This window comes from Artibeus jamaicensis, unplaced genomic scaffold, assembly GCF_021234435.1.
Source record: "Artibeus jamaicensis isolate MK-2021 breed Jamaican fruit bat unplaced genomic scaffold, CSHL_Jam_final contig_3160, whole genome shotgun sequence".
NCBI classification, from domain to species: Eukaryota; Metazoa; Chordata; class Mammalia; order Chiroptera; family Phyllostomidae; genus Artibeus; species Artibeus jamaicensis.
Window position 1 is genome coordinate 735 of NW_026521732.1, and position 144,179 is coordinate 144,913.

Genomic DNA, 144,179 nt, shown 5'->3' on the forward strand with positions numbered 1-144,179 from the left:
GTAGAATCAGAGAGACAAATTGCACATTGTTGTAGGAGAGAAGCCACAAGTTGCTGCATATTTGAGTAGGTGGAAGCAGAGAACAACAGGATAACCAAAAGAGGCTGCACCATTGAAATTCACAGGCATTCCACCACAAAAGTTCATACCATAAACCCAGGGTGTCAAAACAGATTAATCTAAGAAGCTGAGGCTAACAAGAAGAGTCTCACAAACAATGGGAAGACAAAGAAACAATCCCCAAATGAAAGGAAAGGAGGAATCCTCAGAAAGAATGTTAGATGAAACAGAGGCAAGTCAACTATCAGATACTGAATTCAAAGCACTGGTGATCAGGAAGTTCAAAGAGCTCACAATCAGCTACCAGAAACTACAGGGAAGTTGCAATGATCTCACTGTGAACTATATCAACATGAAAAAGGAAATGGAAATTATTAGCAAGGGCCAAGAGGAAATGAAGAATACAATTTCTGAATTAAAAAACACAGTGGAAAGCATTAAAAATAGGGTGGATGAAACAGAAGATCGGATTAGTGAATTGGAGGACAAAGTAGAAAGCATCTCACAGAAAGAACAGGAAAGGGAAAAGAGGCTCAGAAAGAATGAAGAGAGATTAAGAGAAATGCAAGACAATATGAAACGTAATAATATCCGAATAATAGGAATACCAGAAGGAGAAGAAGAAGAACAAGGGATAGAAAACATATTTGAAAGAGTAAAGAGAGAAAATTTCCCTAATTTGACAAAAGAAAAAGTCGCACAAATCCAGGAATCTCACAGAGTCCCATTCAAGAGGAACCCAAAGAGGCCCACCTCAAGACACATCATCATTAAAATGGCAAACTTCCAAGACAAAGAGAGAATCTTAAAGGCAGCAAGGGAGAAAAAAGAAATAACATACAAGGGCGTCCCAATAAGGTTAGCCACTGACTTCTCAATGGAAACACTCCAAGCAAGAAGAGATTGGCAAGAAATATTCCAAGTAATGAGAAACAGAGGCCTACAACCAAGGCTACTTTACCCAGCAAGGCTCTCAATCAAGATAGAAGGCCAAATAAAGAGCTTCCAAGACAAAAGAAGTCTAAAAGAATTTGCTGCCACCAAGCCAGCTCTACAAGAAATACTAAAAGGTCTGCTTTATGGAAAGGAAGGAAAAGAGACAGACAGAGAGGAACACAGGTACAAAAATGGCAATGAATAAGTACCTATCAATAATATCCTTAAATGTAAATGGATTAAATGCTCCAATCAAAAGACACAGAATAGCGTCATGGATAAGAAAGTATGACCCACACATATGCTGCCTACAAGAGACCCACCTCAGGACAAAAGACCATCACAGACTAAAAATCAAAGGCTGGAAACAAATTTTCCAAGCAAATGGACAAGAAAAAAAGCTGGGGTAGCAATTCTTATATCAGACAAAATAGACTTCAAAAAAAGAGCCATAAAGAGTGACCCAGAAGGTCACTTCATAATACTCAAGGGAAGAATCCACCAAGAAGACATTAACATCATAAATATATACGCACCCAACATAGGAGCACCAAAATATATAAGGAAAATCTTAGAGGAATTCAAGAAAGATATAGACAGCAACACAATTATAGTGGGGGATTTTAACACCCCACTATCAAAAATGGACAGATCTTCCAAACAAAATATCAACAAAGACATTGCGGCATTAAACAACACCCTTGATGAAATGGACCTAACTGATATATACAGAGCTCTTCACCCCAAAGAAGCTAAATACACATTCTTTTCAAATGCACATGGTACATTCTCAAAGATAGATCACATGATAGGGCACAAAACAAGCCTCAACAAATTCAAGAATATTGAAATCATACCAAGCATTTTCTCTGACCATAAGGGACTGAAACTGGAAACCAACCCCAAAGGAAAAAACCCAAAACACCCAAAATCATGGAGACTGAACGGTATGCTATTAAACAATGAATGGGTCAAGAATGAAATTAGGGAAGAAATCAAAAAGTTTCTGGAAACAAATGAAAATGATCACACAACAACCCAAAACTTATGGGATACAGCCAAGGCAGTCCTGAGAGGGGAAGTTTATAGCAATACAGACCTACCTAAAGAAAACAGAAACATTTCAAACAAATGAACTTACTCAACGCCTACAAGAACTCGAGGAACAACAACAAAAACAGCCCAAAGCAAGTAGAAGGAAGGAAATAACCAAGATCAGAGCAGAACTAAATGACATAGAGACTAAAAGTACAATTCTAAAGATCAATGAATCCAGGAGTTGGTTCTTTGAAAAAATAAACAAAATAGAGAAGCCTTTAAGTAGGCTCATCAAGAAAAGAAGGGAACGGACACAAATAAACACAATCAGAAACGAAAGAGGAGAGATTACAACTGACACCACAGAAATAGAGAGGATTGTAAGAAATTACTATGAAGAACTGTATGCCAAGAAATTTGAGAACCTAGGGGAAATGGACACATTTCTAGAAAAATATAATCTCCCAAAACTCAATGAAAAAGAAGTAGAACACCTGAATAGACCAATAACAGCAAAAGAAATTGAAGCAGTAATCAAAAAACTCCCATCACACAAAAGCCCTGGACCAGATGGATTCACAGGAGAATTCTACAAAGCATTTAAGGAAGAGCTAACCCCCATTCTTCACAGACTATTCCAAAAAATCCAAAAGGATGGAAAACTCCCTAACTCCTTTTACGAAGCCAGCATCATCCTAATTCCAAAACCAGATAGAGATACAACAAAGAAAGAAAACTTCAGGCCAATATCACTGATGAACATAGATGCTAAAATCCTCAACAAAATATTAGCAAATCGCATCCAACAATATATCCAAAAGATTATACACCATGACCAAGTGGGATTCATCCCAGGGATGCAAGGATGGTTCAACATTCGCAAAACAGTAAATGTAATTCATCACATAAACAAAAGCAAAGACAAAAACCACATGATCATATCGATAGACGCAGAAAAAGCTTTCGATAAAGTACAACACCCATTTATGATAAAAACACTCAGCAAAATGGGAATAGAGGGAACATTCCTTAATATAATAAAGGCCATTTATGAGAAACCTACAGCCAATATCATACTCAATGGACAAAAACTAAAAGCTTTTCCACTAAGATCAGGAACAAGACAAGGATGTCCACTTTCACCACTCCTATTCAATATAGTATTAGAAGTTTTGGCCATAGCGATCAGACAGGAAAAGGAAATAAAAGGCATCCAAATAGGAAAGGAGGAAACAAAATTGTCACTGTTTGCAGATGACATGATAGTGTACATGGAAAATCCTATAGACTCTACCCAAAAACTGCTCAAACTAATTAATGAATTTGGCAAAACAGCAGGATACAAAGTCAATATCCAGAAATCAAAGGCATTTTTGTATACAAACAACGAATCAGCAGAAACAGAAATCAAGGAAAAAATCCCATTCGATATAGCAAAAAGAAAAATAAAATATCTGGGAATAAACCTAACCAAGGAGGTAAAAGACCTGTATGCAGAAAACTACACAGCACTGAAGAAAGAAATCAAGGAAGACACAAACAAATGGAAACATATACCGTGTTCATGGATTGGAAGAATTAACATCATCAAAATGTCCATACTACCCAAAGCAATATACAGATTCAATGCAATACCTATTAAAGTACCAATGGCGTATTTCACAGACATAGAACAAACACTTCAAAAATTTATATGGAATCATAAACGAGCCCGAATAGCAGCTGCTCTTTTGAGAAAGAAGAACAAAGTAGGAGGGATCACAATACCTGATATCAAACTGTATTACAAAGCCACTGTAATCAAAACAGCCTGGTACTGGCATAAAAACAGGCACATAGACCAATGGAACAGAACAGAGAGCCCAGAAATCAACCCAACCCTCTACAGTCAATTAATATTCGACAAAGGGGGCAGTAACATAAAATGGAGTAAAGATAGCCTCTTCAGCAAGTGGTGTTGGGAGAACTGGACAGCTACGTGCAAAAAAATGAAACTTGAGCACCAACTTACACCATACACCAAAATAAATTCAAGGTGGATAAAAGACTTAAATATAAGCCATGACACCATTAAAGTCCTAGAGGAGAACATTGGCAAGAAAATCTCAGATATTCCACGCAGCAACATTTTTACAGATATGTGCCCTAGAGCAAGGAATATAAAGGAAAGAATAAACAAATGGGATCTTATCAAAATAAAAAGCTTCTGCATGGCTAAAGAAAACAGTATTAAATTAAAAAGACAACCAACTGTATGGGAAAACATATTTGCCAATGATACCTCAGACAAAGGTTTAATCTCCAAAATATACAAAGAACTTACACGACTCCACTCTAGGAAGACATCGAACCCAATTAAAAAATGGGAAAAGGACTTGAACAGACACTTCTCTAAAGAGGACATACAGAACATCCAGAGACACATGAAGAGATGCTCAATATCGTTAGCTATCAGAGAGATGCAAATTAAAACCACAATGAGATACCACTTTACACCAGTCAGGATGGCTATAATAGACAAAGCAACAAACAACAAATGTTGGAGAGGGTGTGGGGAAAAGGGGGACCTTAGTTCACTGTTGGTGGGATTGTAGACTGGTACAACCATTATGGAAAACAGTATGGAATTTTCTCAGAAAAATAAAAATGGACCTGCCTTTTGACCCAGCAATTCCACTGCTAGGATTATACCCCAAGAATCCTAAAACATCAATTTCAAAGAACCTATGCACCACAATGTTCATAGCAGCACAATTTACAATAGCCAAGAGTTGGAAGCAACCTAGGTGCCCATCAGTAAATGAATGGATACAAAAATTGTGGTACATATACACCATGGAATTTTATGCAGCAGAGAGAAAGAAGGAGCTACTACCTTTTGCAACAACATGGATGGAACTGGAAAGCATTATGCTGAGTGAAATAGGCCAGGCATTGAAGGACAAATACCATATGATCTCACCTTTGACAGGAAGCTAAAGAATAAAACAAACAAGCAAACAGAATAAAACCAAAGACGCTGAAATAGAGAACAAGTGGGCAGCGACCAGAGGGGAGAGGGAAGGGAACTTAAGGGGAAAAAGGGGGAGGGAGTTTGAGGAACAAGTATGAATGACACAGAGATGAGGACTGGGGGGGGAACGGGAGGGAGGGGGGGAGACCGGGGGGGCGGGGGGGGGGAAGAGGAAAAAAAAATGTACTTGAAAAGTAACCAAATAAAAAAAAAATACTATAAAAATACTACATTTTCTTTGGTTTATTACATGTTATCATAATCAGTTCTATAGTTAAACCCTAAGAGGATATGCCAAAAGGGCATCTGATAGTGTTAGGACAGAATTATCTTTGCTGGGGTTTAATGATAAATGGAGGACCATTAAACAAAACATCAGATTTTTCCTGTGCTGTTACAGGTCTATTTCTATATGTATGTGTACATGTGTCTGTAAGAGGAAAGAGGAGGTTTAGATGAACTGGCAAGGGTTACAGTAAGTGAGGGTGTTGGGAACCACCCTGTCTGGTTTCAGAAGCTGTAACATGCACCCCCTCCACACCCCCCACCTCTCGTGGCTAAGGCTGAGTGAGCGACCTTCGGACCATAAGCCACTAAGGAGACAAAGCTTATCTCCATGGCAGAGCACCATTTCTGTTCCTTTTACTTCATCCATAACTGGCCCCCAATGCTTGGTCAGTTAGCCAATGACAGGTAAGATTCCTCAAGGGAGGGATGACCTAAGACAGGCATGGTCATGAAGGGGCCCTCAGGGAAAGACTTGTGGGGCTATAGCAAAAGGGGGTGATGGACCCTCACCCCTTGGCTTTGACAAAGCCTGAGTCCTCATTCGGTCTTCGAGAAGTCTCCTAATCTCTTAGCTTTCTTACTTCCCTTGACTGACTTAAGCCTGAAACAATGACAAAGGGCGGTGCAGCCCTGTGCTGGAAAGGGCAGGTTCCCTGAGAGATCAGGCCTAAGAAAGAATACATAAAATCCTGTGAAACCTGCTTTGTTTAGAATGCTCTCAATTAAATGATAAGGGTCTGAGCAGGAAATGAGTTTCTTTACCAAAGTTTTGTAGCCCTTTAGCTAATAGACCCTGACTCAGAATAAGCCCTCACAGTTCTTTGTATGCTATCTATTGTTTGGTCCTTACTGCCTGACAATAATTAATGAGCTTTACCTGTATTCCTATGCGAAATGAACCCAATAAAAGCCCACTGAGGAACAGGCTCTTGGCCCTTCTCCTTTGAGAGATCGGCCACCTTTCTTCTCCAAGCAGATCATATCTTGGTAGACTTATTCTCCGGGCAGCTGGGGGGGGGGGCCCTGAGGGCGGAGCCCCCCACATGAGGGGATCCAGGGACAAAGAAACCAGAGGGTACAAATGTTACCACAGCTAGTTAGCTAATTATTAATAGGAAAGGAAGCAAAGGGCATTGGACATTTTGAGCCTAATGGACTGGGGAGCATAAGCCTGTTTGCTTCTCCAGGAAGTTACAACTTCACACACTCCAGGAGATTAGAGCTTTACTGTGCCGAAGCTTAAGAACCCTTGCTTCCCTCCTCAGTTACTGAATTCTTGGGGACAGCAGGGAGAGGTAAGCACATGCACAGTAGAAGTCAAAATGATGCAGGGTAAGGTACATGACCATAAAGACCTGTAAGTCTAATCTGAGAAAGGGATCAATTTTCTAAGGGGTGAACCCATCAGAAACCCAAGAAGTTGATTTTGTTAGTTTGAAAATGCTCCTGGTCCTTCTCAAGTCCAAGATAATATAATCCCAGAGTAAAAAGAAGAGTTACCGGTGCTCATCTCGTGCACTTGTGCATTCTCTCTCCATAACCATGTGGCCCTAGCAGGGTGATAGCCATTTGCACACCCAAGGCAGGCTCCAGGAGGGAGCCTGGATACCATAGCACAGCCATGTTTGCAGTTGGAAGTACAAGTTAAGCTAGCCAGATGGTTCGAAAGGCTGGACTGGATTAAGCTTTAATATGGCACAGAAACTCTGGACACTGGCCTTCTCTTGGCATTGCTAAAGACATGGCAGACTTTTTCCATGGTGGGACGGACAGAGATGAGACACAGGGGCAGCCTTCCACCTGAATAAATCTTGCCACACCACAATCATGCATGGGTCAGTGAAATGCATTTCTATGTTGTAAGAGAGCCTCACTTCCACCAGCAACATGATGAGATGGTAGATGAGCTTAATGAGGGCTCAGGCAATGTTCAGACCTCAAAATAAATTAGTATGTCACTTCTCTAGGATAAATGAGTCTCCTTGGAGGCCAATTAATTCTGATAAATGGGATGGGGTTCAGCACCATCACCCTCCACTACAGGGGAACTCAGACAAGTAAGGCAGATGTCTCCCTGAATTCTGACTCAGTATTCAGGGTCCATCTCCATGATGACAAGTTCACCTCTATGATGACAGTGAAATGGGAGTGACAGCACCCAGGGAAGGCACCTACTGAAAAGTGACTGAACACTTGGCTATTAAGGTTGGCCTTCTGTTGTATGAGTATGGTATAAATGAACTACTACAGGATTGCTGAAAACATAGTACTACTTTGCTCCTGGGCCTTTCAGAAGGACAGTACTGTATTAAAGTGAAGAAGCTAAAACTATTTATTATTCAAATACTCATTCGCCTAAGAAGCTGCTAAAAGAATGCCAAAGACAAAAAGAAGAAACAAGAAAGGAGATGATAACAAATCATCATTATGAATGAATAAATGGATTATTGTATTTTTCAGACTATAAGACACACTTTTTACCACCCCCATGTCTGTTCTGTAACACCGTGACTGGGAATTGAAACAGTGACCTTTTAACTCATAGGCCATCACTCAATCCACTGAGCCACACCAGCCAGGGCAGAATAAACTACTTTTCAGCCTCTGATTTGTATTAAAAAGAGGTCTTGTTTTGCTACATCCCCAGGAGAATTTGACCTGACTTGGTTTCCTCCTGACATTCTCTCACTAGCCTCCCTAATTTTTATTCTCCTTTGCCCTCTCCTCCTCACCTCCCCCTTCACCTCTTGTTTGGTTTCCAGAATGCCGGGGTAGGGGATCTTAACACTCCACTGGGAGATCTCCCCAAAATGTTGTCATTTGCTTAAATATCAAATGTTAAAAAAATTTTAGGTGATAGCTTTTCCTTTTCTTCCTTTTTTATCTTCCCAATTCTTTAACTGAGAGAGAAAGACAGAGACAGCGAGCATACATACTAGGAGAGCAAACCAACAATTCATGTTTACTATCAATTACAAAATCAGGGGACAAATTACAAGTGGGCCAAACTAATGACAGCAATAGAACCTGTTATAACTGCAATTGTGCAGAAGGAAGTGGAGGGACAGCAAAAGGACATGTGACATTCCTGAGAAGGCAAGAACTTCCAAATCATCAAGTGAGTAGCAGTAGTACAACCAGAAGGGGCCTGCAGATCCATTTCAAGGGTGAGAACAAAAGAACTGTGGTGGAGTAGAGGAGCGATCCAGGCCCTATGACTCCAGAACCTTATCAGTGCTCTTTCAGTAGAGAGTTCTGCACAGAGGAGAAACTACTGGGAGTGAACTCTAAATTGAGCTGAAGAAAATAAGGGCAGAACAAAGAATGGTTCTACTTAAAGTAGTGGATGCAAGGAGAGAGAGAGAAAATGGAACAGGAGCAAATTACCCTAGTAATAGATTTAAGAAGGCAAACCAAATTAGAAATGACTTTGGCAAAGCCATGCATTTCATCATTAAAACTGAAAAGAGTTAAATGATTACCTGGTTTCCTAGGTCTTCAGAAAGAAAGAAGCCAAGTGAAAGTGCTTATGAGGGAGAAGGAAGAAACATTAAGCAGACTTCAGGATGGTGATATTATTTCTTGAGTGGGTGGGGCTACTGAATGTATTAACTGTGCTAATTAATTGAGCAATATCCATAGATTTGTTCATTTTTCTGTACACATGCTATAATTCAATAATAAAATTTTAAAAAGTGCATATGATAAGAACTGCAGCTTCTTGTAATGGCATCCTACATAATACAGGCCCATCCTTACACTGAAAACAATATATATATAATGCTACCCAAGAAATATTGGTAGCATAGAGATAAGGTAGTGAAGAATTTCAGGATCAAAATCTACAGAAAAAATGGAATTTCTGAGAAATAAGCATAAAATTTGGGGCAACTTTTCTTTGAAGATCATGTGTCAATTCCAGAAAAGGCAGTTGAAAGTCTAAGAAACTGGGTGAAACTTTCTCCAGAGTTAGAGAATAAAAACTGAAGTCCAGGTCCACCAAGGAAGAAAAACCAATAAATCACCCACATTTGAACTGGAAATTCCAAGAACTTCTTCCTATATATAAGAGTAAAACATAGTCTGGCCTTCAAAAGGACCAAGGCCTGGCTTCAAACCACCTCAGTGCTCAGACCTCGGTGAAAGTGATCCAGAATTCCTTCTGTACCTAGACATCTGCCAGAAGCAAATGTTAATTCTTTTTAGAGGAGGAGAACTTTCCAGGACTGAAATAACTCCAAAAATGCTCATATGTAATATACATTCATAAATTACCAGACATTTCAGAAAAGCAAGCCAGAGTGATTAAAAGCTAAGAAAAACAAAAGAAGCTAGAAAAAGACCTACAGTCCCAAAGGTACTTAAACAGTGTCCAGAAAGTGTGAAAATACCAATTAACAATGGATTTTGAAAGGTCAGTAACTTGTATTAAACAAAAATTAGTTTGTTTAGATAAATTTGTTTACCAAAAAAATTGTTTAAACAATCTAAAAAATTAGTTTGTTTAGATAATTAGAACTATGTAATTAATAAGATTGAGCTGATGGAAAACTATAGAATCCACTATAGCATGCACCCAACGAATGGTGAATACATTCACTGAAAGCATACATGGATATTTAAATAAATTGGCCATTCCTATGGATTATCAACAAAAATCAAAGAACAGATACTATTTAGACTACATTCTCTGAAAACCCATTAATTCCAGATATCTGTAATGAATATATAGTCCTCATTTCCCCCAATGTGTAGAAAGTAAAAAAAAAAAATCATTTCTAAATAATGCCCATCAAGGAAGTATTAATAATTGTAACATTTATTTTAAGTATATTTTATTGATTATACTATTACAGTTGTCCCATCTTTCTCTCCTTTATTCCCTTCCATCCTGCACGACCCCACCAGCATTCCCCAACCCACCTCCCATTACTTCATGTCCATGGGTTGTACACATAGGTTCTTTGGCTTTTCCATTTACCATACTATTCTTAACCTCCCCCTATTTTGTACCTACCATTTTTGCTTCCTATTCCCTGTACATTACCCCCATTCTCCCCACTCCCCCTTCCTGCTAATAACCCTTCATGTGACCTCCATTTCTGTGATTCTGTTCCTGTTCTATTGTTTGCTTGGTTTGCTTTTTTTTGGGGTTCTTTTTAGGTTCAGATGTTGATAGTTGTGAGTTTGTTGTCATTTTACTGTTTATATTTGTGATTATCTTTTTCTTATATAAGTCCCTTTAACATTTCATATAATAATGGCTTGGTGATGATGAACTCCTTTAACTTGACCTTATCTGGGAAGCACTTTGTCTGCCCTTCCATTCTAAATGATAGCTTTGCTGGATATGGCAATCTTGGATGGAGGTCCTTGCCTCTCATGACTTGGAATACTTCTTTCCAGTACCTTCTTGCCTTTAAGGTCTCTTTTGAGAAATCAGCTGACAGTATTATGGGAACTCCTTTTTAGGTAATTGTCTCTTTTCCTCTTCCTGCTTTTAAGATTCTCTCCTTATCTTTAATCTTGGGTAATGGAATTATGATGTTCCTTGGTGTGTTCTTCCTTAGACTTCTTTGGGACTCTCTGAGCTTCCTAGACTTCCTGAAAGTCTGTTTTCTTTGCCAAATTGGGGACATTCTCCTTCATTAGTTCTTCAAATAAGATTTCAATTTCTTGCTCTTCCTCTTCTCCTTCTGGTATCTCTATAATCCAGATGTTGGAACATTTAAAGGTATCCTGGAGGTTCCTGAGCTTCTCCTCATTTTTTTTGAATCCTTGTTTTTTCATTCTGTTCTGGTTGGATGTTTATTTCTTTCTTCTTCTCCAAACCATTGACTTCAGTTCCAGTGTCCTTCCCATCACTGTTGGTTCCCTGTGCATCTTCTTTTTTTTCACTTTGCATAGCCATCACTTTTTTCTCTATTTTGTGACCATACTCAAACATTTCTGTGAGCATCCTGATTACTAGTGTTTGGAACTGTGCATCTAATAGGTTGGTTGTCTCTTCATTGCTTAGTTCTATTTTTGGAGTTTTGATCTGTTCATTCATTTGGGCCATAATTCTTTTTCTCTGGGTACCTGTTATGTTGTGAGAGGTGGAACCTTAGATATTCACCAGGGTGGGGCAATACACATTGCTGCATTGTTAGAGAGAAAACAATGTCACTTGCTTGGCTCTAGCTGGCTTTCAGTCACTTCCCCCACTATGGTGCTGATTCCCTGGTGCATGAGTTTGTGTACATTCTTTGTGGGTCTCTCCAATGAACTCTCCTGTGTGGCTGGGAGTTTCTTCCACTACCGCAACCCACACAGAGTTTTACAGTCAGAGGTTTTGAGGCCTTACTTCCCTGCACTGGAACTCTGGGTTGCATGGTGTATCTTGCTCCAAGGTTGTTCCTCCCAGTTTATCCACACACAAATGTGGAACCACCAGTCACCTCCTTGCCACATGTCCTCTCTGCCCTGGCTGTCCATCTCTGTCCCTCCTATCTGTCTGGATGAATGCTTCTTCTTTAACTCCTTGGTTGTCGGACTTCCATACAATTCAACTTTATGGCAATTCTGATTATTTTTTTGTTTTTAAATTTATTGCTGTCCTTTTTTTTTGGCTGTGCAAGAAGGCAAAGTGTATCCACCTGTGCCTTCATCTTCGCTGGAAGTTTCCATACATTTTTTCCTATCAATTGTAAACATTTAGATAATTAAATTATTTAAAACTGAATGACAGTGATGCCATTACTTGTCAAAAGCAGTGATGTGCAAATCAAAGTTCTTAAAGGCAAATTTAAAGGCTTAAAAGCACATGCTCAAAAATGAGAAAGATTGAAAATTAGGTATTCAATTCAAGTTGGAAAAAGATCCACATAGTAAGACCAAGAAAAGTAAAAAAGGAAGAATAAAGATAATAGAAACAAATGATATTTTTAAAAAGCAATAGATGGGATCAAATTGGATTATTTAAAGAAGTTATAAAATAAATGTCATACAGGATTGATAAAAATAGGGCAAATATAAAATTATGAGTGAAAAAGGTAATATAATTCTTTTTTTAAATAAATATTTTATTTATTTATCTTTAGAGAGGAAGGGAAGGAGACAGGAAGAGAAACATCAATGTATGGTTGCCTCTCGTGAGTCCCCTGCTGGGAACTGGCCTGCAACCCAGGCATGTTCCCTGAGTGGGAATCGAACCGCAATCGTGTGGTTTGCAGGCCCATGCTCAACCCACTGAGCTACACCAGCCAGGGCAGTAATATAATTCTTGATACACTGCAAAATATGCTCACAAATTTAAAAGTTTAGACAACAGATCTCTTTCTAGTAGATACATTTTCAAAATTTGCTCAAGATGAATGAAAACCTGGATATGTATATTAGCATTTAAGAACTAAGTAATCAAACAAAAATTGAGGGAATTTTTATCAGTAAATCTGTCTTGCAAGAAATGTTAACAAAAATTCTTCATGCTATAACCTTTGCAAGTGCTTCTCATTATCCTCCACTTCTGCCTTTGATTGGGTCACCTACCACCTCTGACTGAGACCAGCAGCCAATTGGAGATGACTGGCAACGGCTGGGAACCAGGTTCCAGTTGGTCAAAGGAGACTTCAGAAACCTAGTAATAGTGACTGTGTTTACTGCCTACTTTGCTGAGGATCAGGTCTCAAGACTACTCCCCTCTGAAAGCCTAGTTTTGGACTTTGGAAATTTAAAGATAAAAATGTCTTAGATTTTTTTTTTTTAAGATCAAAATAGGTAAGCTAACAGGAGAGGCACAGGACAGACTGTGGAATGAAGCATCAGGCAGAACATGAAAGAATACACTGATGGCCCTACCTGGTGGCACAGTGTTATTTTTCTAAAAGTATAATGTACAATCTTATTTTGGGGACAAAACACAGAATGGGGGCAAGAAAAATCTCAGGGGGCCACTTGTTTTGAGGAGCAGAGGCCATGTCCAGGAAAAACAAATGACAGTGGTGAAGGAAAAAAGCAACTGAGAACTAATATCTGAAGGCATTATCATTTCTAAAGGAACAATGAATTTAAAATATGCTTCCAGCTCCTCTTAAATGAATTTAGGGTAAATTCTAAAAGAACACAGTTGTGACCTAGTATTCCATGCAATATAATTTTCAGCAGCAAATCTTTCTCAGATGCAAGAACTTCCTATATTTAACTTTGAAGAGGGGCAAATTAAAATCACGGAATGAGATTCAATCTATGTGACCAGATTCTTATGACCTTGAAAAACCAAGGCTTTCATTTGACTTAGTTTAAAAGGCAGCACTACATTTCACTTTCAGTCATACTCCAAGGGGAAAAAGAACAAAGAAACTTTGCAATTACTTTGTTCAAACTTGAAGAAAGGCATATAGCACTTCATCAGCTTATTTGAGCCTGGGAGGCACAAAAATCAATATGGACAAAGCAAAAAGTCAAATTGCTTCGTTTTATTTTCCTTTTCTAGTTAAAGAATCTAATTTGCTTCTCAAGCTTCCTTATTCAACCTTATAAAATTTATCCTTGATGATAGTCTAGTTATTTAGGCAGCAGAGAGTCATTCATTGGGAGCCAGCCCAGGGTACGAGTTCAGAATGCAGACTCTGGACCCAGATGGCTGAGCTCAAAGTACACTAAGCCACTTTGTGACTGAACACAGATGCTCTGTGTCTCAGTTTCCTCATCTATAAAATGGTGATGGTAATGGGACTAAATGGATTATTATAAATAAACCCCTTACAATAGTAACTGGTACAGAGTTGGTACATTGAAGGTACATCACCATTATGATTGTGATATATGTAGTAGACCACAGAAATCTAGAGCATGAATTCTGGCATCTAACTGTCAATGTGGATGCTAACTGCTTCTCCCATCAGCTTTGTGGCCTGGAAAGGTTATTTAATCTTTCTAAACCCCACCTGAAACACTCTACTTGGTATCTGTAGTACAACTCCTTCTCAGTTCTGCTTGTTTTTCACTGCAGCATCTTCTCAGACTCCTTTTCTGGCTTCTTCTATGAACAAACTTCTCTGATCTCTCTGACCTTGTAGATTAGTCCTTGGTCTGCTTTCCTATTTACGCTCACACACTAATAGTCTTCTGATGGAAATAACTTTAAAATACACTTATACTTCAATGATTTAGTAAAGTTACAGGGTACAGAATCAACACACAAAAGTCAGTTGCATACATATGTACAATGAAAAACATAAAAAAAGAAATTAAGAAAACAATCCTACTTACAACTGCATTAAACAGAATAAAATGATTAGAAATAAACTTAACCAAAGAGGCACAGCTCTTGTGCACTGAAAATTACAAAACACTGTTAAAAGAAATTTAAAAAGACAATAAATGAAAAGATATCTTGTGTGCACATGCAAGATCTCTGTGGCCAGAGAAATACAAAGAACAACCCTAAAATTCATATGGAACCACAAATGACAGAGTAACCAAAATAATACTGAGAAAAAGGAACAAACCTGAAGTACTGACACTGCCTGATTTCAGAAGCTAAAGTAATCAAAACTAAAGTAATTTACGCAATTACAAAGCTGAAGTAATCAAAACACCATGGTACTGGCATAAACACAGGCATACAGAATAGAATAAATCTATGCATATATAGTCAACTAATCTTTGACAAGAATGTCAAAAATGCACAATGGGGAAAAAAGTCTTTTCAACAAATGTTAAAAAACTGGATAGCCACACATAAAAGAATGAAAGTGGACTCTTATGTTATACAATACACAAAAATATACTCAAAATGATTAAAGACTTAAATAAAAGACCTGAAACTGTAGAACTCTTAGAAGAAAACATAAGGAAAAGCTGCCTGACATTGGTCTCAGAAAAAATTTCTTAGATGTGACACCAAAAGCACAGGCCTCAAAAACAAAAATAAATTAGTGGGACTACATCAAACTAAAAAAACTTCTGCACAGTAAAGGAAATATCAATAAAACAAAAAGGCACACTACAAAATGAGAGAAAATGTTTGCAAATCATACATCTGATAAGGGACTAATATCCAAATATATAAAACTCATACAACTGAACACCAAAAATATCCAATTAAAAAAATCTGCAGGACTTCTGCCAAGATGGAGGCATAGGTGGAAACACTCTGCCTTCTTCCACAACCAAGTTTAAAGACAACAAAGTTTCAGTAAAACAAATACGCAGCCATAACACAGAAAATTCAACTACCTAAGTCCGACAAAAAGGAACCCTTTAGCTAGACTGGTAAGAGGGGCGGAGCCAGTGCCTGGTGGAGCAGGGTTGCGCAGGAAAACTCGGCCACACCGACCCAGGCGCGCTGTGAGCAGTTGGTGAATCTCCAGGTGCAAGGCAGCAGGCTGACCGCAGTAACACATTCCAGCGCCGATAAACCAGCAAAGGAGCGAGCAGTGACACAGACCGCGCAGGCCCCAGCCTCGGGAAGCAGCAGAGGGGACTGCTATTGCCCTGCTCTGGCCCCGTCCCCACATACAGCATTACAATCCAGCAACCTGGGCAGCCCTACCCTGATGAACACCTAAGGCTTTGCTCCTCATACGTTACAGGCGCAAACCAACCAAAACATGGCTCAAGAAGAACTCAAAGTCCCAGAGTCCATAACTCTAAGCGATGAAGAAATAGCCAAACTTTCAGATGCACAGTTCAAAACACTGCTGATCAGGATGCTCACAGAACTGGTTGATTTTAGTCACAAATTAGAGGAACATATGAAGGCTAAACTAACTGAAATGAAGAGAAATGCACAGGAAACCAATAGTGATGGAAAGGAAACTTGGACTCAAATCAAGGGAGTGGACGAGAAGGAAGAAAAAAATGACCAAACATAAAAAAATGAAGGAACAAGAATTCAAAAAAATGAGGAGAGGCTTAGGAACCTCCAGGACATCTTTAAATGCTCCAACATCCAAATTATAGGGGTACCAGAAGGGAAAGAGGAAGAGTGACAAGTGGAAAAGTTATTTGAACAAATAATAAAGGAGAACTTCCCCAATCTGGCAAAGGAAATAGACTTCCAGGAAATCCAGGAAGCTCAGAGAGTACCAAAGAAGTTGGGCCCAAGAAGGAATACACCAAGGCACATCATAATTACATTAGCCAAGAATAAAATGAAGGAGAGAATCCTAGAAGCAGCAAGAGCTAAGGGGACAGTCACCTACAAAGGAGTTCCCATCAGACTGTCAGCTGATTTCTCAAAAGAGATGTTATAGGCAAGAAGGGGCTAGAAAGAAGTATTCCTAGTCATGAAATCCAAAGACCTACAACCAAGATTGCTCTACCCAGCAAAGCTTTCATTTAGAATGGAAGGACAGATAAAGTGCTTCTCAGATAAGATCAAATTCAAGGAGTTCATCATCACCAAGCCCTTATTATATGAAATGTTAAAAGGATTTATCTAAGAAAAAGAAGATAAAAAACATGAACAGTGAGAGGACAGCAAACTCACAGTTATTAACAACCACACCTAAAATAAAAGCAAACTAAGAGGACAGCTAGATCAGGAGCAGAACCATAGAAATGAAGATCTCATGGAGAGTTAGCAATAGGGGAGTGGGAGGAGAAGAAGGGGGGAGAAGGTACAGCAAATAAGAAGCAAAGATGGTAGGTAGAAAATAGACAGAGGGGAGGGCAAGAATAGTATGGGAAATATAGAATCTAAAGATTTTGAGACACGTGGTCATAAACAAAAGGGGGGGGAAGGTGGGAGAGGGGGTATGCGGAGTGGAGGGGAATGAAGGGGGGAAATAGAACAACTGTAATGGCATAATCAATAATTTTTTTTTAAAATCTGCAGAGGAGACTTCCAGCCAAGATGGAAGTATAGGTAGATACACTTTGCCTCCTTGCACAACCAAAAGGACAACAACAAATTAAAAATAATAATAACCAAAACTGACAGAAAATCAAAGGGTATGGAAGTCTGAAAACCAACGAGTTAAAGAAGAAACACTCATTCAGACTGGTAGGAGGGGCAGAGAAGGGAAACTGTTGCACAGAGGATGATGCGCAGCCAGGCAATGGCTGGAGGACCAGAACTGGCAAGGTGGTAGCTGGTGGACTGGGTGGTCCCCTATTTATGTGCAGATAAACCAGAAGGAACAATTGGGGAGCAAGACACACCAGGCAACCCAGGGTTCCAGTGCAGGGAAATAAAGCCTCTGATTGAAAATCTGTGGGGGTTTCGGCAGTAGGAAAAACTCCAAGCCTCAACAGGGAAATATGTTGAAGAGACCCACAGGGTCCTAGAACGTACTCACCCACAAATTCACCCACCAAGGAATCAGAAAGGGAGGAAAAGTACAGAGAGTAAATAGCATAAATGGTAGGTAGAAAATAAACAAGGGGAGGTTAAGAATAGTATGGAAAATGGAGATGCCAAAAAACTTACACAAACAACCCATGGACATGAACTAAAGGGGTGGAATGTGGGTGGGAGGGTATATGTACCACAGAGGGGAATATAAGGGTGAAAATGGGAAACTGTAATAGCATAATCAATAAAATATATTTAAAAAAACATATGTATTAAGAAATTGAATCAATAATTAATAATTTCCAAAACACAAAGTACCAGGTCCAAAGAGTTTTACTAATGAATTCTACCAAACATTTGAAGAAGAAATTATACTTATTCTCTACAAACTCTTTCAAAGGATAAAAGCAGAGGAATTACTTCCTAACACATTCTATAAGGCTAACATTACTGTTACATCAAAACCAAATAAAGACAATACAAGAAAGGAAGACTGGAAATCAGTATCTCTCATGAACATAATTGGAAACACCCTTAATGAAATATTAGCAAACTGAATCTAACAATGTATAAAAAATTATACACCAGGTATAGAAGACTGATTCAATATTTGAAAATCAATGAATGTAATCAATCACATCCACTAGCTAAAGAAAAAAACATCAGATTGGGTGCAGAAAAAGCATGAGACAGAAGTCAATATCCATTCATGATAAAAACTCTCAGCTAACTAGGAATAGAGGGGAATTGCCTCAACTTGATAAAGAACATCTAGAAAAACCCTACAGCTAGCACTGTATTTTAAAGGGAAGAATTAGATGCTATCTCCAAAAGATCAGGAACAAGGAAAGGATGTTCCCTCTCACCATTTCTTTCAACACTGTACTAGAGCTAATGCAATCAGAAAAGAAAAAGTATACAGGTTAAGAAGAAAGAAATAAAACTGTCTATTCATAGATTACATGCGTGTCTATGTTGAAGATCCTAAAGAATTAAAAAAAACACACAAATACAAACAAACAAACTCCTCGAGCTAGGGAGTGACTATAGCATTGTTGCAGGATATAAGGTTAATATACGAAAGTGAACTGTTTCCTGTAGAGGAGCAATGAACAACTGGAATTTGAATTAAAAATCCAATACCATCTATATTAGCACCAAAAATCAAAGTACTTAAAATTAAATCTAACAATATAAATACGAAGCTACAGAAAGGAAACTACAAAACCGATGTAAGTACATAAATGAAATCTAAATTAATGGAGAGATGTTCCACGTTCATACACAGAAAGACTCTACATTTTAAAGATGTCAGTGCTTCCCAACTTGACCTACAGATTCAATACAATCTCAAATTCCCAACAAGTTTTTTTTTTGCTTTTTTTGATATTGAAAAACTGATTCTAAAGTTTATATGGAAAGGTAAAATACCAGGAAAAGTACTAAGGAAGAATGAAGTCAGAAGACTGACACTGCAGGACTTCAAGATTTACTATAAAGATATAGTGACCAAGACAGAGTGATATTGGTGAAGAAACAAATAAATAAATGGAATACAATGGAGAATCCAGAAATTGACCCACACAACTACTGTCACCTATTTTTTTACATAGGAGCAAAGATAATTTAATGCAAAAAGTACAGTTTCTTTTTTTAAAACAGATGGTAGGTACTGGAGCCCTGGCTGGTGTAGCTCAGTGGATTGAGCACTGGCCTTTGAACCAAAGGGTCACCAGTTCAGTTACCAATCATGGCACATGCCTGGGCTGTGGGCCAAGTCCCCAGTAGGAAGCGTGTGAGAGGAAACTACATGCTGATGTTTCTCTCTCTCTTTCTCTCTCCCTTCCCTTCTCTCTAAAAACAAATAAACAAATAATCTTTTAAAAATTAAAAAAAAAGATAGTACTGGAAGAAATAGACATCCATGTTTAAAAAAATGAATCCAGACACTGACCTTATGTCTTTCACAAAATTAACTCTAAATGATATAAATGTAAATTTCAGACTATAATATTTATAGAAGATAACATAGGAGGAAATCTAGGTTACCTTGGACTCGGTGATAAGTTTTTAGATACAACACCAAAAGCACAATGAAAGAACAAAATGATAAGGTGGATGTCTTTTTTAAAAGATTTTATTTATTTATTTTTAGAAAGAGGGGAAGGGAGGAAGAAAGAGAGGGAGAGAAATATCAGTGTGTGGTTGCCTCTTATGTGGCTCCCACTAGGGACCTGGTCTGCAACCCAGGCATGTGCCCTGACTGGGACTCGAAATAGCAATCCTTTGGTTCACAGCCCATGCTCAATGCACTGAGCTACACCAGCCAAGGCAGTTGGAATTCTTTTAAAATCAAAACTTCTGGGGCCCTAGAAAAAGTGGTAGACACTCACTGCCAGGGCTGGCCACCTCAAGAATGGCAAGAAAGAAGGCAGAAGAAGAAAACAAAAACAAAACCTTCTACTCTACAGTACTCTGTTAAGAGAGTAAAAACACAAGACACAGAATTCAAGAAAATATTTGCAAAACACATTATTCCCTGATAAAGGACTTGTATGCAAAATATACAAAGAGCTTTTAAAACAATAATGAAATGAAAGACATGATTAAAAAATAGGCAAAAGATATAAATAAATGCACCAAAGAAGATATACAAATGGTAAATTAGTATCTGAAAAGATGCTCAACATCATGTCATTAGGGAATTGCATGTATAAACAATGAGATATCATTACATTCCTACTAGAATGGTTAAAATAGAAAAAACTGACAATACCAAATGCTGAGAGGGACGTACAGCAACAAGACCTCTCTCATTCATTGCTCATCGGAATGAAAAATGATAAAGCCACTTTGGAAGACTGTTTGGCAGTTTCTTACAAAGCAAATCTTTGTCTTACCACATAATCTAACAAATGCACTCCTTGGTATTTACCCAAACAAGCTGAAAAGTTACATCTACATAAAAACCTGCACATGGGATTCTGTAGAGCTTTATTCATTATTGTTGAAACAACAAAGTCACAAAAGATGTCCTTCAGTAGGTGAATATATAAACTGTGGAAGAAATGAGCTATCAAGCCATGAAAACACAGGAAGTAATCTGAAATACATATCTGTTAGTGAAAGAAGCCAATCTGAAAAGTCCACATACTATACGATTCCAACTATGTAACATTCTAAAAAAGATAAAACTATAGACAATTAAAAAATCAGTGTTTACCAGCAGTTGGTATTGGGGGAAAAGAGGTGAGTAGATGGAGTATAGGGGATTTTTAAGCAGAGAAACTATTTTTTATGATTTTATAGATGTGGATATATGGCATATGTAAACAAAGAAAAATAAACAAAAAGACTCTCCATACATTGCTTCATTCACCAGAGAAATAATGTTTGCATGAAAAATTGTTTGTTGGCTAATGCGGATGTGCACAACCATGTTTCTAGGTCCCTGCCAGTCTACCATGTTTCACACTTGTTTACCTGCTTTTGGCCATATGTGAAAACACATCTGATCAGATGATGAGGGTATAGGGCAAGGGAAAGCACAAGTTACCTTGGCTACTGGGCCACTCACTTTGCCATTCTATCAACATGTGTTTCCACACTGGACCCTAAACACATCTAATTCAGCCTGTTCTGGGCCACTGTCTTCTACCCATATAATCAATGCAAAGATATAATCCTTGATTCCAATTCTTCAATTGGATTGTATTAATTTTCTATTGCTGCATAACAAATTAACACAAATTTAGCACAATACAAACTTATCTCAGAGTTCCCAAGAGTCAGAGGTCTGAGTATGGGTTAGAGGAATCTTCTGCTCAGAAAGTCACTAGGCTAAAATCAAGGAATCAGCTGGGGCTGCAATCTCATCTAAGTTCACTGGCTGTTGGCAGAATTAAATTTCCTATGGCCACAGAACTGAAGCCTTCAGCTCCCAGATGCCTCACACCATTTCCTGCCATAACACCTTCACAAGATGACAGTTGGCTTCCTCAGGGTGAACAGGAGAGTATCTCAGTTGCTTTGAATCTCTCTGACTTTATTAAGGGCCCATAAAGGCTGATGTATTTGGGTCATTTCCACTCTGGATAATTCCTGTTGGATCAGCTCAGTCAACTAATTAGGGACTTCCATTATACCTGCAAAATCCTTCATCTCTGTAATGTAACACAGCCTAATCATGAGAGCAAAATCTATTAAACTCACAATTTTGCCCATACTTAAGGTGTGAGGATTTGACAAATATACCTTAGGGGGTTAGAAATCTTGGGGGCCATCTCAGAATTCTGCCTACCACCTAGATAATTAATCCTAATGATGTCAGATTAATTCTCCTAAATTAAGTTACTCACCATTTTATCCTTCTCTTAAAATAACCTTTGGCCCTGGCCATGTAACTCAGTTAGTTGGAGTGTTGTCCTAGCATGCCAAAGTTGCAGGTTCAATCACCAGTCAGGGCACATACAAGAATCAACCAATGAATACATAAAAGAAGCAAAACAACAAATCAAAGTCTCTCTCTCTCTCACACACATTCACACACTCTTCCTCCCTCCCTCCTTCCCTTCCTCTCTCTCACTCTAAAAACCAATAAAATAAGCTTCAACAGTTCTAAAAACTATAGGGAGTAAACTCTAAATTCATTAGCTAGACATTCAAGGTCTTTCTTAGCCTTCCCCAGACAACATTTTAAAACCTTTACCCCAGCAAGTCCTCCTCCACAAGCCCTCAGACATACCCTTTGTTCTGCCCATCAAGGCCCTTTGTGTTCTCTGTATCTACATCCTTTTTGTGCTCTTCCTCTAGCCTAATTTGCCCTCTTCCTTCCTCCACCTTTAAGATTTAATTATTTTTTAGAGAGAGGAGAAGGGAAGGAGAAAGAGAGGGAGAGAAACATCAGTGTGTGGTTGCCCCTCACATGCCCCCAACTGGGGACCTGGCCCACAACCCAGGCATGTGCCCTGACTGGGAATTAAGCCAGTGACCCTTTGGTTCAGAGACCCATGCTCAATCCACTGAGCTACACCAGCCAGGGCCCTCCTCCTTCTTATTCAAAGCCTAGATAGCCCTCAAAATGCTGCATCTGCACCTGTACCAAACCTTTTCTGACTCATATGAAGCTTAATCTTTATATGAATTTGTCCTAAAGTAGTGAATTGCAAAAAATGACTATAAACTTCTCATCCCTGTGTGTATACCATTCTGCAATGTGACTTTGCCACTCACCTCATCAAAAGAGGCTGTATTTTTCTACCTTTTGACTTGGGACAGGGCCCTGTGACTTTCTCTGGTTAATAGGACATGAGTAAACAGCATAAGTAGACACTTAAAAAGGATCTGTGTACTGGAGCTTGCTCTCTTGCTGCCTTGGGAATCCTGCTACTACTACCAGGTGATTGAGCCTGAACTACTCTCCCATGTTATATCTGTGGCCCCAACTGGCACTGGGCCAACCACCTGCCACATGAAAAATAATAAATGTCTGGTGTTTTAAGTCACAGAGCTTTGTACCAACATTAACAGCAAACTACTTACCATTTAAGAATAAAAAGATTCAACATCCTCCTTTTTAACATTTTTTAACATTCACCTTCATTTTAGAATGCTTTCTTGTGAGAAGAGTTAATAATACCTTGCAGAGAAGGATTATCTACATGTGCATAAAAACAGTCTGGTTTTCTATATCTGCACATATGCATGGGAATGAATCATGAAGCTTCCCAAAACTGCTTGACTTTCAAAGGTAGAAGCAATGGAAGTGTCCACTGACAGATGAATGGATAAACAAAATGTGGTATATCCATATACTCATATATGATCAAAAGGAATAAAGTTTTGGCATGTGAGGGGGACCTCAAAAAACCTGGAATTTTCTTCTGAAGGGCAGGCTCCTTGTACATAGGCTTCCCCTGCTAGGTGGAAAAGCTCATGCTAAAGAGGAAAATAAGAGAATACCTCAAAAGCAGCAACAGTGTTAACAGGTTAACCAGCAGCATTTAAAACCACCTTCAACCTATTCTTGGGGAATACATTCACCACAGAAAATCAAAGACTCAAATTTGATAACACAGACAGAAAACAATAATTACTGACTGACCTTTCATTCTGGGAGCATTTTACTAAGATAAAAATTTAGAGTTCTTGAAATGTGCTTATTTGGGAAAACTGTATCTCAAAATTCCAAGGAGCTTGGCTTTAAGGTCATAGGAAAAAGTCATTCATGTAGGAGAATGAGAGAGAAAACATGCTTAATCCCACAATACACAACATTTTTTCATCTCAGAAAAAGACTCAGTCCTAGGTACGTACACAAGTCTCCCAGTTAGCCTATAAAAATATTAACTTGTCCAATGAATTGCTATAAAAAGCCTGCAAATATAAAACCCAAAATAGATACATTCCACCTCTAACAATAACGTTTCTGATGATGTAGTATGTTAATGCTCCTCTTTGATGAGAGAGAAGTATTATTACTGGAAAAATTCATTTGGCTTGCTTCTGCAAAAAAAAAAAAATTTCCAAGAACAGGCATTATTATGTTGCTTCTTCCATCCACAGAGCAAGTACTTTGAACTTGGATGTGCTCTTAATAAATACTTTCTGAACACCAGTTGATGTCAATCAGACTATAAATTAAACTTTCCACCAAGAATAGATAATGAATGGTAAGAAGCAATATATTAAAAGGTACGATGGAGCTTTAAAAGAAAACATACACCCTCATATACAAGAATGCCCATTTGGCTTTTTACACTTGCAGGGACTATTGAAAAGAAAGAATGACAGCATTTGGATGTAATAAAGTTCTGGGAGCCGTGTGGGGTCAAGGAGTCTGAACAAAGAGTTTGCCCTAGTGCCCTATGTATCATTTTATGCCCTTGGCCTTGGTTTCTTCATTTATTAAAGATGATAATTTAGTTTATTTACTTAAGTTCTTTCTACTCCTAAAAGAGATTTGATACTAGTAGTGTTATTTTTATTGCAGAACTGGTTTTCAACTGTTTATATGTTGTCTATACAATTTTACCCAGTATCTCCAATCAACAGTAAAAAAAATCGTATATGAGCTTTTATGAGTTAAATATAAATGCTCAAAATATATAACATTGATGCTATTCTGATTTAACATTAAAGATTCCAATGTACTCATATTTACACTCAGAAAAGGAAAGCTGGCTTAGATACTTACTCCCTTAGAAGAAATTATTAACTCATATTTAATCATATGATAAAAATGATACTATATCAAGGAATGTAAGAATTAAGCAAATTAATTAGATACAAGTTCTTAGTCTCTAAAGCTGAATTCCTAATAAGTTTAACTCTTTGTTATTTTGTGTGTTATCAGAACTTTAAAATGATTCATTTTCTAAAAGGATAAAGGATAGGGAGGGAGGGGGGAATAATTTATCAATTACCAGGGATAATTTGGATAGAATTATAAACTGTCAGTCACCATGATTTCAGTGATATTCAGATTTTTAAAGCTATTTCATAAAGCAAAACAAAAAGAAAATTATACCTTATCTAAAACACTATTTATGAGACTTAAGGAACTTATAGGTTCATTCATGGCTACATGTTCAATAATACATTCCAAGTAGAACTGTCTCTAAAAATGTTTATAATTAAAAACAGAACAGTAAAAAAAAATTGAATAGCTTACTCTCTTGTTGGTGAGTTAGTAGAGGATTCCTTTTCTGAATCAGGAGAGTTCAGGATTTGCATAATACAATTATGTTTTTCAGTGGATGGGGCATCTCTTTCTTGCTCAGAGTGGATTAATTTTAAGGCCTCTATTCCATCTTCTCCCTCCATCATGTCACCTGGATTTCGTTGTGGTTCTGGACTCTTTAAAATCAGATCATCTTCACTTACAGAAATTGTGAGGTTACTGCTGCTGCTCAAACTTCCCTCTTCCTGCTCTTCCTGCACTTTTCTGAAGGGCTTCTGTGATTCTGGGGCCCCATTACAACAGTGACCTATGAGGGGATATGACTAGATTACTGATCACTAACTTCAGGGATAAGCAAATAAGACATCCTACTTCACAGACAGAATTACTTCATGAGTTAAAAACATGTAGTAACAATTCACAACTCATTACAGTATTTGAAATCTCATTAAAATATTTAAAAAATATCACAGTGAGCTTAAAAATAAGAGAATTTGCTTGCAAAAATATTTCCACACACATATTTAAGAATTCATTACAGTGAATTTTTTTTGGAGAAGACATTACTTTGTTTTTTGACAAAGAGTAGAAAACTAGAGTGTATTTTGTTCTTACATAAGACTACTTACTACCAACTAGAAAAACTAAATACCAACAAAAATCGGCAAAGAATCTCAGCTTCTCACCCAACCTGAGAAACCGTCCCCAGCAGAATGCTTCTCTTGAGAACACTTATTTCCAGATGCACAGTGTTCTAAGACCGATATCAGAGAGACGGGTGGTCTGGCTCTTTCTTCCTTGACTTCAGTATATTCTCGTGACAGTATTTCTCCCTCTGATCCCTCTGATCGGCTGGAACTGTCACACTTTAAATCAGTGGTTCTGTTCTCTGGACTTAATCTTTCCTGTAACGAGGAATGGAGTTCAGCGGACTTTTTGCCTTCAGATAAATTACTCTTGCCATGACATATGTTGCTTCCTATCTCCAAGCAATAAGTTTCTTCCTCCTCAGACAATGAGCTGGCTGTGACTAGCATTTTCTCATCAGTCTGAAGAGATGTCTTTCCATCTATTTTGTCAGACTTATTTAAGCACCGTGTGTCACTATTAGTTTGTACTACACAGCTGCCTGTCACATTACTATTCTGGGCTATCTGTTGGTATGAACGTGGGTCAGGAATTGAAAAGTTCTTTGTGGCATGGGGAGATTTCTGCACTGTACTAAAATCTCCAATGCTTGAGATGGCTGACATTTGGCAGCCCATAAAGATTGTTGCTGATTGATACAACTCTCTTGACATAGCTATCCCTGAGTTAATTTCTGCCTGCACTGCCACCTGCAGCACCAAAAGAGATGTGAGTTAAACATATCATGTACCAACGATTAGGTTGCTCAAGTTGTTTTCACAAATGAAATGAAGTAAAGAAACATGACTAATAAAATCAATATCTATCACATTTTATAAATCTCGTGGCTTCCTTCAAAATAAATGAGCAATACCCAGTATAATCCACACTACTTAATTTTAGTAACAACATTGACTCACAAAGCAAATATTGCTTGGAAACTATGAAATCTATATTTTTCAAAAAGAGATGTATACATTGCATAACAATGTAAATGTACTTAATTTCAAGGAATTGTACATTAAATATGGTTAAAACAGTTTTATGTTATGTATATTTAACCACAATTTTCTTTTTAAAAGCCATGCATTCTAACTACTTTCCACAGAGACGTTTAAAACTGATGGAGCTAGGGAGGTACTTGACCAAAAAAAAAAAAAAAAAAAGAGAAAGTGAGAGCTAGGCAGAGAGGGGAAATATAAAAAACTACTGTAGGTTTCATAACTCTATTTCTAGTATTATGTATATTTTAAAACTTTTAATAATCACATTCAGGACTGCATTAAAATATACTGGTCATATGTAAAATAATCATAATTTCCACTTAAGGGTAAATAACGATAACAGTGTTTCCTGAACATCTTCAAATATTTTTTAAAATTGTTAAATTTACTCATATGTCTATGGGGAGATGGGCATTTTTTCTTCCTAAAAAAAAAGAGAGAGGAGAAAGAAAAGGGGAAAAGGAAGAGAAACATAAGCAATTGGTTCAGTGGCGTTAAGAACACACAATGGAAACCAAAACTGGAAGTAACTATTACGAAGTTTTTCTTCAAAAGGGACCAAAGCATCTCCACATACATAATAGCATTTAGTTCACAGAGCCCTACAGAGGTGATGGGAAAATGTATTTGCATCCCTCCTTCGCAGATGGAAAACTGAGGCCCAAATTTTAAGACAGAAAAGAGCAAATGTTATATACATAGTTGAAATAGAATCCAGGTGTTCCTTCTTTTCAAAGATACCATCTCTTCTATTCTCCAAAATGAAAGAAACAACTTTGAAGTTAAAGACAAATGAACAGGGGTGTCAGAGAATGGCGGAATAAGGACCTCTCAAAATTCTCTGCTCCATAAAACAAATAACAATACTAGAAAACATCTTTGGGATAACTTTTAAAAACTCTCGGATTGAACCAAAGGCTTGCAGCTATATAGGGAGAATTTGTGGTGCTTTTAACTTGCTTCATTCCCATTTTCCCCTCCTCAAATCTGTAGTAACCTTGAAAACCAGTACTCTGCAATCACAGATTGTAAAACAGCATCCTAGCAGACACTGAATGGAGTAAAGAAAGGATGGAACTCCTTCAAAGCCCTATCCCACAGAACTGTCACTATTCGAACTCAGTGGTAGTTTCCTGGTAAACAGCACTCACCAGACTGTCTTTATTTGACCTGACTTGGAACTGACACATTGTAAATGGCCATTTCCCTGGGGAATTTGTTGATCATAATCAGAGGCAAATTTTTAATATTGGGGCTTCCTAAGGTAGCGGATGACAGTTGGACAAACAGTAGGCTAACTAAACGATCTCAAAAGGAAAACTGGTGAATGAGATATCTATATGGGCCTTTCAAATGCTTCAACATAATTCTGGAAATCTAGATGAGCAGTCACATGTGAGGATGTAAGCATTCTCAGGAAAAGTCCTGAGAAGGTTCTAAGCTCTCACTTTAGCTTTACCTTGAAACCCTGTGCAAGCACAAAGTGAAGGCAAAGGTGTTGTAAATTGCCTGGATGAGTGTTGCAAGTATGCCTAAACACACACTCAGAGCGAGACTTAACTGGTTTTAGGCATTTAAAGAAAGTTCCATCTGATCATTAGCTGGCCACCAAGCTAATTGAACAGAAACCTCAGTGACCATACATGACAGAATACAGACTTTGCATGGTAAGTTCAGAGAATTACTAAACAAACAAATAGCAATAAGAAATTCTCAGAGTGAGACAATCTTACGTTCAGAATAGCCATATTTTATTATTTAAAATGTCCCAACTTAAACAAAAAATTATGAGACATTAAAGGGAATAAGAAAGTATGGTTTATACACTGGGAGGAAAAAACAGGCAGCCAAGATGGTGGACTTATTAGATAAAGGTTCTAAATTAGCCATTTTAAATATCTTTAAACAACTAAACAAAATCATTATCTAAAGGTGAAAGGTAAGTTTTCAAAGAATGTCTAAACAGAGACTATCAAAAAAGAGATAAAAATTATTTTAAAAAAAGAATGAAAAAGAAATTCTGCAGTTAAAAGGTAAAGTCACCAAAATAAAATATTCACTATACTGCTCCACAGCAGATATGAACAGGTAGAAATAAGAGTCAACGGCTCTTTATATAGGTCAATTGAGATTATCCAGATTGAGAAGAAGAAAGAAAAAAGAGTGCAGAAAATTTTACAGAGTTCCAGAGACCTGTGGGATGCCATCAGGCATATCAACTTATGTATAAGGAAAGTCTCAGGAGGAGAAGATAAACAGAAAGGAGCAGAAAGAATTTGAAAAAATAATAGTTAAAACGTCTCAAATTTGATAAAAAGCATTCTTCTATACAGCCAAGAAGCTGAATACAGTTGAAGTATAATAAATTCAAAGATATCTTCACCCAAACACATCATAACCAAACTACTGAAAAGCAAAGAAAGAGAGTCTTGAAAGCAAAATTAAAGAAGTTACTTCTCACAAACTAGGCATCCACAAAATGATTTAACAGGTGACTTTTCACTGAAAACCACAGAGGCCAGTAGGCAGTTGGATAACACAATCAAAATGCTGAAAGAAAATGACTATCAATCAAGAATTCTATATCTACCAAAACTTTCCTTCAAAAATGAAGAAGTTAAGGCATTTTTCATTAAACAAAATCAGACAATCTGTCACTTTATACCTGTCCTAAGAGAAATACTATACAAAGCTCTTAAGGCTGAAATGCAAGGACTGCACATCAACTCCAAGCCCACATTAAGAAACAAAAAGTACTGGTAAGGGTAACTCTATGGTACATATAAAAGACAGCAAAAATATATTTTTGTTTGTAACTCTTTTCTCTCCTGTACAATATAAAAGAAAACTGCATTGAGTGATGATTACAGATCTATGTTGATGAGCAGCATGTAAGATATAAAGACATAGTTGTATTACAATAATGTCACAAAAGAGCAGGAAAGGATGGAGCTATAAGAAGCAAAGTTTTTGCATGCTATTGAAATTATGTTTTAGGTTACTATAAACTAAAACATAAATTACAACACCAGGATATGCACATTAAAAGAAATGACAGGTGATTAAAATGGTTCTAGAAAACATATATTAATGCAAAAAAAGACAGTATGGATGATTAAAGAAACAAAAAATATATGTATAGAAAACAATTGCTACCTTCTCTGTAATTACATTAAATTTAAATAGATTTAACAATACAATTAAAGTTGACATGGCAGAATTAATTAAAAATCATGATCTAACTATATGCTGTCTAACGAGACTATTTTAGATTCAAAGACATAAACAGGTTAAAACACAGGGAACATAAAAGATATATGTACAGTGCCTCATGGAAAAATATAAACTGTGCAAACAGTAACCAAAAGGAAGCTGGAATATGTATGCTAATACCGGACAAAATAAAATTTAAGACACAAAACTGTTGCCTGAGACAAAGGACATTTTACAATTATGAAAGGTATAATTCATGAAAAAGATATTATAATTAGGAACATCTATGTATATCTAACAACAAAGTCCTAAAATACATAAAGCATAAACTGAGAGAAATGAAAAAACAAATAGACAATTCAACAATATAGTTGGAGACTTCAATACTCCACATTCAATAATGGATAAAACAACTAGAAAGAAGATCAATAAGGGAATAAGAACTTGAACAACTACAAACCTAGACCTAACAGACATACAGGAGACTCTACATACCAATAGCAGAATACACAGACTATATATTCTTCTGAAGTATACATGAAACATTTTGCAGGATATGTTATGTTAAGCCATAAATCAAGTCTCAATAAATTAAAAGGAATTGAAATTAGGTTCCCTGATGATAATGGAATGAAATTAGAAATCAATAAAAGAAGAAAACTCAGCAAATTCACAACTACGTGGAAATTTAAAAAAAAAAAAAACCCTCCTAAATAATAATGAATGACTGAAAGAAGAAATCACAAGAAATATTAGAAAATAGTTTGAAATGATTAAAAAGGAAAATATAACATAGTAAAACCTATGAGTAGCAGCACTTAAGGACAAATTCATAGCTGTAATAACTTATATTTAAAAAGAAGAACTTGAATCAATAATCTAAACTTCTATGCTAAAAAAACGGATTTTGATTAAAGGGCCAGAACAAGACCAAAAATGTCGCAGGGAGAACTCAAAGCCCCAGAGATAAATCTAAGTGACGAAGAAATAGCAAAACTCTCAGACGCACAGTTTAAAACACTGGTCATCAGCTTCCTCACAGATCTGGTGGATTATAGCCACAAATTAGAGAAACATATGAAGGCTAAATTAAGGGAAATGAATGGAATTCCACAGGAAACCCATAGAGATGAAAAAAAAACTGGGACTCAAATCAATGGAGTGGACCAGAAGGAAGAAAAAAATGATCAAACAGAAAGGAATGAAGAAATAAGAATTCAGAAAAATGAGGAGAAGCTTAGGAACCTACAGGACATCTTTAAACGCTCCAATATCCGAATTATAGGGGTACCAGAAGGGGGAAAGACACAACCACCAGTGGAAAAACTATTTGAACAAATAATAAAAGAAAATTTCCCCAATCTGGCAAAGGAAATAGACTTCCAAGAAATCCAAGAAGCCCAGAGAGTACCAAAAAAGTTGGACTCAAGAAGAAACACACCAAGGCATATCATAATTACATTAGCCAAAATTAAAATGAAGGAAAGAATCCTGGAAGCAGCAAGAGGTAAGGGGACAATCACCTACAAAGGAGTCCCCATCAGGCTGTCAGCAGATTTCTCAAAAGAGACCTTACAGGCAAGAAGGGGCTGGAAAGAGGTATTCCAAGTCATGAAATCTAAAGACCTACAACCAAGATTGCTCTACCCAGCAAAACTTTCATTTAGAATGGAAGGACAGATAAGGTGCTTCTCAGATAAGATCAAATTCAAGGAGTTCATCATCACCAAGCCCTTATTATATGAAATGTTAAAGGGACTTATCTAAGAAAAAGAAGTTAAAGAAACATGAACAGTGAAAGGACAACAAACTCACAGTTATTAACAACCACACCTAAAACGAAAGCAAACTAAAAGGACAGCTAGATCAGGAGTGGAAACATAGAAATGAAGATCTCAAGGAGGGTTAGCAACAGGGGAGTGGGAGGAGGGAGATGGGGGGGGAAAAAAAGAAGAGCAAATTAAATCTAAAGCAAGCAGAAGGATGGAGATACAGTCCTCACTTAGTATCTGCAGATGATTGGTTCCATGACTGGTTGAGGACACCCAAATCTGCAGTTGCTTAATTCCCTTATATAAAATGGTGTGAAACAATGCATACAGTTGGCCCTCTGCATCCGTGGATTCCCAACCATGGATGAAACTATTTTCAATTCACAGTTAGTTGAATCCTTGAATGTGAAACCTGTGAGTAGATAGGGCTAACCAAAATAAAAAATTAGAGCAGAAATAAATAAATTAGAGACAGAAAAGGACTAGAGACAATCAACAAAACCAAAAGTTGTTTGAAAAGATCAAATGACTGACATACTTTTGGGTAGACTGACCAAGAAAAAGAGAAAAGATTTAAGCTACTAAAATCAGGAAGTTGTACTTTGTTAACCAACCATACAAAACTATTATAAGGGAATATTTATGTCAATAAATTAGATAACCTAGAAAAATTCAACAAATTCTTTTTTCAATTTTTATTAAATTATTGGGGTGACATTAATTAATAGGATCATATAGGTTTCAAGTGTATATTTCTATGATACAAGCTCTGTATATTACACTGTGTGCCCACCACCCAAAGTTAAACGATTTTCCATCACCATATACTAGACCATCTTTATTCCCCCACCCCCCAACTCCCTTCCCTTTGGTAACAACCACACTGCTGTTTGACAAATTTTTACACATACACACACTGCCAAAACTGACTCAAGAAGAAATAGGAAATAAGAATAGACCTATAACATGTTATGAGATTGGATTATAATTAAAAAAAAAATCTTCCCACAAAGAAAAGTCCAGGACAAGAAGTCTTCATGGGTGCATTCTATCAGATGTTTAAAGAATGAACACTAATCCTTCAAAAAGTCTTTTAAAGACAAAGAAGAAATACTTCTCAATTCATTTAATGATGCCACTCCCTGACACGGAGACCAGACGAAGACATCACAAAAATGGAAACTACAGACCAACATTTCTTATGAATATAGATATGAAAATATTTTTTGCATCCCTGGGTGGGCACAAACCAGTGAAAAAATTCTTAATACTAACAGACCAAATTCAGCAACATACAAAAGATATCTTACACCAGGACTAAGTAGAACTTATACCAGGAATGTAAAGTTGGTTCAACATATAAAAATCACGTAATGTAATCTATTACAGTAATAAAGGCAAAACTTGAAATGATTATCTCCATAGAATAGAAAAATTATTAAAGTCCAACATGTGTTTGTGACAAAAAAATAACACTCGACAAGCTAGAAATAGAAGGAACTCCCTCAATCTGATAAAGTAGATCTATGAAAAACCGCCAGCTAACATCATAGTCAATGATGAAAGACTGAAAGCTTTTTTCATATCAGGATTAACACTAGAATGTCTACTCTCACCACTTCTGTTTAACACTGTACTGTGGATTCTAGCCAAGGCAGTAAAGGGGAAAAAACAGAAAGAAAAAATAAAAGGAAGGAAAGGCATCTAGATTGCAAAGGAAGAAGAAATACTATTTCTTTTTGAAATAATATGATCTTGTAAAAAGAAAAACTCAAGGGTTCTGCAAGAAGCAATCAGAACTAATAAACAAGTTAAGAAGGTTGCAGAATCTAAGTTCAGTATACAAATAATGTATTTCTACACATTAGCAATAAGAATCTGAAATTGAAATTAGAAAACAATTCCATTTTTCCAGTAGCACCAAAAAAGAATAAAATACATAAGAATGAATTTAGTAAAGAAGTATAACACTTGTATACTGGAAAATACAAAATATTTTTTTTAAAAAAGACCTAAATAAAAATGGAAAAATATTCTTTATTCAAGGAACATAAGACTTAATATTGTTAAGATAACAATACCCCCAAACTGGTATACATAATCAATGCAACCTCTGGCAAAACCCAAATGACATTTTTGTAAAAGTCAGCAAGCTAAAATTCTTATGAAAATACAAGGAACCCAGAATAGCCAAAACAATTTTCCAATAGAAGAGCAAAGTTGGAGGACTCACACCTTCCAATTTCAAAACTTACTGCAAAATTAGGGTAATTATAAACTGTACTGGCATAAGGATAAACATACAGATCAATGAAACAAAACTGAAAATTGAAAAACAAGTCCATCCATCTAGAGTCAATTGACATTTTTGGAGACATTATTTTTAAAGCAGTTTTAGGTTCAAGGCTAGAAGGGGCTGAAATGGTTACTTCTCTTCGTCCACATTTTAAAAAGATTTTATTCATTTATTTTTAGAGAGAGAAGAAGGGAGGGAGAAAAAGAGGAAGATAAGCATTGATGTGTGAGAGAAACATAGACTGGTTGGTTGCCTCTTGCATATGCCCTACCTGGGGACCTGGCCAGCAACCCAGAGAAGTGCACTGACTAGGCATCAATGAGCAACCTTTCACTTTGTGGTAAGATGCCCCACCAACTGAGCCACGCCAGTCAGGGCCCGTTCCTCCACATTTAAAGGCTATTATTATTGAGCTGTAAAAATGAGTGAAATCTTACTGTTTGTGACATGGACAAACCTCAAGGACATTATGCCAAATAAAATAAATCAGACATGATCTCTCTTATATGTGGAAGCTACAGGGAAGGGAAAGGAAGAGGAAGGGGAAGGGAAGGGAAGGGAGGAGAGGGGAGGGGGGGGGGGGGGGGGGGGAGGAGAGGGAGGGGAGGGGAGGGGAGGGAGGGGAGGGAGGGGGAGGGGAGGGAGGAGGGGGGGGGGAGGGGGGGGAGGGGGAAGGGAGGAAAAAGAAAAGAAAACCAAGGTCACAGAAACAAAGAATAGACTTATAGTTGCCAGAGGCGTGTGTGTGGGAAGGAACAGGGGGTGCAAAATGGATATACTTGTAATGTTTTTTAGTTTAAATAAATTGATAAAATATTGGGAGTTGGCAGAAATGATAACAAAGCAAATGAATGTGCCCAAAAATACTTATTAGTGAATGTCAGGATGGGAGGGGTAGGATGAAATGGCGGCCGGACTACAATCCAAATGGCAGCTGGACTACAATCTGAAAAAGACGGCTGAAGTCAAACCAGAGAGTTGAAAGGGCAGGCTTTGCCAAAACGGATATTTGCATAGCAAACTGAGTCCAAGGAAAGCCACCAATGATATATTGCTGCTTTGTTCAAAGGGGACCAATCCCCAGCTCCCATGAAGACACCAACCAAAATAAAACCCCGCCATATTCCCTGCATGGGCGAGACTTCCCCAGCCCCACTCTGTGGGCAGGGGAAACTCGTCCAGGTGCACGAACCCCCATAAAGCTCTATACTGCCTAACTTTGTGGCTGATTGGCATTTCTTTCTCGGCGGAGCCTGAGAAAAACCTTTCAGTGAACAGATGGCAACTTTTAAAATCAGGAGTTCCCTTTGCTGAGGGAACAGGGAGTGAACTTATTTAAGGAGGTATTAACAAGCTTAGAATTTATATAATGATGTCTTAGTTAATAATTATTAACTACCATTTTTAAAGCAGGTGAATCTTGACCATTATTATATTTTGAATAATATATTTATTGGTATGTTATACCTCATGGGGAAATCTTTAACTTTTCTTTATATATTATTTTTTATTCACAGACAAGGGAATTGGGAAGTATCAAGGTGCATGCAGAATGGAAATTAAGCTACTAGACCAAATTTCCAGCTTTCCACACAGTACAGTTATTGTTCTTAGTTTCTATTTAAGCAAGTCTTTAGTCACCCTGATATTTCAAAAACAAAATCTCTAAATAAAAATTTACATATAGCAATCTTAAAGAAGTTATTTCATTTTACTATGTGTTATGAACTGAATTGTACCCTCCCAAAGTCATGTTAAAGCCCCAATCCCCAATTTGACTTTATCTGGAGATGGGGCCCTTAAGGGAGTAATTAAGTTTACATGAGGTGATAAGGGTGGAGCCTCAATCCAATATAACACTGGTGTCCTTAGAAGAGGAAGAGACACCAGAGATCCACCTCTATCCATGCACATGCACAGAGAAGAGGCCACATGAGGACTCAGAGTGAAGGTGGCCATCTGCAACTCAAGGAGAGAGGTCTCATCAGAAATCAGCCTTATGGTACCTTGATCTTGGACTTCCCGGCCTCCTGAACTGTAAGAAAATAAATTTCTGAAATAGAGATTCTGGAAGATGGCAGCGAGGTAGGTGGCAGCTGTACCCACTTGCTTGCGCACCCAACTGCGATACCTAGTTGATCTTCTGAAGAACAGAGTGAACAGCCAACTGAATCCCAGCTTATACGAACTTTGGAAGCTATGGTTGTAGAGGACGTTGAAAAACAGAAGGTAAAAAGATTGCACTGGGATGGAAAGGTCCCTGGGACCTGCACAGGACTAAGGCTGCTGCAGTCCCTGGCCTGCAGCCTGATGCCAGGGTCGGTGGCTACTGCAGGAGCTTTGGAAGACAGTGTGATATGCAGTTGTAACTCTGCAGCCTATACCCCCTACTAGAGCAAGGAAGGCAGCCCGCGCCAGGAAAGACCAGGATGCCTGATGTCACTAGGGGGAATAAAGATGCAGTGGGAAATGCACAGAGGTAATGTTCCCTACTGAGACTGTGTTCGCTGGCTAGGACATTACCAGAGAAACTGGGGAGTCAGGTGACACCTGGAAAAGGGAGAAGAGTTGGGCCACGATGCATCCTGACCCAGACAGTTTCCAGACTGATCAGAGAGTTGGGCTGTGTGAAAAGCCAGGTGCTTTGAAGAATGGCAGGCACAAACAAGGGCAATTTACTCAAAAAAAAAGAAAGAAAGAAAAGGCTCTTAGCCACTGTTTAAGTAACTGTCACTCCCTGGCTGGGCCAGCAAAGAGGGAGGAGAAGGGGCACTATTTGCTCCAAATCAGTGCACCTCATGGGCAACATAACATGGTGGATCAAAAACACCAGCCTGCTGCAGATGGACAGTGGGGGCCCAGGAGCACTCTGAAGGCCTGGGTTGAAAGCTGGGCACCTGTGAATACTGCAGTCCAGACCTAGCCCTCATCCTCACAAAACCACAGGAAAAGAAAACATCGAAACCCAGCCCCCATTTTACTGCAGCATCTAGGAAAACCAGCAGAACTCACTTAGCAGGTTTAAAGTCGGCAGGAGGCTTTTTTAATCTCTTCCACGCCCCAAGTGTGAGACAATAAAACCTAGAGCTATAAAAGGACCAAAGACAGATCCAAAGAGGGATCACAATGCCAACAACTGAGAAACTTAGACAAATTTCACTTTGCTATTCTATAGAACTTGCATTTTATTGTCTATTTTTATTAATTTTTTCATTATTTTTATTTATTATACTTTGTTATTATTTTTTATTTCTCTTCTTTCTGTTTGGTTTTATCTTGTTTGTAAAATTGCATTGTTTGACTGGTTCTCCCTGTTCATAATGTATTTTAATTTTTCTTCTTTCACTTCACCTGTGTTCCAATAACACATTACTCTTGGTCTTTCACTCTCTAACTTTCAGATCATATATTTCTTCTCATATTATTGTTGTTCCAGTATTATTTTAAATAACTGTTGTTCCATATAATTGTAAATACTACAGAGCACCCCTCCCAGGTCTTAGCCTATTTCACTATCTTCCTGAGCTTTTTCACTATTGTGGTTAACTCTATTCTCTTGCACACTATGCCTAGTTTCTGTCCTTTACTCTCACTATATCTCACCATCTAACCTCACGCAAGCTCTCTATTTTCTGAATTCAGCTCACATGCCTTCTCCCCTCTAATAAGAGTCTTATCTCTTGTAACCTTTTATATAAATTGGCTAGTTCAGTAAAATATCATACTTATCACTATACTTCTCCAAAGGATCTCCCATCTGTTCTCTACTTGTTGGTACTTTAAATCCCATAGAATACTCTCCTGCTGTCATAATCCATTTTGCCTTCACCCTGCCACTGACCACATACAAGATAAGGTGGGAGTTGTGAACACCAGTAAACCTGCTGGAAGAGAGAACCCACCAACAAAGGAACCACCAACAGATCAAACCCAAGTACAATAAGAGAGCCCACACAAACAAGAAAGGGCAACCCTAGAACATCCACACAAAGAGATCAAAGAAACCACACCACTGAATCCCACAGAACTCCTACCATAGAACTTCACCCTACCAAAACATCTAGCAAAGCAGAGCATCCAGAAGCACAGAAACAAGCAAAAATAGCCACCTAAAATAGGGAGCCAAAGAAAGAACCTGCAATCAAAAGGAATGGTAGACTCCCCACTAAAACAGCTAAGTGAAATGGAGGTAAGCAAAATATCAGATATAGAACTCAAAAGAATGGTTAGAAGGATGCTCAAAGAACTCACAGAAAAGTATAAGGAACTGAGCGAGAACTACAACAGTATGAAAAAAGGAAATAGAAACCATAAACAAGAACCAGGAAGAAATGAAGAACACAGTGTCTGAAAAAATAAACACATTAGGAAGAATTACAAGCAGGCTGGATGAAGCAGAGGACTGAATTAGTGAGCTGGAAGACCAGATGAAAGAAACATCCAGCAGCTGCACTAAAAAAATATGAAGATAGCTTAAGGGAAGTGTAAGACAATATGAAATGCAACAACATTCAAATCATAAAAATACCAGAAGGAAAGGAAAAGGAGGGAGGAATAGAAAAAATAGTAACAGAAAACTTTCCAAACCTGAAGAGGGGAAAAAACACGCAAGTTCAGGAATCACAGAGTGTCCAAATCAAGCTGAACCCAAAGAGGCCTATTCCAAGATAAATCATTTTTTAAAACTGGCCAACTTTTAAAGAAAAAGAGAGGATATTAAAAGCAGCAAGGGAGAAACCACAATTTACATACAAGGGAGCTCTGATAAGGCTAATAGCTGATTTCTCAACAGGCCAGGAAAGAATGGCAAAAAATATTCCAAATAATGAAAAGCAAAGGCCTGCAACCAAGACCAATCAATCTACCCAGCAATGCTGTCAGTTAAAATGGAAGATGAAATAAGGAGTGTCCCAGACAAATGGAGGCTCAAAGAACACACCTCCAACAAACCAGCACTGCAAGATATGCTAAAGGGACTGCTATAAGAAGAAGAAGGAAAAGAGTGAGAGAAAGAGGAACACAGGTGCAAAGGGGAGAAAATGAATAAATACCTATCAATAATAACTTTAAAAGTAAATGGATTCAATGCTTCAATCAAAAGACACAGAGTAGCTGAATGCATGAGAAAATATGACCTGCAAATATGCTGTCTAGAAGAGACCCAACTCAGAAAAAAAAAAACCTACACACTAAAAGTGAAGGTTTGGAAAAAATATTCCAAGCAAATGGATAGGGAAAAAAGCTGGAGTAGCAATAATTATAATCAGATAAAACAGACTTGAAAACAAAACCCATAAAAAGAGACACTGAAGGACACTCATAATACTCAAGGGAAGAATCCAACAAGAAGACATAAACATTGTAAACATGTACGCACCAAACATAGGAGCACCCAAATATATGAGTAAAATCTTGGAGGACTTCAAAAAAGATATAGACAGCAACACACTTATACTAGGGGATTTTAACACCCCACTGTCAACAATGGATAGATCTTCCGAACAAAATAGCAACAAGGATAATGCAGCACTGAACAATGTCCTAGATCAAATGGACTTAACTGATATACATAAACCCCTTCATTCCAAAGAAACAGTGTATACATTCTTTTCAAATGCACATGGAACATTTTCAAAGATAGACAACATAATAAAATACAAAACCAACCTCAACAAATTAAAGAAAATTGAAATCACATCAAGAATTTTCTCGGACCACAAGGGACCAAAATAAGAAACCAATCTCAGGTGAAAAACTGAAAAAACTCAAATTCATGGAGATTGAATAGCATGCCATTAAACAATGAATGGGTTAATAATGAGATCAGGTAAGAAATCAAAAAGTTCTGGAAACAAAAGAAAAATAAACGCACAATAGTCCAAAACCTATGGAACAGAGCAAGGGCAGTCCTAACAGGGAAGTTCATAGCAGTGCAGGCCTCCCTAAAAAAGATAGAAACATTTCAAATAAACAACCTAACCCTTCATCTGCAAGATCTTAAGGAACAATGACAAAGGCCAGAGCCAGTAGAAGGAAAAAAAATAACCAAGATCAGAGCAGAATTAAATAACAGAGATGAAAAGAATTATAAGTATCAATAAATCTGGGAGGTGGTTCTTTGAAAAGATAAGTGAAATTGACAAGCCTTTAAGCAGACTAATCAAGAAAAAAGAGAGAGGGATGAGATAAACACAATCAGAAATGAAAGAGGAGAGATTACAACTGACACCACAAAGGACTGAAAGAAATTACTGCAAACTATATACCAAGAAATATGAAAACCATGGTGAAATGGACAAATTTCTAGAAAAATATAATCTCCCAAAAATGAATGAAGAAGCAGAAAGACTGAAGAGACTGATAATAGGTGGCGAAATTGAAGCAGTCATAAAAAACCTCATGGCATACAAAATCCTTGGACTGGATGGTTTCAGAGGAGAATTTTACAAAGCTTTAAAGGAAAAGCTAACCCCTATCCTTCACAAACTATTCTAAAAAATCCAAGAAGATGGAAGATTCCTAAACTTTTTTTATGAAGCCAGCATCATCCTAATTCTAAAACCAGATAAACAACTTCTGGCCAAGATGGACGCTTAGGTAGAAACACTGAGTCTCCTCGCAAAACCAAAAGAAGGATAACAACAAATTTAAAAACAAAAAACAACCAGAACTCACAGAAAATTGAACTTTATGGAAGTCTGACAACCAAAGAGTTAAAAAGAAATATTCATCCAGATTAGTAGAAGAGGCAGAGACCGGCAGCCGGGCAGAGGAGGACTCATGGCAAGGTGGCGGCTGGTGGAGCCAGGCAGGCAAGGCTGCAGCTGGTGGACTGGGCAGTCCCACATTTGCATGCACATAAACCGGTAGGAACAACTGGGGAGCAAGACAGACTATGCAACCCAGAGTTCCAGCGTGGGAAATAAAGCTTCAAACCTCTGACTGAAAATACCTTTGGGGGTTGAGGTGGCAGTGAGAGAAACTCCCAGCCTCACAGAAGAGTTGTTGGAGAGACCCACAGGGTGCTAGAATGTACACAAACCTAACTACCCAGGAATCAGCACCAAAAAGGGCCCAATTTGCTTGTGGGTAGCAAGGGAAGTGACTAAACACCAGCAGAGCAGAGGGAGTGGCATTGTTCCCTCTTGAATCCCCACCACCCACAAACAATGCAATGACATGGGTTGCCCTGCCCTGGTGAACACCTAAGGCTCTGCCCCTTATTATGTAACAGGTGCACCAAACCAAAAAAAAAAAAAAAAGCAATGAAGAGATAGCCAAACTATCAGATGCAACTATCAGATGCACAGTTCAAAACAGTGGTAATCAGGATGGTCACAGAATTGGTTAAACATGGTCACAAATTAGATGAAAAAATGAAGGCTATGCTAAGTGTAAAAAGGGAAAATGCACAGGGAATCAATAGTGATGGGAAGAAAACTGGGACTCAAATCAATGATTTGGACCAGAAGGAAGTAGTGAACATTCAATAAGAACAGAATAAAAAACAAGAATTCAAAAAAAAAAATGACAAGAGGCTTAGGAACCTCCAGGGCATTTTAAACATCCAAATGTCCAAATCATAAGGATGCCAGAAGGAGAAGAGGAAGAACAACAAACTGAAAACTTATTTGAAAAAATAATGAAGGAGAACTTCCCCGATCTGGCAAAGGAAATAGATTCCAGGAAGTCCAAGAAGCTCAGAGAGTCCCAAAGAAGTTGGACCCAAGGAGGAACACACCAAGGCACACCATCGTTACATTACCCAAGACTAAATATAAGGAGAGAATCTTAAAAGCAGCAAGAGAAAAGGAGATAGTTACCTCTTATGGGGAAGAGTTCCCATAAGACTGTCAGCTGATTTCTCCAAAGAAACCTTGCAGGCAAGAAGGAGCTGGAAAGAAGTATTTGAAGTCACGAAAGGAAAAGATTTACATCCAAGATTACTCTATCCAGCAAAGCTATCATTTAGAATGGAAGGGCAGGTAAAGTGCTTCCCAGATAAGGTCAAGTTAAAAGAGGTCATCATCACCAAGCCCTTATTATATGAAATGTTAAAGGGACTTATCTAAGAAAAAGAAGATAAAAAACATGAACAATAAAATGACGACAAACTCACAGTTATTAACAACTGAACCTAAAACAAAAACAAAAACAAACTAAGCAAACAACTAGAACAGGAACAGAATCACAGAAATGGAGATCACATGGAGGGTTATCAGCAAGGAGTGCAGAGAATGAGTAGCATAAATGGTAGGTAGAAGATAGACAGGGGTAGGTTAAGAATAGTATAAAATGTAAAAGCTAATGATAGTATACATACGACCTATGGACATGACTACAGTGGGACGGGGTGAGGGTGAGAGGGGGTATGAAGGATTGAGGGGAATAAAGGGGGGAAATGGAACAACTGTAATAGCATGCATAATCAATAACACATATTGAAAAACAGATAAAGACACAACAAAGAAGGAAAACTACAGGACAATATCACTGAGAAACATAGACGCTAAAACCCTCAACAAAATATTGCATACCTCATCCAGCAAAAATATCATACACCATGACCAAGTGAGATTCATCCCACGGATGCAAGGATGGTACAACATTTGTAAATCATTAAACATAATACATCACATAAAAAAAAGACTGACAAAAATCAAATGATCATAGTAATAGATGCAGAAAAGCATTTGATAAGGTAAAGCACCCATTTATGATTAAAACACTCATAAAAGTGGGAGTAGAGGGAGCATTCCTCAACATGATAAAGGCCATACAGGAGAAACTCACAGCCAACATCATACTCAATGGGCCGAAGCCAAAATCTTTCCAACTAAGATCAGGAACAAGACAAGTATGTCAGCTCCCACCACTTCTATTAAACATAATATTGGAAGTTCTATCCACAGACACTTCTCCAAGGAGGATATACAGAGGATCCAGAGACACATGAAAAGATGCTAAGTATCGCTAGCTATCAGAGAGATGCAAATTAAAACCACAATGAGATACCATTTCACACACGTCAGAATGGCCATCATAAACAGCAACAAACAATAAGTGTTAGAGAGGTTGTGGAAAAAAGGGGATCTTAGTTCACTGTTGGTGGGATTGCAGACTGGTACAACCACTATGGAAAACAGTATGGAATTTCCTCAGAACACTAAAAAACGAAACTGCCTTTTGACCCAGCAATTCCACTGCTAGGATTATATCCTAAGAACCCTGAAACACCAATCCAAAAGAACCTATGCACTTCAATGTTCATAGCAACACAATTTACGATAGTCTCTGTGCCCATCAGGAAATGAATGGGTCAAAAAACTATAGTACATTTATACAATGGAATTCTATGCAGCAGAAAAAAAGAAGGAACTGCTACCTTTTGGGACAGCATAGATGGAACTGGAAAGCATTGTGCTAAGTGAAGTAGGCAGGTGGTAAAAGACAAATACCATATGACCTCACCTTTAACAGGAACCTAATCAACAAAACAAGCAAACAAGCAAAATATAACCAAAGACACTGAAATTGAGAACAGGCTGACAGTGATGGGGTGAGGGGAGGAAATAAAGGTGAATGGTTTGTCAGAACAAGTTAAAGGACACATGAACAATAACATGGGGGGGTGGAAATGGGAGGGCAGTGGGGAGGGCTGGGGGGGTAAGCTGGGATGGGAGTAAAAGGCAGAAAGCTGTACTTGAAAAACAATTAAAATAAAAATAAAAAAAAATTAAAAAAGAATGACAAAAAAATTTAAAAAAAAGAAAAAGAAATAAATGACACCTAAATTGGAAAGGAGGAAGTAAAACTGTGATTGTTTGCAGATAATATGATAGTGTACATAGAAAACCCTGTAGACTCCATAAAAAAAAAAAACTAGTAACTAAAATTGACCAAATCTAGGAATAAAAACTCAATATTCAGAAATCAAAGGCTTTTTTGTGTATCAACAATGAAATAAGAGAAACTGAAATCAGGACAAAAACTGTCATTTGCTATAGCAATAAGAATAATAAAGTACCTAAAAATAAACCTAACTGAGAAGGTAAAATGGACATTTACTTAGAAAACTATAGAACGCTGAAGAAAGAAGTTAAGGAAGACACAAATAATGAAAGTATATACCATGTTCATGGTTGGAAGAATTAACATCATAAAAATGTCCATACTACCCATAATACCCAAAGGTAGTTATATATTCAACACAATCCCTATTAAAATACCAATGACTTATTTCACAGATTTAGAACAAACATTTCAGATATTTATATGAAACCATAAATGACTCCAAATAGCCTCAGCAAAACTGAGGAAGAAGAATAAAGTAGGAGGGATCACAATACCTGATATCAAACTGTATTACAAGGCCACTGTAATCAAAACAGACTGGTACTGGCCTAAGAACAGACACATAGATCAGTGGAACATAACAGAGAGACCACAAATAAACCCATGTCTCTATGGTCAATTAATAATTTGACAAAGAGGGCAGAAGCATAAAATGGAGTAAAAATAACCCCTTCAACAAGTGGTGTTGGGAGTTCTGGACAGCTACATGGAAAAAAATGAAACTTGACCAACTTACACCACACACAAAATACTCAAGATGGATAAAAGACTTAAATATAAGTTGTGATATCATAAAAGTCCTAGAGGATAAGAACACAGGCATGAAAATCTCAGATATCCCACAGAGCAATATTTCACTGATACGTTGTCCCCTAGAGCAAGGGACATAAAGAAAAGAATAAAGAAATAGGACTTCATCAAAATAAAAAGCTTCTGCACAGCTAAAGAAGACATAAGCAAAATTAATAGGGAACCAACTGTATGGGTAAATATATTTGCAAATGATACTTCAGACAAGGGTTTGATCTTCAAAATATATTAAGAATTCACATGACTCCACTCCAGGAACACAAACAATCCAGTTATGGGCACAGGACCTGAACAGACACTTCTCCAAGGAAGACACACAGAGAGGGCCCAGAGACATATGAAAGGATGCTCTGCATCAGTAGCCATCAGAGAGATGCAAATTAAAACCACAATGAGATACCACTTCACACTGGTCAGAATGGCCATCATAAACAAAGCAACAAACAAGTGTTGGAGAGGTTGTGGAGAAAAGGGGAGCCCGGTGCACTGTTGGTGGGATTGCAGACTGATACAACCACTGTGAAAAACAGTATGGAATTTCCTCAGAAAATTAAAAATGAATCTGCCTTTTTACCAGTAATTCCACTGCTGGGATTATACCTCAAGAACCCTGAAACACCAATTCAAAGGAACCTATGCATCCCAATGTTCACAGCAGCACAATTTACAATAGCCAAGTGCTAGAAACAGCCTAAGTGCCCTTGAGTAAATGAGCTGATCAAAAGCTATGGTACATTTACACAATGGAATACTACGCTGCTGAAAGTAGGAATACCAACCCTTCACAACAGCATGGATGGAACTGGAGAGTATTATGCTAAGTGAAATAAGCCAGGCAATGAAAGATAATTACAATATGATCTCACCAAAAGTGGAACTTAATCAATGAAAAAAACAGTGAGCAAAATAGAACCAGAGACTTGGAAATAAAGAATAAACTGACAGTAAGCAGAGGGGAAGTGGGGAGTGGGTAACAGGGGAAAGACAGGGAAGGCTCATCAAGGAACATAGATAAAGACAACATTGGGAAAAAGGATTGAGGGTTGGTGGTGGGGGTGGTTAGCATGGGGGAGAGTAATGGGGAGAAAATGGGGAAAACTTTAATTAACAATAAAAATTAATAAGAAAAATATAGAATAATAAAATAATAATAAAACAATTCATGATTTTGCTAAAATGTATTTACATTTTAATTGATAGCATATCAACGGGAAATTGAAAAAAGAAAGATATAAATTTCTCAAAATATTAACTAATTAATTGTTTTTAAAAGAAAAATAAATAATTTATTTATTTTTAGAGAGAGGGGTAGGGAGGGAAAAAGACAGGGAGAGAAACATTGATGTGGACTTATAGCCAAGACAGAGGAGTAGGTAGACACACTATGCTTCCTTGTACAATTAAAAGAACAATAAAAAACTTAAAAACAAAATTCAACAAAAACTGACAGAAATTTGAACTGTATGGTCTGATAACCAAGCAGTTAAAGAAACATTCATCAAGACCTGTAGGAGAAGGGCAGTGACAAGCAGCTGAGGTGGAGAGGACAAGAGGCAAGGTAGAGGCGGGTGGACCGGGTGGTCCCACATTTGCATGCAGATAAACTGAGATGAACAACTGGGGAGTGAGAGAGACTGTACAAACCAGGGTTCCAGTGTGGAAATAAAGCATCAAAACCCTTGATTGACAAAACCTGTGATGGTTGCGGCAGTGGGAGAAACTCCCAGCCTCACAGAAGAATTCATTGGAGAAACCCAAAGGGTGCTACAAAATACACAAACTCACCTACCAGGGAATTAGTACCAGTTGGGCCCAATTTGGTTGTGGGTAGTGGGGAAAGTGACTGAAAGCTGGTGGAAAGCTGAGCAAGCACCATTGTTCCCTCTCAGACCCCTTCCCAGGATACAGAATTATTAAGCAGCAAGTGGGTTGTCCTGCCTTGGTAAATGCCTAAGGCTCCACCTCTTATGATATAACAGGCATGTGGAGACAAAACAATATGCCTAAATGAAAGAACAGATCAAAGTTCCAGAAAAAATACAACTAAGCGATGAAGAATTAGCCAACCTATCAGACACACAGTTTAAAACACTGGTAACAGAATGCTCACAGAAATGGTTGAGTATAGTCACAAATAGAGGAAAAAGTGAGGGCTTTGCAAAGTGAAAAAAAGGAAAATGTACAGGGAACCAACAGTGGTGGGAAGGACATCAGGACTCAAGTCAATGGTTTGGACAAGAAGAAAGAAATAAACATGCAACCAGAACAGAATGCATAACAAGAATTCAAAAAAATGAGGAGAGGCTTAGGAACCTCCGGGACAACTTTAAATATTCCAACATCTGAATCATAGGGGTGTCAGAAGGAAAAGAGCAACAGCAAGAAAGTAAAAACTTACTTGAAAACATAATGAAGGAGAACTCCCCCAATCTGGCAAAGGAAATAGATTTCCCGGAAGTTCAACAAGCTCAAAGAGTCCCAAAGACGCTGGACGGAAGGAAGCACACACCAAGGCACATCACCATTACATTACCCAAAATTAAATATGAGAAGAGAATCTTAAAAGCAGCAAAAGAAAAGAAGATAGTTACCTACAAAGGAGTTCCCATTAGACTATCAGCTGATTTCTCAAAAGAAACCTTGCAGGGAAGATGGAGCTAGAAAGAAGTATCCCAAGTCATAAAAGACAATGACTGTCTTTCAACCCGGATTACTTTGCCCAGCAAAGCTATCATTTAGAATGGAAGGGCAGACAAAGTGCTTCCTGGATAAGATCAAGTTAAAGGAGTTCATCATCACCAAGCCTGTACTGTATGAAATGTTAAAAGGATTTACCTAAGAAAAAGATGTTCCAAACTATGAACAGTAAAATGACCACAAACTCACAGTTATTAACAACTGAACCTAAAAAAAAAATAACAAAAACAAACTAAGCAAACAATTAGAACAGGAACAGAATCACAGAAATGGAGATCACCTGGAAGTTATTAGTGGGGAGGAGAATGGGATGAATGGAGGAAAAGGTACAGGGAATAAGAAGCATAAATGATAGGTACAAAATAGACAGCAGGGGGCAGTTAGGAATGGTGTAAGAAATGTAGAGGCCAAAGAACTTGTATGTACAACCCATGGACATGAACTAAGGGGAGAGGAATGCAGGTACAGGGTGGAGGGGAATAAAGGGAGGAAAAACAGAAAAAAATCGATGTGTTGCCTTCCACATGTGCCCCATTTGGGGCTTGGGCCCTGCAACCAGGAATGGAATTGGTGACCTTTGGCTTTGTGGAACAACGCCCAACCCATTGAGACTCACTGGTCGGGGCAACCTAATTGATGTTCCAGAGTCAGCAGTGTAAGCTTTTAAGGAGATGACACTTTTCAGTATAAAGGAGAACTTCTCTTCTAATTTTTACATGTAATATCTTAGGAAGTTGTCAGTGGTGTATCTCTGCCCTAATTTTAAATATGATTGAAAAGAAGTTTAAATAACCAAATGTAGAGTAAGGAATCAGTAATGCAAATAGGAAAAAAAAAAGTCTCCCACTGTACTTAAGTACCACTGACACTGCTCTACTAAGAATGTGTTTATCAGGAATGGCATAAAAGAACAAATTTATAGACTGAAATCAATTATTTCATGACCAAGTGTTAAACACAAAAACACCTGAATGGTTTATAAGTCTGCCACATTTAGCATACATCTAATCACACAAAAATAATTTATCATTAAAGGCCTTTTTAATATAGGTTAAGGTTGCTGCCACTTGATGTTTTGTATCTTAAGGTTTTAAAAAATGCTCTAAATTCTAGGTGGTTTTTAACTTTGTAATCTTTGGGAAGGAAAACTGAAACTTCCTATAAACTCAGATTAAAGCCTGCTAGTGCATAGAAATAAAAAGAAAAACTAAGACCTTCTTCCATCTATAAAAACAAAATAGTGTGGCCTCTGTTTCTTTTCTGATAAGAGTCTTAAATACCAAACAGTTAACTGCATAATAACATATACTGGCAGCCAGGCAGCCTGCTTAGCAGATATATAAAGCAGGTAAAAGGAGAAAAAGTTAATTTCTTGGCTGAATGATTCCATCGGTAGCTAGAGGGCAAACCTGAAAGTCTTTTAGTAAAGTAGCAGTTGATTCTTCTATCAATCTGTAGCACACATACTCTTCCAAGGAAAGCATTAAATATGAAAATCATATCCCGTTATCATCTGTTTCCAGCTTTCAGCCCTGTAAGCTTTTCTTAATGAATGCTGCAGCCTAAGGAACAAGCACGCTGTTGGCTTTTTCTGAATAATGGAGTAATGCTACCATTTTTGCTTATTACAATATCGACTGGCTGAGGGGGTTTTACACATAGTCACAAGTGACTACTCTTGCCAGCATGCTCCAAGTTATTACGAGATGTTTTTAGACATTTCATCTAAAAGAGCTTTACTGCTTTTAGTGAAGAAAACATCTATGGTCTTGAACAGAATCATTTATATGGAGATAGGCGGGAGGATTAGAAGCCTGCATTATGGCAGATACATAGCAGAATTCATTTAAGTATTCCTTTCCAGTCTTTTTGTCTGTTGCTTAGATATGCAGTCCTTTCTTTTCACTTTATCTGTGAAAAGGTTAAAAATGTACAAAATTACATATACCAAAAAAGAAGCAAAATGCCACATTTTATTTATTTTTCATTTAATATGGTTTTGAAAATAAGATAAAGAGCAGCTACAAAACATTACTTAGGAAAACACAATTTTACCTACTAACAACACAGGTTTTCTTTGGAATCTCTCTCTTTTATACCCACAGTCACTGCCTTTCAGCTAATTTGATTGAATTATAAATTAAAGCAATACGCTCTAAGCAACAGTCTTTAAATAATCACTTAAGGTTTAATTAAAAAAATCTTTGTCATAAGATGCTTTTTAAAAAGAATATCTTAAAAGATGAACACTCCAAAAATCCTCTGTTGACAGAATGTTTATCATTTCAATTTATTACCTTTTCTCTGTCTTCATTCTTTGGTTCACCTTTCACTCCCAGGCTATCTTTTGAGGGTAGCTGCATCTCAATTTGAGCCTCATACTCAATCTAAATATAAACAAAGTTTGATCTTGTCATGGATAAAATTGCAACTAGCACCTCCCTATATTTTTAGTCTTTACAGAATAAATGGAACAGTGAGGTAGAAAGTAAAACTAATATTGCTGAGAAATTCAACTTATAAGATAGACAATTTCACAAACAAAATGTATAAAAAGCTGAATTCTACAAAGTGTTATATGTTTTTAAATAAAATAATATTCAATGGATTTTTACTTAGTCTCTCATCAATCCAGGGAGTAAAATCTTGATATACTAAGCTATCATAAAAAATCCAGTTACTTTATTATGAAAGTAACACATAAAATGCTATTTTCTCTGAAAAGTTTTGTTCTAAACAAAGGAAATCAATCTTACTATTTGTGTTATATCTACATAATAATCATGGTTCTACTAGTTACAATGGAGTAAATTATTTGCTAGATCATCAACTTAACACAAATATTATTTTCTATGAATAAAAATACACTGCAGACATCAGAGACTCAAACCATAGCAATCAAGTTTGCTTTGGCACTAATAACTACATAAAAATATCTGCATCATTATCCCACTATAATTGATTAAAGTGATTCCATCATAAAATGACTTTTTCTTAAAAGCAAGGCATAAAAAATCTCTTTGATTCAGTATATTAAGAATTAAAGCCTAAAAAAGTCACTGAATGTGGTCCATCACAGGTAAGCATCAGAACATTTTCTAAATTAGGCAGTGATGCACTGCAATTAAAAACACACCTATGAGATTATCAATTTAGAAAACTGCTTCCTCAGTTCTTAGTCTGAACATAAAATAGTCTCGAGCTTTGTTTCGACACACAAAACCCAAACAGATAATACTAACCAAAATTGACTTGTTTCTCTCAAAATATATTAAAAGATAGTATATGCTGCCTCATTTTTAATAAGTTAAGCAGGAATTTTTGTTTTCTCTATCAGAATGTTATTAACATGATACATGGCAGTAATGACCTAAATAAATACTGAATTCTGAATTAAATAAATGTTTATAAGGCCAGAACAAACAATAAGATGAAGCAAAAAATAAAGAAACAGGTAATTATGAAAATATATTTTACATCTATTTCATATCTACTCCTTTGAACTCAGAAATATTTAATTTTTAGCCCCAAGAACTTTCAACAGGCATACTTTCCACATTCCAAGGCAAAGTATCTTTAAAAAGGGATGAGAGGTACATTACCAAATAAACAAAGGTTTATTTAGTAATCCTAGATTAAGCAAAAATTCTTTGTTCCTGTGACTGCAAATGTTTTCTTCTGCTCTTTGAGATTGGTTACAAACATGCAATGGGCATGGCACGTGATTTCCTCATTATGGAAACATTTCTAAGCCATACCTTCCAAAGACAGAGCACTTTCTCACAGAAACATAGGAGTGTTACTCATTTTGCTAAAGCAAAAAGTGATAACCACATTAAGGCTTCATATGGATAAGTAAGGAAAAGTATCAAGAGTCCAATTTATTGACTGTTCTCAATGCACCTGAAAAATTTACTGAACTACAGGTGCTCTCCTAAATTACTGATTCAAATAAAAATTGTACAATGTATTTGAAATAAAAGACTTGCTGTGGCAAACTAATAACTGATACAAACTGGAACTCTGTATCATCTACGACCATGGACTTCCCCCTAAAACTGCTCTGCTCTCTTCCTTTGCCTTTTGTTTATATATATGGTACTTGGTTATCATCCATCAAATCTATACCCTGAACACTGGAGAGCGGGGGTTTTCAACCATGCTCTGCCGAGGTCATAAAGCCCCTTAGTTCCACTTTCTCTTTTATCTGCATTTAAACAAAGGGTTCTACTATGTTTAAAAGTTTGTTTTTAAGTTTGGAAAATACTGTATAGATGAATCTTTCCAAGACTTTCCCAGCTAAAACATGTCTGACAAAACAGCAGAGCATGTGTCCCTCTATGCATCTATTTCTCCAACAATCAGTCTTTCATGTTTCATTATCTTTTTCTTCCCTGATCAGGGCTCATATGTTTCTCATATTTTCACAATACATCAGGGCTTAACCACATCCTTTCTCCCTGGTGCAGACTCAGCTCCCTATTCCCTTCTTGCCACGTGACCTAGATTCCTCACAGTCAGATCTGCTGCATCAGGGGCCAAACTACCCATGCCCAGTAGTTTCTGATGGTCTAGCGCTTCTCTAAATTTAATCTCCACATCCCCTAACTCCTCCAGGGGAAATTTGTTTAAAAAAACCCATGAGCATTAAATTAACTGGGTTCTTCATCCAGTAACTTGTTCTGTTACTGTACTGCTTTGCAACACTGGGCTTGATGCTGCCCACCTAAATTTAGGAGGACCTTTCTATTCACTTCCTTACTCTGCACAAACAATTTACTTCTTTTCAATTAATATGATCTGTGGTCATGGGAAAAGCAGATGAAGGTTCCGGCAGATCTTTCAGGTCTCTGGGATCTCTTTCCATACTGAAAATACATCCTGTTTTCCATTACGTTTCCTTCTTTTCTTCTGTAGTCTCACTCACATTCTTTCAATTTCTCCCTTATTACTACTTTCCCAGAAGTACCTTTTTTTTCATAGTCTACCCTTTTTTTTCATTGGTCTTTGGGATTGTACAGTAATTCTCAGTTGCAAAACTGACAGACATTTAAAGCAGGAGACCTGGCTTCCTCATATTAGAATTGCAGAATCGGTACAGAAAGTTACATAAACTTTCTGACTTGACTCTCAGGTGAATATGAAAGATGGAACTAAAATTCAGTATTTTTTGTTTTCCTTCTATTTTTTTCCAGCTTCCTTTTAGATCCTGAATCAGGATCTAAGCTATGGAGCAATACTTATTTATTAAACTAGTTCATATTAATGGGCAAGACACTTTCATTATAGGATTTCCTATAGACTTTGTCGTCCAGGAAGCTGAAGGTCATGCTCTGCCCACAGAGGCTGCCACAACACTTAGTAGGAATTGAATGAGAGCTCGAAAAATTTGTTTGCCTCAAATTTTATCCCCTATAGGCACAAATAACCTAATGACTGAATTTTCCTCAAGAAAATTCCTCAAGAATCACATCTTTAAATAATGATATTATATCTTCAGAATGTCTCTATTAAGTACAAATACCCCTGGAAGGTATAACACAGGGTACAATCAATACCACATTAGTTCTTACATAGTTGTTCATGGTCCATAAAAGAACAAGACAAAAAACATGGAAGAATTAATTTTCAATCAAAGGGAGAGTTTCGAAACTTACTGAGTGCTTATTATATGCTATGTTCTGGGTCAGATAAAGAGTACAAAAATAATAACAAGGAGCTCATAGTGAGGTGGAAAAACAGACTCATAATCAATTATAACACCACAAAGGCAGTGCTTACTGAGATAACTATGACACAGACCTAAAGCAGGATAGAGGGAGAGAGGCCTTCTAGTTGAAGGATATAGGAGAAAATGTGGTACTTTCAAGGAAATACAAATTGTTTAGCATGTTTAAAATTCTGTGGGTGGTGCGAGTGAATGAATATGCATAAAAGAGAGTGCACACATCTGTGGGAGATAAAGATATAGACAGACGGTGGGCAGATATGGGGTTGGAAGAGACAGAAGAGATGGGGCATGTGGAGGAGACAGGAATGGGAGATCAGTGAGAGGGGGACCATAATCGGGGAGAAGACAGAGATAGGAGTGATGGAAATGGAGGGAGAAGGTGGAAGGAGACAGGTTGGAGACAAAATGTGCATATGTCTGCATTTGTTTGAGAGAGACAGAGAGAATGTGTGTGCGCATGTGTCTCAGGAGTTGAATCTGTGGGTTGGTATGCAGGCAGAGACCAGCCTCATGCACTTTGTCTTGAAAAGGCTGAGGACTCAAGGATTTCAGGCAGAAGAGTGACATAAATAGGTGATGACCTCCCTGCTTGGGGACCTTCTTTGAGTACCCGGGCATGTCAGCCCCATGCCTGACACTTGAATGTAGGAGGCTAAAGCAGATGCTGGCAGTGCCCCCCATTATTACAGGCCCCCCAAATAAAGTAGTATAATTCATATAATCAGTTTGACATATTTTTATGCTTTCAGTCCATTTAAAAATTTTCAATATTATATAATAAAGTGGGCCGAGTCTTACAAAGAGGGAGAAGTTCACTTCAAATAATTTGGGCAGGGACTTCAGGCCAAGATGGAGGCATAGGTAGACAGACTGCCTCCTTGCAGAATGAAAATAAGCACAACAAAAACACAACAATAACAACCAGAACTGAAGAAAATTGAACTGTAGGGAAGTCCCACAATCAAGGAGTGAAAATAGACACATTCATCCAGATTGGTAGAAAGGGCGGAGTCAGGCAGCTGAGCGGAGAGGGGTCTCAGCAAAAAAAAAAAACCAGTGGCACCAGGTGCACAAGGCAGCAGCTGACAAAACCGGGCATGCAAGTCGGCAGCAGATGGAGCCTGGATGCACAGGCAGTGGCTGGCAGACCCTGGGTGCAAGGTGGCAATGGGCAGATCCAGCGAGGTAGCAATTGTGAAGCAGAGCACGGCCCGCCAGGCAGCTGGCTGACTGGGCAGTCCCACATTCGTGGGCAGATAAGCCAGGCGAAACTGAAGAGTGAGACAGACGGAGCAACCCAGAGACCCAGCACGGGGAAATAAAGCCTCGAATAAAGCCTCGAAACACCAACTGAAAACACCTGTGGGGGTTGTGGTGCCAGGAGAGACTCCCAGCCTCACAGGAGAGTTCCTTGAAGAGACCCACAGGGTCCTAGAACATACACAAGCCCACCCACACGGCAATCAGCACCAGAAAGGCACAGTTTGCTTAGGGGAAGATGTGGGAGGGACTGGAATCCATTAGAGAGCAGAGCAAGCACCATTGTTCCCTCTCTGACCCCACCCCGACATAAACATCACAACCAAGCGATCTGGGTTGCCCCGCCCTGGTGAACACCTAAGGCTCCACCCCTCATACATAACAGGTGTGACAAGACATAAAAAATGGCTCAAACAGAAGAACAGATCAAAGCTCCAGAGCAAATACAACTAAGCAACCCAGAGATAGCCAACCTATCAGATGCACAGTTCAAAACACTAGCGATCAGGATGCTCACAGAATTGGTTGAATTTGGTTGCAAATTAGATGAACAAATGAAGGCTACACTAAGTGATATGAAGAAAAATGCACAGGGAATCAATAGTGATGGAAAGTAAACTGGGACTCAAATCAATGGAGTGAACCAGAAGGAAGAAAGAAACAACCAAACAGAAAAGAATGAAGAAACAAGAATTCAAAAAATGAGGAGAGGCTTAGGAACCTCCAGGACATCTTTAAACATTCCAAAATCTGAATTACAGGGGTACCAGAAGGGGAAGAGGAAGAAGCAAGAAGTGGAAAAGTTACTTGAACAAATAATAAAGAAAAACTTCTCGAGGACTTCCACCAAGATGGAGGCATAGGTGGATATGCTGTGCCTTCTCACACAACCAAGTTTAGAGACAACTAAATATTAGCAACAGAAAACACAGTCAGAACACAGGAAATTGAACTTTTCGGAAGTCTGTTAACAACAAATTCTTCAGCCTGACCGGTAAGGGGCCAAACCAGCAGCTGGTGGAGCGGGGTTGCACAGGAAAACTCGGTCAGACAGACTCAGGCTCTCGGAATCCAGGCGCGCGGAATCCAGGCGCAGGGTTGGACCTAGTGAGCGACCGAGGGAGCAACCAAGCAAGCGACCGCGGGGGAAATAGCGAGGGAACAGGGCTGCAAGTTGACTGTGGTCGAGCATTTGTGCGCAGATAGACAAGCAAGGGAGTGAGCGATTGGACTGGAACCCAGCCGGTCCCCACAGAAAGCAGCAGGGAGGGCGCCGCCATTTCCCTACTCTGACCCCACCTCCACATACAGCGTCATAACCCAGCGACTCTGAGTGGCCCGGCCCAGGTGAACCACCTAAGGCGCTGCTCCTCACCCGGTGGCCCAAAACAGCAGAGGGGGGTCACCATTTCCCCGCTCTGACCACGCCCCCACATACAGAGTCACAACCCAGAGACCTGGGAGTCTAAGGCGCCGCTCCTCACACTTAAAGAGCGCGAACAGACCAAAAATGGCTCGAGAAGATCTCAAAGCCCCAGAGCCTATAAATCTAAGTAATGAAGAAATAGCAAAACTCTCAGACGCACAGTTTAAAACACTGGTCATCAGGATCCTCACAGAACTGGTTGATTATAGCCACAAATTAGACAAACATATGAAGGCAAAACTAATTGAAATGAATGGAATTGCACAGGACACCAATAGCAATGAAAAGGAAACTGAGACTCAAATCAATGGAGTAGACCAGAAGAAAGCAAATAATGGCCAAACAGAAAAGAGTCAAGAAGCAAGAATTCAAAGAAATGAGGAGAGTCTTAGGAACCTCCAGGGCATCTTTAAATGCTCCAACATCCAAATTATAGGGGTACCAGAAGGGGGAAAGGCACAGCCACCAGTGGAAAACTTATTTGAACAAATAATAAAGGAGAATTTCCCCAATCTGGCAAAGGAAATAGATTTACATGAAGTCTGGGAAGCTCAGAGAGTCCCAAAGAAGTTGGACCCAAGAAAGAACACACCAAGGCACACCATCGTTACATTAGCCAAGATTAAAATGAAGGAGAGAATTCTAGAAGCAGCAAGAGATAAGGAGACAGTCACCTACGAAGGAGTTCCCATCAGACTGTCAGCTGATTTCTTAAAAGAGACCTTTCAGGCAAGAAGGGGCTGGAAAGAAGTATTCCAAGGATCTCCATCCAAGATTTCTCTATCCAGCAAAACTTTCATTTAGAATGGAAGGGCAGACAAAGTGCTTCCCAGATAAAGTCAAGTTAAGGGAGGTCATCATCACCAAGCCTGTACTATATGAAATGTTAAAGGGATTTACCTAAGAAAAAAAGGAAGATACAAACTATGAGCAGTAAAATGACTACAAACTAACAGTTATTAACAACCACACCTAAAGTAAAAACAAACTAAGCAAACAACTAGAACAGGAACAGAACCACAGAAATGGAGATCACACGGAGGGTTAGCAACAGAGGAGTGGAAGGAGGAAAGAGGGGGGAAAGGTACAGAGAATAAATAGCATAGATGGTAGGTAGAAAATAGACAGGGGAAGAGGAAGAATAGTATGGGAAGTGTAGAAGCTAAAGAACTTACGACTCATGGACATGAACTAAAAGGGAAAATGTGGGTGGGAGGGGGTGTACAGAGTGGACGGGAGTGAAGGGGGGGAAATCGTAATAGCATAATCAATAAAATATATTTTTAAAAAATTGGGCAAATCCCCACTTCTCCCACACTACTTCATTTTGTTTCAGTTTCAGAAATTCTACCAATTACCTAAAAGTTCATTTGCATTACCTATATTCAAGAAGAAATATCCTACCTCCAGCAGGTTGAGCTTTTTAGACAATATACTATAAACATGTTTATTCATAACATCTTTCTACTGAGACTTATGTGTGGTCAGTCAGTAAAGGAGGTAAAGATCTGATACCTGTGTAGAGCAGGATTAAGAAGAGACAAGTGGTTGGGGCATATTCCTAAGGACTCCACTGAACAGTGGCAGAAAAGGAAGAACCAGAAAGAGATTGGAAGACACCAGAGGCAAACCTCCTCTACTCTGAAACTCCGCCTACTGCACAGCTTGCTGAGCTAAGTGGTGTCAATGCCTGGTTTCATGAGCACACACAAAGCATGTTGACTTAGCGTGACTGCCAAATACAGTTCTCCATGGAACTCAACATCTCTCCCAATTGTAGCTACATGATCTGTTCTTTTATGCCATCAGCAGACTTTTTTAAAGGCATTCTTTATCAAAAATTTAAAAAGTAACATCTGTGTAATATCTGAACCATGTTTATGAATAAAGCTTTATATATCTTATAAATATAATTTATCATTTTCTTTATGTTCTCCTATTCTGTTATTCTTTAGTAACTCATATAAGTTTTTTCATATCCTTTTACATATAACAGATGCTCTCAATATAAAAAATATTTATAAAGGATAATCTTTCCCTTCAAATTCCTCCCTTTCACATTCGATTACAATAAGAAATCAATAATTATAGATGTAGAAGATAAAATTAAAAATTTATCATTTCAAAATCTCCCATATGACTGATGTAGGCATTATTAATGAATCCTAAAACCACTAGGTAAAAGGAAAGGTTGTTGAGGAATAAGATATTCCCAAGATGTCAAACCATCATCCCATAGATTTATTTACTAATTTACAAAGGAAAAAAGTACCTTACAATAGAGAGATCCAGAGATCATCATCTTAACCAAAGAATCAAACTCAGCTTCTCTTAGGCATGACCACCTGACATCAAAAATGATTTGCTTCCTGATCAGATGCAGTAAGAAGAATATAATATCAGGTGTGAGTATTTAATTAACTAAAAATTCAGCCCTCAAAATTTCCAGGGAAAAGGAGAAGGGTTTACAGGAGCAAGTATAAAGGACATATGGACAAAAACTAGGGGGCATGGGTAGAAATGGGAAGGAGGTGAAGAGGGCTGGGAAGGTGGGCTGGGATGGGAGTTAAAAAAAAATACAGCCCTCAGAGTCATATTTTAAATGTTCAATCACCCAGTATGGCTACTGGCTACTGTATTGGACAGTATTAGTATACAGTGAGCATTCCCATCATTATAGAAAGTTCTATTAGGCAGTGCTAGTTTAGACTGAATTTCCAGTTTACAGGAAATATAGGGGATGCTATGCAAGTTAGGTTACTTCATGAGAAGGTAGAGCTCTTCAGAAAAGACAATAATACTGGATAAAATTGAAGGCAGCAGAAAAAGAGGAAGATGAAATACCAGATGGATTAACTCCATAAAAGAAGCGACAGATATGAGTTTACAGAGGCTGAGAAGGGCTTTTGAGGACAGGGCATTTTGGACAACACCCATAGTGTCATCAGGGGTTGTAGCCAACTCAATGGCACATAATGAACACTTACAAGCTAAATGATACCTCAAAGAAATAACCAATTAAATTCAGAATATGAGGCATTCTATAAGCCTACCTTCTTCAAAAAGTCAGTATTACTGGGGGAAAAGAAAAAGGAAGAGTGGTATCAGACTAAATTAAAGTAAAACACCAAAAAGACATAATAACCACATGTAATGTGTGAAACATAGTTGGCTCCTGGTATGGAACTGGGGAAATTAGAATACCAACTGGATATTAAGTGATATTATAGAATCATTATTAATTACCTTAGATGTGGTAATGAATGATATGATTATGTAGGAGACTGCCATTTAGGGAAGTGTTATGGTGTCTGCACCATACTTTCAAAAATACACATACACAAACAGCAAATATGGCAAAATATTTACAACTACTGCATCCAGAGTTTAGGAGTTGTTTTAGTCCATTCAGCTGCTATAACAAAACACCAATGGCTAGTGGGTTACAAACAACAGAAATGTATAGCTCAGAGTTCTGGAGGATGGGAAGTCCAAGATCCATGTACCAGCATGTCACCTGGGGAGGGCCCTCTTTCTGGTTCACAACCACCACCTTCTAATTATGTCCTTACATGGTGGAAGGGGCTGGGATCTCTTTGGAGCCTCTTTTATAAGGCACCAATCCCATTTGTGAAAATTCCACTCATTATTTAAGCACCTCTCAAAGACCACACCTACTAATATCATCACTTCAGACCATAGCATGAATATTTGTTAGTATTATTCTTTTAATTTTTCTGTGTACTTGAGATTTTTATAATAAAAGGTAGGGAAGAAAATTGCTACAGAAAAAAGGAAAGGGAAATACTGAAGCCACTTCTCCTATAACCAGTATTCAGCTGAGTTAACTTGGGCAACAACCCCTGACCAACACAAATGGTGAGAAAAAAGGACTAGCCTTCCAAGCTTGGCATAATTTGTAGAGCACAAGGTTGCCAAGCATCTTAAGGGAAAGGAACACCAGAATTAGAGATGGTACTAAGAGCAGTTGCTCTGGGGCACAAGACAAGGAGCATGAAGGCGAACTCCTCCGTGCCAGTTCTATCCCCTCAGTCTTCCCTCAACACACTGCCTGACTAAAACAGAGGGTCCCGACCACAGGAAAAGAACCAATTAAAGAAGAAATCAATCTCTAATGCTGCTCAAGTTCAACCATGGGACCAACAAATACTATGTGCCAGGTAGTGGGTAATGATATACATGTCTGTTTTAAGTTAAAATTCGTATAGTACAACAAAGTAGAGATATTCCATTAATTGCTCAAGTAGGAATATGAGAAAATGCAATTTCAAGTTCTCTGATCAAAATCTGGCCATGTGATAATTCATAAAGAAAACTGACAATCTTATAGATGAACAACTGAACATTGTGACTGCCACTGATCTGAAACTTACTGCTCATTATTTCTAATTTTAGCAAAAAAAGGATTAAAATAAAATGAATTACAAAACAAGATGTCACCTTCAGTTCTTGAAGCTTCTCTGTATTTGTGGTAAAGTGTCCAACACAAGCTTGGATACACTCCAACTGCTTTAAATATTCTTTGTTTCGAGTATGAGCCTTCTTTTCTGACTCACATATTTCCTTGAGGTATTTCTTTAGCCTTACATACTTCAACTTAACTCTAGAAAAATAAAAGCAGATTTTTTAAACAATGAAGTCAGATTTGAAGAAGAAGAACTTTTTTTTAATTGAAGATGTTTACTGCATCCTATTTTTGGTGGAAAAAATATAACACACATTTATTTAGCACAACCTTGTGAAATACACAAAGTGAAACTAGGAAAGAAATATTTTTCTTCTAGTCCATTTCTGAGGACTAATTCATGAACTGCTCCACTGTAATGAAATATTTCTTGCAATAGTTGAGCACTAAGCTTAACATTTAGTAATTAAGAAGAATTTTCTTTAACAAAATTGTTAGTGAGACAATGTATTCTAATATATATTTACCCAAACACTAAAACCTAAAGGACAGAATGTATATGCATTTTTAGAGAGAAGAAGTTAATGCAACATCACTGAGGTATCACATCTAGGCATAACTCTCCTGAGAAATATACATAAGACCACACTATAACATTCAAACAGTAAAGACTTAAAGGGTTTTCTTTCTCAAAATTAAATGTGATTCTAAGAGTAGTGTCTATGTGGCCATGCTCAGAAGAAAAGCCCATTAGCATTCTTTTTAAATGACAATCACAAAACTACCTGCTCTTATAAAGGAAATCAAACTAAAAACCACAATCCATAAACATGAAGAAAATTTGAAATTTAAAATGAAAAACTCTTATTTTAGATATAATTTTAAAATTCTGTTAGAAATTGCAACAGCATACTATATTATTAAAATGTTTTAAAAACAACATATAGACTGTAACTACTCAAATTGTAAAAAAAAAACCAACAACAATAAAAAAACCTTTAGGAATTCCAGACCAAAATAGTATCAAAAGACTCAAGATGTGCAGCCCACTCTTTTCATAGAACCAACACTGCTAATTCTAGGTCGCTGTTTTTCACAAGCACCTAAGTTATAAGAATACCTATAGGATTTCTATTGTTGGTTCAATAAATTATTCAGTATTCTTTTATCAATCAAAAATAAGTTGAAAATCACAAAAATGTTCACCCTTGAAAACATATTTCCAAAGTTTTGATCTGAGTTGGCTACCTCCATTTTTCTATGCACAAAAAACTTAAGATAGGTTTTACTGCTACCCATGTCTGCTATTTTCAACATAAACAACAGGAATGGGATAGAACCTAACATACCATCTTTCACACACAGGTACTCGGTAAAGCTAGTGGTGGTGGCCAGTCTCTACCTGAAGTAGGTATAATAGTAAACAATGCCTTCTCCATCCAAAGTCTAGTTTCATTCCTGCCCCTCCTTACATTAGCCTGCAAAGCTGACCACATAAGTAAGTCATCCATCCATGCAATCATTCATATATTAAGTGCTCTGAACATGAAAGCCACTCAGCTGGGTCAACAGGGAAAACAAACAAAAAAAGGAGATAAGTAAAACACAGTCCCTTGTGGGAAACTGCAAGGGACTCTGACAAAACTAGGCAACCTGACCTAGTTAAAGGGGTCATGGACGCCTTTCCAGTAGAAATTATTTTTCAGCTGAGATATGAGGGCTGGGTATGAATTAACCCAAAATTTGGGAAAGCAAGAGTAAAAAGTTGAGGGGAAAACATTCAGGCAAGGAAAGTAACATGATGGAAAGCTCAAAGGCAGTAAGTAAGAATAACAGTGATATTGACAAAAATAATAATAATAAATTATCAACTCTTACTTTGTTTTAAGACTCTATTAACTTCTCATAACTATCATTAACCCCATTTGACAGATGAAAAAAATGGAGACAGAATGTTGACCTGATAGTCCCAAGGTCATATGGCTATAAGATGGTGGGACTAAATCAAGGAACTTGACAACAAAACCTATCTGCTTACACTATATTACAAAAGATCCTACCATGCTTCAGAAACTGAAGTATTAGTCCATGTAAAATTTTAGGGGGAGGTTGGCAAAAGATGGTAATGATGAAAATTAAACAGGGACAGATAATGGCACGTCTGGTATGCCCTTGTACCAGATACTTCTCATGCCCTCCTCATATCCTCCTGACCCACCTTTTCTTCTACCAGTCACCGCTGCAGCAACCCAGTAACACCTGCCTCAGCCGCACCTGGTATCTTGCTTTCCCAGGGCTGCTTTTCTGAATTTGCAACATAGAAAACCTGGATATGAGAAGGAGTAAACACCTCCTGCAACAGCCCTGATCAATGGAGTCAGAAACCTAGAGGTAAATAGCCACCTCTTCCTTTCCTTAAGTGGACACTTGTAAGGAGCAGAGAAGCAGTCTACACTGCTCCTCTGAAGGTCCAGAGGCATCAAGTTCCAGGTGCCCACAGCAGTAACCAGCTCCTACTTCATTCTTCCCAGCTCTGCTTTCTAATTTTATGTGACCACTACCTAAAATAACCTACTACTATACCTACAGAAAAAAAAGAAACCCTACCACCTACAAACAAACCCTTGTCTCAGACTCTGCCTTCTGAGATAACCAGGTTGAAGACAGCCATGTTAGAAAGTTTGGATTTTATCCTACAGGAAGTCAAAGAAAGCATATTTTAAGCAAATCATACTCTCTAACAGGAAAAAAAGAGGTTGATAGTAGAACAAACTCAGAAAACTGAGAGCTTGGTAAAGGTTCCCATTCTGCTCTCACCATCATTATGTCAGGAAGTCATCCAAGACAAGGCCACAGAAAAATTCCATACTGTCTTCTGCCCCTTGAGCTGTGGGTTAGAAAAATAGCAACTGCTATGGATCCTCTAAGAGTTGGGCCCACTTCCGAGGCCATAGTATCCACAACATTTCCATCATCCTATTGACTCTTGTCTCCTCTAGAGCCCAGAGACTTACGGCTATCCTCCCTGACTGGTACCTTTGGAAGTATACTAAATTTTAAGACCAAAGAATAATTTTGAAGATCAGGAAATAAATGGACCTAATGGATGATCAGATTTTAAGTATTTTTTGCTTCTCTCCCTTCTGGGTAAGAAATTTTCATTTTTCACTCACATTATAGTATGGATAAATCACAACTTTAGTACAGTCATAGCCAGAAATTATTTATATAAATAACACTGGAGATAACACCATACATTTAGCTTAAGGATGAAGTTCAGTTTCCATAAAATAAACTTAAAAATATTGAAAGTTTGCTCTTCATATTAAAGTAACCAAAGTGGAATAACATGTATATTATCTACTGTCCATGATAATTTTAACATTCATTGTCATATACCTATGAACAAATGAAACACTATGTAATCCTACCTACAATAGTTTGTTGAAAAGTCAGCTACAGTATAATTATGCCTTAATCACTATACAGACTTAATGGATTTAACTTGTGACCAAAAAGATAACAGACTATAACAGGTCTTATTCTTAAGCAATTTAAGCAAAAGATTCCTGAAATAATACAAATACCAAATAACAAAAAAATTTTTTTCCTTGTACTAAGTTTAATCAAATTTATTCTTACACATGATAGTCATTAAATTGCAGTGTTTACTTGAACTATTACACATCAAGAGTAAAAGAATGCTAAAAGTACTACAACTATGGTATTTACAACATTAGGGTTAAATTTTTATTAACATATGCAAAGTGGTCTAAAAACTATTACTACTGGCATATCTTACCTGCATATATCAGACTGACTATATTCATAAAGTTTCTTTTCCAGGTCCAATCTCTTCTTTTCACTATAGAACAGAAAGAAAATATTTTATCAATAACTACACTGATAAGTAATAGGCTGTCAAATTTAAAATATGATCTCTTTTAAAATCACACTTTTGTAAGAATGCTTCTCTAGCCTAAGAAGCAGAAAATGCCAGCTGTGTTTGAACCGCAAGACACAAAAATACTTAGCAGTCACCAGGGATATCTTTTGCAAAGAGGACACCAATACAAAGCAAAATGAACAAGATTCTCAAAGTAAGTGGGAAAATATCTTAACAAAAAGTTGGGAACCAGGTTCATTCATTCAGCAAGTATTTCTTGCATGCTATGATGAGCTAAGCAGAGTTCTAGGCCTAGAGACTAATATGGTGAACAAGACAACCAAGAACCCTGTCATCAGGCAGCTGACCTTCTAGTGGGGAGGACAGACAAAAAATATGTAAAATACAATATGGCCAGACCTCTCTTGAGGCGGTGGCACTTAAGCAATGGAGGTTCCATCAGGACTGGACATGATGCTTCCACAAAATCCACCTTGGACTAAAGGCTGAAAGAGAAATCACAAAATGTCTGAGAGAAAAATACTATGAATCAAAGACAAGGAGTCCAACAGAAGATAAGCTCCGGCTGGTCTCCTGAGGGAATGGACCTGAGACCACCTTCCATTTGTGAGCTCTTCATTAGTTTGTTTTCCTTCAAATATTTTTTCCTTTACAAAAAAGCCCCAAATGTACTGTTAACTACATTGTAGGATAAATTTCTTTGTTTAGCACAAATTAATCAAAATTCTTTTAATGGGAAAATGGAGTACAAAAGTCAAACACCAAATCTTTGCTTGGGTAAAACAATCTATTCCCCAGTTGGGGTATGTCTAGGTTAAAAAAGGGTAAAAGATTAAAAGGAAAAAATTATAGAAACACAACTTTTAAAATTAATAGCTTTCCACAGATCTTTCTCATTAATAAGAATGAACTTAGAAGAGATATGAATAAAATATGGTATGTTTATTTCCATGTTAGGAAATTTTATTAGTCACTTTTCCCCCTTCTAAGGTTCCAAGGATCAAAAGGATACTTAATTCATGAAGAATGAATGACTGGACAGTGTAAGCAATTTGTCATTAAGTTTTGAGGACAAAAGGACCCTTAAATGCATCTATGTCCTTGTGCCCTGGTGTCACACTTCACTTCTGTGTATTCCTGCCAAAAAAGTATGGCCAGAGTCCGGTCATGAGGAAACATCAGGTGGACCCAGTTTGAGCAGCACCCTCTGGAATGAAAGTTGTACTCTATGAAACGGTCAGGAACATGAAAGATAGTCTCTCTCTGAGAGAGACTAGGAACGATTGCACAGGCATGGCAACCACATTGAATATGGGTTCACAGATGGGATCCTATACCAGAAAAGAAAAAAAGACAGGTATTAGGGGTTGCCACACCGAATTATAGGGGTACCAGAAGGGGGAAAGGCACAGCCACCAGTGGAAAACTTATTTGAACAAATAATAAAGGAGAATTTCCCCAATCTGGCAAAGGAAATAGACTTCCAGGAAATCCAGGAAGCTCAGAGAGTCCCAAAGAAGTTGGACCCAAGAAGGAACACACCAAGGCACATCATCATTACATTAGCCAAGATTAAAATGAAGGAGAGAATCCTAGAAGCAGCAAGAGCTAAGGGGACAGTCACCTACAAAGGAGTTCCCATCAGACTGTCAGCAGATTTTTCAAAAGAGACCTTACAGGCAAGAAGGGGCTGGAAAGAGGTATTCCAAGTCATGACATCCAAAGACCTACAACCAAGATTGCTCTATCCAGAAAAACTTTCATTTAGAATGGAAGGACACATAAAGGTGCTTCTCAGATAAGATCAAATTCAAGGAGTTCATCATCACCAAGCCCTTATTATATGAAATGTTAAAGGGACTTATCTAAGAAAAAGAAGTTAAAAAAACATGAACAGTGAAAGGACAGCAAACTCACAGTTATTAACAACCACACCGAAAACAAAAGCAAACTAAAAGGACAGCTAGATCAGGAGCGGAAACATAGAAATGAAGATCTCAAGGAGGGTTAGCAATAGGGGAGTGGGAGCAAGGGAAGGGGGGAGAAGGTACAGAAAATAAGTAGCATAGACAGTAGATAGAAAATAGATGGGGGGGCAAGAATAGTATGGGACATATAGAATCTAAAGAACTTGAGACATATGGTCATAAACTAAAGGGGGGGGTAATGGTGGGGACGGGGGGGTAGGGTGGAGGGGAATGAGGGGGGAATAGAACAACTGTAATGGCATAATCAATAAAAAAAGAAATTAAAAAAAATAAAAATAAAAACTGAAAAAAAAAGAAGAAAAAGAAGAAAGAAAGAAAAAATTGACATCCTTTGGAGAAGAGCGAATTCTCCCAGAAAACCACCTTTGGATTTGAATGCAACTCTTCCCTGGGTCCCCAGCCTGAGAGCCTCACCTTAAAGAATTTGGACCTGATAAGCCTCCACAATTGCAAGAGCCAATTTCTTAAAATAAACCTATTCCTCTCAAAAAAAAAGTTTTTATATAATTGTAAGAGTCAACTCCACTTATATGTTTCCACCATGCTTACAGCACTATGCACACTGTAACAAGTCACTTCACTAGACTATTTCAGATTCATGATGGACTTTTACCACAATGTAGAGAAAATACTGTATACAAAAAGGAGAAATTTCAGAATATAGAATTACACCTGTGTGTGACTACAGCCAAGACAATTTAAGCTACAAACACACCAGTTACAAGAGAAAAGCTCAGTTATTAGACTAGCTAATTTTGTAATGACCCACCTCAAAAAAGGTCAAGAAAAAGCAAGTTTTCTTCTTCTTTTTTTATCTACCACCCTAGGAAATTACTGATAAAATAGCTGTGACTGTTCAGGGTGGTAGGCTTTAAAATTACTCTTGATTTTTAAGAAATAGTGGTCCTATTGGTCACTGGGATTAATAAAACAAAAAAGAAGGGGTTACATCCAAACACTCAAATATAAAGCAATGATATTCAGTTTGCTCTTCAAAAGTACACTTTTCAACTTTTTTACTCCAAGACTCATTACTGTAGTAGACAAAAAAAATCTGTGGCCTTACTTTACATACTAGTTAAGGCCCCTCATATCTGGTGAAGAACTAAGTTTCAAAGAAGCTGAAAGACCTACTCAAGGTCACACAAGTGTTTGTTGACTAGAACCCATGTTTCCATCTTCCACTGCAGTTTTCTCTGAATCCAAAGTTACTTGCCTCTGTATTTATTATGTGTTAGAGTTAGTGAGAGACTTTTAATATGAAAAAATGAATACACACAGCAACAGATTTATACTGACTTAAAAACAGAGCAAACCTCTAAATTCAGAACCATGAATAGGTTATACAATTTGACTCAAATTCTCAATATAATTTTAACAGCCTCACCTTGCTTAATAGTTAAAATATTAGGTGTTAAACATAAAGTAAGTAATAATAATTACACAGTTATACTATAAAGACTGTAAACAGCCAGGTGTTCTAGGTCAGAGTGCAAAAATGATAACTCACAATTAACTGAGTTGAAAAATAATGCAATGTGAACTGGCAACAGTTTGAAATTAGAACTTTGGCTACGAGAAACAAGTAACTAAAAGCCTAGGGTAACTTAGCTATTCTTTTACCAGAACACAGTAAAAAACTAAGTATACTAATGTACACACTTATCTAAATTATCAGATATGTGCAGATACTTAATACCATCTTTGAAATATCACGCTGTCCACTTTTCCTGGCTGACTGGAAAAGAGTCATTATATAGGGGCAATGTGTGGCTACTGGCTTCCATATAAGACATCCATAACTCCTGGACACCAGCTGGTTGACTTTGGGATTCCTTCCATTCTTTCAACATTTTTCAAGCCCCTCCTCATTTCAGGTACTCTATTAGTAGTTAAAAGATCCAGCTAGATATGGTTCCTGTTCTCCTGGAATTCTCAGTCTAGGGAGGGAGCAAGTCACTTAAGGCATTATCTAGAGCAGTGGTGTCGAACTCATTTTCACCGGGGGCCCACATCAGCTCATGGTTGCCTTCAAAGGGCTGAATGTAATTTCAACTCCTTAACAGTTAACAAGTAGGCTACATTTATACAGTCCTAAAATTATTTCAGCCCCTTGAAGGCAGCCACCAGGCTGATGTGGCCCCCAATGAAAATGAGTTTGACACCCCTGATAGAGTGCTATAAGAAATCCAAGGTCACATAAGTTAGGAAATGGTTTGTCAGTGGGTTGTCCACAGGGCAGGAGCTTCAGAAATGGATTTTTTAGAAGTTGGAGGTGAGGAGTCACTGGCGTGGGTGAGTAATGGCATGTCAGAAAGAAAATAGGATGTAGAAAAAGATTTAGAAGTAAAATATGATTAAGACAATTAAGACAGCCTATGTAGATGTTCTATAAATATTTGACAAAAACTAAAGCTAGCATAAGATGAATATAATTCCTTTGAAAAAAGCACTTGCTTCCGCCTTTACTATACATGTAATTGTTGTCATTTTAGAATTGTCACACACACACAGCTGATCTCTTCACTAAAATGATTTTGTAATTTTTAACACTCATTTAACATTTTATCAATAGATCAAAAAATCTATTTCCTTTTTTGTCAACTAATGAGATTTCTAATTTCAATTAATTTAGCAGCTGAATAAATAGTTCCAACAACGTATCTTTTATGTGGTTATGTATAGTAAATTACTTTATAATTTTCTCCCTTTATATGCTCTTAGATCTTTTCAGTAGTTCTCATCTTTCATGTCTTAATCAAGTTATTAATCAAGATATAACGAACCCTCAGGAACTTTTCTTGCTGGAAATTTCATCCTTGCGCTGGAAATCTGGCTCCCAGAGTCTTCTGTATTTAAACAGGACATACACTTCTCCACCCCCCCTCCCTCACACACACACACACACACACACACACACACACACACACACACACACGAGCGTGCGCGCAAGTTCCTGGACCTGTCCTCATTGATGCAGTGCAGTTGTCAGGGTGGGATGACAATTTTAAGAGAGACGGGGAGAAGACGTGGAAATGGGTATTAGAGAAACCCACAAGGTTTGATTGAGAATGACTGGCAGGAGAACTCCCACTCCCACTTCTGGGAAAATTCGGTGGCGCAGCCAAATCCCCCAGCGGGAGACGCAACAAATGAGGTTATCTCCGGTAAACTTTTTCCTCCAGGCCCCAACCGGAGCCTGGGGGCGCCACGGGCAGCCCTGGGCCCAGGGGAACCAAGGGCTGGAGACGGCAAAGGAAAAAGGGGTAGGATACCAGCTGACCCTCGGAGCACGCCCAGTCCCCGCCCCCGCCCCGATAGGCCCTACCTGTCCCGCAGCCCCTGTTGGAGGCTGCCCAGCCTCTCGTAGTAGTCGGGGCTCGCCACGGGCGAAGACAGTGCCGAGGCCGGGCGCATGCCGTAACCGTTTTCACTTCCCACCGCCTTTGGGGCGCTGCGGGGCTGGGCGAGGGGGCGGGGGACGGTGGAACTGGCTTGACGGAGGCGAAGGCCCCACCATGCACCGCGGGTAAGCCGCGCCCCAAAGCCGAGCTCGGGGGAGGGACTAGGAGAGGCGGGGCGCAGTGGGGGCGCCGAGCGGGCCGGCAACGGCGCGGGCGTGGTGGGAGTGAGTGGCAACCGTCTCAGAAGGGGCGGGCTGAGGTAGCTTGCTAGTGGCGAGGCGGTGTCTGTGTAGGTCGGTTGCCCAGGTTTCTCTCGCCAGACATAGGCAACTGCCTTTCCCTTAAATGTTCACATTATTCATGAGAGAGGCTCTACCAGGGGTATCCAACCTTTTGGCATCTTTGTACCACACCGGAAAAAGAGTTGTTTTGGGCCACATATGAAATACATTGTGACATATAATCACAAAACAATCTCATAATGTTTCAAGTAAATTTATGGTTTTGTGTTGGGCTGCATTCTCAGCCATCCTAGGCTGCAGGTTGGACACCCCTGCTCTAGACCTCCTCCATTAGGAACCTTTCTCTGAGGGCTAAGTCAGAAGTCCCCACTCCAGAGAACGGGGGCTGAGCTGGAGTAATTCAAGTGATTATTTTTGTCTTTGGCATCAAATTGCATCAATCTAACAAGATGAATTCTCTCCTTCCCTCTTGTCACCTCTCTCTCCCTTCTACCCAGGATTTGTGGAGTACCAGGTTCTGTGCCAAGCTTACATTTAAAAGCAAAACAAAACACCACAAAAAAGACAAAACAAATACTAAGCACTTGTTTGTGCTCAGCCCTGACAGTAGAACAACCCATTATCTGAAAATCATGCTGACCCTAAGGATATATTTGATTCTGTAGATCATATTACTGGCTGGTAAAGAGGGAAAAGTTGCTAAGTTGCATGCAAACCACACATTTTGTTTGTGCAGACATTCTTGGTAGACAAAAGCCCCATAGATTCCTTGATCGGGGATTCTGGATCTAGGCTGCCTGGACTCAAATCTCCTCTTCCACTGCTCAGCTGGTTGTGTGACTATCCACGTGCAAGTCACCCTTTTGAAACCTATGGTTCCTCATATGTAAAACGATGAAGATATTACTGCAGGATCCACCTATGACGCTGTGAAAATGATCAGATTTGTTAATGTGTACTTTTAGAAGAGGCTCCCAACACATAACGAAGCATCAGTTTTTATCATCATCATCATCAACTTGCCAGAAAAGCTTCCCAAAGAAAGACAACCATACTTGAAAATCCACAGGGCAGAAAAAAGAAACTATAGTTTCCTTAGTCTGTTATTCTTCATTTCTTTACGTTTCTTTTCTCAGTCATTAATTTCACTTACTTATATATAAGGTATGACTTAAACTAGTAAATCAATCATTAGCAAGCCAGATGGACCACTCATAGGTTGACAACACAAAATTATGATGTTACTCAGTCTTTCCTTCACATTTGCCAGGTTCAGGGCAAGAGTATGAATGGTCCTCATAACATCTGTCAAAATATTTAAAAATTATAAATCAAGATGATAAGTTTTAAGTAAAATGTCTCTCCTACCTTGACCAATGTACCTTCGTAAAAACCTGGAAAGTGGCAGAGGGATTTAGTTTTCTAACTCCTTCTTTAGCCCATCCCCTTATTTCCCAGTCCAGGCTCAGTCCTGCACGGTTAGGAGTTTCAAACACAGGCAGAGAAGTGTATGTCTCTCCACTCACCCCATCCCTCAACTCCAACCCAGTCCACAAGTCCCAGTTGTGTCTTCATTCCCACCTCAGTTTCCAAGCAATTAACATAACTAATTATTTTCAGAAAATGCACAATGTAGATGAGGCAATCATTTAGCATCCCAACATTTTATTAGGCATTTTAGGAGCATCTAAAATTAAATACAATTAAATAGTAAATACATCACTCAAAATAATTATAATTTCAATTCTATGGAATTGAATGGTTGATTCATTAATGGCATATAACAAATCTAGATGCAGGACCCCCTGTATTAACAATAACACATAGCAAACTAAACAAATGTTTCTAAAATATTTATGTTAAAATTATGCATTCTAAATAGTAACAGGCTTTCAAAACTTTAGAGTTCTTTACTTGGAATCTTTAATCTGTTGGGGCACTCTTTTTAAATATTATTCTTAAATGCCAGTATATTAGCAGAGCTGGTTTCTATAAAGTTGTTCTGGTTTGAGCTTACTTGGACTGCAGGACATTAAGTCTGCCTAGATTGGCAAGGGTTCCTATAGGTCACAGAATGTCTCAGCTAGAAATTAGAAAGAATCTAGCCTCACACTCTTTTCTAAAGAGGAAAAAGATTCAGGGCAAGTAAGGGATTAGACAAGGTCACACAGTTGGTAATCTATTTAATATTAATTAGTCTAGTGGGATTGGACCCAATATTCCCATTAAACAAACAGCAAGGAAAGCCCTGTAGTCATAAAGATCTTTAGCATAGATCACAAAAACTGCTTGAAACCAGGTGAGTCAATGAATAAAAAATTGGTTTTGGAAATATTTCAAAATTATTATTTTACATTTTTAATATAAATACCATGCAATTTTTAAACTAAAGCCTGTATATTTTAGTCAATATCAGTTTGGATACTGTAATAGTTTGCTAAGGCTGCCATAATATGGTACCACAAACTGGGTGTATATACAACAGAAGTTTATAGTTCATAGTTCTGGGGGCCAAAAATCTTGAGATCAAGTCGTTGGTAAGACTGGTTCCCTCTGAGCTCTGTGAGAAAGAATCTCTTCCATGCATAGCCCCTACTTTTTGGTGGTTTGCTGGCAGTCTTTGACTTTGGCTTGTAGATGTGTCACCCAGTTCTCTGCCTTCATCTTCACATGAGGTACCCCAGTCTGCATATGTGTCTCCAAATTTCTCTATACATAAGGACACCAGCCACGTTGTATTAGAGCCCCATCTTCCTCCAGTATGTCCTCATCTTAACTAATTACATCTGCAATAATCCTATTTCAAATAAGATCACATTCTTTTCTAAAACATATTTTATTGATCATGCTATTATAGTTTTCCTAAGTTTACTCCTTTGTCCCCTTCTACCCAGTGCACCCCATTACTTCTGGCAATCACCTTCCTTAGTTTGTGTATGTGGGTCATGCATATAAGTTCTTTGGCTATTCCGTTTCCTATACTGTTCTTAACATCCCCTGCCTATTCTGTACCTACCAATTTGTACTTCTTAATCCCCGCACTTTTCCCCCATTCCACTCCTTCACCCTCCCAACTGATATCCCTCCAAATGGTCTTGATATGTATGATTTTGTTTCTGTTCTGCTTGTTTGCTTAGTTTGTTTTTTAGATTCAGTTGATGACAGTTATGAATTTATTACCACTTTAATGTTCATAGTTTTGATATTCTTTTTCTTAAATAAGTCCCTTTAACTATTCATATAATAATGGTTTGGTGATGATGAACTCATTTAGCTTTACCTTGTCTAGGAGGCACTTTATGTGCCCTTCAACTCTAAATGAGAGCTTGCTGGATAGAGTAATCTTGGTTGTGGGTCCTTGTTATTCATCACTTTGAATACTTCTGCCAGTCCCTTCTAGCCTGCAAAGTTTCTTTTGAGAAACCAGCTGCCAGTCTTATGGGAACTCCTTTGCTGCTTTTAAGATTCTCTCTTTATCTTTAACCTTTGGTATTTTAATTATGATGTGTCTTGGTGTGGTCCTCTTTGTGTCCATCTTGTTTGAGACTCTCTGTGCTTCCTGGACTTGTATGTCTATTTACTTCATCAAATTAGGAAATTTTTTTCATTATTTTTTAAAAGAAGTTTTCAATTTCTTGCTCTTCCTCTTCTCCTTCTGACACTCCCATGATTCGAATGTTGGTACATTTGAAGTTATCGCAGAGGCTCCTTAGCCTCTGTTTTTTTGGATTCTTTTTTCTTCTTGCTGTTCTGATTGAATGTTATTTTCTTCCTTGTGTTTCAAATCATTGATTTGATTCTCAGCTTCATCCCCTGCACTGTTGGTTCCTTGTAAATTTTTTCTTTATTTCACTTAGTGTAACCTTTATTTCTGCCTGGGTCTTTTTTATGCTGTTGAAGTACCCAGTGGGTTCCTTGAGCATCTTAATAACCAGTGTTTTGAACTCTGCATCTGATAGACTGCTTACCTCCATTTTGTTTATTTCTTTTGCTGGAGTTTTGTTCTGTTCTTTCATTTGGGCCATATTTCTTTGTCTCCTCATTTTGGCAGCCTCCCTGTGTTTGTTTCTATGTACCATGTAAAGCTGCTTTGACTCCCTATCTTAAAAGTGTGGCCTATTGTAGAAAAGCACACCAGTAAATTGGATGGGGCTGAGCCTTAGGTAGTCACAAGGGTGGGGCAATCCATGTGAACCAGGTTGATGGAGTCTCAGATATGGGGTAGCTATTCTGTGGCTCTGTGGCTCTCTGTGAGGGAGAGCTCAGAAAGAGGACAATACTGCTGCCTGGTCTCTGGAGTTTTGTCAGTGAGGAAGCTGTTCCCTGGCACTCACCCTGATGCCAGACACTTCAGTTTCTCCCCATATACCACTGGTGTCCTTCCAGCTGCTGCCCTGATACTGGAGCCCAGAGGAAATGATTCTGAATAAGTTCTAAATCTGTTGCAGGTACTTTAAGAGGAGACTTCTGAGAACCACAGTTTCTTCAGCCACCCCAATTCCCATTGGTTTTTACAGCCACAACTTATTTCCCTGGTACTGGAGTACTTGACTGAGTGGTCTGGTATGGGGTGAGAATCCCTTGTTCCTGAGGTATCCCTTCTGATCCCAATTTTTATCCACCACACACAGGTGGGAGGTTGCCATTCTGCATCTCCGCATCTCCATATGTCTTTGTGTGTCTTGATGTCTCCATCCCTCTTACTCATTTGGATGAATGTGACTTCTTTAATTCCTTGGTGGTTGGAGTTCCATATAACTCAATTTTCTGGTGATTATGGGTGATCCTTGTTTTTATAGTTTAGTTGTAATTTTTGCTATGGTTGTGTGTGGAGGTAGGCCATGTTTACCTATGCTTCCATTTTGACTGGAACACCTCAGGTTACATTTTGAGGTACTAGAGGTTGAGACCTTCAAATATGAATTGGGAACACAATTTAAACATGGGGAAACATTTCATTTTGCAATCACTATGCAGAGATATTAGAAAATGCATTCTATGCTATTAGAAAATTTGGTTTGTAATCAGAGATAACTCAAATATAGAAGGTGGGTGAAAGGATGTGATGTCATGTGTATGTGTGTGTATGTAATCCCACCTGCCACTGGGCATTTACACTGGTATAACAATTAATTGCCTCATTTAAATCCCATGACAGCCTTTTGAGGGCTCACAAGTCTAAGCAACTGGCCTAAAGGCATGCATCCAGGATTAATGCCAGAATTTGCAACAGACATGTTCCAATTCCAAAGTTTATCCTCATTCAATATAGCCTTGAAACTCATTATTTTCCTTGTATGAGGTGTTTAAAATATATGCTGTGTAATTTTCCTCTTTGGCACTCAGAGAAAGGATCACTTCTCATCCTTTTCTGGAAGGGATGGGATCTGTATAGTGGGTCTGTATGACCTGATCAGGCCAATTAAATGTGAACACAAGAGATACAGCCACTTCCAGGCCTGACCCCCAAGCATCATGGATCTTCTCCATTTTTCATTAGTTGCTCAGCTTGATGCAGAAAATCCAATGAAGAATTGGCAGGCTCTGAAAGAAGACTGGTTTACAAAAAAGGCATGGGACTGTGTCTCAGGCAAGAAATAAACCTTGTGTTGAGTTACCGATATTTGGGATAGTTTGTTTCAGCAACTGGCATTACTTTTCTTGACCAATACACAGGTACTTTATGCAACAATTATACAAATGCACCAAAATATTTTTCCACAGCATTTTCATTGAGGATTTATGTGGCTATCCAGATGATCAAAGAGGCTTCAAACCTGGAACTCTGTGAGATTAAGAGTCAATATATGAGGTGAGAGGCCTAGATAATGAGGCAAGGCCATAACAAAGAAATTTCTAAAACAACTCTGTCCAATGTGACTTTCAGCAATTATGAACGTGTTCTATTCTGTGCTGTCCAATATGGTAGCCACTACCCACATGTGGCTATTGAGTAATTGAATGTGGCTAATGCAACCAGGAATTGAATTTTTAATTTTATTTACTTTTAATAAATGAAAACTTAAATTTTAGAGGACATATGCATCTAGTGATAGTGTTGGACAGTGGAACTGTAGAGACAAATAATAGAGATAAAGATAAATAAACACCATGAGGGAAAAGGGCAGGTCTTAAGTCACCAAAAAGTGGAAAGGTAGGATGCCATTCTTGCAGAGAGGTGTGATGGTTAATTTCATGTGGCAAATTGGCTCAGCCATGGTGCCCAATTGTTTGGTCAAACACCAATCTAGGTGTTGCTTTAAAGCTATTTTTTGAAACATGAGATTAACATTTAAATCAGTAGATTTTGAGTAAAGCAAATTACCTTCCAAAATGTCAGTAGGCCTCATCTAATCAGCTGAGGACCTTAAAGGAAGAGATTGAGGTCTCCAAAACAAGAAGGAATCTCGCTTCTAAATTACCTTTGGATTAAAAACTGCAACATCAGTTTCTGCATAAATGTTCAGCCTTACCCATTGAATTTGGACTTTCAAGCCACCACAGCTGCATAAGCCAATTCCTTAAAAATCAATATCTCTTTTTCTCTGTTTCACCAGATATATAGGTATAGATAGATATACCTATAGATATAGATGTATAGATATCTTTATTTTAACTGGTTCTGTAACCCCAACTAATACAGGAGGGCATAAGGTTACTAAGAGCCTTTTTCTCAAAGGTATTTCTAATAACTAATTAAAACCAATAAGAATTGGGATTCTGAGATTTTCCTGCCAATGGAAAATCTCATACATCCCACACAGCAACATCTTGACTAAATGCCCATCAGCAAATAAGTGGATCAAAAAGCTATGGTACATTTACACAATGGAATTCTACACAGCAGAAAGAAAAAAGGAGCTCCTACCCTTTGGGACAGCCTGAATGGAACTGGAAAGCATTATGCTAAGTGAAATAAGCCAGGTGGTGAGGGACAAATACCATATGATCTCACCTTTAACTGGAACATAATCAATAAAAGAGAAAAGCAAATCAAATATAACCAGAGTCATTGAAATTAAGAACAATCTAACAAGCCAGAGGGGAGTGGGGAGGGGACATTGGGAAGAAGGGTTTTCAGGAACTACTGTAAAGGACATGTAGACAAAACCAAGGGGGAGGGTGGAAGCAAGGGAGGGAGGCGGGCTTGGAGGGGGTTGGGGGAAGGCATGGGGAGAAAATACAGACAAGTGTAATTGAACAGCAATAACATAATTTAACTTAAAAAATTAAAAATAAAACAATAAGAATTGGGTGAAGAGTCCAATAAATAAAATTAAAACATAAATTCTATTATTTGATTTCATGTCATGTAAACCAACAACTAATGTGTGTGTCTCACAAGTTATATGAAAGCTAAATAATAGTCAAAAAGTAGAGTAACAGAATAATTGAATGGCTCTAGCTAGAACCTTACTTCTTAAATGAGATTAGCTCACTGACTTACAACTCTTGCATGCCTATGATTTCCAATGAAGTCCTTTAATTTGTACCTTCATGAGATCTTCAGGATTATCCCTTTGTTGACAAAGAGTAATACCCAGAGGCAATGGACTTGTGACATCAAATCCTTGTACTCTTTTCTCCCTACAGGACTGGCTGATGGCTTGGTTATGCCTGGGAATGACTTCTATGCAGCCCTGGATTCTTAGGTGCATAAGCAGCAGACCTGCATCCCTGCAGATACTGATGTCACGCATGAACAACCTTTGAATGCTGAGATTCTCCTCAAAAATCATCTGGTGGATTTCATAATTGTTTGCCACTTGGCTGCACTTCTTGAAAACAAAGGGACCCACTAGGCTTGTTCTTACAACTCACAGGCAGGTTGAAACCGAAGGATTTTGCATAATAAATACCATTTAACTTGACAGCTATGTGTTTATGTTTGCAGGTCACCTGATATAGAACATTCCACTTCTTATTATCTACAGTTATCCATGATATGTCTTTGTAGAAATGTTGACTTCATTCATTTCTGGAACACCTGGATGGTGACCACCACACAGGACACCCTTTTTTGCCCCAATAAACATTTGCTATTGTGTCCTAGGGAAATGTAGAACACAGATGTTGAGAATTTGGGCTCAAGTCCCCTCATCACGGTATACTACCACTTCCTCTCACAAGCTATGTGACCTCAAACATATTACTTAACCTTGCTATGCCTCAAATTTCTCAACTATAAAATAGTAACAGTGTCCTTCTCTCAGTCTTATTGAGAAGATTAACTGTGATGTACTTAAAATGCCTGGTAGCATTAGACTTCAATAGACATAAGCTGGCATCTCTCCTTCAAAAGGCAAAATCACCCAGTCAGAGCACATGCCTGGGTTGCAGGCCAGTTCCAAGCAGGGGACACACGAGAGGCAACCATACATGGATATTTCTCTTCCTCTCCCCTTCCTTTCCCCTCTAAAGATAAATAAATAAATTTTTTAAAGGCAAAATCAATATTCCTTTGGAAGATAGAGTCGTCAGAGTTAAGAACCCCACAACTGGCCTCTTACTATTTATTTCTTAATCCCAGATACATTTTCTAAGCTTCCTCTCGATACTTCTTTATCAATGCTGCTGGCTCTGTACTCACATGCCCACTAAGAGGGGACATATTGTTGCTGGTGGAAATTAGGCTCTTCCATGTAATGGTAAGGGCCATGTACCAGAGATTGTGTTGTGGCAAAATTTATCTGAGTGGAAATAGAAGTTATCCTCTGGGTTTTCAATGTCCCATTTCTATCCATCCAGCCATGGAAAAAGTCTAATAGTGTCCGCAGCAAAGCCAAAGCAAAAGCCAGTGTCTAGAGTTTCTGTTTCTCATTAAAGCTTAGTCTTGGAGTCCACATCATATGCTGCAGGCCCCAGTAGCTGCTAGATCTACATGGTCACATGGTCCTCAGTGAGAGAGAACACACAAATACATGGGGCTAGTGTGGGTCAGGAGCAAGAGAGAGAGAGTATATTTTTTCCCTTGGATTGTATTAGCTTTGGTTTGCAATGAATCAGGTGCTTTTTCTAAATAACCAATAAACTTTCCAAGCTTTCTTGGGCTTTTGATAGGTCCACCTCCCAACCAATCCCATCATTCCCCAGGCTAGACAGATAGGCATCTTTGGTCAAACAACTCCCCCTGTACCAGAAGAGGGAAAGAATGAGTGTTAATCCCCTTGGAACAGCAATGCTGTAACTGGGTGTGAAGCTGACACTTCCTGATGAATCAAACAGGCTTGGGTTCCCCAGCTTATTAAACTCAGTGTCTAATTCCCTTTGTTCCCCTTACCTTATATATAATTAGCTAACAACGAAGGTAATAAGGTCACACAAATGTATCACTAATGAGTCAGTAGGTGAAATGCAGTTGAGAACTTCAACTGAGATTGTTTCACTTTTTTCTGTGTCAACCCTGGCAGTTGAAAGAATCCCAGCACATTATCCCTCAAGCATGGAAATCTAGTAACTTAATTACCATTTTCAAGAGCCTATCTCCAAATATAGACACATTCTGAGGTACTGGGGGTTAGTATTTCAAAATATTAATATGGGGGGACATATTAGCAGCCTCCAAACATTTCTTTACAGTAGGAATTCATGCCCTGTGTAGCCTCCTCGCACATTGAATCAGGGCTAACTTATGTGATATCCAAAAATGGCTTATTTTGTGGAACTCCAGCCACCATATTGTGAAGAAACCTGAGCAGTACTGAGGAAGGGGCCATTTGGAGAGTAACAAGGCTTACTCCTAATAGTCAGTACCTACTTACCAGCCATGTGAGTGAGTGGGATTGGGTCTTTCAGCCCTATTCAAGCTCCTGGTGTCTGCAGCTCTAGCCAACATCTGACTGCAACTTCATGAGACATCACGAAAGAGAGAACTGGCAGCTAAGCTAGTCTGGGATTCTGATCATCAGAAACCATGAGATGAAAAATAACCCTTGTTATTTTAAGTCATTAAGTTTTGGGATGACTTGTTATGCAGCATTAGATAACTGATACATTTGAGGGGAAATGGTAGTAATTGAAGAAATCAGTGATTGTGATATACCTACTATCTTTTAGCCATAGAATCATCTGTGGGAATCATCTTCAAACTTTATGAGAGTACTATAAAATGTGTGTTATTATGGCTATTTTATTGAGCCTCCAGGGGTCAAGAAACTTATGAAGGTTTTAAAATCCATGTGCTTTCTAATGTATCACTGGATCTCTTCTGTGGGATACCCTCACCCAGAGCTGATGTCGTATACACAGCTATTGATTTGCTACCACTTGGAAGCAATAAAAGTGACCCAAAATACCTCATACTTAATTTGAAATTCTACTTTGGAAATGTCACCCTTGTACATTCAACATTTTCTCTTTTTCCCTCTCACATATTTCGTTCCTTTCTTTTTAATTTTATTTTTAATTTACAGTTGATATTCAATATTACCTAATATTAGTTCCAGATGTACAACACAGTAGTTGAGACACTTATTTAATCTATTAAATGATCCCCTCAGTAATTATAGTACCTACCTGGCACCATACATAGTTATTATGATATTATTGACTATATTCCCTATGTTATACATTTACCTTTTCACCCAGCCCCCAACCATCTCCCATCTGGTAATCTTAGTTTATTCTCCGTATCTATGAGTTTGTTTCTGTTTTGTTTTTCTGTTTATTTTCTCTTTAGATTCCACACATAAGTGAAATCATATGGTATTTCTCTTTCTCTTCTGACTTATTTCACTTTGTGGCTATTTCGAATAATGATACAATGAACATAGGGATGCATACATTCTTTCTAATTAGTATTTTGAATTTTTTCAGATAAATTCCCAGAAAGGGATCACTGGGTTATAAGACACTTCCATTTTTTATTTTTTAGGAACGTCCACAATGTTTTCCATAGTGGCTGCACCAAACTTCATTCCCACCAACAGTGCATGAGGGTTTCCTTTTCTCTACATCCTTGTGAACACTTGTTTGTTGATTTATTAATAAGCATTCTGATTGGAGTAAGGTGACATCTTGTTGTGGTTTTAATTTGGATTTCTCTGGCAATTAGTGACGTTGAACATTTATCACTTGTCTATCCTCTTCGAAGAACGGTCTATTCAGGTCCTTTGCCCCCTTTTTTTTTAAAAATTGGATTGTTTGTTTTCTTGGTGTTGAGTTGCATGACTTCTTTATAAATTTTGGATATTGACCCCTTAATGGATGTATCATTGGTGAATATCTTCCCCCATTGGGGAGGCTGTCTTTTTGTCTAGTTAATGATTCCCTTGCTGTCTTAAAACTAATTAGTATGATGTAGACCCATTTGTTTCTTTTCTTCTTTTGTTTCCCTTGCCCAAAAAGATATAGCAGAAAAAATTATTACTAAGAGAAATATCACAGAATTTACTGCCTATGTCTTATTCTAGGATTTTTATGGTTTTGAGTTTCATATTTAAGTCTTTAAATAATTTTGAGTTTATCATTGTATATGGTATAAGAAGATGATCTAGTTTCACTCTTTTGCATGTATCTGTCCAATTTTTTCAATACATTTATGAAATAGGCTGTCTTTATCCCATTTTACATACTTGCCTCCTTGTAATATGTTAATTGATCATATAGACATGAGTTCATTTCTGGGCTCTCTATTCTGTTCCATTGATCTACACGTCTGTTCTTTTATGCAAGTACAATGCTGTTTTGATTACTATAGATTTGTAATATAGTTTGATATTAAGTAGTGTGATAACTGTAAGTATTATTCTTTCTTAAGATTGCTGTGGCTATTTGGGGTCATATGGTTCCATAAACATTTTTGGATTATTTGGTTGATAATATGGCAGTGAGATAGGTGGGAGCAAAGTCCACTTCCCCCTGCACATGGGTGGAACACCTAGCCGATATTTCAAGGAACAAAGTGAACAGCCAACAGTATCTGAGCATATATGAAGATTGGAGACCAAAAATTGTAGAGGACATTGAAAAATCAGATGGTACGGAGAGTGCCTAAGGACAATAAAGTGCCTGGAACCAGCATGGGGACCAGAGCAGCTGCAGCCCCAGGCCCGGCACCTGCAGGGTCTCTTGCAAGATTCTTGAGAGAGAGTCAGGCTGGGCTGTGTGAGAGGCCAGGTGCTTGTTTGGACCAGTGGGCTTGAACAGGAGGAATTAAAAAAAGAGAGAGACAGAAAAGAGGCACTCTGCAGCTATTTGGGGAATATTCCACAGCAGACACCCACCTCCTGTGCCCCTACCTCCACAGCTCTGGGGTTGGTGTGCACCCTACTGAGGCCCCACAGCTGCCTGCCTGCGCCCATATGTGAAGCACCAGGGACAGAGCACCTCCCACCTGGCCCCTACCCACAGAGCCCTGCAGGGCCCACTGACTCTTTAGGAGAAAGGCAGAGAGGAGCTGCAGGGTTCAGGAAGTCAGCAGTCCCTGGGAAGAGTTGACTCAGTGCTGGGGCTGAACTACCCTGAAGGGGTACTGAGAGTCCCTAGCATCTAGGGAAGCAAAGTGAAGGAAGGTGGTGTGTGAGTTGCCCCTGTGGAACTGGTGGACTGAAGGCATAGGCTGGGCACAGAAGGACACTGAAGAACTGGGCTGGAGGATGAACAACAGTGAAGAGTGCTGCTCATGAAGGGAGAAAAGTGAAACCAGTCCCTCCTCAGCTGGAAAAGGAAATCCCCCAACAAAGTAACCACCAACAGATAACAATGGAAGAAGGTGAAGGAGGGAGTAGAAACCATACTAACTTCAATCCAGGACTGATATGGAAATACAGCTAAGTGGTGTAGAAATTACCCACAACAAAAAACTGAACAAAAGTGATAGAGAAGCCTCAAAACCTTATACACACAGAAGAATCAGCTTCAACACAACCTGTCCACACCTACACAACAGATTACAAGATGTGGTAGATGGAGTGACCCTCAGTTAACCAGCTGAAGGGAAGGCCCCACCAAAGAAAGACCCAAACAATCAAAATGCAAACACATACAGGGAGCCAACATAAACAACAGCCCAAGGCCAGAGAGCTCAGGAGATCAAGAAGATTGCACCATTGCATCTCACAAATCTTCTACCATAAAAGTTCACACAAGAAACCCAGGGGGAAAAAAAAGAAACCCAGGGAGTCAAAACAGATTAATTTAAGAAGCCGAGGCTAACAAGAAGAGTCTTGCAGACAATGGGAAGACAAAGAAATAATCCCCAAATGAAAGGAAAGGAAAAAGCCTCAGAAAGAAAGCTAAATAAAATAGGGGCAAATCTACTATCGGATATTGAGTCAAAGCAATGGTTATCAGGAAGTTCTATGAACTCACAGAGAATTACTACAAACTACAGGGAAACTACAATGAACTCACTGTAAACTATCAATATGAAAAAGGAAATAGAAACTATTAACAAGAGTAAAGAGGAAATGAAGAATACAATTTCTGAACTGAAGAACACAGTGGAAGGAATCAAAAGCAGGATCGATGAAGGAGAAGATCGGATCAGCCAGTTGGAGTACAAAGTAGAAAAAAACTCCCAGAAAGAGCAAGAAAAGGAAAAGAGGCTCAGAAAGAAAGGAGAGGGATTAAGAAAAATGCAAGACAATATGAAACATAATAATATCCAAATAATAGGGATATCAGAAGGAGAAGAAGAAGAACAAGGGATAGAAAACCTATTTTAAAAAGTAATGAGGGAAGACTTCCCTAATTTAATGAGAGGAAAAGTCACACAAATCCAGGAAACACAGATTCCCAATCAAGAGGAACCAAAAAGGGCCCACTTCAAGACAAGACATGGTCATATCAATAGATGTGGAAAAAGCCTTTGATAAAAGGCTTTTATGATAAAACACATTTATGATAAAAAACACTCAGCAAAGTGGAAATAGAAGGGGCATTCCTCAGTATAATAAAAGCCACATATGAGAGACCTACAGCCAACATCATAGTCAATGGGCAAAAACTAAAATCCTTTCCACTAAGATCAGGAACAAGACAAGGTTGTCCATTTTCACCACTTCTATTCAACATAGTATTGGAAGTTTTAGCCACAGCAATCAGACAAGAAAAGAAAATAAAAGGCATCCAAATCAGAAAGGAGGAAACAAAACTGTCATTGTTTGCAGATGATATGATAGTGTACATAAAAATCCTATAGACTCCATCCCAAAAATGCTTAACCTAGTAATTGAATTTGGCAAAACAGTGGGATACAAAGTCAATATCTAGAAGTCAAGGGCATTTTTGTATACTAGCAATGAAACAGCAGAAGCAGAAATCAAGAAAAAAAATCCCATTTGCTATAGCAAAAAGGAAAATAAAATACCCAGGAATAAACCTAACCAAGGAAGTAAAAGACCTGCACTCAGAAAACTACACAACACTGAAGAAGCAAATGAAGGAAGATGTAAACAAATGGAAACATATACTGTGTTCATGGATTGGAAGAATTAACATCATTGAAATGTCCATACTACCTAAAGCAATTTATAGATTCAATGCAATACCCATGAAATTACCAATGGCATATTTCACATATATAGAGCAAGCTCTTCAAAAATCTATATGGAAACATAAACAACCCCGAAAACTGTTGCAATTTTGAGAAAGAGGACCAAAGTACGAGGGATCATAATATCTGATACCAAACTATATTACAATGCTGCTATAATCAACACAGCCTAGTACTGGCATAAAAACCAATGCATGAACCAATGGAATAAAATAGAGAGCCCAGAAATAGACTGAAGTTTCAATGGTCAATTAATATTTGACAAAGGTGGCAGCAGCATAAAATGGAGGAAATATAGCCTCTTCAACAAATGCTGTTGGGAGAGCTTTTTTCTACATGCAGAAAAAGTGAAACTCAAGCACCAACTTAAACAACACACCAAAATAAATTCAAGGTGGATTAAATATTTAAATATAAGTTGGGACACCATTAAAATCCTAGAGGACAACATAGGCAAGAAACTCTCAGCTATTTTACACAGCAATATTTTCACTGATATGTGCTCTATAGCAAGGGACATAACGGAAAGAATAAACAAATAGGATCTCATCAAAATACAAAGCTTCTGCATGGCTAAAGAAAACAGTGTTAAAATAAAAAGAGAACAACCATATGGGAAAACATATTTGCCAGTGATACCTCAGACAAGAGTTTAATCTCCAAAATATATACAGAACACTCTAACAACTGCACTCTAGGAAGACACACAACCCAACTAAAAAATGGGCAAATGACTTGAACAGACATTTCTCCAAGGAGGACATACAGAGAGCCCAGAGACACAAGAAAAGATGCTCAATATTGCTAGCTGTCAGGGAGATGCAAATTAAAACCACAGTGACATACCACTTCACACCAGACAGAGTGGCCATCATAAACAAAGCAACAAACAACAAATGTTAGAGAGGTTGTGGAAAAAAGGGGACCCTAGTCCACTGTTGGTGGGATTGCAGACTGGTACAACCACTATGAAAAACAGTATGTCATTTTCTAAGAAAACTAAAAATGGATCTGCCTTTTGACCCAGCAATTCCACTGCTCGGATTATATCTTAAAACCCTGAAACACCAATCCAAAAGAATCTATGCACCCCAATATTCATGGCAGCACAATTTACAATCACCAAGTGCTCGAAGCAACCCAGGTGTCCATCAGTGAATGAGTGGATGAAAAAGCTGTGGTATATTTACACAATGGAATTCTATGCAGCAGAAAGAAAGAATGAGCTCCTACCCCTTGGGACAATATGGATGGAACTGGAAAGCATTATGCTAAGTGAAGTAGCCAGGCGGTGAAAGACAAATACCATATGATCTCACCTTTAACAGGAACCTAAATAACAAAACAAATAAGCAAGCAAAATATAACCAAAGACACTGAAATAGAGAACAGGCTGACAGTGACTAGAGGGGAGAGGGGAGAGAATTTCAGGGGACAAGGGGAAGGATTCACAGGAACAGGTATAAAGGACACATGGACAAAAATTAAGGAGGGTGGAAATGGAGGGAGGTGGGGAGCACTGGGGTGGGGTGGGCTGGGCTGGGAGTAAAAGACAGAAAACTGTACTTGGACAACAATTAAAATAAATAAATTTAAATTTAAAAAAATGGGCCAAGGACTTGAACAGACACTTCTCCAAGGAGGACATACAGAGGGTCCAGAGACACGTGAAAAGATGTTCAGTATCACTAGCCATTAGAAAGACATGAATTAAACCCACAATGAGATGCCACTTCACCCTGGTCAGAAGGGCCATCATAAACAAAGCAACAAACAACAAGTGTTGGAAAGGTTGTGTAGAAAGGAAGACCCTAGTTCAGTGTCAGTGGGATTGCAGACTGGTGCAACCACTGTGGAAAACAGTATGGAATTTCCTCAGAAAACTAAAATGAAACTGTCTTTTGACCCAGCAATTCCACTGCTAGGATTATATCCTAAGAACCCTGAAAAACCAATCCAAGAGAACCTATGCACCACAATGTTCATAGCAGCACAATTTACAATGGCCAAGTGCTGGGAGAAAGCTAGTTGCCCATCAGTAAACAAATGACTAAAAAAACTATGGTACATTTACACAACGGAATTCTAGGCAGCAGAAAGAAAGGAGCTTTTACCCTTTGCAAGGATGGAACGGGAAAGCCTTATGCTAAGCGAAATAAGTCAGGTGGTGAAAGAGAAATACCATATGATCTCACCTGTAACAGGAACCTAATCAACAAAACAAAAAAGCAACAAAAAAAAAATAACCCAAAACACTGAAATTGAGAACAGGCTGACAGTGACCAGAGGGGAGGGAATTTCAGGAGAAAAGGGTGAAGGGTTTGCAGGAACAATTATAAAGGACATACGAACAGTAACAGTGGAGGTGTTGGAAATGGGAAGGAGATGGTGAGGGCTGGGGTTTTGAGGTTGGGGGAAAAGGCAGAAAACTGTACTTGAACAACAATTTAAAAAAAGAAAAATATTTGGATTATTTGTTCTAGTTTTGTGAAAATGCATTGGTATTTTGATAGGGATTAAATTGAATCTATAGATTGCTTTGGGTAGTATAGACATTTTGATTATATTAATTTTCTCTGCGCATGAGCATGGTATAACTTCTATTTATTTGAATCTTCTTTAATTTCTTTTTTCAGTATCTTATAATTTTCTGAGTATAAGTCTTTTACTTCCATTTAAAATTTATTTGTAGGTATTTTTTCTTCATGGAATTATAAATGGGATTGTCTTCTTAATTTCTTTTTGTTTTTCTAAGTATACTTTATTGATTATGCTATTACAGTTCCCCATTTTTATCCCTTTGTGCTCCTCTGTCTGGTACCCCCATTCCCACTAGCAATTCACCTTCTTATTGTATGTCCATGGCTTGTACATATGAGTTCTTTGGCTTCTCCATTTTCTATACTACTCTTAGACTCACCATGTCTTTTTTGTACCTGCCATTTATACTTCTTTTTCCCTGTACCTTTTTTCTCATTCTTCCCCTATCCCTTCCCTGGTGATAACTCTGCATGTGATCTCCATTTTTATGATTCTGCTCCCATTTTAGTTGTTTGCTTAGGGTTTGTTTTTAGGTTCAGTTGTTGATAGTTGCAAGTTTGTTGTCACTTTACTTTTGATCTTCATACTTTTGATCTTGTTTTCTTAGTTAAGTCCCTTTAATAATATTTCATATAATAAGGGCTTGGTGATGACGAACTCCTTCAGCTTTATCTTGTCTGAGAAGGACTTTATCTGCCCTTCCATTCTAAATGATACCTTTGCTGGAGAGAGTAACCTTGAGTGTAGGTCCTTGTTTTTTCATGACTTTGAATGCTTCTTGACAGTCCCTCTTTGCCTGCAAATTATGTTTTGAGAAATCAGCTGATAGTCTTATGGGAACTCCTTTGTAGGTAACTGTCTCCTTTTCTCTTTCTGCTTTTAAGATTCTCTTTTTTGGCAGGAGTATAAAATGGAGTAAAAATACCTTTTTCAACACATACTATTGTGAGAACTATTGGGAGATCTGGACAGCTACATGCAAAAATAAGTGAAACTCAACCATAAACTTATATCATACACAAAAATAAACTCAAGATGGATAAAAGACTTAAATATAAGTCACAATACCATAAAAATCCTAAAAGAGAATATAAGCAGGAAAATCTCAGATATTCTATGCAGCAATATTTTCACCAATTTGTCCCCTGAAATAAAGGTCATAAAGAAAAGAATAAAGAAATGGGACTTCATTAAAACAAAAAGCTTCTGCATGGCTAAAGAAAACATCAGCAAAATTAAAAAGGGAAACAACCATATGGGTAAATATATTTGCAAATGATAGCTCAGACAAAGGTTTGATATCCAAAATATATAAAAAACTTACATGACTCCAGGAAGACAAACAGTCCGATTAAAAAAGTGGGCAAAGGACCTGAACACACATTTCTCCAAAGAGGACAGAGGGTCCAGAGGCATATGAAAGGATACTTAGCATCACTAGCCATCAGAAAGGTGCAAATTAAAACCACAATAAGATACCACTTCATACTGGTTAGAATGGCCATCATAAACAAAGCAACAAACAACAAGTGCTGGAGAGGTTGTGGATAAAAGAGAACGCTAGTGCACTGTTGGTGGGATTGCAGACTGGTGCAACCACTATGGAAAACAATATGTCTCTCAGGAACCTAAAAATTGATCTGCCTTTGGACCCAGCGATTCCGCTGCTAGGATTATACCATAAGAATCCTAAGACACCAATCAAAAGAACCCATGCACCCCAATATTCATAGCACCACAATTTACAATCACCAAGTGTTGGAAGCAACCTAAGTACCCATCAGTAAGTGAGTGGCTCAAACAACTGTGGTACATTTAGACAATGAAATACTATGCAGCAGAAAGAAAGAAGGAATCCCTACTCTTCACGACAGCATGGGTGGAACTGGAAAGTATTAAATGAAATAAGCCAGGCAGTTAAAGACAAATACAATATGATATCACCTATAAGTGGATCCTAATCAACAAAACAAAGAAGCAAGGAAAATATAACCAGAGAAATTGAAATAAAGAACAAACTCACAGTAACCAGAGGAGAGAGGAGAGGGGGGTAATGGGGGAAAAGTGGGGAAGAGTCATGAAGGAACATGTATAAAGACGCACAGACAAAGCCAAAGGTCAGGGTAGGATTGACAGTGGGAGGTAGGTGTGGGTCAGGTGAGGGAGAGTGGTATAGGGAAAATGGGGAAAACCATAGTTGAACAACAATAAAAAGAAATGCTCTCTTTAACTTTCACCTTTGGCATTTTAATTGTGATGTGTCTTTGTGTGGCCCTCTTTGGGTCCAACTTGTTCAGGGCTCTCTGAGCTTCCCAGACTCATATGTCTATTTTCTTTACCGAATTTGGAAAACTTTCTTTCATTATTTTTTTTCAAATAAGTTTTCAGTTTGTTTGTTTGTTTGTTTGTTTGTTTATTTATTGTTCAAGTACAGTTTTCTGTATTATACTCCCATCCCAGCCTCCCCAGTGGTCCCCACCTCCCTACCATTCCTTGCCTGCCTTGAATTTTGTCCATGTGTCCCTCATATTAGTTCCTGTGAAACCTTCCCCTTTTCCCCTTAAATTCTCTCCCCTCTCCCCTCTAGTCCCTGTCAGCCTGTTCTGTATTTCAGTTTCTTGGTCATATTTTGCTTGCTTGTTTGTTTTGTTGTTTAGCTTTCTGTTAAAGGTGAGATAATATGGTATTTGTCTTTAAACACCTGGCTTATTTCACTTAGCATAATGCTTTCCAGTTCTATCCATGCTGTTGCAAAGGGTAGGCGCTCCTTTCATTCTGCTGCATAGAATTCCATTGTGTAAATGTACCACATTTTTTGATCCATTCATTTACTGACGGGCACCTAGGTTGCTTCCAACTCTTAGCTATTGTAAATTGTGCTGCTATGAACATTGCGGTGCATAGGTTCTTTTGATTTGATGTTTTAGGGTTCTTAGGATATAATCCCAGCAGCGGAATTGCTGGATAATAGGGCAGGTCAATTTTTATTTTTCTGAGAAAATTCCATACTGTTTTCCATAGTGGTTGTACCAGTCTGCAATCCCACCAATAGTGAACTAGGGGCCCCTTTTCTCCACAACTTCTCCAACACTTGTTGTTTGTTGCATTGTTTATGATGGCCATCCTGACCAGTGTAAAGTGGTATCTCATTGTGGTTTTAATTTGCATCTCTCTGACAGCTAGCAATATTGAGCATCTTTTCTTGTGTCTCTGGACCCTATGTATGTCCTCCTTGAAGAAGTGTCTGCTCAAGTCCTTTTCCCATTTTTTAATTGGGTTAGTTGTCTTCTTAGAGTGCAGTCACGTGGCTTCTTTGTATATTTTGGAGATTAAACCTTTGTCTGAGGTATCATTGACAAATATGTTTTTCCAAAGAGTTGGTTCTCTTTATCTTAATACTGTTTTCTTTAGCTTTGAAGAAGCTTTTTATTTTGATGATATCCCATTTGTTTATTCTTTCCTTTATATTCCTTGCTAGAGGGGACATATCAGTAAAAAAGTTGCTGTGTGAAATATCTCAGATTTTCCTGCCTGTGTTCTCCTCTAGGATTTTAATGGTGTCACAGCTTATATTTAACTCTTTTATCCACCTTGAATTTATTTTGGTGTATGGTGTAAGTCGGTGCTCAAGTTTCACTTTTTTGCGTGTAGCTGTCCAGTTCTCCCAACACCATTTGTTGAAGAGGCTATTTTTACTTCATTTTATGTTACTGTCCCCTTTGTCCAACATTAGTTACCCATAGAGACTTGGGTTTATTTCTGGGCTCTCTGTTCTGTTCCATTGGTCTATGTGCCTGTTTTTAAGCCAGTACCAGGCTGTTTTGATTACAGTGGCCTTGTAATATAGTGTGGTATCGGGTATTGTGATCCCTCCTACCTTGTTCTTCTTTCTCAAAATTGCAGCTGCTATTCGGGGTCATTTATGGTTCCATATATATTTTTGAAGTGTTTGTTCTATGTCTGTGAAATATGCCATTGGTACTTTAATAGGTATTGCATTGAATCTGTAAATTGCTTTGGGTAGTATGGACATTTTGATGATGTTAATTTTTCCAATCCATGAACACTGTATATGTTTCCATTTGTTTGTGTCTTCCTTGATTTCTTTCTTCAATGGTGTGTAGTTTTCTGAATACAGGTCTTTTACCTCCTTGGTTAAGTTTATTCCAAGATTTTTATTTTTTTGCTATATCGAATGGTATTTTTTTTCTTGACTTCAGCTTCTGCTGTTTCATTATTAGTATACAAAAAATGCCTTTGATTTCTGGATATAGATTTTGTATCTCACTGTTTTGCCAAATTCATTAATTAGTTCAAGCAGTTTTGGGGTAGAGTTTCTAGAATTTTCCATGTAAACTGACATGTCATCTACAAACAATGACAGTTTTGTTTCCTCCTGTCTGATTTGGATGCCTTTTATTTCCTTTTCTTGCCTGATCGCCATGGCTAAAACTTCCAATACTATATTGAATAGAAGTGGTGAAAGTGGACAACCTTGTCTTGTTCCTGATCTTAGTGGAAAGGATTTTAGTTTTTTCCCATTGAGTATGATGTTGGCTGTAGCTCTCTCATATATGGCTTTTACTATATTGAGGAATGCTCCCTCTATTCCCACTTTGCTGAGTGTTATTATCATGAATGGGTGTTTTACCTTATCAAAAGCTTTTTCTGTATCTATTTATACGATCATGTGATTTGTCTTTGCTTTTATTTATGTGATGTATTACATTTACTGATTTGAGAATACTGAACCATCTTTGCATACCTGGGAGTAATCCTGCTTGGTCATGTTGTACGATCTTTTTAATGTATTGTTGGATACAATTCGCCAATATTTTATTGAGGATTTTAGTGTCTATGTTCACCAACAATAGTGGCCTGAAGTTTTCTTTCTTTGTTGTGTCTTTATCTGGTTTTGGAATTAGGATGATGCTGGCTTCATAAAAAGAGTTTGGGAGTCTTCCATCATTTTGGATTTTTGGAATAGTCTGTGAAGAATAGCAGTTAGCTCCTCCTTAAATGCTTTGTAGAATTCTCCTGTGAAACCATCAGGTCCAGGGCTTTTGTGTGTCGGGAGTTTTTTGATTACTGCTTCAATTTAATTTGCTGTTATTGGTCTGTTCAGGCTTTCTGCTTCTTCTTCATTGAGTTTTGGAACATTATATTTTTCTAGAAATTTGTTCATTCCCCCTAGGTTTTCAAATTTCTTGGCATACAGTTCTTCATAGTAATTTCTTACAGTCCCTTCTATTTCTGTGGTGTCAGTTGTAATTTATACTTTTTCATTTCCGATTGTGTTTATTTGGGTCCTCTCTCTTCTTTTCTTGATGAGCTTACTTAAAGACTCATCGATTTTGTTTATCTTTTCAAAAAACCAGCTCCTTGATTCATTGATCCTTACAATTGTGCTTTTAGTCTCTGTCATTTAATTCTGCTCCGATCTTCATTATTTCCTTTCTACTACCTGTTCTGGGCTGTCTTTGTTGTTGTTCCTCAAGTTCTTGTAGGAGTAGGGGTAGGTTGTTTGTTTGTAATATTTCTATCTTTTTTAGGTAGGCCTCTATTGCTATGAACTTCCCTCTCAGGACTGCCTTTGCTATGTCCCATAAGTTTTGGCTTGTAGTGAGTTTGTTTTCATTTGTTTCCAGAAACTTTTTTATTTCTTTTCTAATTTCATTCTTGACCCATTCGTTATTTAATCACATGCCATTCAGTCTCCATGGTTTTGGGTGTTTTGGGTTTTTTCCTTTGGGGTTAGTTTCCAATTTTAGTCCCTTGTGGTCAGAATAGATGCTTGGTATGATTTCAATTTTCTTGAATTTGGTGAGGCTCGTTTTGTGTCCTATCATGTGGTCTATCTTTGAAAATGTTCCACGTGCATTTGAAAAGAATGCGTATTTAGCTTCTTTAGGATGAAGGGCTCTCTATATATATCAGTTAAGTCATTTTCATCTAGGGTGTTGTTTAATGCCACAATATCTTTGTTGATATTTTGTTTGGGAGATGTGTCCATTTTTGACAGTGTGGTATTAAAATCCCCTACTATAATTTTGTTGCTGTCAATATCTTTCTTGAAGTCCTGTAAAGTTTTCTTTATATATTTGGGTGGTCCCATGTTGGGTGCATATATATTTATGATGTTAATGTCTTCTTGGTGGATTCTTCCCTGGAGTATTATGAAGTGACCTTATGGGTCTCTCTTTATGGCCCTTTTTTCAAAGTCTACTTTGTCTTTTATGAGAATTGCTACCCTGGCATTTTTTCCCTGTTCCTTTGCTTGGAAAATTTGTTTCCAGCCTTTCACTTTTAGTCTGTGATGGTCTTTTGTCCTGAGGTGGGTGTCTTGTAGGCAGCATATGTGTGGGTCATACTTTCTTATCCATTCAGCTATTCTATGTCTTTTGATTTGAGCATTTAATCCACTTATGTTTAAGGTTATTATTGATTGGTACTTATTCATTGCCATTTTTGTACCTGTGTTCCTCTGTCTCTCTGTTTTGCTTCCTTTCTTTAAAGGAGTCCTTTTAGTATTTCTTGTAGGGCTGGTTTGGTGGAGGCATATTCTTTTAGACTTCTTATGTCTTGGAAGCTCTTTATTTGGCCTTCTATCTTGATTGAGAGCCTTGCTGGGTAAAGTAGCCTTGGTTGTAGGCCTCTGGTTCTCATTACTTGGAATATTTCTTGCCATTCTCTTCTTGCTTGGAGTGATTCCATTGAGCAGTCAGTGGCTAACCTTACTGGGGCTCCCTTGTATGTTACTTCCTTTTTCTCCCTTTTTGCCTTTAAGATTCTCTCTTTGTCTTGGAATTTTGCCATTTTAATGATGATGTGTCTTGAAGTGGGCCTCTTTGGGTTCCTCTTCATTGGGACTCTCCGTGGTCCCTGGATTTGTGTGACTTTTTCTCTCATCAAATTAGGGAAATTTTCCATCATTAGTTTTTCAAATAGGTTTTCTATCCCTTGATCTTCTTCTTCTCCTTCTGGTATTCCTATTATTCAGATATTATTATGCTTCATATTGCCCTGCATTTCTCTTAATCCCCCTCCATTCTTTCTGAGCCTCTTTTCCTTTTCTTGCTCTTTCTGGGAGTCTTTTTCTACTTTGTCCTCCAACTGGCTGATCCGATCTTCTGCTTCTTTGATCCTGCTTTTGATTCCTTCCACTGTGTTCTTCAGTTCAGAAACTGTATTCTTCATTTCCTCTTGGCCTTGCTGATAGTTTCTATTTCCTTTTCATGTCATTATAGTTTGCGGTGAGTTCATTTTAGCTCCCCTGCAGTTTCTGGTAGCTCATTGTGAGTTCTTTGAATTTTCTGGTAACCAGTGCTTTGAATGCAATATCTGATAGTTGAGTTGCTTCTATTTCATCTAACATTCTTTCTGAGCCTTCCTTCTTTTCTTTCACTTGGGGATTGTTTTTTTTTTGTCTTCCCATTGTATGCGAGACTCTTCTTGTTAGCCTCAGCTTCTTAAATTGATCTGTTCTGCCTCCCTTTGTTTATGGTGTGAACTTCTGTGGTAGAATACCTGTGAAATTCAGTGGTGCAGACTTTCGCAGGTATCTTGATGTTCTGCACTTCCACCTACTCCTGTGTGTGTGTGTGTGTGTGTGTGTGTGTGTGTGTGTGTGTATGTGTGATCAATTGGAAAGGAGGCAAAATGGTTTATGACAGCAGAAGAGTTTTTTATATTTACAGTCACAGGTGGTAGAGAGAGGAGATAGAAGATCTTTAGGCTATATATATTGTTAACCACAATTTCAACCCAACGTGCCACTTTTAAGAAAGGATGGACAAAAGATGAGTCTCTTGTTGGGGAGGGAAGGCTTGGAAGTTGGATCTAGAAAGCAGTGAGGTTGCAGGCGGTCAGATTTTTAGGTAAAGTGAGAGTAAAGAATAGTAAATAGGTGTAGTGTGTGAGCAAATAGAGTTAATCAATACAGTAATAGAATTCAGGAACCTGCAAAGGGGGGTAAGATCCGGGAGATGTGTTGTGAAGTATTTACAGTTGTATAGAATAACTATCATTTACAATAATATTAGAGCAACAATCATATGACAGACTCTATGTGATCTGTCTGAATAGGGGTATAGAGCTTTGGGTAGTGTGCTAAAGGAAAATAAGTGGCGTGAAGTATAGAAAATTAGCAATACACTGTGGAGGAGAGAACAGGGAAACCTGTCAAACAATACAATGTAACCGGCCAAGACTAAGAAGCCTATACAGAAAGAGGAGGAATACAAAGATACTATTAGAATATTAAAGAAGTGAGAATAATGGAAAAAATAGAAATATGCAGCAACTTGTGGCTTCTCTGCTATAGCAAACTGAAATTTGTCTCTCTGTCTGTACTTGTTGGGCTGCCCTCTCTTTGGGTCTCACTCTAGTCTTTTTGCAGTTCCCAGTTGTTTGTGTCTCTCGTGGGTATAAGAAAATAAAGCAACAAATAAACAAACAAACAAAAAGGCAGGAAAGGAAGGAAAAAGCGATGTTTGAGAAGAAAGGAAGAAGGACTAAAACAGGAAAAAAGAAAGGAGAGGAACAAAGTATTGAAAGATAAAGCAATAATAGAATTAAAAAATATATAAGATTACTAAAAACAAAGTTACTAAAGAAAAAAAACTAACAAGAAATAAACTTCCCTTGCTGGTTTCAAACTGTCCAGACTGGTTTTTCTGGTTGTAGCAGGACTTCTCTGTGGGCTGGGGTGCCAGCGCATGCTCGAGTGTGCCAGCCAGGCTACCAGACTGGGGTGCAGGAGCCCGCGCACCTGCCAGGCTGCTTGGGTCCTGAGAGACTTGGCACGGTCCTTCCCAGTCCTGTGGCGGTACTCAAATGCTTCCACCCCTCCTCTGGACCGCTGCCAGGCTGGATGGCAAGCAAGCCAAGCTGCCGTGGCAGGAGAACACCTCAGTCCACTTTCAAAATGAATAAAAAATAAATAACCTCTCCAGACAGCCTGCCTCTCAGCCCAGCCCAATCCCTAGCCAGACTGGTGACGACAGTGCGCCTCTCAATTCTCCCGGGCTGGCAACCACAGAGTCAGCAGTTGAACATGGCCCTTTGTCTTTGTAACCCTCCCTGTAAACTCAAGCAGACAGGTCTCTGCCTGGAGTTGCCCAGCCTTGCTTAGATGGGGAGGGAGGGAGTTGATGACCCACCTCTCTCCCAAGGACCCTGCAGGAGGCCCAAGGCTTTCAAAGAGTCTGCCGTAGACCCGCCAGATGCCAGGCTCCCAAAGAGTCCTCCATGGCAGATGCCCCTGGCGCTGGTCACCTACCAAGGCCACTGGGTGCTGGGACTCCCATGGCAGACTCCCCCAGCGCTGTTCCCTGACCAATGCCTCTGGACCCCAGCTGCAGGGGTGGTGGCACCCAGGCCGCTAGGTGCCTGCCGAGGGCGCTGGCTCTCGCCGCCGAGGCTCTTGTCTTAACTCAGGTCCTCGAGACCCCACTGACCTGCAGCTGTCTGGTCCTTCAGCATCCCTCACAATCTCTGTTCTCTTATTTTCATAAATGTTGTGGAACTGTTGGTTGATTGTGCTGTTCCTCAGTAGATCTGTCAGGATTTTCTCTCATGTGTTCGGGAACTGTGAGTCCGCTCTGTCCTACTCCATGGCCATCTTCCCCCTCCTCCAGTTTTTAGCTTTTTGCTCTTCTTTTTCTTCTGGCACTCCTATGACTCGGATATTGGTACATTTAAAGTTGTCCCAGAGTTTCCTAAGCCTCTCCTCATTTGTTTGAATTGTTTCTTCTTTCTGTTGTGGGTGGATGTTTATTTCTTCCTTCTGTTCAAAATTGATGATATGAGTTCCAGCTTCCTTTCCTTCACTGTTCGTTCCCTGTATATTTTTCTTCATTTCCTGTTTGTATTGCCTTCACTTCTTCCTTTATTTTGTGGCTGTATTCAATCATTTCTCTGAGCATCCTGATTACCAGTGTTTCGAACTCTGTATCTGATATGTTGGCTATCTCCTCATTGCTTAGTTCTTTTTTGGAGTTTTGACCTGTTCTCTAATTTGAGCCATATTTTTTTGTATCCCAAATTTGTTGGTGCAATTGTTATGTTGTAAGGGACTGAGCCTTCAGCATTTACCAGGGCAGGGCAACCCACTTAGCTGTGTTGTGGAGCTGTATGTGGGAGAGGGGCCAGAGAGGGAACAGTGCCACTGGCTCTACTCTTGCCCTACATTCAGTCTCTTCCACCACTTCCCGCAAGAAAATGATGCCCTTCAAGCTGATGCCTGGTGCCTATTCCCAAGTGTGTGGGCTTGTGTAATTTCTAGGACCCCTATGAGCACCTCAAATGAACTCTCCTGAGAGACTGGCAGTTTCTTCCAGCACCACAATCCCCACAGGTTTTTATAGCCATAGGTTATGAGGCTTTATTTCCCAATGCTAGTACCCTGGGTTGTGTGGTCTGTCCTGGGGCCAGGATTGCTCATTCCCCAGTTTTTCCTCCTGGTTTTTATCTGCACATGAATGTGGGACTGCCTGGTCCACCAGCTACTACCACATCACACGTGTGTCCTCTCTGTCCCGTCTACCCATCTCTGCTTCTCCTACCTGTCTGGATGAATGTTGCTTCTTTAACTCCTTGGTGGTCAGACTTCCATACAGTTCCATTTTCTGGCAGTTCTGTTTGTGTTTTTGTTTTTAGATTGGTCATTATCCTTCTTTTGGTTGTGCAAGGAAGCAACATGTATCTAAAACCCTGAATTTCTCTTTGACAATTCTATACTCTTTTTTTTTTACTTTTTGTGTGCATATGTTTGTTTTAGTGTCTCTAAATAAAAATGACTTAATATTCTTCATGAATTTGTGTTTTGGCTGGTTGGGCTGACCTGGGTTACATATTAAGTGCATTCTGAGACTGAAATGTCCACAATGGGTCACTGTTATAGCAATAAGCTGGACCTTTCTTCCCACATGGTCCTGTAACATTCAATGATTTGGCTTCTATCTAAAGTGGCTGGCTTCTAAGAGAGCTCTCAAATATTTCATTATTAATTTTTAAAGCTATACATCATGCAAAATTCAATCAAAAAGACATTCAGTGAAAATGTCCCTATCACAGCCCTCCAATTTCTTTTCTCAGAGGCAACCAGTTATCACTCTTTAAATTAGCCTTCCTAAGTTATTCTGAGCACAGATCTATATCTACATCTGTATGTATATGTGTATGTATGTGTATATCTCTACATTTCTATGTACATATACTTATTACATCATTTAAAATACAAATGGTACTGTTCTTTATACACTTCTGCATCCTGTGTTTCTCTTAATATATCTTGCAGATCTTTCTATATCAGTATATGGAGACCCATAGATCTACCCTATTCTTTTTTAAACATCTATGTAGTGTTTCATTTTATGGATATTACATTAAACATTTTCATCAGTCCTCTTTTGATGAGCCTGTTTTTATTTTTTAATTAAAAATATCTTATTTATTTTAATATATTTTATTGATTTTGCCATTACAGTTGTCCCATTCCCCCCTTAATTCCCCTCCTCCCTGTACATCCCCTCCCACCCACATTCCCCACCTTTAGTTCATGTCCATGTGTCATACGTTCTTTAGCTTCTACATTTCCCACACTACTTTTGCCCTCCTCCTGTCTATTTTCTCCCCACCGTTTATGCTACTTGTTCTCTGTACCTTCTCCCCCACTCTCCTCCTCTTACTCCCCTGTTGATAATCCTCCATTTCTGATAACCCACCAGAAATGGTGATCTCCATTTCTGTGGCTCCACTCCTGTTTTAGGTGTTTACTTAGTTTGCTTTTGTTTTAGGTGTGGTTGTTAACTGTGGGTTTGATGTCCTTTCTCTGTTCATATTTCTTATCTTCTTTTTCTTAGGTAAGTCCCTTTAACGTTTCATATAAGGGCTTGGTAATGATGAACTCCTTTAACTTGACCTTATCTGAGAAGCACTTTATCTGCTCTTCCATTCTAAATGAAAGCTTTGCTGGACAGAGCAATCTTGGATGGAGGTCCTTGCCTTTCATGACTTGGAATACTTCTTTCCAGCCCCTTCTTGCCTGCAAGGTCTCTTTTAAGAAACCAGCTGACATTCTGATGGGAACTCATTTGTAGGTGACTATCTCCTTATCTCTTGCTGCCTCTAGGATTCTCTCCTTCATTTTAATTTTGGCTAATGTAATTATGATGTGCCCTGGTGTGTTCCTCTTTGGGTCCACCTTCTTTGGGACTCTCTGAGCTTCCTGGACTTTCTGAAAATCAGTCTATTTCCTTTGACAGATTGGGGAAGTTCTCCTGTATTATTTGTTCAAATAAGTTTTCCACTTGTTGCTCTTCCTCTTCCCCTTCTGGTATCCCTATAATTCAGATGTTGGAATGTTTAAAGATGTCCTGGAGGTTCCTGAGCCTCTCCTCATTTTTTGAATTCTTCTTTCTTCATTCTTTTCTGTTTGGTTGTTTCTCTCTTTTTTTTCTGGTCCACTCCATTGATTTGAGTCCCAGTTTTCTTTCCACCACTATTCGTTCCCTGTGCATTTTCCTTCATTTTACTTAATGTAGCCTTCATTTTTTCATCTAATTTGCAACCAAAATCAACCAGTTCTGTGAGCATTCTTATCACCAGTGTTTTGAACTGTGCATCTGATAGGTTGGTTATCTCTTGGTCACTTAAGAGTATTGGCTCTGGGGCTTTGATTTGTTATTCTGTTTCAGTCATTTTTGGCCAGGTTGTGCCTGACTAAATGAGGGGGGAGGAGCCTTAGGTGTTCACCAGGGCAGAGCAACTCAGTTGCTGGGTCGTGATGCTGTATGTGGGGATGGGGTCAGAGAGGAAATAATGGCGCTTGTTTCACTCTCTCTTGGATTTCAGTCCCATCAGCTGTTTCCCACAAGCAACTTGTGCCCTCCTGGTGCTGATTCCCAGGTGGGTGGGCTTGTGTACATTCTAGGACCCTGTGGGTCTCTCCAACGAATTCTCCTGTGAGCCTGGGAGTCTCTCCTGGCACCTTTTGAATTGGTGCTTTTAGGCTTTATTTCTCAGCACTGGGGCCCTGGGTTGCACAGGGTGTGTCGGTGACCATTTTTGCCTAGTTTATCTGCCCATGAATGTGTGACCATAGTCAGCGAACTGCCTTGTGCACTCTGCTTGTTTCCTCCCTGTGCCCAGGGTCTGTGAGCCCCATGCTGCACGTACTCCCGGGTCTGGCAGCCACCCCATTTTCTTGCCATGACCTGCCTCTCTGCAGGCCACCAACTTCACCCCTCCTACTGGTATGGTTGAATGGTTGTTGGACTTCCTTACAGTTCAATTTTCTGTCTGTTCTGGTTGTGTTTTTTGTTTCTAAATCTTTGTTGTACTTAATTTTGGTTGTGTGAGGAGGCACAGTATTTCCACCTATGCCTCCATCTTGGCCAGAAGTCTCTCTGTTTTTATCTTATATACTATGATATTGACAGTGGTAGTGTGTAATACAGAAATTTCTTCTTTTTTTAAATATATTTTATCGATTATGCCATTACAGTTGTTCTATTTCCCCCCTTCATTCACCTCCACCCTGCACACCCCCTCCGCCACTGTTCCCCCCTTTAGTTTATGACCACGTGTCTCAAGTTCTTTAGATTCTATATTTCCCATATTATTCTTGCCCTCCCCCTATCTATTTTCTACCTACTGTCTATGCTACTTATTTTCTGTACCCCCTTCTTCTTCTCCCACTCCCCTGTTGCTAACCCTCCATGTGATCTTCATTTCTACGGTTCTGCTCCTAATCTAGCTGTCCTCTTAGTTTGCTTTTGCTTTAGGTGTGGTTCTTAATAACTGTGAGTTTGCTGTCCTTTCACCGTTCATCTTTTTTATCTTCTTTCTCTTAGGTAAGTCCCTTTAACATTTCATACAATAAGGGCTTGGTGATGATGCTCCTTGAACTTGATCTTATCTGAGAAGCACTTTATCTGCCCTTCCATTCTAAATGAAAGCTTTGCTGGATATGGCAATCTTGGATGTAGGTCTTTGGATTTCATGACTTGGAATACTTTTTTCCAGCCCCTTCTTGCCTGTAAGGTCTCTTTTGAGAAGTCTCCTAACAGTCTGATGGGAACTCCTTTGTAGGTGACTGTCCCCTTAGCTCTTGCTGCTTCTAGGATTCTCTCCTTCATTTTAATCTTGGCTAATGTAATGATGATGTGCCTTGGTGTGTTCCTTCTTGGGTCCAACTTCTTTGGGACTCTCTGAGCTTCCTGGATTTCCTGGAAGTCTATTTCCTTTGACAGATTGGGGAAATTCTCCTTTATTATTTATTCAAATAAGGTTTCCACTGGTGGCTGTTCCTCTTCCCCTTCTGGTACCCCTATAATTCGGATGTTGGAACATTTAAAGATGTCCTGGAGGTTCCTAAGCCTCTCCTCATTTTTTTGAATTCTTGTTTCTTCATTCTTTTCTGTTTGGTCATTTTTTCCCTCTTTCTGGTCCACTCCTTTGATGTGAGTACCAGTTTCTTTTCCATTACTATTGGTATCCTGTGCATTTCCATTCATTTCAATTAATTTAGCCTTCATATGTTTGTCTAATTTGTGGCTAAAATCAACCAGTTCTGTGAGCATCCTGATCACCAGTGTTTTAAACTGTGCATCTGAAAGTTTGGCTATTTCTTCATTGCTTAGATTTATCAGCTCTGGGGCTCTGAGTTGTTCTTGAGCCATGTTTTGATCTGTTTGTACCTGGTATGAGGAACGGAGCCTTATGTATTCACCAGGGCGGGGCCACCCAGGTTGGTTTGTGATGCTGTATGTTGGGGGCGGGGTCAGAGAGGGACAATGGCGGTCCCCTTTGCCGCTTCCTGCCACTGGGGCCTGCACAGTCTGTCTCTCTGCTCACTCGCTCCTTCACTGATTTATCTGCACGGGAATGTGTGACTGTGGTCAGCCCTCAGTGAGTCCATCGCCTTGCACCCTCAGTGGATCCACCCACTACTCCACAACTGGGATCTGCCCATGTCTGCCTACATGCCTGGGTTGTGCCCCCGGGTCGGTCTGGTGGATTTTTCCTGCCCGACCCCCCTCTGTTGCTGGCTCTGCCCCTCTTACTGGTTTGGCTGAAGGGTTCATTGTTGTCAGACTTCCATGTAGTTCAATTTTCTGTGGTTTTGGCTGCGTTTTTGTTGCCAAAACTTTGTTGTTTTTAAACTTGGTTGTGTGAGGAGGTACAATGCTTCCACCTACACCTCCATCTTGGTGGAAGTCCTCCAGAAACTTCTATTTTTATAAAATGACTTAAAATTTCACAAGGGTAGGCATCTTTCTGGTATACCACAGTGCCACCCAGTATAGCAATAGTGACTCATTTGTGAAATGTATACATATGCCATACTTACAAAACATGTTGTCCAGGAGATGCTGCTGTCCAATTCTTCTGGGCTTTGTAAAATTTGCATCATTAAGTTACAGTTACATATGTGCTCCACTGCTTTAAGTCTCCTCTCACCAGTTTCTATTAGATTTCAAAATAGATTATACCACTACTATTACATTATCTTAGAAAAATTATCTCTCCAGTCTTTGGGGAGCATCTGAGCTCCTGCTTCAATCCTCAGCTGTGTATATGATGCTTGAAATCATGTACAGTTAGACTGTGCTTTGTAATACCAGCTTTAGGAGACAAGTATGGCAGAGTAAGTACTGATTGTCATTACCCAAGTACATACTGCTTGACATTGTGTTTTCAGTTGTTTCAAGTATATTCATGTATGCAATAAGACTAAAGGTCATAATCTGGAGCCAGAAGACTTGGGTTGTTTTCTAGCTCTGCTACTAATTCACTTGATTATTTGTCAAAACACCTGCCTTGGTTTGACTTCCAAAAGCATATCTCAAGACAAGATTTATGGGCACAACTGGTTTATTTAGGAGGTGATCCCAGGAAGTCATTGAGGGAGATGTGAGTGAAGAAGGGAAAGAAGCAGATATAAGGTGCCTTAATGAGCAGATTACCACTGTGGGCAACAATGGGTCAATTCAGTGGGGACAACTAATGGACTATGTAGAACAGAACAGAATCATCCTGATCAAGAGATGAGAAAGTAGGGTTTATATTATCTACCCACTCCCATGGCTCATTGATGAAGGGTTACTTCCGGTCAGGTCTTAATTCCCTAGTGTTTTCAGTCTTCCATGTACTCTCCTAAGCATCCCCAGTACCAGAGAACACCTTTGGGTAGAAAGATGCAAGATGTCCTTGGCTGAACAGAAACTATGAAGGTAACTTTTAGGATGGACCAAGTAGAAATGGACTCAGACAGAATATGCTATGTTTAGAAAGTGTTATGTTAACTAAAAATCAAGGCTTTGGCTCCTTAATGGACTACTTCATCACAGGTCAACAAGTAAGAGCATTTTTGGCACTTACTCTGGGCCTAAATGGTGCTTAACACATGGAAGTACCAATTACATTTCCACAAGGGGCTTAAAAATGAGTTATGTACTGAGCTTGCCCTGGGTGGACCTTTAACTTATATAATTTCATCAGTTTGAATATAGTATGGCAAGGAAAGCATTACTATCCTGGGGCTCAGAGAGGTTGTCTTGTTCCAGGTCCCACAGCAGACAGAGAAATAGAGGTTAGTCCACGGCCATCTATATGACAAAAATGCCCTCTCAGCTGACTAAAGGGGAACAGGGAGAATAGGTTGTGTCTGACCTCTCACCTCTACTGTCTTACTGAGAACTAATAAGTGAGTTTATTAAGGTTGTAGGATAAAAGATCAACTTACAAAAATTGATTGCATTTCTATACACTGAGAACAAACAAGAGAAAACTGAAATTTAAAAAATTTCATTTATAATAAAATAAAAAAAATAAAATATTTAGGGATAAATCTGACAAAAGGTATAAAAGTTCTATACACTGAACTGTGTGAATATTGCTGGGAAAAATTAAAAAAGATCTAAGTAAGTGAAGAGAAATATTCTTCAGAATCTAGAGCTTCATGGAATCCCAATCAGAATTTCAAAGGGTGTTTTTTTCTTTTTCTTTTTGGTTGGTAAAAATTGCAAGCTGACTCTAAAATTCATGTGAAGCCCTGGCTTGTGTGGCTCAGTGGACTGAGTGCCAGCCTGTGAACCGAAGTGTCACCAGTTCAATTCCCAGTTAGGGCATATGCCTGGATCTTGGGCCAGATCCCCAGTAGTGGGTGTGAGAGAGGCAACCACACATTGATGTTTCTCTCCTTCTCTTTCTCCTACCCTTTTACCTCTGTTTAAAAGTAAATAAATAAGTAAAAAAAATAAGTAAACTGTACTTGAACAACAATTAAAATTAAAAAAGAAAATAAATAAATAAAAATAAATACAATCTTAAAAATAAAATTCATATGGAAATGCAAAAGACCTAGAATAGCCGAACAACTTTAAAACAGAGACAGCATTCCACAAAACAGGAAATGGAGGCTGCTAGGCCAGTTAAGGCCTGTCCCTGAAGCTAGTATAATGTTATTTTCACTGTGTTCTATTGGTCAGAGGAATCACTGGGCTCACTCAGATTCAAGAGGGTGGAGAAATAGGTTCTTCCTCTTCATGGGAGAGTAGCAAGGCCCCACTACAGAATATATGGGCTGGGAGATTTAACTGTGGTCATTTTTAGAAAATATAATGATGCTCACCATTTCCATGCACAATGGCCCACCATCCAAATGCTGGGCACCTGAAACTCCTTGCCTTAGGTCTTCTCTGAGACCCAGAGTCCATCTCATATGGGGCAGGTCTGCAGCAATGAAAAATTAATACCCACCCAAAACCTGACAAGAGTTGAATACTATGATTCCCTTGCCTCTCAGAGTTATCTCCAGCAGGTAAGCCCCAATTGCAAACAATGGTAACTTGCTTAGTAATCCACTGTTTCTTTGCTCTGCTCCCCAAACTGTGTTGCTTCCTGAGATAACCTACTGAAAATTTTACTTGCCCATTAATCTTTGTCTCAAGGTCTGGGGAAATCCAAATAAAGTTATGGTAACTTGTCTGAGGTCAGAGGTAAAACTAGGGACTGAGCTGACCCCTAGTGAAGAATTTTTCTCATATTTGTTACATTCTGAAAGAGTGCTTATCTTTATTGAGTGATTGAGAAAGAGCTTACAAAAGAGAAGATTTTGAAGTGTGTGTGTTAGCTATCTTACATAGATGTTGCTTAGAAAAAGCACTGGAGTAGGAGTAAAAAAAATGTGGGTCCTTTATTTTGTTCTGTGAATCATGAACGAAGTATGTAACTCCCCCAAGCATGAAGAGGAGAATCAAACGCTCAGACTGCAATCACATCTGCAGCATTCCTGTGAGAGTCAAATGGGATGATGTCTGCAAAAGCAGTATCAGGAAAAAAATAGTTAAATAAATAAAAGGAATGAATTTTTCTCATTTAAGGCTGATCTGTCTACAAAACAGTGTGTTCTATTTTTTTCCAAGCTTCTGATGTAGTTTTTTAAATTGAATTTATTAGGGTGACATTGTACACTTGAAACCTGTATAATTTTATTAACCAACTCTATCTCCATCTAGTCTTGATCCTGATTTCTACATTTCAGAATAAAACAACGGCCCAGGCTACCAATTCACACTGTCTGAATAATTCAGGTTATGCAGAGGCCTCCGGTTTTAAAACAAATTCTCCAGATATGATTTTTGGCAGGTAGTTGCCAATGGCCCACTATTATTCACAAGAGCTCCTGGTGCAGAAGTTATCTCTCAGGACAGCAAATGTCCCTGTCGTTGCAGAACATACATAGGCATGAACAGCCTGGATAAGGATGGTCGAAATATTTTTCTCTCCATTGGTTGATTTAAAAAAATAATTCACACTATATTATGACTTCCCCTCATTAGCTCCTTTAAGATTTATGAATTTTACCTAGCACTGTATATGTGTGTGTTGAGGTTTCAATACCTATCTCTTTGTGTTAGAATGTTAGAAAAATACAGACACCAGATTAAACAAAGAGAAAATATCTCAAGAATGGTCTTAAACACATTTAATAATATTGATCATATTTGTTGCAATAATCCATAACCATAGAAAATTCGTGTACTTGTTTGCTTACTATATGGATCACACTTTCTGGTTGAAAAGGTAAAACACGATTTAGCTGCTAAGAATCTTGAATATAACTTTGGTTGACATTTGTTTTTATTTTATATTTTTAAAAGAAAATAATTTGATTTGGTCTACAATTTATTTAGAAAACTTTGTTTGCAAACTTAACTGAATCATAGCCATTTCCTCCAGGGACTGACCTCTTGCTACACACTAGCCATGGCTTTTGCTAAAGTGAGAATGGCAAATTAAAGACTTAATTTGGTAATTACGTTTCTTCAAAGATTAATTTTAACTGGATTTTTTTAAAGGTAGGTTTACAGAATTTATCTACACCACCCACAGGGGGTGGGGGTGTAGGGAGAACGCTCAAGTTCCTTAGTTTATTGTTCTACTAGTTAGTGTATTAGGCCCTGAATGCTAAGGACTAATTACACCCTTGTGTGCCACTAAGACAACTTTGTATGAGCACTTACTGCTAGTATACGTGACCAAATCATATGAACTTTCATTTAATTGGTTATTCATTTTAAGAATCCATAGAAATAGAGAAATTAAAAAACTGGAAAATAAAACCAGTTTCTTTAGAGCGACTTTAGAGCAAAACACATGAGTTACTTGTTAATAAAAAACCTCAAATTAAGAATTTAATTTTTAAAAATCCTTTATTTTTTCTTCGCATCTATAGTATGCAAAAGGCAAGAATGCCCTTCTGAGGTGGGGGAAGAGTTGTCCTTTGAAATGACTTTAGTGACATTTCATTTGTATTTCAAACGCATTAATTTCCCATCGTCCACAGTAGGTAATGAAGATGCACAGATTCGGGTTAAATTCACCCTTTGAAAAACTGCAATTTAAGATTCTGTTAATTGAAAACGACACCGGCTGTCTAAATCATCGTGATCAAAATCCAACTACTAAGGAAGGGTTGCGTTTGGACTTTTGACAAACCCTTGACCAAACTTAGAATCTCAGCCAGAGCATTTCCAAATCTTTTCCAGGCAAAAGACCCTACCATCCTGCCTGCGGCTCACAGTGTTTCTCAAGAATGGCTCCATAGCTCCTTCATCCCCCAGACCCAGACACACCCAGACGCCGCGAACCGGTTTGCGCTATTAGAACAAGCGGTAGCTTGTTCAGTCCCAATAACTCTCATGGTGATTAATGAGCGCCTTGATATTTAATATCGCGTGTGATTAAATTATAAGGCGTGGGGGCGGGGAGCTCTGCGCTCCCCAGTCGGCCCGGCCGACGCTGCCGAGCCAGGCGGTCTGGGGAGCGTGCGAAGCCGCGCTCTTCCTCCGCCGTAACCGAGAGGCTCCTCCAGCGTCCCGCCTGCGCCTTTCCAAGGTCAGTCGGTGCCAGGATGGGTCCCCGGAGGGGAGGGCGGCGGGGCGTTGTTTTGGGGGAAAGGGTCGTTTGCAGAGAGGAGAGGGTAGCTATGGGTGCAGGGCGACTTGGGTTTGACCACAGAGCTGGGAGAGCAGCGGCTCTGCCCCAGGCAAATGCTCGCAGGGGTCGGGAAATAGCCCCAGGCGAGGGGAAAATTTCTCTCCTAGTTTCCCTGTCTCTTCGCCACATGGGGCTTCCAGAGACCTTGGTATCCCAGGACCCCTGGGAAGAAGGGGCGCGAGGCCTGGCCGCGCTGAGTCTTCTCCCAGCCCCCACTCCCCCGCGCCTGAACTTTGAAGGTTTCCTTGCAGGCGAGGAAGTAGCGGCGGGCTAGAGCTGCCCAAAGCTTCTTCTCTTCGCTCGGCTGCGGACCCCAGCCCTGTCCTGTGCCCACTGAGGTACGTGACAGCCCAGTGTTCAGGCACATCTCGGGGAAGAGGGGAAATACAAAGACGAACAAGAGCCTGAAACCTCGGGAAGGCGAAGAGGCGCTAACAAAACTGGGTGCCAGTCTCCCGGGTTCGCAGCTTCTTGACTTACTGGGGAAGAGGCAGGAGGAGCCTATCTAAGCCCCTTTGAGGTTACTGGGGCGACTTCTGGTTGTTACTCTCTTCTTAAAAGTTCTTGGACAGGCTCTAAAAGAGAAGTGAACACAGGTTTGAAGGCTGTCGCTCTGCGCTAGGTGATGCGGTTAAAGGACCTGCTGCCCTCACACTGTCCTCGCGGTCCTGGCGCAGTTCTGCCTCGGGCTAGGTTGGTGGCTGCTTTTGCTGCAATGAGCAGCGCTGGGTCTGCGTAGGGGACGGCAGTCTCCAGCGAGAGGGAGCCTTGCTTGGTGATCGAATCGAAGGGCTTAACATTCAGCAGGGGGAGGGCAGGGCCCGGAGAGGCAGGAGCGTCCCCAGAAACCTCTAGGAAACTGCACTCAGGCTGTTCTGAAGCGGAATGGTTAAGAGCGAAAGTGCCACACCTGGGCTCCAGAGGGTGGGGTGTCCGGACAGTGTCCAAGATCTGGCAGGAGGACCGCTGCTGGCCAAATTTTCAGCAGGGCAATGACATCCCGAAAGGGACGCCCCGGGCTGAACCCAGGCTACCGGTTTTCCTTCAGTTAGCGAGGCCCAGAAGAGCTCCAGGAATGCTCGCTTGACGTCCGGTGCCTTGGGCTTCGAGTGCGATGGCTGAATCTTCCTCCCAGAAAGGAATGGATGCTTCCTAGGGCCAGGCTTCTCGGATGCAGGAATTGCCATATCTTCCTTCTCTAGATATTTGGAAGCAGCGCCAAGGAAGAGGGGAAATCGTGAACAACCAAATGTATTTGTAAACAGGCCACTGTGTGGAGATTATGTACACACACACACACACACACACACACACACACCCAAAGAGAATATTAAAACAAACCTGTCTATCTAGAGCAGAAACAAGCACAAATTCATCTGGGAAGCTCAGCCCAAAATGCCCTGAGTTAGAGTGTAGGGTGCCTACAATTCTAGGATATTCAGAATACACAAAATCCTCCTTAGGAAAAAAGTTTGGAGGGTGAGGGAGGTGGGATGAAGAAAACACCCAGAGGCCTTAGCCCTGGTTTGGCCCCGGGGACGTCCTTTCCCTGGTGCCTTTGCTTCAGCCTAAACCCTCTTTGTCCAGAGTCACAGGCTAAAGAGGAGGTCACTCCCCTAAAGTGACAGAGTAATAAGTAAAAAATTTTTATGGGCAAAACTGCTGTCTGCAACCACCAGAGCTACTGGGAATAATTCTGCAGAGAAGTGGCCCACTGTGTGGGCGCTGGCGCTGTACCCCAGGGTTCTGAAGCATCCAAAGGGCAGATGCGCAGGTCATGGAATGCCACTTTTGTCCCTGTTCTTAAAGTCATTCCTTAAATTTGCTCCTTGTCCATGCTTCTCTCAGACAAAAGCTGAACCCCTGTATCTGGTTTTCAACAAAGAACTGTAGATGGCCCATGGAGGACAATTTAAAAGCTCAGGGCCAACTTTTCGAACTGGAAAAACTGCCATATACTGGGTAAATAACAGGCGCTTCCTGGACACAAAAATCTTTCCCAGAAATTCAATTACCAGAGCCAACCAAGGAAGATCCTAGACAGAAGTGTGTCATTGGAAGACCTCGGCGTTCTCAACATTAACATGAGTGGGGAAGAACGATGAGGGGCACCAAATGAGACTTATTTCCCAGATTATCGTCACTCTGTAGTCTGACTAAACGACGCCAGGATAGTGAGGGTGATGGCGATTCTTAACAATTCCCAAAATTGCGAAAGGGGGAAGAGTTCGTTTTATTCTCTCATCTCATCCGCAAAATCAATCACATCTAATCATGTAGGACTCGTGCAAAATGACGTAGAAATCGGCTGCACGTCGGGTGTCGTTGTTCATTCAGTGTACCAGGCGCGAGCAGTGCTGCCTTTTTCCTGGATCCGAAGTGCGCATTTGCACATTGATTTCACCCCTCGCTCTCAGTCTCGCTGCCGAACACCGTTTACGCCAAGATCTCCTATAATGGGAAACACCATCAGCGGACAAATTACCTTTTCAGAAGATTCACTTCTTACATACACTGTTATTTGAGAAATAGGATCATTTGATTTCATATTGCACTAAATAACACCCAGCCGGTTCAAATTGCCAGCTTTTTAAAAACCGCCCATTGGAATAAATTGCAGCGGTCTCTTTTGCTTTTCAGGGCAATATGCTGGGCACCGGGAAGAACTTGCAAAAAATAACTACAAAGCTAGCCCCGAGCCATCGTTATTGGTAGGAAAAGCTCTGCCACCGCGCAGGCAAAGGCATTCAGCCATTGAGTTTCCTGCCTCCGCCCCCTCCGCACTGCCAACTTTGAGACGGTTCAATCACTTTGCTTTGAAATTAAATGTAAAGACCCGGAGAACGCTCTTAGGGTCCCACGGTGTGTTTGTTAGTGTTAGCGTTAGCGTTAGCGTTAGCGTTAGCGTTAGCGTTAGCGTTAGCGTTAGCGTTAGTGTTAGTGTTAGTGTTGTTAGTGTTAGTGCAGAGCAGAGAAACAAGGGTAGGTGCGCAAGGCACCTGTTTCCGCAAATCCTGCCGCTGCCTGAGGGTCGGAGGGAGGCTGTGGTGGGTCTGAGGCCCGAGCGCACCGGGTTGGCGGGTCTCGGGTTCCTAGCTAGAGCTTGCCGCCGCTGCCGCGCCCTCCTTCTGGTGAACTCTTCAGGCCTGCCGGCCTCTCTCTGACCTCAGCGCTGTTGCCAAACCCGGAGTCTGGCTCGCGGTGTTCGACTGAGGGCTGAAGAAGAAGGAGCCTCACTGTGGCTTTAGTGCGGTGTCGAGAGGGAGAGAGGGCGCAAGAGGAAGGAAGAGGAGCGAGCTCGAGTTCGCTACACACCCGCCGCCAAAGCCATTTCATAGAGAACTAAGCTTTTAACACTCGGCCACGCGCTGAGGTTTGTTAACACTGCTCAGCTGAGGGACAATTGTTCAGCTTTATGGGGGCAATCCACACCCCCCCTACTTTTATACGAAACAAGATTTGACTTCTTGGTGCTTGGTTCATTTGCGAAAGGGGCAGGGTGATTTTGAGACTGCCAGAACGTTGTAGAATCTGTCTGTTGAAGTATTTATAACATATATGTTAATGTACTTCATGAAGGCCGAATTAGATTCTCTCTCTCAGATAAATTGAAGGCCGCATCCAGAGACTCACCCGTGCACCCCGATTCGGGGCATAGGCTGTCAGGACCCTTTTAGTGGGTTCTGGGTTCCAGAGGGCATTTGGGGAGTGGGTGGGAGCCTTTCTGTTCCCCGACACTGGGAAGAGCCGGGGGCCACCGGGTTGTGGGTAGGAGTCCAAAGGGAAAGTTACAGGCGGGTTGAGAGTAGGAATCTAAGTTCCTCTCGTTTGGGGTTGGCTCCGACTTTAGCTTAGGAGTACTCTGGAAGGTTGCCGAGAAGGCGTGGGCGGAACTAAGCGAGTCCGCACCCTCCTCCTTACACCCTTCTTCGGACTCTGAGCTGTGTGGCCTCTTAGTGTTTACTCCAGTCACTTTGTCCCCCAGCATATAATGTTGAGGTCCACACCAAACCTTGGGTCGCGGGCCTTCGGAGCTGCCCTCCCACGCTGCGTATCCGGATCCAAGAGAGGCCTAGTGGCTGTCCACCCGAGCCCATGGAGAGCCCAAGGACCTGCTTTATCCAGGCCCCTACCCCAAGGCCCTTGTGTCCTCACCCCGTGCGCCCCTGCGAGCCTTCAGCATCCTCTTCTCCGCACGCAGTTAGAGCGATGCCTTCCAACTCCCCACCTCCTCCGAGTGGGAGGCGTAGCCAGCGACGATGATGATGATGATTAGGCAAACTCTAAGCCCAAATGCGACAGCTTTTCGAGAAGACAGGAATAGGGTGATTAAATTCGGAGGAGCTGGAAAACACTTCCTGCCCGGCTCCAGTCTTCTCTGTCCGTGAGAATGGAACCACGGAGCTAGTGGTGCAGTGGCCGTGCTGTTGGCATTGTGACTGTGACTTGGGCAGTGGCTCTAGAGCTGGCAAGGACTGCGGCCGCCGCTGCAGCGGGGTGCTGCTCCGAGGTCCGCGGAGAGCCGCAGGGACAGCTGGAGTGGGCCGTTCCCTCCTCCGCGCCTTTCTCACCCTCTTTCGCACCAGAGCCAGAGAAGCGTGTAAAGGCCAACGTCTAGCACCGGGTGTTTCGTGTACGCCCCGTGCCGACCCTAGGAGCCTTAGGTGAGGGCGGTGAGAACTAGTTGCCGCTGCTCCCGTGGACTCCGGCCTCGGCCTCGGTGGTCGTCAGGTCCTTCCTTTTGCTCACTATCTCGCCCCCGCCCAAATCGCGTCTCGCCAGAGCGGGTCTCCGTGCTATGCTCCCTCGCGCGCTTTTTCTCTACAGTCTCCCCCCCACCCCGCCACGTTTACTAGCGCGTTTTGTTTCCCTGTCGGATACCAGACCCGGGGACTGTAACCGTGCTTTCCTCCGACTGACGCTAATCAAGTAATTTACCCATCCCAGCCCCATCAAATTGCTCTTTAGCTGTTGAACCGAGGAGTTTTGCTCGCCTTTTCACATGCTAATCACGCCCATTCAGCAGCTCTTGGTGGGGCTGTTTGTCTCAGGATAAATCTCCTTGTTTGCCGACTGCATGATTAATTGATATTGTTGTCTGGCTTTTGTGGGGGCCTCCAGAAGCTGAAAGGCTGCGTGTCTTGACTGCGCCAGGGGCCGCTAGCAACATCGCCGGGCTGCGGAGGTCCCGGCGAGGTCGAGCCGGGGATGAGGACATTATAAGCCCGATTTGGTTTTCCTTATTAAAAGTATGATGAAAGACTCAGAGACCCCAGTTTTACAACCCACCGCCAGGCGCAGAAAAGGAACAGAGCGCAAAGCCCGGGAGTTTGCTCAATTCAAAGAAAATAATGGGTGTTACTTCACTCAGGAGACAATTAAATCGCATTCGGCCCACCCGGGGTATCAGTAGGAGTTGAACATGCGCAGCGGTATGGTTTGGTTTTTCAAACAAAGAATAAAATTTCCACCCCGCTTCTTTCTCCCTGTCCCTCCCCCGTCTTCTCTCTCTTTCTCTTTGATTGGGGTTGTAAAGACGAGTTAACCTCCTTAAAAGATAAGTAATACGAAACCAGAGTTCGGAGGGAGACCTTGTAGGCAGCAGCCGTGGAAACCTGCGGAAAGGAGCTTCTAAACCTGACCTCGGTTTGAGGAAGCGTGCGAAACGCGGGCCCAGTGCACTGCTGGAGCTAACCTTGAACTCTCTGGGGTCTGCGTCTGCCTGCAGACCAATGTTTTTATTTGCCTTCACCAGTTCTGCTCATTGCTCTGTTTTTCCCAGCCCGCAGGTGTGCAGTCAAACCAACAAATTCCACCACCTCTCCTGGCCTCTCCCCTGCGTCCTGGGGTTTTATCCTCTACTGACATCCCTGAAAACTTAGAGATTCAATTAAATAATTCAAGTTACGCGGTGCGCCTACCGCCTGCTTATTGCAAACATTTCCTTTTTCGAGTTCTTTAAAAAAAGAAAAGAGAAGAAAAGAACTGTCGCCTTGCTTTCTCTGAGTGTGGAGTAATTGATAGGTATCATTGGAGGTCAGAATTTGCATAAGAATTAAGAGCAGTAAATTAATTTAATATTCCACGCACATCTCCAATTATTCCCGGAGACCTTTGTCTACTCGGCTGCCAGAGAGGGGATTCAGCTGCTCTTCAGCCAAACAACATCTGTGTGGTTAATAATTTGATAAACAGCTCGTACAAATAGTTTGTGAATTATCTGGCAGCCCAATGACTATTCAGTTTGGAAACGTTTTGGCACGGTCTTCAGGAGTACTCCAAGGGCCTCAGGCATCTGCCAGACAACTGCTTTCTTATCTATTGAACATCAGCAGATGACAATGTGTAAAATAAGTCATTATCATTAAGTAATAACCCTACCTCTTAAAAAAGAAATAAAAATGCCTGGGTCATCATGTTGGTCAGCAGGTCCTCTATTAAGGACCCTGAGGTGAATAGACCCATTGGGGGAGGAGGACTGAGTGAATAATAACCTGAAGAGGGGAAGACATGGGTATTGGGAGGGACTGGATAGGGGTAGTGGCTGTTTTTTCTTTAATATCATGGATTAAAGCTGAGTGACTAGACTTGCGTATGAAAATATCTTCAAGGAAGGGTCCTGATGGTCATTGCTACTGGCAGTGGCATGGAATAGGTGTGTAAAAGAGACACTAACAAAAGTTGCTTCACTGTGTTGCTTCTCACACCTTTTAATGTTCTCCTTACATGCAGGTATTATTTAGTCCAGAAATAAATACATAAAAATATACTGAGATACCAGAAAACAGGGGTGAATTATTATGGCTGGATATAGTCCTTAACTGACTTCTTCCCATTCATCCTCCTGACCACACTCTCTCTTCCCTATCTTCACCCCCAGCCAGGTATATATATCAGCCAAAACACTGAGTTGACCAAAATTCAAATTCTGAAGAAAGCACTTGTAGAATGATGCTGTCCTGTTGTCAAAACAGACTGAATTTAGGCACTTCTTTGTTATCCCTTGCTCTAAAGATTTCATGGCTCTAATTCTGTTCCTGTATCTTTCAATCATCCTTAGAAAAGCCCTGTTCCTGATATAAAGTCTAGAAAGAACCATGTGATTTTGAATGAGACTCTGACTGCTCTAATTTTTGCAGCCTGTGCATTGCAGCTCTATTTACTGCAAGTCTGTGTTTACCCTGGAATTGTTCTGTACTGACTGTGCTATAAAGAAGATTCAACTAGGATCCTTATCTATGCCTATACATTCTTATGTGTTTGACGTATACACCTCACCCATTCAATATTATACTTTCTATTTCCTCACTGCTGACAATTTAAGTACTTGAAGCCACTGAAAACTATCCTGAAGTTCAGAGTAGTGTCAAAGCAGTAATATGGTAGAGCTCTGCCCTTGTACTCTAATGAGCCTGGGGGAGCATTGAGCTTTAAACACAGGCAAACCCTTCATATTATAGGTCTAAATATACAACTTTTGCAGTGAATACAGTGCTTGCCTGAGCTCAATTGAAGAATTAATTTTCCAGAAAATAAGTTCATGTGTCACAAGAATATCACAATAGCTTTTCAATGAGAACATTCATTTCTATTTTTAACATTTCCTTTTGCTTTCATTATATATATATTTCCCCTCTGCCCCCTGTAGAACTATAGACATTATCAGGCCTTGCAAGTTCTTATAAGCATACAAATTATCTCTTACTTATGGTGGGGGTCTCTGTCTGCATATTTTCATTAATTTCTGACTTTGATTTTGACTCCTAGCTAGCAGAGTGATTTGAAAACATTTCTTATACGGAACACTATCAATTTTTTGGGAACTCTTCTAATTTTAAACACAAACACACTCAGTTTCTTAATCTGCAGCTCTGGTGGTACTCATTTTTTTAAAAAATGTATTTTATTGCCCTGGCTGGCGTAGCTCAGTGGATTGAGCGCGGGCCTGTGAACCAGAGTATCGCAGTTCGATTCCCAGTCAGGGCACATGCCTGGGTTGCAGGCCAGTTCCCAGCAGGGGACACATGAGAGGCAACCACACATTGATGTTTCTCTCCCACTCTTTCTCCTTTCCTTCCCCTCTCTCGAAAAATAAATAAAGAAAATATTTTAAAAATTTAAAAAAATGTATTTTATTGATTATGCTATTACACTTGTCCCATTTCCCTTCTTTATTCCCCTCCGCCATGTACACCCCCTCCCACTTGCCTCCCCCACCTTAGGTCATATCCATGGGTGGTACATAAAAGTTTTTTTGCTTCTATATTTCCTACACTATTCTTAACCTCCTCCTGTTTATTTTCTACCTACCATTTATGCTACTCATTCCCTGTACCTTTTCCCCCTTGCTCCCCCTCCCACGCTGATAACCCTCCATGTGATCTCCATTTCTGTGATTCTGTTCCTGTTCTATTGTTTCTCTAGTATGTTTTTGTTTTTTTAGCTTCATTTGTTAATAGTTGTGTGTTTGTTATCATTTTACTGTTCATATTTTTAATCTTCTTCTTTTTCTTAGATAAGTCCCTTTAACATTTCATATAATAAGGGCTTGGTGATGATGAACTCTTTTAACTTGACCTTGTTTGGAGAGCACTTTTTCTGCCTCTCCATTCTAAATGGTAGCTTTGTTGGATAGAGAAATCTTGATGTATGTCCTTGTCTTTCATGACTTTGAGTACGTCTTTCCAGCTCCTTCTTGCCTGGGAGTTTTCTTTGGAGAAATCAGCTGATAGTCTTATAGGCACTCCTTTGTAGCTAACTCTCTCCTTTCCTCTTGCTGCTAAGACTTTCTCTTTATCTTTAATATTGAGTAATATAGTGAAGATGTGCCTTGGTGTGTGCTTCCTTGGGTCTAACCTCTTTGGGACGCTCTGGGCTACCTAGACTTCCTGGAAGTCTATTTCCTTCAACAGATTGGGGAAATTCTCTATTATGTTTTCAAATAAGTTCAATTTGTTGGTCTTCCTCTTCTCCTTCTGGCACCTCTGTGATTCAGATATTGGAGCATTTAAAGTTGTCCTGGCAGTTCCTTGGGCTCTCCTCATTTTTTAAAATTCTTGTTTCTTCATTCTGTTCTGATTGAATGTTTATTTCTTCTTTCTGGTCCAAACTGTTGTTTTGAGTCCCAATTTCCTCCCTGTCACTATTAGTTCCCTGTACAGTTCCTTTATTTCACGTTTCACAGCCTTCACTTTTTCCTCTATCTTGCCACCACACTCAACCAATTCTGTGAGCATCCTGATCACCAATGTTTTGAACTGTGCATCTGATAGGTTGGCTATCTCTTCGTCACTTAGTTGTATTTTTTCTGGAGCTTTGATTTGTTCTTTCATTTGGGCCTTTTTTTTTTTTTTTTGGTCTTGGTATGGCTCTTAGGTAGTAAAGGGCAGAGCCTTACATGTTCACCAGTGTGGGGCAACTCAAGTAACTGTGTTGTGACACTCTCAGTAGGGGAGGGATCCAAGAGGAAACAATGTGGCTTATTCCACTTTCTGCCTGTTTTCAGTCACTTCCTTTGCTACTCAAAAGCAAATAGGGCCCTTCTGGTGTTGATTTTCTGGCAGGTGGGTTTGTGTATACCCTAGAACCCTGTGGGTCTCTCCCAAAAACTCTCCTGTGAGGCTGAGAGTTTCTTCCACCACCACAACCCTCACAGTTTTTTTTTTCAGTCAGAGGTTTTGAGACTTTATTTCCCTGCTCTTGAACCCCATTTGGCACAGTCTGTTTTGCTCCCCAGTTGTTCCTCTTGGTTTATCTGCATGCAGATGTGGAGACACCCACTCCGACAGCCACTGCCTCACCCAGCCCACCAGCCACCCTCCTTGCTGAGAGTCTTTTTAGTCTTGGCTGGCCGTCTCCGCCCCTACTACCAGTCTCAGTGAGAATGTTTCTTCTCTAACTCCTTGGCTGCCCAACTTCCATATAGATAGATTTTCTGTCAGTTCTGTTTTTTTTTTTTAATTTGTTGTTGTCCTTCTCTTGGTTGTGCAAAGAGACACAGTGTGTCTACCTATGCCTCCATCTTAGCTGGAAGTCTTACTCATTTTTTAAAATATTTTATTTATTTATTTTTATGGAGAGGGGAAAAGTGGGAGAAAGAGAAGGAGAGAAACATCAATGTGTGGTTGCCTCTCATGAACCCCCTATGTGGACCTGGCCTGCAACCCAGGCCTATTGGTTCTCGGGCCACCCTCAGTTCATTGAGCCTCACCAGCTAGGGCTGATGTTATTCATTTTTATGCACATGATCTATCCCTCTTTGGCAGTAGTTTGTTTATGGCTGGTGTTTATCTTCTTTACATTTGTCTGACTATTTTTTTCAAGGCAGTATATGGGCAGTAAATGGCTATTAAACTAGAAGGCCAAGAGCTCTGATGATTTTCACTATTTAGTAAAGACACACAATATTGACATTTTGAGATTTTTTTTCTCTTTTAAACTAATAAGCCCTCTCCAGAAAAAAAAAACTGTCTGGATACCATTAAAGTTGATGAGTTCAAAAGGATTATCATGATAAATGCTTGACTTCTTCGTGGTTAGACACATATTTTCAACACAGTCTCCTAAATGAGACAGAAGTCTGCATTAGAGGGAGACTTACTGAGCATAACCTGATATCGTTGGGGAAAAAAATCTAGAGTACTACCTTACTTTGTAGAGTTCAAATCAGAGGTAACTGTTACTCATGCACGCTTGTACTAAAAATATTGGAAATATCGTAATAGGTGATGTTCCATAACTCAAATAAGCCCTAGCCAGGTAGCTCAATTGCTTGAAGTGTCCCATACACATACCTAGGTTGCAGGTTTGATCCCTAACTGAGGTGCTTACAGAAAGGAACTGATCAATGTTTTCCTCTCATATTGATGCTCCTCTGTTTCTCTCTCACTTCCTCTCTAAAATCAATACATATATCATAAGGTGAGAATTAAAAAATAAATAAATAAACAACACATCCTCTGGTTATTTCCAACCTAATTGTAAAGGAGATCTACCTTCTCTATATGGGAAAAGTTAAAAAATGACCAAGGGTCAGAATAATGATTAAAAAACCCAGTGTTATATCTGTTTAGGATAAAAAGGATTATTAAGTATAATTTGAGAGATAAGAAGAGTGTAGAGCAATTTAACAAGTTCTTTCAATGAACAAAACTTTTTAAATTCATTTGCTTCCATTGCCCTTGAGAAAAAAACTGACACCTTTTCTTTTGTTCAAAAACTGAATTTGAAAAATATGGGTTAGCACATACAGTTTATAAACAGGATTTACTTAGATAAAACTGTCTGCTCTCATTTTCCTCTATTTTAATATTTAAATTAGTTGTGCTGGGTACTGATGCTGGGTGGGCATCTCCATCCCTGATACTAGGTTCAAAAATTAAGAGCTTTAGCACTTACTAGCCTGTGGATAATTGCAAGCCATAGAAACAAGTACAGGTTCTTCACATATGACTGTAAAATGTCTTTGATCATTACAGATATTAGCTAGACCCATGGTCTTTTTCCTCTCCCTCCTCTGGCCAGGATTGTGATTATAGCGGACAGGTTGAACTTCATATAACTCCCGGGGCACCCTTGACACTGTTGTCATTGTAGATTTGTATGGCTTTTAAGACACTGTTCTGGTGTTCTTTGAGAAAGATGGACATTATTAGATTTTTAATAAAATTTGTACCAAGGGGGACATGGGCTTAGCAGTGAGACTGGTTGACTCTACTTAAAAGGGAGGGTCATAGGCAATAGGGACTATGACCCCTTATGCCATTTGCTTTGATGAAAAAGTACAATTCAGCAGCCTAGTGTAGAGTGAATTTGAAAGGGATCCCAAAGGCTTATTCTGCTTTCCTGACTCTGTGATGAGGGGAAATGGACCCTGCAGAATATCAGAGTCATAAGGATATTTGGGACCTGCCACAATCTGGTTGAAATCAATATGGGTATAGAAGGAAAGAAAAAAGATGGGCAGAGGCTATTACTCTAATTGTCTGCTAACTAAATTCAGGCGCACTTGGGTAATTACCTGATTTCCCTGTGTCAGAGGTTCCCGTCTGCCACTCCTCACTAATTTATTCTCTTTTGGCTGGGCATATGGCTGCTCAGAAGGACTTCATTTCCCAGCCTTGCTTGCAACCAAGTTCTCACCAATGAAATGCAAGCAGAGGTGATGGGAGTAATCAGCAAATCATACTTACACCTTCCAATTCCTTCTTGTTGGATGAAAATTTTGCTAATGAAAGCCACATATTGAGGATGACAAGCTCCCTCAATGGCCTGGGTTCACAAGATGATTTCTCAGAGCAGAGTCTGCCCCCGCCCTGAACTGTTTCATGAAGAGAAATAAAATTCTACTTTGTTTAACAAACTGCGTATTTTGGTTCACTTTGTCATAGCACTCACCTCAAATAATCCACATCTTGGCTTTGTTTTACTAGCTGTAAAATGATAGCAAGTTAGTTTGGGGTTTTCTTAAAAGCAAGTAGTTTATTGGGAGGTGATCTCAGGAAATACTAGTAAGGGAGTGAGGTTGAATGACAGGGAGGTGAAGACAAGCATTAAATTATTGGGTTGGCCAAAAAGTTCATTTAGTTTTTTCCATAAAATAAATGACATATTTTTCATTTTCACCGGTAACTTTATTGATTTGGATATTTTGAGTATGTCAGCTATCTGCTATTAGTGGCTTCTTTTTTTTTTTTAGGCCCATCTTTTATTTTATTTTATTATTTTTTTAAATTGATTATGCTGTTACAGTCGTTCTATTCCCCCCTTCATTCCCCTCCACCCTTCCCCCCCATCCCCACCATTACCCCCTTTTAGTTTATGTCCATGTGTCTCAAGTCCTTTAGGTTCTATATTTCCCATGCTATTCTTGCCCCCCCATCTATTTTCTATCTACTGTCTATGCTACTTACTTTCTGTACCTTCTCCCCCCCATCTCCTCCTCCCACTCCCCTGTTGCTAACCCTCCTTGAGATCTTCATTTCTATGTTTCCACTCCTGATCTAGCTGTCCTTTTAGTTTGCTTTTGTTTTAGGTGTGGTTGTTAATAACTGTGAGCTTGTTGTCCTTTCACTGTTCATGTTTCTTTAACTTCTTTTTCTTAGATAAGTCCCTTTAACATTTCATATAATAAGGGCTTGGTGATGATGAACTCCTTGAATTTGATCTTATCTGAGAAGCACCTTATCTGTCCTTCCATTCTAAATGAAAGTTTTGCTGGATAGAGCAATCTTGGTTGTAGGTCTTTAGATTTCATGACTTGGAATATTTCTTTCCAGCCCCTTCTTGCCTGTAAGGTCTCTTTTGAGAAATCTGCTGACAATCTGATGGGGACTCCTTTGTAGATGATTGTCCCCTTAGCTCTTGCTGCTTCTATGATTCTCTCCTTCATTTTAATTTTGGCTAATGTAATTATGATGTGCCTTGGTGTGTTTCTTCTTGAGTCCAACTTTTTTTGGTACTCTCTGAGCTTCTTGGATTTCTTGGAAGTCTATTTCCTTTGCCAGATTGGGGAAATTTTCTTTTATTATTTGTTCAAATAAGTTTTCCACTGCTGGCTGTGCCTTTCCCCCTTCTGGTACCCCTATAATTCGGATATTGGAGCGTTTAAAGATGTCCTGGAGGTTCCTAAGACTCTCCTCATTTCTTTGAATTCTTGCTCCTTGACTCTTTTCTGTTTGGCCATTATTTGCTTTCTTCTGGGCCACTTCATTGAATTGAGTCCCAGTTTCCTTTTCATCGCTATTGGTTTCCTGTGGAATTCCATTCATTTCCATTAGTTTAGCCTTCATCTGTTTCTCTAATTTGTGGCTATAATCAACCAGATCTGTGAGGATCCTGATGACCAGTGTTTTAAACTGTGCGTCTGAGAGTTTTGCTATTTCTTCGTCGCTTAGATTTATCTCTGGGGCTTTGAGGTCTTCTTGCGACATTTTTGGTCTGTTCTGGCCCTTTAAGTGTGAGAAGCGGCGCCTTGGACTCCCAGGTCTCTGGGTTGTGACGCTGTATGTGGAGGCGTGGTCAGAGCGGGGAAATGGCGGCGCCCTCTACCGCCGCGGCCGGCCCAACCGCCCACTCCCTTGCCTGTCCGCTCGCGCGCAAATAGGCGACCGCAGTCAACACGCAGCACCGCCTCCCACTGTCTCCTCTGCAATCGCTCACCTGGTGGGTTGTTCGGTTGCTCACTAGGTCCAATCCTGCGTTTGGAACCCGCGCCACTGGATTCGCGCGTCTGGATTCCGCGCCTGGGTCCTACCGAGTCCTCCTGTGCAACCCCTCACCAGACGCCGGTTTCGCCCCTTACCGGTCTGGCTGAAGAATTTGTTGTTAACGGACTTCCGAAAAGTTCAATTTTCCGTGTTCTGGTTGTGTTTTCTGATGCTAATATTTAATTGTCCCTAAACTTGGTTGTGTGAGAAGGCACGGCACATCCACCTATACCTCCATCTTGGCGGAAGTGTATTAGTGGCTTCTTCTAATGGGTAGAGGCCAGGGCTGCTGCTAAACATCTTTCAGTGCATAAGACAGCCCCACAGCAAGAGAATTATTTGGCCAAAATGTCAATAATACCAAGAAAGTTCACAAACCATTTATGTATAATCAGTCACGGCAGCTTCTGCATACATTGCACAAATCTTTTTTTGTGTTTCAGTTGCATTTTTACCTGTCTTGAAATAATAAAGTATAATATGCCAAAAAATGTTGCATATTTTCTTCCACCTTCAAAATTGAAATGGCTGCACAAAAATTCACCAATTTTGGTAAGTTTTTTTTAAAATGCACACTGGTATGAAAATGTTACAATACAATCTAACAAAATTGTTTTGAATGAAGTTAAAGACAACTAAGCACTACTGGAGCCGTTGTACGGAAAACATAATGCAAGTTACCATTGTGGTCAGCTAGGATTTAATTCTACCAAGGGAAGTCTGGGAAAGAGTATTGAACACCTATCTCACAGTGAGTCCACCTGTGCTGGGTTAGTTAGTTATATGTCAACTCTTATCAGCTAGTCTTCTGAAAATTAAATAATTCTGAAACTTTCCCAGCCTATGTGAGGCTTAGGTGACACACATCTACATGAAGGAATGGCCATGTTTGTAACTGGAATGGATCACCCTGAGGGTGCCTGGAAGGATTCCCCCTTCTCAGACACCACCCCTCCCTCATGATGTATTATTCCTTAGTATCAAGCATCGCCCTCTTAAAATGTAAGTACAACTTGTTGGAAATGAAATGGGAAGTAGGAAGTGATGGTGGAAATTTGAATCTCTGATAACAGCAGTATTTCTTTTTCTCTCACAGAAGAAACTGGGACAGCATGAATATTTTGGAAGATTAGAGGTCACTGGTGCTGAAGGAAGGAGAACTGAGGAGGAAGGGTCTCTGTGAACAAATCATCTGCCTTCATGTCAGCCAGGCAAGTGATCCAGGAGACATCCTGAATACTGTATTGTCCTGGGCATTAGAAAGTGGTTAGCATTCTCATGGACAACAGAAAAAAATGAAAACATGAACAAAAGGAAGGTTCCAGAATATATGATCATGTTACATGGGTTTATAGTCAGCCAATGGACACTTGCTGGAATCCAGTTGTCTGTATTGTAATGCGACCCTAAGTCACTAGGTTTCCAAAAGCATGATAAGCCTGTGGGAAAACTGTCCAATGGTATACATAGAATTGGTTGTGTTTTAGCAGAACCGCTAAAGGAATATCAGAAGACAACTGGATGAATGTAAATGTTAAACATTAAGAAAACTTCTCCGTTGATCCTAGTGACTGGTAGGGGCACTTCTATAGCTCCCTGAACATGTAACCTCCACCACACTTTTTAGTTAAATGTCCTGAATTGCCCTTTGGATCAAAACTTTCCTTATTATGTCAATCAAAGAAGGCTTGCCTCAGCCTACCTCATGGTTAAAGATATGTGATGTGTAATGGATGATGGTTTTGACATATTATCATGACACACTAGCAACTTTTTTGTGTATTGATCTTGCCTGGCATGCAGAAAATGCTCTTCACTGGATTCTTGGAAATTTGTAATGCATGCTGGTTCTAGGAGAGGCAGAATGGATCTTGAACTCTGCTGTGAGTTTATATTCTGCCTGTCATTAGCCTTTGACCTTGTGCACATTTGAAAACTCTATTAGATGTGTGACATTTTTTCCTCACCTGGAAAGTAGGAATAGCAATATCTAAGTCACAGGGTTATGACTACTAAATAAGTAAATGTATGCTAATTTTCTAGAAAGTTCCCTGACACATTTATTTTTAATAAATGACTTTTAAAACAAGGTTCTTTTTTGTTACTTCTGCTTCTTTTATAATAGGGTATGTTGGACCAAAGGTACCTGGAAAGCAGGGGAGTCCTTGGGAAAGCAGGGGAACTCCTAAAGCAAAAGACAGGGGAAAGGGAAAATGTGAGCAGATGGCACAGCTTTTAAAGCACATTGCATAACACAGGCAGAATAAAACAGCCCATGCCTTTTCAAAAGGAGAGGCTGCTGCTGTTCAGGACAAACTGTACACAAAGACTGTGAGAAAGGGCATAGGCAGAATCACTTGTGACATGGGGTAGGGCGAGCTCACATAGCACCTGCTTGAGATGCAGGGCCAGATGCCCGACCCTGGACTAACATATACATATGCACCTGTGCACGGATTGGAAACTTTTGCCCTGACTAAAGATGGCAGCCAAAAGAGGATCAAAGACATTGGGGAGCTGACAAAAATGGTGGACACTGATGCACTGTAGGAAAAGCTGAACACTCCCACTGGTTTCCTGTGCATGTGGAATTTCAGGAGTGTCTTTTAAAAAGCAAAGGCACAGAAAGGCTTTCTTTTTTCCTTTCTCTCTCTCTCTCTCTCTGGCTCATGCTCCGGGTATGGGGACTCTTGGTATAAGTACCTGGTACAGAGAAGTCACTCTCTTGGTACAGGGGTCCACCAGGGGCTTAGACCTGTATGGATGGGAGTAAATTCTTGGAGTCAAGGTCCCATGCTGGGACATGTGCCTCCCTGGGCCCCAGCTTCTGGGACACTGTGATCCAGTATACCACAGCACACGGTTTCTGGACCACTATATGGGGACATAGAACAGCACACAATAGATCCTGAAAAAGAGAGCAGCTGCAAGATGATGGCAACTCTGTAACCCACAAATGCACATTCCAGAGAGGATGGAGATCTCTGGATCTCAGCCAGTTTGTGTGACTGGCTGATGGATGGCTAAAGAAATGGGGAACTTATGGGCATGGTTTTGGCTTGTAGTCTTTTGGGGAGCAAGAGAAATTTTGCTTCTCTTGGGAGAGAAGGGCTGAGAGTAGGAGTGCTCTCAGTCCCCACAATGTTGGAACCCAGTTAATAAAAACGTGTTTCCTTTAACACAGATCGTTGGACCATATATAAGGGTGCCGAGTGGCCAAAGCCCATTTTGCAGTTACAGTTTCACCATAGCGCTGTGCTTGCATACTGTGTGTATGCATTTCCCATTAACCATCAGAAAATAAATATCAGTTTGTGTGATTGTTAAAGATGGAGAACAAATCCAGAGGATTTAGGATTAGTGTCCATCCTGTTTAATGGATTCATAAAGAAGATGAGGCATTAAAGCCATACCAGAAAGGATTCTTTTTTTAATGGTTGAAATAACAGATGAGTTGTCTGTAAAAACTGGCAGAAGCCTCTGAATGTAGCTCTTCCTTATGCCTAGAACATTCAATCCCCAAATATCTACTGACTGGGCATGCTCACTGATTCAGTGTTACAATCTCTTATAAGTGTGTAAAGAAACCCCCACACTTTTGGATTATACCTATTTATCGAGAGTATTTCTTTTTGGCCTTCTCTGAACCACAACCACATTGAGACTTGCTTTTCAGATAAGAAACTTGGTAAACTATCCTGCTTGTTCAATCTTTATTCCTTGACCAAAATTCTCTACATGCCATCATATCTCAAAAAATAAATCGAGTAATCCTTATTATCTACTCTTTTAAATGTTATTTGTCAGTTGATGACACTATATATTTGCAGTGTCTTGAAACACTTGGTGGAGCAAACATCCTTCCACTGACTCTTTAACTGAGCTGAAGCACCTTGATTAGGGGTCTTTATTTAACCTTTTCAGTTCATCATTTGTTAGGAAGCAAGGAATTTGAGAAAGAACAAAAATAAGTCAGTAGTTTTACAAAACTCTTCTAAAAATTGGAAAGAGGAGGGAAAATGTCTGCAGAGAACTAATTTAATGCTAAATAGCAGACAAATCTGGGAGAATGCTGAAAATGAATGTACTTACTGATGTCATATTTCTGAAGGCAGTTAGATCCTTGAATTTCATTTCACTCATTATAGTCTGTGCCCATTGCTAAACAAAAGCAAAGGCAAATTTCTATGCCTTTGCTTTGCTACATCTTCAACAGGAAAACTCATTAAAGAGCTCTTCCTAATGGTGAATGGAGATGTAAATGAAATAGCTCCCTCTTATATTTGGTTGAGATGGACCAAATGCTTGGCAGTTATTAAAACTGCTCCAAGCAATAGATATTCCTAATAATAAACCAAAGTTGCCAATATACAACATCATTAATGTTATGCCAATGGTCACCATTGGGGAGAAATGGAAATCAAGTATGAATTGCAGATTGCACTCAGAAACTGGCTTCATCTCTACTTTTTTGGGGGGGAAGAGGTAGGTTGTACAATCTCTTTAGTGAGTTTTTAATTGAGTTGCTATTCCACTCTTTCTTTTATGGAGCCATAGAAGTGTCTGTAATGAAAGATAAAATGGTGGTTTGCAGTGGCTATACCCAAGTAAAATATGACAGCTGTCTCATAGGGCCTATATGTAAGCAGAGGGAGCTCTGTCACAAGCTGTATAACACTTTCTGCTATGCTTTCTTCCATGCATACTGATTGCAAACTGTGTGGGTTATCCTCAAGACCATAAAAAGAAGATGTGTGTGTGTATGTGTGTGTGTATATATAAGAGAGAGAGAGGTGAGAGAGAGAATTTGTCTCACCTTTGACTATGAACCTCATGCATATCAAGTAATGTAGAAACGATGCTCAGATCTTCTGTAGCAGAGGACATGCACACTCACACATGGACAGGCTAATGACTATTTTCCCAAAGAGTGGTTAGAAAGAAGTAGTAAATGGGACTGTGTTGATGCTGGGAGAAGACCTGGGCAAAGATCAAGATACTAGCAACATATCGGATAACACATAATTGGCAGGTCACTGCCAAATGAGTGTAGTCATGCATCGCTGGGCAGGCCTTTGCGGGTGATAAAGACACTTGTAAACAATTCAGCCCCAGAACATGGCAATAATATGTTGATCCAGCATGTAATGAGGTGTCCCTGGAATCAATAAGCAGTCCTAGAGAGCAGGGAGCAAGGGCAGTAGCTGTCTTTCTGATGACCTTTCCTCACCACTGAGGACCCCATCTCCCCTGAAGAGGACTTTTCTCATTTTGCAGCCAGCTCTGAGTGTCAGAACTTCCATTCGCAGCCAGCAAATGAACAGCTAGGCCCTGCATGCTAATGAAGTCCAGGCTATTTTGCACCTTTTCATCTGCACATTATGCTCTTGACTCTGGAGAAGGTGGGAATTAGGCCGGACCCTGGTGTCAGACTGCCTGATGGCTGAGCTTCGGAAAACTGGTAATTGAAGCTGATGACTGATGCGAGGGAGGCCTGAATTTGGAAATAAACAGTTTCAAGCACTGCATGTCATTTCTAGAGAGACTGCTGAGAGAATGGAAATGAGCTCCATTTCTTGAATCTAATGCAGTTTCTCAGCAGGAAAAACACTGTCTTTTAGGCAACAATGCCAGTCATTAAGATTTAAATGTTCTGGTGATAATAGAAGAACTGGCCTCCCTTTCACAAACAGCACTTATGTAAATATCTTTTAACACCCAGATCTACATTTAATCCACGCCCAGGAAGATAACTGTGTCAGAAAAAAGAACCAAATGTAATTCTTAGCCCATACATATCATTCCCAAGGAGAGAGAGAAAAATAGTAAAATTGTTTGCTAACATGTCACATAGCATTGCCTGTCAACACCAGCGACATGGCAACTCCCTGATGAAACAATGAAAGGACATTTGGAAATCTGCAATAAAATACCTCCAAGCCACACTTTTACTGGTTATTTTCAAATGGCTGTATTTCATTGAAAATAAGCTACCATTCTAGCCTTTTATGTTTAAATGGCGTGGATATTCACTATTTATAGGCAGAGTATGTATTTGGATGGTGAATCTGCATTTTTAATGTTGTGCCAAAAGCCCAATTCTGGACCCATTTGCTCGAAATCTTTTAAAGGAGTTTTTTCATTAAGCACGTACTTCATTTTCTCTTAACATTACTACATAGTCACAGAACCCCAAACCCAACCTGACATACTGTTTTAGTCCTTTTTCCCAGTCTGCTGAGATTAATTGGGCATTATGTTGCTGTATGCAAAAAGAAGGGCTTGGAACTCACACACAGCCTTTGCCTTTTAAGAGGCTTTAAAAGTCATTTTTACTAGACATTCCTCCAGCACAGTTTTTCTCATGCAGGTGAAACACCTTCAGGGAGAAAATTATGAGGCTGGAGAAGAGGAGAATGAGGCCAGTGGTATTTATCACGGCAGACCGCAGTGATTCATGAATAACCAGCAGCTTTCTATTTTCTACTTTCTCTTTCCTTCCTAAAGTGAGGTTTTGATTTTTCAGGTAGTTTTCAATTTAATGGTGACATATAGGATTCTCACAAGCAGCCTTTGGTTTGTTAGTGACATCAAGGATATCAGTACTACTTGAGAGAAAACTAAGTTGGCTGAGGTGTTATTGTCACTTTGTTTAAAGGTAGCAAATCTATCTCACAAAGGATCAACATTGAATTATTTCAAAATATAGATAAGCAATGTATTTCTAATAGAGTACCTTGTGGATATTAGCTAGATCAATGAATATTCAGCAATCCTTTCCATGAAATATATGAAAATCTACAAGAAAAAGTGTTACAGAACAGACCCATGGGGAACAAAATACTACTATCGAATGGAACCCCCCCCTTCTCCTGGGGTCCCCCTGTACTAGGTTTGCCTTTCCACTGCCAGAGACTTATAGCTTTCAATGCCAGAGACTGAGGAAAAGGAAAGGAACTATTTATTCAAAAGTTACACAGACTTAGGAGTAATGATTTAATGTCATTAAAATCTGAAAGTCCCTTAAAACACCCACACACACAGTCCTTCCTTCCCACTTTTGCTCAGTCTGTGGTACTGTATTCCAGGAAAAGGAATAGAAGTCTGTGGCTGAAGGAATAGAACCAGCCCCCTGGTTCTTTCTAATAATCCATGCTCAGCTGGCCAGTCTCTCTTAGTTCCCAGTACCATCACCTGTGTTGCTGTGCAATTTCCAGTTAATCCAGAACCACATGGCACTTTCTCATGGCCTACCAGCAACAGTCCTTTTACCCCTTCTCTTCCCTACAAAATCTCTCCTGCTCCCTAAGTCACGTGGCAAAAGGGAGCACTCAAAGCCGCGTGGTCTCCTTCCTGCCAAAGCTGTGTGGGTCTGACTCTTTACTTCAAGGCTACATGACTCCCTCTCATGGCTTCGCTGCCCAGCCTGGGTTTAAATTTCAAAGCCAGTCTTCCCCTGCAGCTCCATTTCTGACTACTCCCACAATCAGCTACACCTTCCAGCATTGCTGTATTTTTGTCCAGCTTTTCTGGGCTGCCACAGTAAGTCCGGGCAGGTGTGTGGCCCTGTGGCATGGATCGAATCATCTCCAATCTCTCACACAGGTGCTGTAACCAGGGGAAGCTGCCTCCCAGTTACATCCTGGGTTCAAGTCATTCCCATATCCCTGGCTCAAAGCATGGCCACAGCTATTTAACATATCCATGAAACCAGTTAAAAGTAATAGATATGTTAAATGACCATTCCTGAGGTTATTTGCAAAACTGTTGCTATGCAGAACAACTCTCAATGGCCCTGCTCCATGTGTTCCATCCCCTAGTTCAGACTTGTAGGGGTGAAGACATCCTACATATTATTATATTTGTTATATATTTGTAATTATATCATAATATAATAGGATGAAGACATCCTATTATATTTTTTAATATTTCCTGGACACCCTGAGTTCTGGATCCCATTACAAATCCCTCTTTTGTGGGTCCTCTGCCTGCACCCTGTTACAAAAGAATGAATCTTAAACACACATACATACCTACTCTAACTGTGACAATGTTGCTCTGTTCTGACATTCCTGTGCCTTGTAGATTCTCACGACATAATAACCGAAACAGAGGGAGAAAATTGAGGTCACTAAAGTGTGATAATGGTAACCACAAGGCTCTCCATGCATGGTGTACATGGTCACTGGAAATTCAATACTTGTATAGTGATTGCTTCTGTGTCCAGAGCAGCGTCGATTTTTTGAAAAGCTTTTACATGTATTTCCTCACTGGACTCTCACTGTAAGCCTATGGCACAAAATTGTATTTTATTAAACGTAAGGAAAGAGAGGCAAGAAAAAGGATGTGATTTTTCTAAGGTCACACAACAAATACAGTGATGAAACCAGAAATGAACTTTCTGTTGTAAACATTTACCATATTTTTCTTTTCTATAGATCCATGTTATTCTGTGTAGATACTATCAATAAGAAAGCTATGCAGTTTTAGGCTATTTCTACTTTTATCCTTCATAAGCACTACTTCTTCTGTTGCATTTATGAGGCTGAAATTGTTCTGACTTGGAAGCATGATGTGTCACTCCAATTGTCTTGAGGAAGAATCACCAAGAGCAAGATTTATCTAGTCTTTAATGTCTACTGCTGGTGACTACTATAGTAATAGCATCTCTTTTGTGTGGGAGAATGTTACCTGGATAAGCAGTGATTTAGCAGTTTAAGGGTTCATAACATGGGCTTGGATTTGGTTTAAATCCTGGCTTCATCACTGTATCAGCAATAACAGAAAAGCAGAGTGGGTCATATCTCACTCACATAATGGGAATTTCAGAAGTAGGGTGAAAGAGAACAGGCTCCACAATGCTATGTCTCAGTTTCCCTTTGTCTTTCTATTCCATCTCTTTTAGAACATTGATTCCATCTCAAGGTTATGTCATGATCATATCATGGCTGTTCAGTTTCAGTCATCTCATCTGATGGAGGAAAAAAGAGGAGGGTAAGGCAAAGAGACAGATAAGTCATTGTCCTTCTAAGGAGCTTTGCAGGAAGTAGCTCAACCCCTCAACTGGCGTCTATAGCTCATTGGTAAGAACCTAATCATGTGGCTATTTCTACCTATAGAGGAGGCTGGCAAGTGTAAATGTGAAGCTGATTTGAATTCTCTTGCTAAAGAAGAAGAGGAGAATAGACATTGTATAATTAATTGCAGGAAGAGTTTACTGTCACACTTAACATATATGAATACAGGAATACCTAAAAATTCTTTAAGTTTCAGTTTACTTATCTGCCATGTGTGAAAAAATGGTGGTCCCTTCCTTATTACCATAACAGGAGTGGGTAGTAAGCTCTGGATCAGCATTTAAAAATAAAGGTGGGCTGAAAGAGAAGGGGATTTAGCTACATAGCCTGAAGTGAGGGAAGGTCTATGTCTGCCTCTCTGAGCAGGAAGCCATGAGGAAGGAGCCAAGGGAATTTGGCTATGAGGCCTGAGAGAGGAAGCAGCAAGCAGCTATGCAGTTTGTAATGAAGTAGCTCTGCCATGTGAGCTGAGAGAGAGGGGCATAGCAACCATGTGGTTTGAAAGGATGTAGGAGGGCCACCTTGGTGGCCATGAGGTCATTAGTGAGTGGCAGCCATGTGCAAGGAGTCATGAAGTAGGCAGATTTGGCTACGAGGTCTGGTGTGTAAGGAGGTGCCATGAAGTTTGGAGTAAGGAGATGCTATGTGATTTTGGATTAAGAGCTGGAGTGACAAAGAGAAGACCCTCTGGGAAACCCTCTTGGAGAACGCACCACGTGCTTTCCTGGACTACCACATGGAGGCAGAGGACAACATACCCCAGATCCTGAAGGAAAGAGTTTCTGTGAGAGGATGGCAACTCTGAAACAAGAGCACATTACCCAAGAGGATGGAGAACTCTTTGCGCAGCTCGCTTAAGAATAGATAAGGAGAACTTCTGGCCAAGATGGAGGTGTAGGTGGAAATATTGTGCCTTCTCACATAACCAAGTTTAAAGACAACAAAGTTTTAGTAACAAAAACACAACCAAAATACAATTTCCGTGCAGAAAATTGAACTGCACGGAAGTCTGATAACAACAAACCACTCAGCCAGACCAGTGAGAGGGGCGGAGTCAGCGGCTGGCAGACGGGGTCACGCCCACACACGCAGGCAGTGGTTGGCGGATCCCAGGTGTGGGGTGGCAACAGGCAGACCCAGTGAGGTTGCAAGGAGGCTGGCTGACCATGGCCACACATTCCCATGTAGATAAACCAGGCAAAAAAAACAAGCAGTGAGACAGACCATGCAAACAGGGCCCCAGCACTGGGAATTAAAGCCTAAAAGCACCAACTGAAAAAAATTTCAAGGGTTGAGGTGTCGGGAGAGGCTCCAAGGCTCACAGAGAGTTTGTTGGAGAGACCCACAGGGTCCTGGAGGGTACACAAGCCCACACATCTGGGAACCAGCACCAGAAGGGGCCAATTTGCTTGTGGGAAGCCTCAGAGGGGACCGAAATCCAAGGCAGAGCATGGAACATGCGCCATTGCCCCTCTTTGACCCTGTCCCCACATACAGCATCACAACCCAGGGACCTGGGTTGCCCTGCCCTGGTGAACACCTAAGGCTCTGCCCCTCATACATAACAGGCCCAAACAGACCAAAACATTATGGCTCAAGAACAGCTCAAAGCCCCAGAGCCAATACTTCTAAGTGACCAACAGATAGCCAACCTATCGAATGCATAGTTCAAACACTGGTGATCAGGATGCTCACAGAACTGGTTGATTTTAGTCACAAATTGCATGAAAAAATGAGGCTAAACTAAGTGAAATGAAGGGAAATGCACAGGGAACCAATAGTGATGGGAAGGAAACTGGGACTCAAATCAATGAAGTGGACCAGATGGAAGAAAAAAATGACCAAACAGAAAAGAATGAAGAAACAAGAATTCAAAAAAATGAGGAGAGGCTTAGGAACCTCCAGGACATCTTTACACATTCCAACATCTGAATTATAGGGGTACCAGAAGGGGAAGAGGAACAGCCACGAATGGAAACCTTATTTGAATAAATAAAGGAGATCTTCCCCAATCTGGCAAAGGAAATAAACAGATTTCCAGGAAGTCCAGGAAGCTCAGAGAATCCCAAGGAAGTTGGACCCAAGAAGAAACACACCAAGGCACATTATAATTACATTACCCAAGATTAAAATGAAAGAGAGAATCCTAGAAGCAGCAAGAGATAAGGGGACAGTCATTTACAAAGGACTTCCCATCAGACTGTCAGTGGATTTCTCAAAAGAGACCTTACAGGCAAGATGGGGCTGGAAAGAAGTATTTTAAGTCATGAAAGGCAAGGACCTCCATCCAAGATTGCTCTATCCAGCAAAGCTTTCATCTAGAATGGAAGGGCATATAAAATGCTTTTCAGATAAGGTCAAATTCAAGGAGTTCATCAACACCAAGCCCTTATTATATGAAATGTTAAAGGGACTGATCTAAGAAAAAGAAGATAACCTGGCTGGTGTAGCTCAGTGGATTGAGTGTGGGCCTGTGAACCAGATAATTGCAGTTCGATTCCCAGTCAGGGCACATGCCTGGGTTGCAGGCCCATTCCCTGCAGGCCAGTTCCCAGCAGGGGACGCACGAAAGGCAACCATACATTGATGTTTCTCCTCCTCTCTCCTTCCCTTCCCATCTAAAGATAAATAAATAAAATCTTCAAGAAAAGATTTTATAAGAAAAAAAGAAAAGAAAAAGAAGATAAAGCATATGAACAGTGAAAGGACAGCAAACTCAGTTATTAACAACCACACCTAAAACAAAAGCAAACTAAGAGAACAGCTAGATCAGGAGCAAAACCATAGAAATGGAGATCACATGGAGGGTTAGCAACAGGGGAGTGGGAGGAGGAGAAGGGAAGAGAAGGCACAGAGAATGATTAACATAGATGGTAGGTAGAAAATAGACAGGGGGAAGGGCAAGAATAGTATGGGAAATAAAGAATCTAAGAACTTGTGACACGTGGTCATAAACTAAAGAAGGGGGAATGGTGGGGGAGGGGTGTGCAGGGTGGAGGGAAATGAAGGGGGGAAATGGGACAACTGTAATGGCATAATCAATAAAATATATTTAAAAATAGATAAGGATATGGGGATCTTTGGAACATATTTTTGGCTTAGAGTCTGGTGGGGAACAAGAGAATTGCTGGGTCTCATGGGCTATAAGCAGGGGTATTCTCAGCACCACCCCCCACCCCTTGATCTTGGAGTCCTGTAAATAAAAACTTGTTTTCTTCAATACTAATTGTTGGGTCATGCATCAAGGTTACATGTTGATGGGCCCTGTTTGCTTGGTTACAATGTTATGTTTTTTTGAAGTGTATTTTATTGGTTATGCTGTTACAGTTTTCCCATTTTTTTCCCTTTATAGTCCCTCTGCCCTGTGCCCACCCCCCCACCCTCCAGCATTCCCCTCTCCTTTGTTCAGGTCCATGGGTTGTGCATATAAGTTCTTTGACTTCTCTGTTTCCTATACCATTCTTAACCTCTCCCTGACTATTTTATACCTACCAATTATGTTTCTTGTTCCCTGCACCTTCCCCCGCATTCTTCCTCTCCCACTCCACACTGATAACCCTCAGGTGATTTCCATTTCTCTGGTTCAATTCCTGTTCTAGTTGTTTGCTTAGTTTTTTTTTTTTTTTTTTTTAGGTTCAGGTGTTGATTGTTAATACTTTTGATCTTTTCCTTTTCCTTAGATAAGTCCCTTTAATATTTCATATAATAAGGGCTTGGTGATGACAAACTTTTTTAACTTGACTTTATCTGGGAAGCACTTTATCTGCCCTTCCATTCTAAATGGTAGCTTTTCTGGATAGAGTAATGTTGGGTGAAGGTCCTTGTCTTTCAGGACTTTGAATACTTCTTTCCAGCCTTTTCTTACCTGCAAGGTTTCTTTGGAGAAATTAGCTGATAGTCTTGAGAACTCCTTTGTAGCTAAGTCTCTCCTTTCCTCTCATTGCTTTTTTTTAAAATTTTTTTTATTGATTATGCTGTTACAGTTGTTCTATTCCCCCCTTCATTCCCCTCCACCTCTTCCCCCCGTCCCCACCATTACTCCCCCTTTAGTTTATGACCATGTGTCTCAAGTTCTTTAGATTATATATTTCCCATGCTATTCTTGCCCCCATCTATTTTCTATCTACTGTCTATTTAATTTCTTATTTTTTCTACTTATTTTCTGTACCTTCTCCCCCCTTCTCCTCCTCCCACTCCCCTGTTGCTAACCCTCCTTGAGATCTTCATTTCTATGTTTCCACTCCTGATCTAGCTGTCCTTTTAGTTTGCTTTCGTTTTAGGTGTGGTTGTTAATAACTGTGAGTTTGTTGTCCTTTCACTGTTTATGTTTCTTTAACTTCTTTTTCTTAAGTAAGTCCCTTTAACATTTCATATAATAAGGGCTCGGTGATGATGAACTCCTTGAATTTGATCTTATCTGAGAAGCACTTTATCTGTCCTTCCATTCTAAATGAAAGTTTTGCTGGATAGAGCAATCTTGGATGTAGGTCTTTGGATTTCATGACTTGGAATACCTCTTTCCAGCCCCTTCTTGCCTGTAAGGTCTCTTTTGAGAAATCCGCTGACAGTCTGATGGGGACTCCTTTGTAGGTGATTGTCCCCTTAGCTCTTGCTGCTTCTAGGATTCTCTCCTTCATTTTAATCTTGGATAATATAATGATAATGTGCCTTGGTGTGTTCCTTCTTGGGTCCAACTTCTTTGGGACTCTCTGAGCTTCCTGGATTTCCTGGAATTCTATTTCCTTTGCCAGATTGGGGAAATTCTTAATTATTTGTTCAAACAAGTTTTCCACTGGTGGCTGTGCCTTTCCCCCTTCTGGTACCCCTATAATTCGGATGTTGGAGCATTTAAAGATGTCCTGGAGGTTCCTAAGACTCTCCTCATTTCTTTGAATTCTTGCTTCTTGACTCTTTTCTGTTTGGCCATTATTTGCTTTCTTCTGGTCCACTCCATTGATTTGAGTCCCAGTTTCCTTTTCATCACTATTGGTGTCCTGTGCAATTCCATTCATTTCAATTAGTTTTGCCTTCATATGTTTGTCTAATTTGTGGCTATAATCAACCAGTTCTGTGAGGATCCTGATCACCAGTGTTTTAAACTGTGCATCTGAGAGTTTTGCTATTTCTTCATCACTTAGATTTATAGGCTCTGGGGCTTTGAGATCTTCTCGAGCCATTTTTGGTCTGTTTGTGCCCTTTAAGTGCAAGGAGCGGCGCCTTGGACTCCCAGGTCTCTGGGTTGTGATGCTGTATGTGGGGGCGTGGTCAGAGTAGGGAAATGGCGACCCCCTCTGCTGTTTTGGGCCGCTGGGTGAGGAGCAGCGCCTTAGGTGGTTCTCCAGGGCCGGGCCACTCAGAGTCGCTGGGTTATGACGCTGTATGTGGAGGTGGTGTCAGAGCAGGGAAATGGCGGTGCCCTCCCTGCCGCTTGCTGTGGGGACCCGCTGGGTTCTGGTCCAATCACCCACTCCCTCGCTTGTCTATCCATGCACAAATTGCCAACCGCAGTCAACCCGCAGCCCTGCTCCCTGGCTGTTTCCCCTGAGATCGCTCACTAGGTCCAACCCTGAGCCTGGATTCCGCGCCCCTGGTTTCCGCGCGCCTGAGTCTGTCTGACAGAGTTTTCCTGTGCAACACCGCTCCACCAGCTGCTGGTTTGGCCCCTTACCGGTCAGGCTGAAGAATTAGTTGTTAACAGACTTCCAAAAAGTTCAATTTTCTGTGTTTGGCTGTGTTTTCTGTTGCTAACATTCAGTTGTCTCTAAACTTGGTTGTGTGAGAAGGCACGGCATATCCACCTATGCCTCCATCTTGGCGGAAGTCTCCTCTCACTGCTTTTAAGATTCTTTCCCTATCTTCAATCTTAGTTAACTTAACTATGATGTGCTTCAGTGTGTTCCTCCTTGGATCCAATTTCTTTGAGACTCTCTGGGCTTCCTGGAATTCCTGGAAGTCTATTTCCTTTGCCAGATTGCAGAAGTTCTCTTTCATTATTTTTTTCAAATAAGTTTTCAACTTCTTGCTCTTGTTCTTCTTCTGTCACCCTATGATTCTGATGTTACAGCACTTAAAATGGCCCCTTAGGTTCCTAAGTTTCTCATTTTTTTCAATTCTTCTTTTTTCATTATGTTCTGGTTGGATGCTTATTTCTTCCTTTTGTTAAATCCCTGTCTCTTTTCCTTCCCTGTTGGGTCCCTGAATATTTTGCTTTATATCACTTTGGGTAGCCTTTACTTCTTCCTTTATTTTGTGACAGAACTCAATCAGTTCTGTGAGCATCCTGATTACCAGTATTTTGAACTCTGCATCAGAGAGGTTGTCTGTCTCCTCATCACTTAGCTCTTTTTCTGGTGTTTTGATCTGTTCTTTCATTTGGGCCATATTTCTTTGTCTTTCTGCATCTGTTATATTGTAAGGGGGTGGAGTCTTAAGTATTTGCCAGGGCGGGGCAGCCCTCTTTACTGTGGTGGCACTGCCTGTGGGGGAGGGGTCAGAAAGGGAACAATGCTGCTCACTTGCTCCACTCTAGCCCCACTTTTCAACAAACTCTTCTGTGAGACTGGGAGTTTCTCTCACCATGGTAACCCCCCCCATTCAGCCAGTCCTGCCTCTTCTATGCAGTCCACTGCCTTGCTGTGCTTCCTCTCCACTTGGCTGCCCATCTCTGCCCCTCCTAGCATTCTGGGTGAATGTTTATTTAACTCCTTGGTCGTCGGAGTTCCATGCAGTTTGATTTTCTGGCACTTCTGCTTGTTTATTGTTTTTAGATTGGTTATTATCTTTTTAGTTGTTCGAGAAAGTGAAGCATTTCTATCTATGCCTCCATCTTGGCCAGAACATACAATGTCATATCTTTAATTCATATTCCATATTGCATTCCAAATCCCTCTCTTTCTCTCATATCTCATGGGACAAAGATTAAGCAATGTTAACTTGTAGCCCCTTTAAAAAACTGAGATTTCCTAAACGTAGGGTTCCTCAGATCTGGTACAAATTCAATGAGTGCAGCATCCACCTGGGCCCACCTCCCCATTACCTTTGGTACTTGGGGATCTAAGGAAACTGATGCAAACATGAAGCTCATGATTCCTGTGAGTAATACAGTCTTTTGTCTCTGATCCAAAAGTCTCATGTCTTCTTCCAGCTTCCATAATATTGTGGCAGGTTAAAATCTCAGCTCCTTCGCCGTTCTCATGAATGTAACATAAATGTTGAAAAGCACACATTTTATAAGTCTACAGTTTGATGAATTTTAACAATGTGAATTTACACATGTGACCAGCACCAGATCCAGAAAAAGAACATTACCAGCCTGACAGAAATGTCCTTGATGTCCCCATCAGTCAAAACCCTCCCAATGATAACATACTCTTATCTAACAGCATGGATAAATTTGCCTGTTTTTGAACTTGACATAAATTGAATCATGCAATATGTACTCTGTATCTGGATTCTTTCTTGCAACATCATGTTTATAAGACTCACCCATATTATTATAGGTAGTGTAGTTCTTCATAATTATTGCTGCGTCAAGTTCCTCACCAATCACCAACAAGGCCATCTGTGAACCTCCCACCCCTGTCTATTTTCTAATCCTCACCTCTTTACTTCTTGACTTCATTTTCTGCTACATTCTCTGCCACTCACTCCTCTCAACTGCACTGGTATCCTTGCTATCTGCTGAATGCACCGGGTCTGAACCTGTCTGTACTAGTGATATCAGTGCCTGGTATACTTTTCTCCCCAATATTTGCATAGTTTCATCTTTTACCTCTTTTAAGTCTGCTCAGTGTCACCTTCTCAAGGAAGTCTACCTGGGCAATGCTATTTAAAATTGCAATTATTTTCCATTCCTCTCTACTCCTTATATTTTTTACCTTGCTCTTTTTTTCATAGCATGCCATATAATTTATTTTCCTATTATGTGTATTGTTTATATCTGTTTTCTGCCACTAGAATGTAAACTCCATGAGGACAGGAATTCTTGCGTATTTAGTTCACTGATGGATACAAAGCACCTAGAATAATTCAGATAGATGGTATATGTTTAATAAATATTTGCTTAATGAATGAACTTCTGTAAATCTCAATCTTTTGATTTTGTCTCAAGGGAATTCAGTTAGATTCAAGAGCAGCTCTTTTTTAAGTTGGGTCCCTGAAGTGACCAGTCGCTGGATGTAGAATGCCCCCTAGGAAGTGGTGAAAATTTGGTCTAGGCAGCTCCCATCCGCTAAAAACCTTTTCTGGAAAAGAACTCAACAGTGAGTCCTAAGTAGACAAGCTGCCATGCAACTGTGCAGTGAATGCTTCAGTTATGAAAGGAGACTCTGGGTGGTCTCAAAGCATCTACTGGTACCTCTAAGGTGCACTAGCTACATAGCAATTCATCCCTGCAGGATTATCCTTATTTTTCCTTCGATAAGTGTAACTATAAGGGAAAAGTTAGTGGAATGAACCTGCCACTGCTGCAGTGCTCTTGGGACTTCAGTTGATACTCATCTTCTCCCTCTACTGCTATTTATTGTCAGTCTCAGCCAGAACTTCTCCTGGCCTAGGTGGCTTTCCTGTTATGGTGATTCAGGAGAAGTCATCCTTGAAGAACTGCCCTCTGTAGACTGTGGCTGTCATGCTTGTCCATTTACCATCAAACTTGTCAGAGAAAGATTACGAGGCACTGACTGGGTCACATAGGTGTTACACACATTCCTCGATGCTCCTGTGTCGTAGCAGTTATACAACTTCCTGGTGATCAAGATCAATTATGCTGCCAGTATGATGACTCCACTCCTGGCTTGCTGGTGTTTTGTAGGAGAAGCCCAAAGTTGGTGTTCATAACTTGAAGCTTAAGGGGAATCAGAATGTCTACAACCACAGACACCAGAGTGGCAGAGATGGGAAGTGTAGATTCTATAAATAAATTATTGGAAGTGATAGTGTGTAGAGCCACTTCTGTGTTAACTCTTTGGTTTCCAGATCTGTGTTATTTCACCTGCTAGGAACACAGTATTACATAATGGGCATTGATTTAGGGTGTGTGCCATATTCTGGAGGGTAGAAGCTTATTCTTGCAGGTTATTATCTTCAGTTGGCCAGCTTGCACATTGGCTGTGCCTTGAACAAGCCATTAACTGCTCTGTCAGGTGTTCAGTTTCTTTGTAATGTTAAATGCAGTCATACTAGTAGATCTTGTGAGCATGAGACCACTGTCGGACCACTTACTATAAAATGGGTCCTTTGGTCCAATGTGACATAATGTGAGATATTATGTTGGTGGATCAAATACTCTATAGGCCATTTAAGCGTGGTGCTTGCTAAGACCCTGAAGACAGGACAGGCAAACTCATACTTGGAATATATGTTGATCAAGTCAAGATGAGTGGCCACTCCTTCCAAGGTGAAGGTGTCCAGCATAATTAACATGCTATCAAGAGACTACTTGGTCTCCTTAATGGATGGTGCCATATTAGGACCATCGGTCCATGTGTTTGACATTGGACATTCAGTGGTGGTATTAGCATTGGTGAATGAGAACCCATATTGTATGTGTGACCTCCATACCCACTATTATGCCCATTCATTTCACACCCTATTATGCTAGCATCAGGAGAGCTAATGATAGAAGATGGTTGAGTCATTTTATTTACCTGATTTTTAGTGTCTTTTCTGTGGTGGACAGTAGGGGGCATGTAAGAGGCAACCACACATTGATGTTTCTCTCCCTCTTTCTTCTTCCCCTCCCCACTCTCTAAAAAAATAAATAAAACCTTTAAAAATAAGGAAAAGAGATATTTCATGCAAATTGAAACCAAAAGAAAGCAGAAGTAGCTATACTTGCATCAGACAAAATAAACTTTAAGTCAATAACTGTAGCAAATATGAAAATCTTTATACTCATTTTAATATGTCCATTCACATGCCTCTATCTCAGAATTCTTTGTTCCTCATCTTCTTATCTTGCTCCTTCTAAGCCCAAAAACTTTTAGCTGAGTCATTTGCCACTGCCTATGAATTACATATAGTCTCCCTTTGGGCTATTTCTTTTTCCACACAAAGTAGATGAGCATGTGTACTGGTTCAAAACCATGCTCATTGGGAGGATTTCCCACAACACTGACTTTTAGGGCCACTCCTCAGTGGGCCTATAGTGCAACTACTGTCCACCCACCTACTAAGTCAGTCTATCTGTGAACCATGCCTCATGGTTTTCCTCTCTGTCAGTGAGTCATAAAGGACCATGTGGTTCAGGTATTAGCTTAAGGAGAAAAACTGGTGGTGGATTGCATGGAAGTCTTGACACTTGTTTATGTAATTATTTGGCTCTCTGGATCTGCTTATGCTTTATCCTGGATCTACCACATCCATCTTACAAGAGATTACTGTGGACTTATTCTTCCTTTAAGACTCTGTGGGTCTGATAGAACCTCACTTAAAATGAGTTATTCTGGCTGCAGAATGAATTATTCTTGCTGCTTCATTGTCAGGCACTCAATCTTTTCTTGAGCCTAGAAGCCCACCAAGAGCAATTTCCCCCTCATTTGCAAGTGTATAGTTTAGCAGTATTAAGTACATTCATACTGTTGTGCAACTATCCCAAGTACCCATTTCCAGGACTCATTTCCTCATGTAAAATAGAAACTTCGTATCCACTAAACAATAACTCCCCATTCTCCCCTCCCCACTGTCTCTGGAGAACCCCATTCGAGTTTCTGTGTCTATGAATTTGACTACTAATAAGCACATTTTGTAAGTGGTATCATACAGTACGAGTATTTGTCCTTATTTCACTATCCTAAGGTCCTCAAGGCTCATCCTGTTATAATGTATGTCAGAATTTTCTTCCTTTCAAAAGCTGAATAATATTCCATTGTACACATATACAACATTTTGAGGAGAAGGTTAATAATGTAAAATTTCATACTGCTGATGGCATGGACTTACTCTAGAACTCTGGAGTCTACATTGTGATTCTTTTACTGAAATGTACATAAACTCCAGTGGGCATCTTTTCCCACTACATACGCCTCTGATACCACAAGGTGTGTCTGATTGTATGGCCTAAAGGGCTGGCCTGATCTGCTGCAGGGCTTTCTCCTGCTCTGAGTTCCATCAAAGTGGGCAGAATTTTGTGTCATTTGGTAAGTGGGTTGAAGAAGTATTCCCAGGTATGGGATATTTCCCTGGCCCTGAATAGGTTTACCAGGCATTGTGTGAATACAATAATTTATTTTCTTTGGAGGCAATATTACATCATGCCTAAAACCACTAAAAACTTTATTGATGGGTAGGTTCCTGAATCTTCATAGGGTCTGTCTTCCACTCTCTGTTTTACCAATTCTTGCTTATTTGTTTCCATAATGTAATGCCTTCAATATATGAAGCAATGCCATGTTCTGCAAGATGTCTAACCATCAAGTTCTCTCTGGACCATAAAGTGCTTAGTCCATAGTTGTAAGAAAGGGAGTGTTTACATAGCTGTGGGGCAAGACTGCAAATATATACCATTGTCCATTTTAGGTAGATGTAAACTGCTTCTGGTCCTCATTTCTAATAAGTATGGAAAAGAAAACATCATCCAAATCAATGGCTACATGCAACTTATCTGAAATATACTAATCTGCTGTACAAATTCCACATCTAGCACAACTATGACTTGGCTCCACATGTGCTTAATCCACCATCATCCTCCAGTGTTTGGTAGGGCCAGATTCATGAATTAAAGGAAGATATAATGGTGACAACTTCAAGACCAAAAATTCAGACTCATGAAGACAAAAAGTGAGAGGACCCAAATACGTAAAGTCAGAAATGAAAGAGGAGAAATTACAACTGATACCACAGAAATACAAAGGATTGTAAGAAATTACTATGAACAATGATATGCCAAGAAATTTTAAACCCTGGGTGAAATGGAGAATATTCTAGAAAATATAATCTTCCAAAACTGAATGAAGAAGAAGCAGAAAGTCTGAACAGACTGATAAAAACTGGTGAAATCGAAGCAGTAATAAAAAATTTTCTGTGATACAAAACCCCTGGACCAGACAGTTTCACAGGATAATTTTACAAATCATTCGAGGAAGAGGTAACCCATATCCTTCTCAGACTATTCCAAAAAGTCCAAGAAGAGGGAAGATGCTCAATCTTTTTTTATGAGGCATGCAGCACCATAATCCCAAAACAGGTAAAGACACAACAAGGAAAGAAAACTATAGGCCAATATCGCTGGTGAACATAGACTCTAAAATCCTCAACAAAATATTGACAAACTGCGTACTGTAATACATTAGAAAGATCATACAATGGTCAAGTGGGATTCATCCCAGGGATGCAAGGATGGTGCAATATTCGCAAATCAATCCACAATATATCATATAAACAAAAGGAAAGACAAAAATCACATGCTCAGTTCAATACATGTGGAAGAAGTGTTTGATAAGGTATAGCACCCATTTATGATAAAAACCCTTAGCAAAGTGGGAGTAGAGAGAATATTCCTCAACATAATAAATGCTGTATATGAAAAATCTACAGACAACATCATATTCAAGATGCAAAAATTAAAAGCTTTCTCACTAAGATCAGGAACAAGACAAGGATGTCTGCTTTCACCACTTAAAATATTTTATTTATTTATTTTTAGAGAGCAGGGAAAGAGAAGGAGAAAGAGAGGGAAAAAACCATCAATGTGTGGTTCCCCTTGTACACCCCCTACAGGAGATGTGGCCCAAAACCCAGGCATGTGCCTTGACTAAGAATCAAACGAGTGACCCTTTCGTTTGAGGGCGAGTGCTCAGTCCACTGATCTACAACAGGCAGGGCCACTTTCACCACTTTTATTTAACATAGTTTTGGAAGGTCTAGGCATCATGATTAGACAAGAAGAAGAAATGAAAGGCATCCAAATTGGAAAGGAGGAAGTAAAACTGTCATTATTTGCAGATGACTTGATAGTGTACATAGAAAACCCTATAGACTCCAGCAAAACACTACTTGACCTAATAAGTGAATTTTGGCAAAGCCATTGGGTTAAGCTTGATCTTCTTCATTTGATGCTCTTGGGATGCCCTTTATGCCATTTATGTTGGCTCTCTGCTTGTAGCTGGATTTCATTGTTGTTGGGTGGTTCTTTTGCAGGTCTTTCCTTCCAGCAGACTGACTGAGGGTCACTCTGCCCACCACATCTTATATGCTGTTGTGCAGGTGCTGTCAAAACAAAACCTCTCAGTCCAGGAAATAAACCTACACCTACAAAAATAACCTCCACCTACAATCACATTATAAACAGCAAATAAGCCAGTAATAATAAGGGTGTAACGAGATTAAGACCAGCCCTGTCTGGCATAGCTCAGTGGAGTGAGTGTGGGCCTGTGAATCAAAGGTTACCTGTTTGAT

General features: G+C 39.7%; 1 protein-coding gene across 3 annotated transcripts; it reads right to left on the bottom strand.

Annotated features, from left to right (window-relative positions):
* Positions 1–25,286: 25,286 nt before the first annotated feature.
* LOC128625756 (centrosomal protein kizuna-like) lies at positions 25,287–69,836 on the bottom strand. 3 transcript variants are annotated; one of them, XM_053663286.1, is made up of 6 exons: positions 69,640–69,836; positions 64,219–64,281; positions 60,452–60,614; positions 49,871–49,960; positions 25,991–26,204; positions 25,287–25,606 (listed from the first exon to the last, which is right to left on the bottom strand). In XM_053663286.1, exons 1-6 carry the CDS (start codon positions 69,726–69,728, stop codon positions 25,287–25,289), a joined length of 939 nt encoding a protein of 312 aa, XP_053519261.1. In that variant the 5' UTR covers positions 69,729–69,836. The 3 variants fall into 3 exon arrangements, with proteins under 3 accessions (XP_053519261.1, XP_053519262.1, XP_053519263.1); XM_053663288.1 differs by having other exon boundaries at positions 25,436–25,606; positions 25,986–26,204; XM_053663287.1 differs by lacking the exon at positions 49,871–49,960.
* Between the last annotated feature and the right edge of the window lie 74,343 nt (positions 69,837–144,179).

Excerpts from the sequence above, each read along its gene's own strand:
- LOC128625756 (XM_053663286.1), bottom strand. The coding sequence starts at position 69,728 with ATGCGCCCGGCCTCGGCACTGTCTTCGCCCGTGGCGAGCCCCGACTAC. Across the intron at positions 60,615-64,218 it reads AGTCAGTCTGATATATGCAG|AGTTAAGTTGAAGTATGTAA; the intron begins GTAAGATATGCC and ends TTATTTTTCTAG. Across the intron at positions 49,961-60,451 it reads AGAAGCTTCAAGAACTGAAG|ATTGAGTATGAGGCTCAAAT; the intron begins GTGACATCTTGT and ends GTTTATATTTAG.